The following is a 144179-nucleotide window of genomic DNA, read 5'->3' as shown; positions in this document are numbered from 1 at the left end:
TGTTTGTTTGTTTTTTATATACACATTTTCCTTCAATTGGTATTAGAAGTTGAGTCCACACTAAGACTGCATGGGAAGAAGTAATGATGCAAACGGTGCTTTCCTTCATCGGCACTTGCCTAACTTGGAGCATGCCTGCCCACCTTCCATGAAGGGCTGTGCATCTGAGCATAATGGAGTGCTACTCACTCTCTGCAATGCAGAGCAGCAACAGTCACCTGGAGCAGTATATAAACTACAGGCAGTGGCTCAATTTAAATGTTACAGTAATCAGCAAGAAACATACTACACAGCCATTGGCTGGATTTCAAGTGATTGTGTGGGCCTGTGATGTCAGGAAGTCCCTGAGTGCTCATTCAAGGGCTAAAGAAAGTGGGAAGCATCTTTGGAAAGCATCACTCTCAGGAGGGGGTCTGCCTGGAACAGTACTGGCTTGTCTCAAGCAGTGCCCAGCACTTGGGGGCTTTGGAGCAAACTGCTCACACCGAACACTGGGGAGGGGTCGGTGGGGAAGGGCCTGTGGCATGTCAGCCCTGTGGCTTGAAGAGCTGTGTGATGTGCTTCTCTGACATTGACAACTGCCACAATGAAACTTTTTACCATTTCTCCTTACAGAAGTAATAAAAGATTATTGTAGGGGGGAAATGTGGACCGTTTTATTTTTTTTAATGCCATTATCACACGTAAAAAAAATTTTTTTTAAAGGCACCTGAGTGGCTCAATTGGTTAAATATCTGCCTTTGGCTTCAGTCCAGATCCCAGGGTCCTGGGATGGAGCCCTGGGTCTGGTTCCCTGCTCAGTGGGGAGTCTGCTTGGGATTCTCTCTCTTTCTTCTTTTCCCTCGGCCCTCCCCTCCCCTCCCCTCACTCATGAGCTCTCTCTCAAATAAATAAATCTCAAAAAAATTAAATTTATTATTTTTTTTTAGTAATCTCTTCACCCAATGTGGGGCTTGAACTTATGACCCTGAGATCAAGAGTCACATGTTCTTCTGACTGAGCCAGCCAGGCATCCTATCACACTTAAAAACGTAATTCCATAGTATCATCTAATACTCCATTCAAAACCAAATGTCCACAGTTGTTTCAAAATACCTCCTCTTGTACTTGGTTCGTTTGAATTAGAAACCAAACAAGATCCATAAATTACATTTGGTTAAGTCTAATAAATCTGCTTATTCCTCAGCAGTCCCCTCTCATTTTCCCCTTCTGCCCACATTGCTGAAACCAGGGAATCCTATGGAAAGCTCCATATTCTGGATTTACTTATTTGCTTCCTTGTAGTTTAATTGGTTCCTCTCTCACTACATTTCCATTCAGTGAATGTGAGTTCCAGAGCCTTGATTAGAGTCCAGTTGGATTCCCATTAAAATTATTTCGCTGGTGGGGCTGTGCAGTCTGTGTCATACCAGGTCCTGGGCAATGCCGGGTTGCCTGCTTTTAGAGTCTCAAGGGCCTGTGCTGTACTGCCCAGATGGTGGGTGGAGGGCAATGCCAAGACAAATGCAAAATACTCTCCCACTCAGGGTGGTTCCTCTTCCAGCTGTGCCTTGCTTGGGAGTGTAGGCCTAGACTTTGCTTTGAGATGAGGGTGCTTTCCTTAGCCAGCTCACAAAGCCAACGTAGCTCCATCAGAGGCGAGTTGTTTTCTACAGCCTCGTCTGAAAGCTTATTGGAATGTAGAAACTCTTGACCTAGAATTACTGAATTAGAATATGCATTTTAAAAAGGTTTATTGAGATAAAGTACACATAACCTATGCCACTTTAACTACTGTATTTTCTTTCTTTTTTTTTTCTTTAAAGATTTTATTTATTTATTCATGAGAGACACACACAGAGAGGCAGAGACACAGGCAGAGGGAGAAGCAGGCTCCACGAAGGGAGCCCAACGTGGGACTCGATCCCCGGACCCCAGGATCACACCCTGGGCCGAAGGCAGCGCTAAACTGCAGAGCCACTGGGGCTGCCCTGTATTTTATCTTATTTTAACTAATTTCTACCTCCAATGTGGGGCTCGAACTCAATACCCAGAGATCAGGAGTTGCATGCTCTTCTGACTGAACCTGCCAGACGCCCCTCAGAACATGCATTTTCAACAAAATTTTCCAAGTGACTATCATGTATTTTAAAATTTAAGAAGTGCTGGTCTATAGAACCCCAGATAGGTTAGCTATGGACGAGAGGGATCATAGATGTATAGTTATCTGCTGCTATGTAAACTTAGTAGCTTAAAAAGCAGACACTTATCATCTCATATATTTCCTGCGGGTCAGAAATCAGGAGTGATTTCTTTGCTTAGCTGGGTGGTTCTGGTTCACAGCCGCTGAGGCTGCTGTCAGGCTTAGACCAGAGCTCTGAAGACCAAGTCTCTGAAGACTTGACTGGAGCCAGAGGACCCTCTTGTAAGCTCACCCATGTGGTTGTTGGCAGGAGACTTCAGTTTGTTGTCACAAGGGTTCCCCACCTTAGGGCTGCTTATGACATGGGGGTTTTTAAAGTGTGCCATTAAAGAAAAAAAGGAGAGAGAGAGGTCATGCTTTTTATTTATTATTATTATTACCTAATCTCAGAAGTGATATACTGTCACTTTTACCATATTCTTCTGGTCATACACACTAACCCTGGCACCGTGTGGACAGGCATTACACAGGTGTATGAACATCAGGAGGTGGGGATGATTACGGGCTACCTTGTAGGCTCACTGTCCCAGCAGCAATCATCACCAGGGCTTCTGCCTGTTGAGAAGAGAGGGGGATAACTTGCCACTGCAATAAGGGGAGCCCTGACACTTACCCATCTTACTCCAGGAGCAACAGGCTTTATATACTGTGTCTGGACTCGTCACTTCCTGTCATCCCGAGTCTTTCTCTCTTCCTTCTGTTGCATTTACATGGTTTACTCTCAACTTCCCATTACCTACAAGTGCTTTTTTTTTTTTTTTTCAGTTATATGTTTCCTTTTTTTTTTTTTTAAAGATTTCATTTGAGATGCCTGGGTGGCTCAGTGGTTGAGCATCTGCCTTCAGCTCAGGGTGTGATCCTGGTCCAGGAATTGAGTCCCACATCAGGCTCCCTGCGAGAAGCTTGCTTCTCCCTCTATCTCTCTGCCTCTCTCTCTCTCTCTCTCTCTCTCTCTCTGTGTGTCTCTCATGAATAAATAAATAAAATCTTAAAAAAAAAAAACCCTCAGACAGTGCAGACACTGTCTTTGTCCAAAGGGCCCCTATCCAAGTGGCATTTGAATCTCTGAGGTCCTTTCAGGTTCTGGGTGAGATTATTCTAAAGCCCCTGGTCCTCATCCTGGCTTACAAAGTCTCCGTGGTCTGGCTTCTTACCTACCTCTCTACCCTCACCTCACATCATTTTCCCTGAGCTCCAGTCACCTGGCTTCTTTCTGGAGTGAGTATGCTGTCAGGGATGCCAAGTTGTGCTCCCCTTCTGCCCAGATCCTTGTGTGGTTGGTTCCTTCTCAGCCTTCTCTTTTTTCTATTTTAAGATTTTATTTATTCATGAGAGACCCAGAGAGAAAGACAGAGACGCAGGCAGAGAGAGAAGCAGGCTCCATGTGGGAGCCCCATGTGGGACTCGATCCCAGGACTCCCAGATCATGCCCTGAGCCAAAGGCAGATGCTCAACCACTGAGCCACCCGGTGTCCCCTTCTCATCCTTCTCATCCCTGTTTAGATATTACCTCCTCAGTGAGGCTGTTCTGATTTCTTCTCCAAAGGACCCTCCACCAATCACTCTTGGTCCTATTCGTCCTATTCTTTATCTTCATTGCACATCTAGTATCAAAAATTATTTATGTGGTTGATCATTAAGTGTCTGCTATGGACTAAATGTGTGCACCCCAAATCCATATGCTGAAGCCCTACCTCCCAATTTGATATTTAGAGGTAGAGTGTTGGGGAGCAGTTAGGTCATGAAGGTGGAGCTCTCATGATGAGATTAATGCTCTTATAAGCAGAGACAGGAGAGAAATAATCTCTCTCTCTCTCTCTCTCTCTCTTTCTCTCTCTTTGCTGAGGACACAGCAAGAAGGAGGCTGTCTGTAAACCAGAAAGAGGGCTCTCATCAGAACCCAACCTTTCTGTGACCCTGATCTCTGGCTTCCAGCTTCCAGAATTGAGAAATAAATGTCTGATATTTAAGCTGCCCTGTCTATGGTATTTATTTCTGCAGCCTAAGAGAGTCTGTCTTCACCAGATTGTGAGGTTCAGGATAGCAGACCGGAATTGGTCTTGTTTACCACTCTTTGCCTCAGCATCTAGAATAATACCGAGTACAGGGGATCCCTGGGTGGCGCAGCGGTTTGGCACCTGCCTTTGGCTCAGGGCGCGATCCTGGAGACCCGGGATCGAATCCCACGTCGGGCTCCCGGTGCATGGAGCCTGCTTCTCCCTCTGCCTGTGTCTCTGCCTCTCTCTCTCTGTGTGACTGTCGTAAATAAATAATTAAAAAAAAAATACCGAGTACATAGTACACGCTCAAGATGATTGACCGAATGCACTATGAATGGTGAAGAGTTCCAAGTCTCAAAAGGTCAGGCTGCCCAATCTTTCTCTTTATATTTATATCCCCTCCTGATAACAAGTTAGGCCTAGGCAATCACTCTCAGACAACCAGTCGGCATTGCCATACCATTCACCTCAAGGGCATGGGCAAGTTAATGACACCTCTGATGGGGGCTCAGGCTCTTGAAGAAAACTTGGAAAACTATAAAAAGAAACCCAAAGGGCATTTGGAGAAGGAAGAAATAAGGATTTGAATTTTAACATATGAAATGACAGGTGTACAAGCGGGGGATTTAGGGAGATGAGGATTGGCATTTGTTAGGGTCAGGCCTTCTCCCTGTGTTGTACCCATGTTGTGACATGGTACAGGCATGTTCTCAACAAGCCCAAGTGAGAATTAGTACCCTTTAGCAGATAAGCAAACTGAGGCTCAGAACAATAAAGCAAATTTCTCAGGATCATATATAGCCATCGCTGGGGTGGGCGCAGGGTTCAGGCTGAGGTCCGGCTGACTCCAAGCCTGTGTGTGTGTGTGTGTGTGTGTGTGTGTGTGTGTGTGTGTGTGTGTTCCCCATCCCACACCCTTGCCCTCTCTGGTCTGAAGACAGGGCAGAGAAGGTGGCTGCTGACATTACACAGGCGCTAAATACGCCTGGGCAGACAGATGGAAGAGCCACCCCTGCGCCTTCATCTATATTGATCTCAAGTACCCTTTAGAAGCTCCTGAGTCAGAACTGCCTCCTCTGTTTTGAAACAAAGGGTCTAATTTACTGTCATTTTTACACAATAGAGACCTCTGATTATAGCTTTTTGGTCTTTCAGTTGAGAAGGAAACCAGGACTACAACTGGGCCATCAATAATCTCCCCTGGGCAGAGGGGGACATACAAACGACAAAAGATGCCTGAAATTTCAGAACTTGATTGCCTCCCGGTGATCTTAAACGGCAGAATTAAATGTAAGTGGGGTTGTGTTTGTGGCTGCGGGGCCGGGGGACAATCCTTCGTCCCTCCAGTCCTATCTTACATATTTTCCGCAACAACAAAGAGGCCCACCGAGGAGGGCTGAGGCGGGAGGGCCAAGCCCCCGGGAGCCGCTGCTTTCTTTCTGAATTTCGCGCAGGGAGCAGCCACCGGTCACCGCCACACACAGCTGCCATTTCCCCTCCCAAACCCTGGAGAAGGAGTTGAAAACAAGAACGCTTCACATCCAGGTGCGGCTCTCATCCGCCACCTCCCAGCGTCACTTGCTGGGTTAGAAGCTACTTAGCTCCTTGTCCCGTTACCTGCGCTGCTAGGGACTGAGCCACAGAGGAGGGGTTCACCGGTCCCCCTCGTTGATGGGTAGACAGCCCGGAGGGAAAATTACAGGGCCACGAATGTGGAACCTTCTAGCCAGACGACGCTGCCAGCACGTGCCAACACAGAGGGAAGGCTGGTCTTTGAATTACGTATTCAAACTGGCTTTTTCCATGGCAGCGAGAAAGCAGAAGCAGCTTGCACTCCCTGCACTCCCTGCACCCCCTGCACTCCCTGCACTCCCTGCACCCCCTGCACCCCTTTGGGTCCTTTCAATGATGACTTGTGATCTGTGATGGAGAAACAGTTGTGGATTCAGTTATATTCGTGTGTTTTCTACCTGAGATATTAATTTAAGATACAGATATTCATTCCTCCCTCCGCACCCCACTCCCCGTCCCCCGTGTAAATCTATGGTTTCTGCACTTATCCTAAGGAGAGCCAGAAAAGAATCCTCGAACTTACAAAACTTAGTTGAGGTTAACTTGTATTTTTGTACATATATAATATGCCATTTGTGGTTTTGAGGTGAGATCAGAGGCTGTTCTGAAGTCAGAGGAGCAGGTTTGAAACCTATGAACCCACTGGTAGCAAATAAACAGTAAAACAAGAGAGACAAGCAAATCCCCAGTTTACAGGGTACTTTTGCTTTTTGCAGGGACAGTGACATTTCATGAGGGTGATTTGTGCAGGGCTGGAAAGCCCTCTGAACACATGTTGATAATAAATAAAAGTGATTTATTCTCTTTATGGTTAAGCACTCTGAGCTCCTCCTCGGCAATTCAATGAACTCCTAAGAGACGAGCACAGTCTTTAGCTGTATGAGTCTATTTCTCAGGCAGAGAGAGTGGAGGCAGAAACCAGCATTTGTTGAATTGTTTTGTACTTGGAAGAATTGTCAAGCTTCCAGCATATTCAGTTGGTCTTCTCAACAGCTCAATGAAGTAGGTAGGATTATCAGGCCTTTGCAAATTAGCCCCAGGCACAGGGAGGTGGATAAATCACCCTGAGTTGCACAGCTAGAATGTGGTTGTGTTTTAGCAAGCTCAGGCTGCTGTAACAAATACCATAGATTGGATGGCTTAAACAACGTACATTTAGGGATGCCTGGGGGGCTCAGCAGTTGAGCATCTACCTTTGGCTCAAGGGTGTGATCCTGGAGTTCCGGGATCGAGTCCCACACTGGGCTCCCTGCATAGAGCCCGCTTTTCCCTCTGCCTGTGTCTCTGCCTCCCTCTGCATGTCCCTCATGAATAAATAAATAAAATCTTAAAAAAAAAAAAAAACCAACACATTGATTTCTCACTGTCCTGGAGTTTGGGAAGTCCAAGATCAAGGTGACAGCAGACTTGGTTTCTAAGGCAGGCCTATATCCTTGTTCATAGACAGCTCTCTTCAGTGTCCTCAAAGGTCCAGGGGAGAGAAAGCACACTCTGGCCTCTCTTCCTCTTCTTATGGGGACACTAATCCCATCATACGGACACCCACCTCCCCATGACCTCATGTAAACCTAGTGATCACCCAGAGGCCCCATCTGCAAATACCATCACACTAGGGGTTAGGACCTCAACATACGAATTTAGGGGGATACAAACATTTAATTCGCAGCAGGTGTTCTCACTTCCAGCTCACGGAATAGATGGAGAAGTGCTGTAGAAAGGACCAGATGGGTAGGGAATCTGAGAACACTGGTTTTGGAATCGGAAGTCTACTGCTTATGGGAGCCTGGTATCCAGAGGCAAGGGGCAGTCTGGAGAACAAGAGATCACTTATAGGGAAGAAAGAAAATTTCTTTTCTTTCCTTTTTTTTTTTTTTTTTTTTTTTTTGGTGAACCTAAGTCACAGTGTATAAAATTTGACACCAGCATGTACACACACTCACATTCACATGAAAAGAGATATGGAGAAATAGGATTAGCATCTATAATAGTGGTTATCTCTAGATGGGGAAATTATGAGTTATGTTATTTTTTCATTCATTTGTGAAATATATATGTATATATAAAACTTATAACAAAAATCCTCCCAATATATCTTTTCACAAGATGTCAGTTGTTTTTCAAAGGTCATTTGTATTGTGTCTGTGTATCTCAACACAGTAGGTCATAAATTCAAGCATTTAATGTTGACTCTTTTTGTTGTTTTTCTTCCCTCAAATTGATATGAGATTTGTTGTTCTTGTTCATTTGCTTTTTGTACAGCCAACTAGGTCTTTTGATATCCAATAGGCGCAACCTCAGGAATATAATTCAGCTAGGTTGGAAAATAAATGTTTTCCTGAGCTTTTTCCCAGGCTTTCAACATTGTGAGATTTTTTGCCTTTATAGTGACCAGACAGAGGTGAAGGTCATTATGAAACTCTCATTAGAAATACAAAGAACCAGAAAAAAAAAAAAGAAAAGAAAAAAAAGAAAGAAATACAAAGAACCAGGACACCTGGGGGGCTCAGTCAGTGAAGCGTCTGTCTGCCCTGGGCTTGGGTCATGATCGGGGTCTTGCAGCAGAGCCTCCAAGTGGGCTCCCAGCTCAGCAGGGAGCCTGCTTCTCCCTCTCCCCCTGCCTGCCAATGCACCTACTTGTTCTCTCTGTCAAATAGATAAATAAAATCTTTTTAAAAAAGAAAAGAAAGAAAAAGAAAGCCCCACTCAGCTTCCCACTATCTCCATTCCACAGATGAATGTTGTTATTACCCCTTTCAAAGAAAAGCCATTTATTTATTCATAAACATCTTTAAAATAAAAGGGAAATGAAACTAGATTTTTTTATTGGTGGGGTTTGGGAAATAAAAGTTCACAAATCAGGAAAAGAAAAGCCTTTAATGATTCTTTGTTATAATATTTAAGACTTAAACCAAAACAGCTCAGTACCAGTGGGAGCCAAAACTAATTAGAAATCAAAATTACATTCACTTCATCAATATTAAATGCAAGAAAAAACAAAGAGGTGTCTTTGCACAATCAGATTTAATTTAGTGTAATAATCTTAGTTCCTGCTCTTTGCAACCGTGGGAGTTTTCTTTAAAAGAATGTTTAAAGACGTATTTCCTGAAGAGTCAACAATTTACTAAATTTTGTGTAGAACTGAGATGGTTGAAAGGAGAGAGACAGGAGGTGAGATCCAAGCAGGGGCTCAGGAGCTGGTCTCGGGTGGGTGCCTCAGAGACACAGGCAAGAGCCTGAGGCGGGCTGCTCCAGGGTAGGCTCCCCCCTTCTGCGTGCCTGGGCGCAGGAGGCTGCTGCTGCTCCTGCTGGAAGCAGTGGGCCAGGAGCGATCTTCCTGAACGGGGGGGGGGGGGGGGGGGGGGGGGGGGGGGGGGGGGGGGCGGCGAGGGCACACGCCTGGGGAAGGGGCCTTCCCTGGACAGCGTGAAGGTACCTCGAGCACCGAGACCGCGTGGGTTGGATCAAGTCTGTGGGGCCAAGCACCCAGTGAGAGGCCTGGACCCCCCGGACCTCCCGGGCCTCCCAGGCCCCACAGGTCCCCCAGGCCCCCAAACCTCCCAGACCTCCAGACTTCCCAGACCTCCCAGACCTCCCAGGGCCTCCAGGCCCCCCAGACCTCCCAGGCCCCCCAGACCCCCAGACCTCCCAGATCCCCCAGGCCCCCCAGGCCCCCCAAACCTCCCAGACCCCCAGACCTCCCAGGGCCCCCAGGCCCCCCAGGCCTCCCAGGCCCCCCAGACCTCCCAGACCTCCCAGGGCCCCCAGGCCCCCCAGGCCTCCCAGGCCCCCCAGACCTCCCAGACCTCCCAGGGCCCCCAGGCCCCCCAGACCTCCAAGGCCCCCCAGGCCCTCCAGGACCCCCAGACCTCCTAGGCCTCCCAGACCTCCCAGGCCCCCCATGCCCCCCAGGCCTCCCAGCACACCACAGGTGGAAGGTGCAGCTGCTTCTTGGCTGCCGCGCTACCATCCACTGGACTTCTGGCTGCACGCCAGACCCGGTGTTCAGCACTTCTTCAAATATTAGCTCGCTCCATATTCACAATGACCCTGGGGAACAGGAATTGTGATCCCCATTTTTAAATAATACAGCTCATCGAGTCTCGTTTCTTCATGGCCACATCTTTTTTTCATCGTGGCAAAATACACACAAAATGAGATCTACCACTTTTAACCATTTTTAAGTGCACAATTCAGTAGAGTTACAAGCACCATCCATTTCCAGGACTTTTTCATCATCCCAAACAGAAACGCTATACCCATCACACAGAAACCTCCTTCCCTCCCCTCAGCCCCTGTTTCCCACTATTCTGTCCGTCTCTATGAATTTGTCTCTTCTAGGTCGCTCGTAGAAGTGGACGCATAGAATGCTTGTCTCGTGTCTGGCTTATTTCACATAGCACAGAGTTTTCGAGGGTCACGTATGTTGTAGTATACTGATTTTATTTTGTTTAGTTATTTATTTATATCCCCCACACCCATCCTACCCAATGATAATCTTTGCATTTTTAACAAGCTCCTGAGTTGATTCTCATATGGAAAACTAAAGTTGAAGTATTACTATTCATGTTTCTTTACTGAAAGTGCAAACAATGGTAGGAGAGAAAACGAACGCCCAGTCGCACAGTCAAGGCCAGGTAGTTTCTCTAACAGGAAGAAGTGAGGAAACGAGGTTCCAGGAGTTCTCAGAGCCTGTGTATCTGCCTTGTGGCCTCATGACTTACCCTTTTATGAAGTGAAAAGATAAATCTTTTATAGTTATGCTATGTTTTTCACTCTCATTTTTATGCATCGTGTCCTCTTTCATTCTGTATGAAAACCAAACTAGCTTATGGTTCACGGCTGTGAAAATAGAGCATCTGATGAGTGGCATAAGAAAAGAAACATACCGATGGTGAGCGGAGACACTGCAAACCAATGCACAGGGCAGCCAGAAGATATGCCACATTTAGTATGGGACTGAAAACTCACCTTCAGGAAGACTTTCACCTTGAAATCTGATGATATGTGGAGCAGATGTTTTAATTTACCTATGATAATTTGCATAATCAATTTAACATGTGGTTTATCAAACCTGCCAAAGAGCAGATGACAATATGGAATGAATATTATCACTAATTTGACACATCATTGAGATTAATCTGACCTTTCTTGCTCTCAGAATACCCAGAAGTCTTCACAGACAGGCATGTTGTGTTATGAGATACCATATGTGGCAATCTAAAATCCACCATTTAGCCTCATAAATGATGGAACCCCTTTGTCATTGTGCCTCAGGTTTTTAACTCTTTTCCTTTCAAGCTCTCTTCTAAATGGAAAAGAAGGCAATGTGTGAATACTGGGGGAGGCATCCAGTTCTGAGTGTACACGACTTTATGAAAAGTAATTGATTTCTTTCTCTTCCAATACCATAAATGATATCACCTTCTCCATGCTCTGTTGGTTTATTCTTGATCCCAGACTCAAAGAGATACCACCTTTAAGAATCTGTGATGGATCCCTTTAGGACTGTAGCTTTAAATCTAAAGAAACAAAATAAGGGATTTTTAAATTTTATTTAGTTATTTATAAAGATTTTATTTATTTATTCATGAGAGAACAGAGAGAGGCAGAGACAGGAGAAGCAGGCTCCATGCAGGGGGCCCAATGTGGGACTGGATCCTGGGACTCCAGGATCATGCCCTGAACTGAAGGCGGGCCTCAACCGCTGAGCCACCCAGGTGTCCCTAAATTAAGGAATCTTAAATTATGCATTCATTTGAGTACAATAGTAAATTATTAGGAACAGTAGAAATATTCTTCAATAGATGATTGGTTAAATGAAATGTCACAGCAATGGAATGTTACACCATTTAAGTGATGTGGGCAAAGTATATTAATAACATAAAAACAGGGATCCCTGGGTGGCCAGCGGTTTAGCGCCTGCCTTTGGCCCAGGGCGCGATCCTGGAGACTCCGGATCGAATCCCACATCGGGCTTCTGGTGCATGGAGCCTGCTTCTCCCTCTGCCTATGTCTCTGCCTCTCTCTCTCTCTCTCTCTCTCTCTCTCTCTGTGTGACTATCATAAATAAATAAAAAATTTTTAAAAATAACATAAAAACATGTTTGTGGTATATGACATGAAGAAATCATACTGCAAAGTAGTGTATGTACCATGATCTCATTTTTATAAGGAAAATTATATATATGCATATATATCTGGAATAGCAAAATGTTAATCGTGGTTATATCTACATGGTAGGATCAAGGGTGGTTTATGGCTCTTCCTTTTTATTTGCCTGTATTAGAAACTCTATTAAATTTCCTATGAATGGGTTCACAAACACCCGCTGTGGGAGGGGGTGGGGGAGAGAGAGAGGAAGGTTGAAAGTGGAGATGGGGAGAAGAGAGAGGGAGGGAGGGCAGGAGGGAGAAAGAAGGGAAGGGTGGAGAACCAGCTCTAAAGGAGAAGGCAGCAACTACATTTCGGAAGCCGGAAAGTAGACGTGAGGAGGCTGATAGGTTCGAGGCTGGAGAAGGCCCAGGTGGCGGAGGCTGCTCCAGGGCACTTAGCCGGGTTGGGTGCGGCGGGCACCGGAGGACGCGGGAGGAAGGCCCCGAGCTGCAGGCGCCGCCCAAAGCCGTGGGACGGCTGCTGGGTCTCAAGACGGGATTTCTCCCCACTTCTCAGCCCTTGAGCCTGCTAGCCACCCCGCACCTCCTACAAGTTTGGAGGTTCATTCTCTGCTGAGGGAAACTGTATTATGGACACCAGGCGATGAAATTCTAGCAGCACACCAAAACCAAAACGATGAGTCCTGAATGCCCAACCCCAACCCCACCCCCCTCACCCACCCCACCCACCGGCCTTTCCGGTGGCCCCAGACAGCAGCCCCCGGACTCGCCCTTCTGGGTGAGAGGACGGGAAAGGCTTCCTCGCAGCCTCCATGTGCACCTGTTCTGAAGGCTTCAGACCTGAACCTACAGCACTCAGGGACCTGCGCGTGGGTGACACAGGACCCTAGGGAGTAAGGGATGAATATGGGCTCCCTGTGCAGAGGCGGGGCGGGTGCACCGGGGAGAGACCCCCGAAGCGCTGTTCCTTAAGCTCAGTGGCAGGAGCCTGGACGGTTATGCGTCTTCAAATCAGTCTCATTTAAACCGTGTCTGTACACTTAATGCACTCTTCTCCATGCATTACATATTATTATGGTTTTGAATTTTATTTATTTGAGAGAGAGTGTGTATGAGAGAGCGAGAGCACAAATAGGAAGGGCAGGGGCAGCCCGGGGGGGGCTCAGCGGTTTAGCGCTGCCTTCCGCCCAGGGCGTGACCTGGAGTCCCGGGATCGAGTCCTGCATTGGGCTCCCTGTGTGGAGCCGCCTTCTCCCTCTGCCTGTGTCTCTGCTTCTCTCTGTGTCTCTCATGAATAAATAAATAAATTCTTAAAAAAAAAATAGGAAGGGCAGAAGGAGGGAGAGAAGCAGACCTCCCCTTCTGAGGGGAGGGGGGTCGTTGCTCAATGCCAGGACCCTGGGGTTATGACCTGAGCCACAGGCAGATGTTTAACTGACTGAGCCACACAGGTGCCCCACATTAACATGTTTTACAATTCAAAAAATGCTGGTGCTATCTCAGAAGATAAGCCCTGGGATAGGACTATGAGGGGCACCCCAAGACTTCCTTCCTCCCTCTTTCTCCTTTTCTCCTTTTCATTCCTGTTCTGTTTCCTCTGTTCTGTCATCCCCATCCCCTCTTTCTTTTTCTTTTCTTTTTTTTTTTTTTTTTTAAGATTTTATTTATTCATGTCAGGACTGGATCCGGGGTCTCCAGGATCACGCCCTGGGCCGAAGGTGGCACTAAACCGCTGAGCCACCGGGCTGCCCCCTCTTTTTCTAATTTCTCTTATTTTACCTCAGATCTTTTAGTCACTCCTCAGTAGCCTTTCTCAGAGAAACAAAGGTGCTGGCATCTCTCGCGAAGCTTTTAGAAGGTATTATGCATTTTTTGCCATGATTTTGATCCCCCAGTGTTTTTAACTGAGGTATAATTTATGTAGGCTAACATACACAGATCTTAACTGTGTAATTTTGTGAGTTTTGACAAATGTATATACCACGTAACCACCACTCCAATCAAGACACAGAACATTTCCTACCTCCCAAGAAGTTTCCTGGGCCCGGTCAAACCCCAGCCCCCCAAACAAACACTGTTCCGATTTCTATCACCACAAAGTAGTTTTGCCAGGTCTTGCACTCTTTTTGTCTGGCTTTCCCCCTCTTCTCTACATAACTTTTTTGGACTCATCAGTGTTGAGACATGGATCAATAGTTCCTTCGTTTTGCTACCGAGCTCTTTCCATTGCATAAGCACACTACAGTTGCTTTGCTTTTACAGTTTTCTTCATGTCATTGTCAGTTTTTTAAAAAGTTAATGTTTTCTAAGTTAGAAATTACTAGATTTGTATCTCATCCTTGTGTTTAGCCAACTGTGGGACTTGAATAAAACCCAGAAAACGTCACATAATCCAGGTCTTCCTTTTTTCATTTTTCTTACCCTGGTGCAGCTCTGGTTTTCCAGATGGTTGCATATACGGCACAATAACACGGGTAGAGCACAGCACAGCTCTGGCTCTGCTTTAGGCCATAATAGTTAATAGCCTGGCTAGAGCCCAGACTTTTGCATCCTGTTTTTTTGTGCGTGAGCTTCGCTATCTTCACACTGCATTTCATGAATGGTGAATTTTAGATTACTGGTTTATGATAAAAGGATATGACTCAGAGCAGGTGGGAAGAGATGCATAGGGCAAGCTATGGGGAAAGGGCACAGAGCTTCCATGCCTTCTCCAGGGACTCCATGCTCCCCAGACTTCCACCTGTCAGTGGAATTTTATTTATTTGAGAGAGAGTGTGTCTCTCAACCTGTCATCAAGACTTTTTTTTTTTTAAGTTTTAATTCAGCTCTTCAGAGGATGTGAAGTGGGCTTTATTTTACACTTTGTGCTGATGGATGATGCCGAGCACCTTCATGTGCACTTATTGGCAATTTATGTATCTTCCTTTGTGAGGTGACTATTCAAACCATTCCCATTTTATTTTATTTTGGTTTGGTTTTTTGAAGATTTTACTTTTATTTGAGTAAGAGAGAGCATGCATGCGCAAGCACGAGCAGGGGAAGGGGCCAAGGAGGAGGGATAAGCAGAGGGGGAGCCTTATGAGGGGCTTGATCCCTTCTTCAAGGGATCTCAGGGGACTGAGATCATAACTGACAGCTACCCAGACACCCCAGCATTTGTTCATTTAAAAAATAGAATTGTTTTCTTTATATGATTGTTTGCCAGATATGTGAATTCGTGGTATTTTCTCTCCTTCTGTGACATGTCTTTTCATTTTCTTAATAGTATCTTTTGATGAGCAGAAATGTTTAATTTTAACAAAGTTCAATTTATCAGTTTTTCTTTTATGGTTTGTGCTTTCTATAACCTTTTATCTTTCTTTTTTTTTTTTTTAAGATTTCATTTATTCATTCATGAGAGACGAAGAGAGAGAGACAGAGACACAGGCAGAGGGAGAAGCAGGCTCCATGCAGGCAGCCCGACACGGGACCTGATCCCAGGTCTCTGGGATCACGCCCTAGGCTGAAGACAGCGCTTAACCTCTGAGCCACCCAGGCTGCCTTGCTTTCTGTAACCTAAGAATTATCTGCCTATCCCAGGATTACAAAGATATTCTGTGTTTTCTTCTGTATGCTTTATAGTTTTAGCTTTTATGTCAATGGCTGTGATCCCTCTCAAATTAATTTTTGTATATGGTGTAAGGTAGGGATCAAGCTCTCTCTGTGTGTGGGTGTGTGTTTTCCATACAGACATTCCGTTGTACCAACACCTCATGCCTTTAAACTGACTGAATGTGCCTCCGTCCCTTTGCCCATCACACAAAAAAGTATTTTTTTTTTAAATATTTATTTATTTTATTTTAGAGAGAGAGACCATGTGTAAGTAGGGTGGGGGTGGGGGGGTGGGCGGCAGAGGCAGAGGGAGAAGGAAAGAAGCAGACTCCCTGCTAAGCATGGAGCACAACCAACCTGGCCTCAATCTCATGACTCTGAGATCACACCCTGAGCAAAAATCAAGAGTCTGACACTTACCTGACTTAGCCACACAGGATCCCCCTGCAAAATTTTCTAAACCTAAACCTGAAATTTCAGGATCTACATCTCTGTCTTCCACATGCTGTTGCTGCCCTAACGCGTGGTCAATAACATTAAGTGCTAATTATTATAACCCCCAATTACAGGTTATTTGCTTTTTTAGAATCCTATCTTTCAAATTTAGAGAGAGAGAAGATTTTGTGAGGAAAAAATTTTTCAGCTTTTCTTTGACTCTGCCCTTCCTACATTTAAGATGCAGACAAACTCAGCTGTTGAATTTTGTGTCACAAAATTGTGAGTGAGTGTGCATATGGTGAAATAATAGGAAATAAATTGGCATTTTAAAAAATTTTATTTATTTATTCATGAGACACACACACACACACACACACATACAGAGGCAGAGACGCAGGCAGAGGAAGAAGCAGGCTCCATACAGGGAGCCCGACGTGGGACTCGATCCTGGGTCTCCAGGATCAGGCCCTGGGCCTAAGGCAGCGCTAAACTGCTGAGCCACCTGGGCTGCCCTAAAATTGGCATTTAAATACTTTTTTGATGTTTTCAAAGTTAGTAGATGTCTGACTTTTTTAGCAAATCAAGTTTACCTAAAATCAAAGGAATAAGAGTTCCAAAGGAAGAAAACAGGAAAGTGCCAAAAAATGCAAAGAAGTCAGGGAATAATGAACGTGATCACCAGATGTAAAATTAGGAACGACCTACATGAGGGAAGTTTCTGCTGCATGGTAGAGGTGGAAGCCAGATGGAAGAGTGCTAGGGAAAAACTGAGGTGTAGCTTTGTATGAATAGTTAAGAGCTAATTTTTAAAAGAGATTAAAGGCCTGAGAAACTTCGGAGATAAAATTTCTGTGGGTCTTGGGGTGCCTGGGTGGCTTGGTTAAGTATCTGATTCTTGATTTCAGCTCAGGTCATGATCTCAGGGTTGTGAGATCAAGTGCTGTGTCAGGCTCCTTGCTCAGCAGGGAGTGTGCTTGAGATTCTCTCTCCCTCTCCCTCTCCCCTTGCCCCACTCATGCTTGCTCTATTTCTCTATCTCTCTAAAATAAATAGATAAAATCTTTAAAGAATTTTTCTATGGATCTGGCCTCGCAAATATCAAAGATACTGATGCTGGAAAGCCCATATGTGGATGCCCATTTTTTTAAATGCAGTATTTTATTATTAAGTACTATTTTTTAAGAATACTTTTGGATTTAAAGAAAAATTGAGCAGATAGTACGGATTTGCCGTGTACTCCACACAGTTTCTCCCATCATCAACATCTTATATTATTAGTATGGCACATTTGTTACAATTAATGAGCCAATATTGATACATTATTATTAACTAAAGTCTCATATTTCTTTAGTTTTTACCTAATACCTTTTTCCATCTCAAGATCCTATCCAAGATACCACATTACATTTAATGTCATCTCTCTGTAGGGTCCTATTGGCTGTGAGGGTTTCCCAGAGTGCCCTTGCTTTTGATGACCTTGTCAGTTATGAGGAGGATGGATCAGGTAATGCTGTAGGATGCCCCCCTAGGGAATTTGATGTTTTACTCATGATTAGACTGGGTTATGGGTTTATGAGAGGAAGCTCACAGAGGTAAAGGGTCTTTTTCATTGCGTTGTATCAGGAGTGTTAAAGTATTTGCAGGTAAATTTTAAAGCCACCAGAGGACCTTAGAGAGCCACCAACCTCTGAGGCTAGACATCTTCCTCTGGCCCCTGGCCCCCTGTCACCCTCCGGTGGCCTCCGAGGCTAGGTGACAGCTCTCTCTGCTAGCAATCCTGAAACTGCCTCCTCTCTTGTGGTTGCCGTGCACTCCCCCCACTTTGTACAGTCCTTTTATTAAGCTCCCCCCCAATTATCCATTTGAGGCTGCCATCTGTTTCTTGCCACGATCCTGGCTGTTACACCTACCCCAACTTAGGGATGAAGTGAGCAACTTGTGCAAACTCCCAGTCAGGGATCTGGGTCTTGGGACTCTTCAGCCAGAGCCCTGTTGTTTCTACGGTGTAGCCAACAGCTCAGGACCCAGAAGGAGGCCCCAGGTCCCCGGCATGTCCTGTCCCACCCATACCTTGCTCTGCGCGGGGGGCCACCTCGCCTCTAGCCGCCACTGTAGTGATTTTTAAAGCCCAAAATAAAATTGTGCAGTTAGTGTCCAAGGCTGTTGCCTTTGAAGAAGGATCAATTACCTGCCTGGATACACGGAGATGTTTTGCGTCTAGACTTCGTCTCTGACTCATGCTGATCATCTGGGTGGATCATTTAATCAATCCCTCATTTTCTCCTATCATCACTGTTGGGAAGCTTTCCTTGCGTGGGATATATAATATTTCATTCCTAAAATAATAGTCCTTGTACATCATCATTTTACAGGTGACAAAATTTATGATCAAAGAGGTCATTAAGCTAGGGTTTTTTGTTTTGTTTGTTTGGGCTTTTTCCCATCTTTTGAAGATAGCTATTATTCTGTGAATCCAGCATCCCCTCGGGAAACTGCTTCCCCTTTCTCCATCCATGTGGCTGTGGTGAGAACAGTCCTGTTAGGACAGGACCCTATCCCCTGGACTCTGAGCCTTTCCTCACTAAGTTGTGTGGACCTGAGATCATGAACACTGATTTGAGGTATATTTTTATTTGTCAAATGGTAACATGTAAAGCTGAGGAACTGCTGGTGGCCAGTTTACTGCACAGACACGGCACATGGGAAGGGAGGGCAGCCGGAGATAGACTGGGAAACAGGCCTGCAGACCCCTGGTTCCGGTGGTCTGCCCATGTAGTGTGCAACATGCCCGTGGGTCCTGATAATTCCCCTTTTTGCTTAAGTTCAAACTTGGTATTAATCACTTACAACCCCCAAAAGTCCTCATCTCTACTCATTGCTGGTCATCTTAGGTAGAACAAAATAAAATAAAGGATTTGATTCGAAAATCACTGACAGAGGAGGGTTTCATTCAAAGGGTCGTTTATAGTTCCCCAAGCGTATTTGTTTAGTTTCTTCTTTCTTGATCTCAACGACATCTGAAAAATAAATCTTATCTATTAAAAACAATTGCATTAAAACATAGCCAAATTTATTCAAATAGCAAGTCATCTTGAATGCAGCTGAAAATTAGTGTTCTGTTGTTGTTGGTCAACAATGAGTTTTATTCAGTCATTTTTATTTCTTTTCTTTTTTTTTAAGATTTTATTTATTTATTTATTTATTTATTTATTTATTTATTTATTCAGAAGAGACACACAGACAGGCAGAGATACAGGCAGCTGGAGAAGCAGGCTCCCTGCAGGCAGCCCAATGCAGGACTCAATCCCAGGACCCCGGGATCACATCCTGAGCTGAAGGCAGAAGTTCAACCACTGAGCCACCCAGGCATCCCAGTCATCTTTATTTCTTAAAGAACTCCTTCATATGTGCCATTTCCCAGCTTTCAAGGTACCAGACAGGAAAGGGAAAATAAAGGTCTTCTAGAGCATGTATTGGTGGTGTTCTTTGTTGAAGTGATTAAAAGAAAAAGTTAACTACTACAAACAGGGAATACTTAAGGGGGTATTGGGATTGACCCTAGAATAGAAAGAGATTTGGGATTAAGTAGTCCCCTGCTCCTCCTGATACCTCAGAGATTTGCAGCCTCCATAAGCTTACACTTGGCTGTCACCATGTGGGTGACCAAGTCCCCTCTGTGTACTTAGAAATTGCCTGGGTGAGCCTTTTCAGTCTCAGCACAATTTGAAATCCGGCCCTAATGCCCATGTTCATGAATTGAACATCACTCTATACTGTGTGGCCACCTTGACCGGGAGGCTTAACACAGGTGACAGTCTGCTCTCGGGATTCATGAAAGAAAAAAATTCTCTAATCCTGCCTAACAAAAAGAATGTCAACCCCACCCAACAACAGTTTAAGACATCAAAAGCACTGATCAGAGACTGTATCAACATCAACATTAGAGAGGTTGTCTCAAAAAATATGGAGAGAAAAAAATATATTCAGAGAATTGAGGTAAATATGCAGATAATTTCCAGCCAGCATGCCTGGGGACTCTGGGTTTACTAAGAATGTATTTCAAAATAACCAATTTGGTTGAACAAATGGCTTTGAAATATTAAGCTAGTTGTTTGAATGACTAAACCAGTCCATGAAAACAATTTATCTTTGGTCCTTGGGTATAGACCTACTTATTTTTCAGAAACTTTTCTTCTGTCTCATCCAAATTACTCTCCCATTGCTTTCACCCATTTTTAAAATACTTTTGCTCATAGAGAATGGCTATTTGGCTTCTCTTTGTCCCCTTGTTCAATTTCTTAGTTTTCCCCTATAGGTTCTAGTTAGTTTTTACACTTTTCTTGTTTTTTTTGTTTGTTTGTTTGTTTGTTTGTTTTGTTTTGTTTTGTTTTGTTTTGTTTTTGAGTAGAATTGACACACGGTGTTACATTAGTTTTAGGTATACAACCTAGTGATTTGACCGTCTACTGTCTGTCCTGTTATATCACTATTACGGGATCATTGACTGTGTTCCTTACACTCTGCCTTTTATTGAACAAATGAACAGTCTCCAGTTATGAAATGATTTTCCATAACTGGAGACTGGAGGCCTCTGCTTTCCTCTCCCCTTCACCCATTTCACCCAGCCCTGCTCTCCTCTGGCAACCATCAGTTTATTCTCTGTATTTTACAGTTCTGATTCTGTTTTTTATTTGTTGATTGATTGATTAGTGGAACCTTATAGTATTTGTCTTTCTAACCTAGCATAATACCCTCTAGGTTGATCCATGTCATGTCAAATGTCACCATCTCATTCTTTTTTATGGCTATGCAATATTCTACTTTGTACATATACCACATTTCCTTATCTATTCATCAGTTGATGGAACCACCCAGGCACCCTGTATTTTTAATTTTTTGAAGAACTTTCATACTGTTTTTCCACAGTGGCTATACCAATTTGCATTCCCACCAATAGTGCACGAGGGTTCCTTTTCCCCCATCTCCTCTCCACTTGTTGTTTCTTGCACTCTTGATTTTACCATTCCAACAGCCGTGAGGTGATACCTAATTATGGGTTTGATTTGCACTTCCCTGATGATGGGTGATGTTGAGCATCCTCTCATGTATCTGTTGGACATCTGTATGTCTTTGGAAATGTCTCTTCAGCTCCTCTGCCCATTTTATTTTATTTATTTATTTATTGAAGATTTGATTTTTAAAGGAGTGCCTGGATGGCTCAGTTGGTTAAACATCTGTTTTCGGCTCAGGTCATGATCTTAGGGTCCTGGGATCTGGCCCCGCATCAGGCTCCCTGCTCGGCAGGGAGCTTGCTTCTCCCTCTTTTTTTGCCTGCTGCTCCCCCTGCTTATGCTCTCTCTCTCTGTCAAATAAAATAAATAAAATCTTTAAAGAAATATTTTTATTTTTAAGTAATCTCTACACCCAAGATGGTGCTTGAACTTGCAACCCCGAGATCAAGAGTTGCATCATGTTCCACTGACTGAGCCAAGCAGGGGTCCTCTGCCCATTTTTTTTTTTTTTTGGACATGACTTTTCTCTGCCCATTTTTTAATCAGATTGTTTGTTTATTTTGGATTGGTTGTTTTTTTTTTTAAGATTTTATTTATTTATTCATGAGCAACACATTGAGAGAGAGAGAGGCAGAGACACAGGCAGAGGGAGAAGCAGGCTCCCTGCAATGAGTCCGACGTGGGACCTGATCCCGGGTCCCGGATCCCGGGATCATGCCCCGAGCTGAAGGCAGACACAACCGCTGAGCCACTCAGGCGTCCTGGTTAGGTTTTTTTTTAATGTTGCCCTATACGAGTTCTTTATGTATTTTGGATATTAACCCCTTGTCAGATACATCATTTGCAAGTATCTTCTGTTGTTATTCTTAATTAAAACAAACAAACCATCAAAAACCCTAAGAAACCATTTCTACTGGATTAGTAGATATTTGCCAAGCTGGTGAATATAACATATTTGGTAGAAATAAAGTCCATCCATATATGATAGTTTGTGGGTTGTTATATAAAATAGAATATTATCTGTCTGTGGCTATGTTTGGCCTCATTTATCCCAGCTCTTCCTGTGTGCACTTCCTGAGGAGGAAACGTCATGAGTGCATGTTAGGAACATCACTGTTGTGTATGTGTGGACATGTGTGTGAAGGGCAGGTTGGAGAAGCCTGTCTCCATGGTGATGCTACCAAAGCCAACCCCCGCAAGTGGGATAAACAAGAGTCTCCAAGCCAAGTGCTGGGCTCAATTCTAGGAGCAGGCGAAGGCTATAGCTACGTTGACAGAAAAGGAAAATGGGCCCATAGCACGTGAAATGAGTGTGCCTGAACTTCCTCAGGCACAAATAGGGAGGGAGAGAAGCCTGAAGATGGCCTGGCAGGTTTGAGACCAAGCAAGCTTGTGTTAAACCATTCATTTTTCTCCTGTCTTATTCCTCTCAGGTTTCTTCATAACCCTCTCTGAAATTCAGACCTCGGAACAGTCCCAGGATGGAGAGAAGAACATGGCGACCGGGTTCACGAAGCTCCAGGTAATATCATGTTTTCTATCAGGCAGAGAGAAGTAAAACAACATGATGTTTTTAGAATTTGTAGTGGCCTTGCTTGGCACATAAATTGGAAGGCCAAAAGTTTAGAGCCCCACAATTTCCCACAGATTTTGACGTAAAGGGGCAACAACTGTCTTCTATCTAATCAGCAAAGATACTTATTTCTGGATTTCTAAGTCATTTATTTAGCCGTGTATATTTGCTGATAATACTGGGAAGTTCTTGTCTTTTTTTTCTTTTCTTTTCTTCTTTCTTTCTTTTTAAGATTTTATTTATTTATTTATTTATTTATTTATTTATTTATTTATTTAAGAAAGAGAGAAAGAATGTAAGCAGGGCAAGTGGCAAAGGAAGAGGGAAAAGCAGGCTCCCACTGAGTAAGGTGCCAGATGTGGAGCTCAATCCCAGCACCCTGGGATCGTGACCTGAGCAGAAGGCAAATGCTTTAAACGAGCCACCTGGGTGCCCCCGGGCAGTTCTTTCTACCAGAGTCTTAAAATAATCTAGGTATTTGAAGGTGTGAAATAGAATGACTGCATCTCTCACTGGTTCGGATGGACGCCAAGGTCATGGCGGCAGTTAGCTGGCCCAAGAGTGTGTCCTACCATGTATACATTTGGGCTAAATGGCAGAGCTCAGCTAAAATCCAGAAGTTCATAGATACCAGAGTTAGAATTCCATTGGGGAAATGCTTACAAAGAACTGGACCAGAAAAAAAAAAAAAAAAAAAAAACTGGACCAGGATAAAGCGAAGACTAAGGGACAGAAAGGAAGCTTGAGGTGCATTATTATTGCCATATTCTGCAAAATCAGACTTCAGCTTCTGTTCAGCCCCTGTTTGGAACTAAAAACACTCAAGAAAAAATAAATAAAAATAAAAACACCTCAAGTTTCTTCCTGAGAGGCGTGGGCAATTGTGTGACAGCTATATTCTCTGATAGTTTCCAGCTATCAGAGAATATAGCTGGATTCTCTGATCATGATTCCATCCAAGGTTCTGTGACAAGCCAGCATGATAAGGTTATGTGTGTCTGGGTATTTTATGGTTGTGTGTGACTTTGTCACTTGGCTTTGCAACACGGAGAATTCCCTAAGTACCCACAGGAGAAGATAAACCAGCACTTGGCAGCTCAGGCAAAGTGCCCTCCTTTATTCTTTAGCCTTACTTCCATCTTTCCCCCACAGTTTAGTTCAGTAAGTTTTAAGTGCCTGAAATCATTCTTGGTGAATGAATAATGCTGGACCACTCTGAAGATATGCGGCTGCGAGGGGGACCCTCGTCATCAGCGCGCACTCGTCACCGAGACAGGGTAACCCATGGTTACTGAGCCCAGATCAGTGAAGGGCAGAGAGCCCCCCCTCCTCACTGCTCTTTAAAAGAGGCCCAGCCAAGGGACCCTACCAGCTCCTAGCTCCCAGCCTGGGCGAAGGTGCGGGAAGCAAAGCCTGAGACCTTCAGCCGAGCGAACCAGCTGCGGAAGCAAGGCCAGTATGTCTCCGTCTTTCAAACTTAAGTGTCACCTCGTTCTGATCTTCCTGATGGCTCTACGAGGGGAGACCCGGTACCTGGAGGTGAGCACCTTCGCGCCGACCCGCTACATCCTCTGCGTGCGGGGCCGGTCCTGGGGGGCCGCTCAGCCTCCGCTGGGGTCCGCTCCCCGCTCCCCCCCCCCGCCCCCGTCCTTTCTCCCTTCTTTCTCCGGCTTTCCCCTAGGCTGGGCTTCCTCCCCGCCTCTGCGTCCCTGTCCCGGCTCCTGGGGATGCCCTGGTGGGATGCAAGGGGTCGGGAGCTGTGGTGCGCTCCTTTATTGCCTTCGCAGCGGGGCAGGGAGAGCGCCCGGCCCGGCCCCTTCCCACCCTGAACTTTCCCGACTCCTTGCTGTTCCCCGGCAGCTGCGGGAAGCGGCGGACCGCGACCCCCTCCTGCTCTGGGGCGCCCGCCTGAAGCGGGAGCTGGCGGGGGAGCCCGAGTACCGCCGCGCGCTGCGTGAGTCGGGGCTGCGGGCGCCTCCTCGGCGGGCGGGGGGGGGAGCGGGGCGGCAGGGGGGCCGGGGGGGCCGGGGGGTGTCCTGGACCGCGGGGCGGCGAGGGCGACTCCCATGGGGTACCGTGGAGGTCGGAGCCGCGCCGGGGGGGGGGGGGCGCCTTGGGGGGCGGGGGGCTGCCCTGGACTGCGGGGGCTGCAGGGGGGCCTACTCCCATCGGGGGCCGCGCGGGGCTGCCCTGGACCGCGGGGGGCAGGCGGGGGGCGACTCCCTCCGGGGCCGCGGAGCCGGGCCGGCCGACGCCCTGGTGGCCGCAGCCCCCCGCCGCCCCCGCAGGGTGCCTGGACATGCTGAGCCTCCCGGGTCAGTTCACCTTCACCGCCGACCGGCCGCGGCTGCACTGCGCCGCCTTCCTCATCGCCGAGCCGGAGGAGCTCATCACCGTCCACTACGACCTGGTCTCCATCGACTGTCGGGGCGGCGACTTCCTGAAGGTGAGCCCGGGGCCCGCCCCAGAGGCCGCGGTCCCGAGCCCCTCCCGCGGCGGGAAGCGCTGCGCTGGAGGAGAAACCCAGAAACCCACCGCGCGCCGCCCGGGGCTCGGGGCTCAGCGGAGGGGCGCCCGCCTGCCGCCCAGGGCGTGACCCCGGGGCTCGGGCTCGGTCCCGCGGGGGGTCCCGGGACTGCCTCTCTCTCTGTGTTAAGTAAAATCTTTGCCAAAAAGAATAAGACAAACCGACGGGCACCGCTGCTGGGGGCCCCCAAGAGGGCTGGCCCTGCGTGGAGCCCGGCGGGTCTCTGGGGGCTGCCCCAGGCCCGGGAGCGGGGGGAGTCAGGTCCCAGGCAGCCCGCAGGCCCCAGGCCCCAGGCCCCAGGCCCCAACCTCCCCACGCGCCCACCCCTCGGGGTTCCCGTGAGGCGCCCGCACCCACACAGGCCCCCTGAAGTGATCCTGATTAGGACCCCCAAGTGGAATTATTTTGGAATCTGTCAAACTCCTTAGAAGAGGACCAGTCCGCGAAGTAATAGGTAGCTGGTAATTTTGGTGACGGGAGCTAGGTTGGACCCTTAAATTGGAGACCTGGGGTGATTTAAGAGGCCTGTCAATACAAGTCAACAGTGACCTTTTGTCCAACCACAAACTTTAACAAGTGAAGGAAAGAAGTCCTAAGTGGCCTAATAGCCATCGCTGTTTGAGCATTGAAGGTAGTTCTTGATATTTTCATATGAAATAAGAGTTACAAAATGAGGAAAGTGGGTGCAGCTACCTTTGGCAAGTAGGTAAAGTTGCTGCTCCGGTTTTTGTTTTTTTTTTCTTTTGCTAGTTTTGAGATATTTTGTTAGTATGTCAATGAGAAGAAGGAAGAGACAGGCTGAAACCCAAATCATGCTTGTGTGGAGTTCTTCTGAAGATGGGATGTGTGCAAAACCTGACCCAGATAAGAATGTAAATTGTCTATAGTTTCATTTACCAAGAAATTATCAAATAGAGTATAATAAAGTTTACTTACTTTAGATACTTTAAAGCTTATGAAGAAAAAATCATTAATAATAACAGGTGCAAAAAAAAAAAAAATAACAGGTGCAAACAACCTTCAAGGCCAAAATATAGAGAGATGGAAGTCAAGTAGACAGGGGAGAGCAGGTTGTCAGTTCACTTAAGGCTGCAGGCTCATTGCTAGATAACTTGCTCCCTTTGCGATATACCTGTGACTTCAGGAGTTGATGGGAATGATCATCTATGTCTGTGTTTTCTGTTGGAAGGTGTTTGATGGTTGGATTCTCAAGGGGGAGAAATTTCCCAGTTCCCAGGATCATCCTCTCCCCACCACTGAGCGGTACATAGATTTCTGTGACAGTGGGCTTAGCCGAAGGAGCATCAGATCTTCCCAGAACGTGGCCATGATCTTCTTCCGGGTCCATGAACCAGGAAACGGATTCACCTTCACCATAAAGACAGATCCCAACCTCTTTCGTAAGTGGGCTCCCTCTCTTCTCAGTGGGAAGGCAGGACATGGAGGGCGGGTCAGATCTGCTTTCCAAAGGTAGTGTGATTGCACCCGACTAAAATGGGAAGGGAAGAATGATTTGAATGGAAATTCTTTTGTCATTAGAAATGACCTAAAGGATATTTCCTATTCATTACTCTGAAAATCAATTCACCGTTTTTAATTTATTTCCCAGGCTAGGTAGGATATTAATTTTTGGTGGATAGAATTTTGTTTCGTTTTTTTCTTTAGTCTTTTTCTAATCTTCTGAGGCACTACAATGGATTCAGTAGCAAACTTTAATCCCTCTGAGTCATTCCATTGATCTGGGGTTAGCTTGAGGAATCAGATCTGAAGTTACTTTCTTAGAGATATTTAGGCAAAGTTCTATCTGGGATTGGTAGATGGATTTCATGTCCTAAGCAGAGGGTTGGACTGAAGGACCTCAGTATTGCTTCCTAAGTCTGAGCCCACCACTCTAATATATTTCATTTCTAATGGGTACACACACAGATGCTGCAAAGGTGAACAGCCCAGGCCTGAAACATGTTACTCTAATCAAAATGAGTTCATTCATTTGCTTATTATTTTTCTCACTAAAAGTGTTTTTTTTTTAAATGAGGAAAAGAAAAAAAAGTCACTCATTTTTGGCTGCATACAATAGTATTAATATTAACACTTCAAATGGTGGAAGAATGGGGTCTAATCTGCCAAAGAATAATTTATTGACTTACCCTGCAATTTTTATTTTTTAAAAAAGAAGCCCCCCCCAAAAGTCTATTTTTGAGGACCGGAATAGAATAATCCTACAAAGCAACATGAAATGTTTCTCCTATATTTCATGTGGTTAGAGATAAAAAATTTTCTAGAATCACCAAGAGATTTCAGTTCTTTTTGAAATTAAGTGTAATGTAAACAGACAAAGGAGGAAGAGTTCTGACCTATTCTGACCAATCAGAAATCTTTGACCCATGAGCAACAAAACTCTGATACTTCTAGTCTCATAGGAGAATAAATTTATTATAAGTCTAGATTTGAGATACAAAACAAATCAGAAAGTCTTATGATAAAGTTAAATATTAATATTTTCTTTTTAAAATATTTTACCTTTTAGTCAATTTACTACTTAACACCCAGCATATATTTATTCAGACATAAGTCTGCTTTCTTTTTTTCTCAACCTGTTTTGTAACTGTTTTTTTAATTTATTAACTTCATTATTTTAAAAATATCATTATAGTTCCAAGTTCAGTGAAGGAAGGTTTAGAGCAGGCAGGGTTTGAGTTCTGGCCTCACCTTTGAGCTTTTATTCTTCTAGATATGCAGCTCAAACTTGGACCCCAGTTAATGAAGTGTTTCTAGAACTTCTTCTACTTGCTAATGTTGTTTGATTATTAATTTATGTCTTATATTTGTTGTAAACAAGGTAACTCCTTGAGATTGAGATTAGAAGCCCCTTACTCCCCAGGAACTTCTACAATGACCATACATCACTGGTGATTTTTATGCCCCCCCCCCTCCTTCCCAATTCCAAATTGCCCTTGTGGTACATATTCTCGGACAGGCTACAAGGCCCTAGACCATAAACAGGAGCCTCGAATAAGGATAGGATCAAGTTCTATAAAAATCCAGCACACCAAATAGTGAAAATGTGATTTTGTATTTCCACAAAGCCTGCAATGTGATTTCCCAGACCCCAAATGGAAGGTTTACTCTGGTAGTCCCACATCTGCATCGAAACTGCAGCTTCTCCATAATTTATCCTGCGGTGATCAAAATATCTGATCTCACCCTGGGCCACCTAAGTGGTCTGCAGTTAAAGGTAAGTTGCTTTCTTAATTTCCAATCACTTACTAAGACCATGGCTTCATCAGAGAAGGAGGAATCGTACGGGGCAAACATGGTCATTAGCAAATTGCAGGAGCATGTGCTTCCATCGACTGTTGGTCGCAGGTGTGCTTGCCCTCGCTGCTTTGATGAAAGCCCCTTCTATTTCCCTTACGCTGCACGTTGCCTACTCAGGTGCCCCTTCTGATTACTTGACTCCTCTTGTGATGTAAGAAATGTTTTCAGTTGATAAAGTTGTGGCATATAATTACAATTGAACTCTCTTGTACTTGCCTCTTTGACAAAAATTCTCTCCTCGCAGAACCTAGTGTGAGTCATCTACACAGCTGTTTTCTGATTATTGGAATGTTTTATGACATGAAGGAAGTATCTCAGTGACAGAACTATGTGATGAAGGAATGCTAAGTGTAGCATAAAATATAAAATTGGATTTTTATATCACAAAATACAGTAAAATCTTGAAGTTCTTTTTACTTTATATTTAATTCAATACATTTTGCATGAAAATATTACTTGAGGATCTCCATCAATCTGTATTTCTGTGAACTTCCATATGGACTTTACAATTAATGCTGAGCCTGACCACATTTTTTTTTTAACACTGCCAGTTTCCTTCCTCTGAGTCATTCTCATTTCCTTTCACTTTCTCATCTTCCCAGGTTAAGATAGCTCATGTATTTGCTGACATCAAAGACAGTTATTGTTCCTAATCAGACAGATTTCAGTGAAAACCAAATAAATAGGACCAGCACTGAAAAAAAGGTGTATATCTAATTTCCTTTAAGCACTAAATTCATAGGCCAGTGCAATGGGCTTGCTGGGTTCCAGAAATAAAAAGAAAGTTAGAGCGGGGGTGATGCTGGACAGCATCAGAAAGATGGGCAGAGCTAGGGCGTGGAGAGCCCAGCAGGGCATATGAAGGAGTTTGAGTTTATAAGTGCAGTGGAAAACCACTGAAGGGGTGCAGGCAGGAAAGTGACACAACCCATTTGATTATGTTCAGGTCCGGTGAGAGTGGCTGGAAATTACTGACCTCATGACCAAATTAATTAACAAGGTCCAAATGGGGAGGGAGAGGATTACTTAAAGGCCGTGCTGGCTTTGTGTGGTGTATGGGCCATGGGGTCCAGAGTGGTACGGCCATTGTCACAATCTAGGCAAGAGATGATAGTGGCTTTGTCCAGGGAGCCAGACCCTCAATGGAAAAATCCAGGGGATTACTTCTTTTTTTTTTTTAATAAATTAATTTTTATTGGTGTTCAATTTACCAACATACAGAAAAACACCCAGTGCTCATCCCGTCAAGTGTCCCCTCAGTGCCCGTCACCCATTCCCCCCCACCCCCCACCCTCCTCCCCTTCCACCACCCCTAGTTCGTTTCCCAGAGTTAGGAGTCTTTATGTTCTGTCTCCCTTCCTGATATTTCCCACACATTTCTTCTCCCTTCCCTTATATTCCCTTTCACTATTATTTATATTCCCCAAATGAATGAGAACATACACTGTTTGTCCTTCTCCGATTGACTTACTTCACTCAGCATAATACCCTCCAGTTCCATCCATGTTGAGGCAAATGGTGGGTATTTGTCATTTCTAATGGCTGAGGAATATTCCATTGTATACATAAACCACATTTTCTTTATCCATTCATCTTTCGATGGACACCAAGGCTCCTTCCACAGTTTGGCTATTGTGGACATTGCTGCTAGAAACATCGGGGTGCAGGTGTCCCGGCGTTTCATTGCATCTGAGTCTTTGGGGTAAATCCCCAACAGTGCAACTGCTGGGTTGTAGGGCAGGTCTATTTTTAACTCTTTGAGGAACCTCCACACAGTTTTCCAGAGTGGCTGCACCAGTTCACATTCCCACCAACAGTGTAAGAGGGTTCCCTTTTCTCCGCATCCTCTCCAACATTTGTGGTTTCCTGCCTTGTTAATTTTCCCCATTCTCACTGGTGTGAGATGGTATCTCATTGTGGTTTTGATTTGTATTTCCCTGATGGCAAGTGATGCAGAGCATTTTCTCATGTCCTTGTTGACCATGTCCATGTCTTCCTCTGTGAGATTTCTCTTCATGTCTTTTGCCCATTTCATGATTGGATTGTTTGTTTCTTTGGTGTTGAGTTTAATAAGTTCTTTATAGATTTTGGAAACTAGCCCTTTATCTGATATGTCATTTGCAAATATCTTCTCCCATTCTGTAGGTTGTCTTTTAGTTTTGTTGACTGTATCCTTTGCTGTGCAAAAGCTTCTTATCTTGATGAAGTCCCAATAGTTCATTTTTGCTTCTGAGGAGCTGTACACAATAGGGTTGTGAAGTACTTCTCATTCCTAAGAATACCTGAGAGGTTGGGAAGAGGAGAAAAAAGTCATCAAGTGTCAAGGAATAGGTGTGTCCAACTTGTTTGTTTCTGTTTGGTTCCCCCTTATTTTAGCTCCTAGTTCTTCCCAATTTCCTTCCCATTTCTGTCTCTGGGGCCTGCCTTTTCCCCTTCACCACCTCCTACTGAAATTTAGACCCTGAAGAACCAAGTGGAAAGTCTAGTCTTAAGAGAAGTTCCCCCCGGACATCCTTTACTGAAGGGAAAGACAATTAAGGTTTTTTCCCTTCACTTCTTATGCGACTCTTCATACAAGAACATGAGCCTGTACAGAGGGAGACTAATGAAGCCTCTCTTTCATTACCGGATGAAATGATGTATAGAGCATCTAAGCATAGGACCCAGCAGATAGTGGGCACTTAAAAAAAAAAAGTATGTCCCCATCTGCTTCCTTGTGTTAACCAAACACTTGGTGTTATTTTCTAATTTGTTGTTTAGCTCTAGTTGTATTTCAGTGCCTTCTAGATGTTCAAATGTGTGTGTGTTTATGTATGTGTGTGTTTAACATTGTCTATTTTAGATGTTCTCTATGTGGCAGGGTCTACCCGGTTCACTTCTGAGCACCTTGGCGCTCTGGGCTAGATCTCTCCAGAGTATGCCTCACTGAGGATGACTGGCAAAGCTGGCTGTGTGATCATGGGGGACAGTGCAAGATGAAAATGTGTAGGTCCTTATTTTAGAGTTAATGAAAATTGCAAGATGGTGACAGCAGAGCCTTAAACCAAGCACAAGGCCCTCCTAAGTGTGAGCCCTGTGGGCAAAGGTGGCATGCTGACGAGGCTAGCAGTGCAGATCACAGGAGATAGGTGGCCCAAAGTGCAACATTTGGAACTGAGAGTGGCTGGTTTACTTCTGTGGGAAAGTAAAGTGCAGGAATTGCTGTGGACGAGGCAGCATGGAAAAGATGAAGGGCAGTGGAAAATAGTTATAGTGGATTACTTCTGCATTACATTCTGACTTCAAGCAGCTTGAAATAAATTAGTTTTAGTTGAGAGAAGAAAGACAATGGTAACTTTACCTACCTTGAGTCCCAAAGGAGGGTTCTCTTCTTTCTTTAACATTCTTAGAACTAATCTAAATGCCTATTAGTAGAAATGATAAGGATTGCCCCAATAGCAGGTAATGTGCTTTATAAAGAAGAAGAGGTGAGTTGAAGGACAAACTGATATAAAAGCCCTATTTATAAAAACTGACTGCATGCATTAAGAAATTCGAATAATTCAGTACATATGTCCAGATGATTTAAAAAGCAAAGCATTTTTAGATTCAATTTTCATTCATTTTATGTGGAATTCACAGATTCCCGTTTCATCATTCCAGTTCTTGAGTTTATAAAATTTTTTTTAATGCACATTTAAAGAAAATGATTACTCAACTGATTTAGAAGAGCAGTTCTTAGGATCTTTTTTTTCTTTCTTATAACTGTCTCTTAATTTCCGGAGTCCTGGTTGTTAAATTAAATGGCACTGCCAGGATGTCTAGGGCTCATTGAGTGAATTCACCAACTTGAGATTGGTCAAATGGTTTGACTTCTGTAGTTGATTGAAAGCTATCTTTCTCTGCTTTATTCCCTTAGAACCCCTCAGCAGGTTGTGGCGGAATAGGAGACTTTGTAGAGCTGCTGGGAGGAACTGGACTGGACCCTTCCAAGATGATGCCTTTGGCTGACCTCTGCTATTCATTTCATGGCCCTGGTGAGATGTTTCTTTGATAATTATTTATGAGCCTATCAAGATTCCTTAAATAAAACTTGATACTTCCTTAAAAGAAACACCTTAGATTTTTTTCTTATACATGGGCAGGCAAGTTCAACCCAAAAAACGTCCATTTTGCACATTGAGCCAATGTAAGGATTCTTACACTTGAGCAAATGTATAATATCGAGAATTCATTACGAAAATATCTGACACTGGGAGAGAAGCCTCTGAAGAAAGAGAGTATATGTTTAAGGTTAGCCCTAATAAAACCATGAGCACAATAGAGCTTTTTTGTTCTTTGCTCTTTCCACCTTCTCGAAGGTCCCTGCTTTCATCCTCTAGAGACTAAGAAGTTTACTCACTGAAAATAGATGGATCAAATAGATGTATCATCAACCACTAATAGTATAATAATGAAGTAATATCTTTTTAAAATAATGGAGTAATATGTAAATACCTTTTCCATATATATGCATATGTATGTATGCATGTATACATGCATGTATGCATGCATGTATGTATTATTCATAATACATAAATTAGAAAGTGATAAGCTTTATCAGAAATTCTCAGAAGTGCTGAATATCCCCAACTTCTAGGGGCAAAACAAGCCTCTGAAAGAGCAGTGCAAAACCAGAAATACATTCTGAAATCTGAAAGTGGTCACTGGTAATGAAAGACCAGTTTAGTGTACAGCATGCCAAACAGAACCAGATATTCTTTTTTTTTTTTAAGATTTTATTTATTTATTTGAGACAGAGAGAGCACAAGGGGGCTGTGGCAGAGGAAGAGGGAAAAGCAGGCTCCCCCCTGAGCAGGGAGCCTGATGTGGGACTCCCTCCCAGGACCCCAGGGTCATGACCCGAACTGAAGGCAGATGCTGCTGCTTAAGCAACTGAACCGCCAAAGCGCCCCAGAACCAGATGTTCTTTGTTAGGGATCAGTGAAGATTTTCCATTGGTTGATGCTTAGGTGGGGTGAGGGTGGCTGGGAATTGCTGGTTTAAGCTGCCAGTACATGTGGCTTTTCTCACCTCTTGCTGTGTCCTCTGAGGCACTGGATCCTTCCATGCAGGGGGGCACCTGCGAGGAGATGCATTTGCTCCGGATAAGAAGAGTAGATTAAGGTCTAAAGAACACTCGCGCCCTAAAATGTAGGTAATTGAAGCCAGAGTGATTTTGGTGCGTTAAGTCAAATAATAAGTAAGTAAGGTACCATTAACAAAGGAAAGGGAGCATGTTATATATATCAAAGTGTAGAGTAAGATCATGAAAAGAATAAGCTTTCAAATCATTTAAAGAAAATTAAATTTAGACCTCCTCATAGAAGCTTAACCTAGACTCCCAGGTGCTTATATAAAAATAATTAAAGGGTTTATATTTATTACATCCCTAAATTGGCTTTTACCTCAATAAATACTTGGCTGTTTTACTTCATTTGAACCCAGGCACAGGTTGTGAAGTACCTGTTATGCAGTGATAATGCTAGAGTGTGTCAGGATGTGGGCCTTACCGAGACAAAGTAGTGGTGCTGATGGGGGAGATAGACAAAATTAAACAGCAGTAAAAATTATTGTATAGAAGATAAGTCTTGCCTCAGCAGCCAGCTCAACACTGGAAAAATAAAAGAAATTTTTGATAAAAGTGCTATGAGTTTCAATGTATAGGTGTTCAGTCACATCTGCACTTGAAGATAGATATAAACATTGCCAGATGCTCACACAAATAATTGATAAGATTGAAAAGAAACAATGAATAAGATTGGATTTAGGAGAAATCAGGATATCAAAAGCCATTCCATATAAGAAGCCCAGAAAAAGGGATCCCTGGGTGGCGCAGCGGTTTAGCGCCTGCCTTTGGCCCAGGGTGCGATCCTGGAGACCTGGGACCAAATCCCACATCGGGCTCCCGGTGCATGGAGCCTGCTTCTCCCTCTGCCTGTGTCTCTGCCTCTCTCTCTCTCTCTGTGTGTGACTATCATAAAAAAAAAAATCCCAGAAAAAAAAACGAGAGTGAAAAGGTACAGGTGGACAATACAACAAAGCAAGTATATTCATGTATCTAAATTATGCAAATGATTTCTTGCTTATATATAAACAGTTACTATCTAGGCTTGGAAAATAAGAAACAGGTGATGATTTTTTTTTAGTTGACATAAAATCCAGCAGTCTACTCCATCCTCCAGCCCTGTCCACTAAACACCCTCTGGGTCCTTAGTAGGACAACCAAAAACTGCCCCTGCCTCTTGGAACCTGCCCCTAGAGGGCGGTGCCGCCCCTGCTGAGAACACGGAGCAAGAGCAGAGCGCAGGGTAGAGCTTTGGCCTCCACTGCCTTGGCCATGAAAGCCTTGCAGGGAGAACATGAAAAGTGCAGAGACATCTTACTGCCTCTGTTAAATAACAAAAATCCAACTGAATAGATTAGTAAAATCTCATTGGCTTTATTTAAAAATTCATGAATCGGGCAGCCTTCCATCTAGCAAGTAGAGGAGTCTCCAAGGCCTTGTACAAAATGGAAGTTGCTTTTTTTTTTATAGAAGGAGGGTGGGACAAGAAATTTGTCCAAAGAAAAAGATTGTTTCATGGGCCACCTGGGTGGCTCAGTCAGTTAAGCACCTGCTTCCGGCTCAGGTCATGATCTAAGGTCCTGGAATACAGCCCTGCATCTGGCTCCCTGCAGACCAGGGAGCCTGCTTCTCCCCCTGGCCTTCCCCCTGCTCATGCTTGTGCTCTCTCTTCCTCTCCCTCTGAAATAAATAAATACAATTTTAAAAAAAATCTAAAAAAAGAGATTGTTCCAGACAAGGCCACATTCCGTTAGGTCGAAAAGCAAGGTGCCTTGTCATCCAGATTGCATCATCTTCCTTTTGGGGGATGGAGAGGGCCCCTGTAGCTGACTCACGGACACGGATAGAAAATTCCTGACTGGTTAAGGCCACCTTTTAGAGGAGGTTGAAATTACAATTAGATTAGATATTAGCCCCAGTTTCGGTACGAAACTGGTCTGAAGAACACCATGTTGGGCCTGTGATTTTCTTTCTTTTTCCCCCCTGTGATTTGCTTTTTAACTCCACTTTCCAGCCAGTTTTATTTGGCTAACAGTGTTTTTGGTCATGAAGAAAACTGAATTCAATTTCAGCTTTCTACAATTAATTATATATTATAATAAAAATGAAAACAGAACATTTCATCTGATGGCAGGTGCATGGGTTGAGTATGTGAGAGGAAGATACATCCCCTTGATTTCTTTATGTATAATGGTCTTATCAATGGAAATGGTTTGTGTGGTTTCCAACCTGCAGTGAAACTTTTACTTTTTCCATGAATTATAGCCCAAATGAAAATTGGCTGTGACAACACCGTGGTGCGCCTGGTCTCCAGCGGAAAGCACATAAACCGTGTGACTTTTGAGTACCGCCAGCTGGAACCATATGAACTGGAAAACCCAAGTGGAAATAGTATCCAAGAACTCTGTTTGTCCGGTCTTTGAATAACCAATCCCAGTGATGTACATGCTGCTAGCTAAGTGAGTTTTTAATGGCTATTATATATGATTTTGATGACAGCTAGTCAAAAGCCTTTCATACCAGTCAGTATTCCCAAGCGTGAGCACACATTCGACACACCCAAGCAGACACACTGTGTGCACAAGCATGCATTATTTTTTGTACCTTATTTCTTTTTCATTTGTAATATATGAATGACCACATGGCAGACAATAGCCCCCCTTTGGTAGAAAAACAGTTTTCTTTTGTTCTTTGGTATGCTACAAACCTGAAATGGTAAGGCAAGGGCACAGCAATGGGCAATAAGAAATTGTATCTCAAAAAAAAAATGTATCTAAAGGGAAAATACCATAAAGAAATTAAAATAGTGGTGTTCATATCAGTCCTAGAGCAGAAAACAATTGAATGGCTGTGTATGTGTATACCAAAGTAGTTGCATCTGTTTGTTATTCTATTTGTAATAGATAACAAATTATAGCTACTATTTATTGATTTGTAACATCTTGTTTCTAACAAAACTTTGTGGGATGGAAAAAAGTTTCCATCCACAAGTAAAAACGTGAATAAATGTATCAGAATGCTGACACCTTGACATTTTGCTTTGTTTTCCTGAGTAGACCCCTCCCTTATTACCATTAGAAAATAATGTTCTCTCATGTGATGCAGAACCAAGTGCTGAGTTAAGTCATTTCAGAGTTTTTACAGCTAATAGAACTCTGGGCCACTGGAGTAGAATTATTTAGAGCAAGAGGCAGGATTACACTATTTTCACAAACAACACAAATGGTCTTGATGGGGAAGCAGGATGCAGAAATCCTTTTTCCACCATCCCCCAAGAAAACTGAGAATACATGTTTTTGTCCCAATGGGGAGGACTTCTCAACAAGAACCTGACAGCTCTCATAGACATTTGCAGAAATAGGAGGACTTCTTTGGTGCTGAGGGTCATTTACTGTTGAGTAAGGCTTGTTCACCTTTGGCTGGAGACCAAACATTTGGTCTATACTAGACACGAGGGGGCCAAAAATGAGGTCCTGAGCCAAAAAGGACGTACCCCTAAGTGAACACTTTTCTTTCAACTGATGGGTAGAAGCTGCAAACTATACTACAGTTAATGGCCTGATTGTGATTCCTGAAACATAATTAATACAAAGGTCATTTTATAATGAAATGTACTGGAATCCCATACACCAGGCATGTTAACAAAATTTGAAAACCAGGCAGAAAGAAAACTACTGATCGAGGGTGTAAAAATACCCAGGATTTAGCACGAATTTTGGCTCAATATTTTGGAATGAGTGAATTAATGCCTGAAAGGATGAATGAGTGGATGGATGAATAAATGGTAGGATAAAAGCTGGGATGAATGAATAAATGCCTGAATGGATAGAATTCCTAGTTACTTAGAGAAGACACTGGCTATCTCATTTCATAGAAAATAAATTCTGTGAAGTTGAACCCTTTTCTTTTTCACAGTCCTTTTGGAATCTAAGAATGAATGCATTCACATCACTGTCAGCAGTCTCTGGCTTGTGCTCTCTGTATGCTGATTACAGAAAAATGATCTGAGGGAAGGAGGGGAGTCTTTGTTGTTTTTAGGTTTTTATTTATTTATTCACGAGACACACAGAGGCAGAGACACAGGCAGAGGAAGAAGCAAGCTCCCTGCAGGGATCCTGACGTGGGACTCGATCCCAGGACCCTGGGATCACAACCTGAGCCAAAGGCAGACGTTCAATCCCTGAGCCACCCAAGTGCCCCAAGGAGGGGAGTCTCTTACCATGGGACTTAGGACAACCTGCTTTTATTCCTAAGGGACATTATGCAAGCTACTCAACCTCACTGCACTAAAATGGGTGGGACCCCGGCCCTTCTAACACTTGCGGTATGCAGGCATTCATCTGTGGCATGTTTTACTTCAAAGCTTATTAGGGTGCCATAGCACATGTTCTTTAAGAGGACAGACACACTCCAGTGAGCTGTCCAAGATATTTTTTGGATATCCATGTCTTAGTCCTTTTTTTTTTTAAGATTTTATTTATTTGAGAGAGAGAGAGAGAGCGAGCACAAGCCTGTGCCCACACATGAGTGATGGGGGGCAAAGAGAGAAGCAGGCTCCCCACTGAGTAGGGAGTCCAATAGGGGGCTTTTTCCCAAGCCCCTGGGATCAGGACCTGAGCTGAAAGGAGGGGGGGTTTAACCAATTGAGCCACGCAGGTGCCCCCATGTCTTAGCTTTCATTCCAAAGGATGGAGCAGTTTTCTGGAAACAAAATGGCGGATGAGATCTCTGAGGAGAGTGACATGGTATGTCCCCACTGGCACCTTCACTAACTGAGTAAAATGTTATCTGAAATTCTGGCCAAATTTGACTTTCTAAGAGAAGCAGTATGCATAGTGGTTAAGGCCATTGACTCTGAAGCCAGACCTCGGCTACTTACTTGAACAAGTTACATAGGAGACTCGCTGTTCATTTTTTTTCATCTGTCAAACTGGAGTAATTAAGGTAAATCTTTTAAATAAACATTTTTCTCAAGATTAAGCGGTTAAGGGATGCCTTGGTGGCTCAATGGTTGGGTGTCTGCTTTTGATTCAGGGCATGACCCTGGGGTCTGGGATTGAGTCCTGCAGGGAGTCTGCTTCTCCCTCTGCCTGTGTCTCTGCCTCTCTCTCTCTGTGTCTCTCATGAATAAATAAATAAAATCTTTTTTAAAAAAGGGTTAAGTGGTTAAGTATATATTAAAGCCCCAAAATTATGTCTTGTACATATCAATTGTTACTATTATTTATTACTTATAAGCAAATATAGGCCATCCCATACTCTTAGTGAGGCATTTGCTCTGTTTTCTGAAGCATTTGACTCATTGTCCTTTTTTATCCCAGGACATTTGTGAAGAAGCTGGGGTTAGTTAGACTGGGAAGTGGAGTATAAGGTCATGGGTAACATTTAAGGGTAGATGATGTCAGGCCTGGACAGGTTCCCATGGGCCTCTCCTTATAGTTGGCCCCTATTTGTAGGCTCTGCACATCAATAGGACCTTTCCTGACCTTGGACAGGAAGAACCTGGATAGCTCTTATCCAACATTCTGGTCATGAGGGAGTCACCCCATAAATAATCTATGCTGACTCTTTACCTCTGTGCACAGCCCTCATCTCCACGATGTAACCTTCTGGCTCTTGGTTACCTCACTCTGGGTCAAGAAGCCTGACTGTACCTTAGCTTCCACTCCTAGCCTCGGTCTTCCTGAATACTAAATAGGTGATTTGTGCTCTGCTGCTAATCACTGAATCCCCCAATTCCTCCTGCCTCCATGCCTGACATTCTGAGCATTTTTGCTCCTAAATCTTATGCCACTCGCCTATCCTATCCTCTGGGCACTTTTCTACCTCCTGCTTCTACTGCCTACTGTTGGTGGAGAATGTTGGTCTGCCTATGACAATGGACTTTCTCCCAGTCTCTGAGGCAGCATGTTTTCTTGACCTCCAACCTCTTCCTGGTTGCTTCACTTAAAAGAATAGGGCAGAAGTACAATGTGTTCAACAAAAGTCATTTCTTCTACCCCCTAAATAGACAGCTAGACTACAATTTCCAGCCTCTCTTACAGTCAGGTTTGGTCATATGACTGAATTTTGCCTGAAAGAGTGTGGGTAGAATGATGTCCTATCCTCATGTGATCCTCCATGCCCTCTGTCTCTCCTCCCTTACCTACTGGCAAGATATCAAGGTTTTTTTGTATTTTTTTTAGAGATTTTATTTATTTATTTATGAGAGACACACAGAGGAGAGAGAGAGAGAGAGGCAGAGACACAGGCAGAGGGAGAAGCAGCCTCCATACAGGGAGCCTGATGCAGGACTCCATCCCGGGGCCCCAGGATCATGCCCTGGGCTAAAGGCTGCAGTGCTAAACCACTGAGCCACCCAGAGATACCCTATTTCACTTTTAAAATATATATATATTATATATATATATATATTAGATACCCTATTTCACTTTTAATATATATATATTTATATATATATATTAGATACCCTATTTCACTTTTAATATATATTTTATATATATATATTTTTTATTGAAATTCAATTTGCCAACATATAGTATAACACCCAGTGCTCATCCCGTCAAGTGCCCCCCTCAGTGCCCATCACCCAGTCACCCCAGATATCAAGGGTTTAACAAAGGAATCCAAGACCATACAAGAAGATGGAGCCATGGGATCCAGATCCTGGATCACTGAATGACCACATGGAAGGCTGCCTATTGACCAGAAATTGGACCTTGTATAAATGAGAAGTGAATTTTTATTATATTAAGTTACTGAGATGATGATGGTGGTGGTGGTAGTGGTGGTGAGTGTTATCATAGTTCATACAAGGAGCTTGCCTCATTCCAGTTCTCAGTTATTCTCTTATTTTCCTGTCAGGTTTTGTGGCAACTATTCAGACAGGCCTGACCTCATTGTCTTACAGAGAAAGATACCTCAAATACACGTCTTTGATCTCCCAAACACCAAGGTGTAATAGAACTCATTGTATCCGACCTTTCCATATACCTTAAAGAATCCATATACACTGATTCTTAGACTAGACCCCTTTGAAAATTTGACGGAAACTATAGATCATTTCCCAGGGGGAAAAAATGCCCAATATATATAAGAACACCCCCAAGTTTCTGAAAGCTTATAGGACCCTGAAGCCCATCCAAGGTTTCGGGATGAGAATCCCTGCTTCAAGAGTAAATAATGAATAAAAGTAATTTAAAAGTAATTTTTTTATGAAAGTGATTTTTAAACCAGTCTTCTCAATCTGGGCTGCTCTCTTATCAGTATTAGTTAGACACATTCATTGGTTAATTCAACTGCAAAATAAGTCCATAATAGCAACTTAATGTTTCTGCTTTTGTATTTAATTAATTTTGCCTTTTACCCCTACTTTTCCTGGCCTGTTAGGTAGTTTTTCCTAAGGGAGGAAACACATTTGACACAGGACAAATTTTTGTGACAGACTCTTTCAGATTCTTCTCTCTCAACTTCAGATTTTTTTTTTTCTTGCTATTTTAATAGGTAGGCAACATTGCCAGAGTTTGCCTGGAAAGTAGAATCTTTGTGAAAGAAAAATAAAGATCTGATGGACAAGATTTATTGGTAGGCAGTTTGTGTGCTTAACAACACCTGATAGAGAATTGTGGCTAGGAGCTCCCATTATAGGGTAATCATATGAAATTATATCTGAATACACATTTTTCTGTTCAGTGTAGTATTTCAGAAGAGAAATTATTTGTATGTTCAAATAAACAGATTGAATGGCTTCAATTCTAATGGGTCATTTATAATGATTGCCACGCACTTATCTCTTTGCATTTAAATGTTTTTTTTTTCTTCGTATGTTAAGACAAACTATGCAAAGAGAGAAGCAGAGAGGCAAAAGAGAAAATCCAGGTAAGAGAAAGGAGGCTTGATTTGAGGGTTTGAAAACATAATGAAAATCAAGGTCTCCAAATTGGACTCTTGGCTTTGCTCTTGGTAGCAAGTGTATTCAATCCCTCTGTAGCTGAAAAATTGAAAATGAGAAGTGTTTAGTGCTTTTTTTTTTTTTAATTTTTGTGTGTGTGTGTGTGTGTTTAGTGCTTTAAGGGGAAGTCTTAATGCCAATGCTAGGACATACAGCTGGTGGGGCTAGAGAGAACTGCCATCTTTGTGACGAGATGGGTTATGAGATACAGGAGTTTAAGATGTACTCCTCTCTGCTGACTTCCCTCTCCAGGTTTGTAAACTGTAAGAGAATGTGTCCTATGTCATAAATGGCTCTAATGTAATCAAGCTGACCAAAGTGCAAGCCCATATGATGGCAATCTATGTATGGTTGGAGGGACAGCAGAAGCCCTACTTGACTGAGAATATGACCAAATTTTGCACCCTTAAAATTCTTTTCCTTTTGTTCTTTAGGATGTTTTTTGTTGGTTGGTTTGCTTATTTGTGGTTTTTAAAATTTTTTGAATTTTTTTTTTTTTTTTTTTTTTTTTTTTTGCTTGTTTGTTTTTTTAGAGAGATAGAGTACAGGAGAGCCAAGGGGCAGGGAGGGAGAGAATCTTAAGCAGGTTCCTTGCTCAGTGGAGATGTAGGGCTCAAACTCACAACTCTGAGATCATGACCTGAGCCAAAATCAAGAGTCAATCACTTAACTGACTGAGACACCAGGCACCCCTAGGATGCATTTTAATTAAACAAGTAATTTGGGGCACCTGGGTGGCTCAGTGGTTGAGTGTTTGCCTTTGGCTCCTGATACTGGGAGTCCAGGGATGGAGTCCTACATCGGGCTCCCTGTGGGCAGCCTGCTTCTCCCTCTGCCTATGTCTCTGCCTCTTTTCTCTGGGTCATGAATAAATAAGTAAAATCTTTTTAAAAAATTAAGCAAGTAAAAAAAATTAAGCAAGTAATTCATAAGTTCTTTATCGCTTTAAAAGATTCAAACCATGTAGAGGTGGTTAATGAAATAACTTAGAAATCAGTAATTAATTTACCACATAAAGTATCACTAAGCATTATAATGTGACATACAATTGGCAGGTAAGTTTTGGAGGAGAAATGTGGTATGTGGTGCATGGAATTAAGAGTGTGAGATACTAAGGAGACAGATTCACATGAATGCCCCATTAAGGCTCTTGGGGAAGCCAGAAAGGACCTGATGAAACCACAAGCTGACTGAGAGTCCTTAGGGGAAAGCCAAAGAAAGCTTACTATGGAGTTGGGGGTATTGCCAAAGACAAATTTAGTATACTTCCTCGGTTTTGCTGAGGACCAGCTTGGAGTGCAATCTTTCCTATGTAGAATGGATGGACCGAAGATGCAGCTTTATTTTATTTTATTTTATTTTATTTTATTTTATTTTATTTTATTTTATTTTATTTTATTTAAGATTTTATTTATTTATTCATGACAGACACACAGAGAGAGAGGCAGAGACACAAGCAGAGGGAGAAGCAGGCTCCATGCAGGGAGCCCGATGTGGGACTTGATCCCGGGTCTCCAGGATCACACCCTAGGCTGAAGGCGGCGCTGAGCCACTAGGGTTGCTCCAAGATGCAGCTTTAGAAACAAGATTTAGTCCTATGAGAGTAGGCATCGTAATGGAGGGTGGGTAGGTGGGGAGACAGCCAGACTTCAGAACCAGACATGAGGCTGAGTTCTAATTCAACCACTAATCACTCACGTGCCCTTGAGCAAGTCATTTTACCTCACATGTAAAGTATAAACAGGAGTAAACAGGAGTACCTACCTCTTCAATTAGATAGCTTCTGTGTCAAGTACCTTTCTGGTCACATCGAAGATGTTATGAATATGTCTTTCTTAGAAAGGTTGTTTATCAGTCAAGACTTTGGTTATAAAGTTTCATCTTTTTTTAAAGATTTTTATTTATTTATTAGAGACAGAGAGAAGCATGAGCAGGGGCTGCAGCAGGCAGAGGGAGAGGGAGAAGCAGGATCCCTGCTGGGCAGGGAGCCCCATGTAGGGCTCGATCCCAGGACCCTGGGATCATGACCTGAGCCAAAGGCAGATGCTCAACCCACTGAGCCACCAGGGCACCCCTAAAATTTCATCTTAGATGCTATAAAGAAGTATGCTATTTAAAGGAAATAAGAGGTGGCTCTTCTATTTTTATTTAAAAAAATTTTTTTTAGGTTTTGTTTAAGTAATCTCTATACCCAACATGGGGCTCTAACTCACAACCTTGAGATCAAGAGTCGCATGCTCTTCTGACTAAGCCAGCCAGGCACCCTAAGAGGTGGCTCTTTTGAGTGATGAGAATTTATTTGGTAAAAGAAATAACTGATTGTTTTTATAACATCAAATTGTTATACATATTTTTCCTTAGAATGGCCTTCCTGTGAGAGTATTTATTCATCAATTTCTTAAAATGGGGTGGTTTGGTTGAGGGGTACCTGGCTCACTCAGTTGGAAGAGAATGTGACTCTTGATCTCAGGGTCATGAGTTTGAGCCCCACATTTGGTGTAGAGATTACTTGAATAATTACAACTTTTTTTTTTTATTATGTTCATTTGCAAGGTTCATAAAGTTGTCATCTGCTCAGTGAAAGCCAACCTTCCACCCATCCTGTCCTTACTTATAAATGGAAACCTCTCTAATTCTTCCCTCTCCTGGCCTTCCTATTGAAAAACAACTTGTTTACACTGAGTGCCCCTAAGGGTCAACCCCAGGGTAAAGATAGGAAGGGGTGAGGTAGGTATAAATTTCTGTAAGGCCACAGGTTTATAAACAAAACAAAGAAACCAAAAAGCTCTCTAAAATGGACAAGCATTAAGAAAATGTTTGGCTTTATTATTAACTTAAGGCATAATAAAAACTAATATTATTGAACACTTAATATGTACCTTGCACTGTTCTACAAACTTCCAATGAGTTAGAACATTTAAACCTATCTCCGTTTTACAAATGGAGAAACCGAAGCAGAGAGAAATAAAATTAATTTGCCTCAAATCACACAGAAAGAAGTAGATGCAGATTCCAGTCATCTGACATCAAAGTTTGACCACCATTTTACTGTACCACCCTGCTAGAGACTATTAGAGCAAAATATGAGACACTGCTTTCACGAAGGGTTTCTGCCCACATAGCAGTGACATTGAAAGCTTTTTGGTCCTATTCTTTTATCAAAATACACCATTCAAAATAATTTTAGGGCATTTGTCTGAGGATATTTTAACAAATCAGTCCCCGTTCTGTTTCTCAGAGTGGCCAAATGTGATAGCTAATATTTTGTGTCAACTTGGGTAGGTCATGATACCTTGATATTTGCTCAAATACTTGTTAGGATACAGCTGTGAAAGTATTTGTTATATGAGATGAACATTTAAATCAGTAGACTTTGAGTAAAGCAGATTACCCTCCATAATGTGGATGGGCCTCATCCAATCAGTTGAAGGTCCTAAGAGAAGAAAGAGAGTTCCCCTGAGGAAGAGGGAGCCTATTGGTTCCTTTTTTCTAGAGAACCCCAACACACTAAATACTACCAACATTTTTTTTCTCTTAAAGTCTTTCCCTTGTATCCAAGCCACAATGTGCTGGAAGCAAAGCTTTTGCTAAATCACTGTGTACCAACGAATGGTGTGAGGTGATTATGTCTTTTCTTTCTCCATGTAGCCCCAAGTGACTTTCTAGTCACAAACTAGCTTTCATGTACAGGAGCACAACAAGGCAAAGGAGTGGATGTCAACAAATGTATTAGGAACTTCCCTGCATCACCTCTACCCATTTACCTGAGAGGCAGGTGTTGAAGATGGCAAGGGCCAGAGTAAAGCCCTGTTCTCACTCAAATAAACTGTCTCTGAAAAGAAAGTCCAAAATAAAAGTGGTGTGAGTTGTCATTGTCTCATTTTTAGGAGGAACTGTAGAAAGAGCAGCCAACAGTTATACAGACACTTAAGATTGTTCCTACGTAAATTCCAGGCAATATTCTAATTATAACCCATGCTAACTGAATATTATCACCTAACATTCACAATTAAGAAAAGTTTTCTGGCTGTTGTCAAATCTTAAGTGAAAAGCTAAAAGCTTTCAATGAATAGATTCATTGATAAATCTAATTTGAGAGACTCTTTCAAAGCAGTGTCTTTAATTGGAAAGGACTCCCTCATGCATGAGTGAACAATGTGTTTCCCCAGGCCAGTAATGAAATGTGCTCTATCCAGGATTGCAGGAACATCTGGGATGTACATAAGACAAGAGGAAAACATTGTGGGGGGAAAATCACTCAAGATTCATTTAAAAAAAAATTTTTTTAAGAGAGAAAAAGAGCATAGGGAGGAAGGGGCAGAAGGAGAGAGAGAGAGAGAATCTTAAACAGCCTCCCCCCCGGGCCAACACAGGGCTCAATGTCACAACCCTGAGATCATGACCTGAGCTGAAATCAAGAGTTAGATGCTTAACCGACTGAGCCACCCAGGTGCCCCTGAAGATTCATTTTTTAAAATGTGATAAATTTAAGAAATGAAGACAAGACAGTAAAATATAAGGGTCAGTGGATGGGTTTGATGGTAGCTCGGGCAAGCTGAGAAAATCAGTTCGGAAAGAAGTTAGAAGGTATGGCGGGTAGAAGGAGATGCCCTGGTGTACATCTGAAAGGGCCACTGTGTTATTAGGCATCTTGTTTCTCCTTGTTACAAAAGGTTAATATTCTCAGATACTTTGTAGATTTTTAAAAATACTTCTCTTGAAAATTCTATCTCAAAAAGTGATGTCTGTAAAGATGCTTTGAGGAACTGATTATTTCCATTAGTTAAATGAATGTAGATGAACAGAACTAGGAATTCAGGGTAACTCCTCTGCTATGGAGGGGTTTGTAGCCCCTGCCAAATTCATATGTTGAATCCTCATCCCCAGTGTAATGCTACTTTGGTGAATCCTTTGGGAAGTGATTGGGATTAGTGCCCTTATGCTCAAGAAACCTTGCCTATCCCTCTTGCCACATGAGGTTACAATGAGAAGATGGCATACTGGATCTGCTGGTACCATGATCTTGGGGTTCCCCGCCTCCAGCACTGTGAGATATGTTTATTGCTTATAAGCCACCCAGTTTGTAGTATTTTTATTGCAGCAGCCCTAACAGACTAACTCTCCCAAACCTGATCCATTGGCAAATTCCCCATGTAGTCATTTTTTAAAGTACCTCAATTCTTCATTTCACTTCTTTATGAATGTAGATTTTAATTTAAATGATACCCCAATTTTGGGTCTAGCACATTCTTTTAGTCTCAAAATTTACTTTTTCTCTATATAATCATAAACCTAACATTTATTCAGTGTTTATTACATACTCGCCATTGTAAAATGGTTTATAGTCACATATTAGCTCATCTAATCTTACAACAATCCACAGAGAAGGTAGTGTTATTATCCACATTTTGCCAATTAAGAAACTGAGAAAGATGGGATCCCTGGGTGGCACAGTGGTTTAGCGCCTGCCTTTGGCCCAGGGCGTGATCCTGGAGACCCGGGATCGAATCCCACGTCGGGCTCCCGGTGCATGGAGCCTGCTTCTCCCTCTGCCTCTCTCTCTCTCTGTGACTATCATAAATAAATAAAAAAAAAAAAAAAAAAAAGAAAGAAACTGAGGAAGAAAGAGGTTTAGAAATTTACCCAAGGTTATCCAGCTACTCATTCATAATGGAAAACAATTGATATTTCCTTTGTCAGGTTAATTCATGGCAACAATGACTCCTTTTGTTCCTAATTATCAATTATCAACCATTCTCTTACATGACCTTATTTACAGCTCCAGCTCTCTTCTTCCATTACAATCCATCCTGTTCCATCCTCCCTTCCCCCAAATTAAAAAAGCACAAAGTCTGCTAGAAAAAAGAAATTGTCTAGATAGTTGAGTGGGTTTGATTTTATTACTTACTTTTTAATGGGAAGATCTGGATCATTTCCTTCATTTTTCATTTCACTTTAAGACCTGGTTTGTGGTATTTCATATGTCTGCTAGGAATAAAGGAAATTCCTTCAAACTGGGTGTTTTGACTATCAAAACATGTACATAATGATCCTTAGGTTAAGGTTTAGACCAGAAATCATCGCTATAATGAATAAGAAGCAACAGCATGACCTTCTGTCCTGGCTAAAAGATACAAAACTTGCTTTTGAGCTTTTCTTTGGCAAAGTTTCCAGGCAGTATTTCTAGAACAAAAAAAGCCTCCTCCATTTGGTGCTGCAGGAATACAGTGCCTGATTCACTGATGGGAGTCTCTGAGTGGACCAGATGAGCCCAGAGTCAAGGGACATATCCCCTAAAACTAGACAGGGCACCAGAAAAGCTGGGGACCAAATACCCAGCACCGCTTAGGAACCTACTTTTATGATAAACTTAGCCCAAACTGCCAAGAATTCCTCATATTGCAGAAAACAGTGACTATCCTCTATTTTTAAAAAAATCTTATCAGGCCACCAAGGCTAGTGATAAGAAGAGGTGCCTCAGAAGAGACACCCTCTGTAGGCAGCTGCAGGTGGTGTTATTATCTAAAGGAAAATCTACCTTTGGCAGTGCTTCTTAAACTTTAATGTGAATGTGAATCTCCTTGGATCTTATCAAAGATCAGATTCTGATTCAGGGGTGGGTCAGAGATTTTGCATCTCTAACAGCTCCCAGGTGAGGCTGATGCTACTGGTCCGTGGACCTGTAAGGAGATATGTGTGGAGAAAGATTACTTTTCTTGATTTTTTTTTCTTGTTTGTTTTTAAGAGGCAGCAAGAAAGCACATGTGCAAGAGAGACTGTGAAGGGGGGAAGGAGCAGGGGCAGAGGGAGAGAATCTTAAGCAGACTCCACACCCAGGCTGGAGCCTGGCCCTGGGCTCTAGCTCAAGATCCCAGGCTCAAGACCTGAGCCCAAGTCAAGAGGCCCCTGCTTGATGCCCTGAGGCCCCGGGAGGTTGCCTGGCAGTGAGGCCGGCTTCTGGTTGGTTGGTTGGTTTTTCCTTTTCTTGAAGACTTGTGCTAAATAATAAAAGCTACCTTGCTTTCTCTCCGCCTTGTCACGCGTGTTGGGAGCATCATGGCAGAAAGGCAAGCTGTACCCTGAGAAGGGCAGACACATCAACAAAGGAAAGCTCCAGAGGGAGAGCAAGCACCTGTGGCTTTGGCCAGGTCCCTGCGTGGGCACCATTCTCCTGAGGGGATCCAGTGACACACTCTTAACTCCCTGTGGAGAAGACTGCCCCTTGCCAGCAACAGTGATTTCCTATCAGTACCCCTGTCCTGTGAAGTACACTTCTGACCATTTGCCAACAAACAGCTGATACGCTGCCCCTCCGCCCTGCAGCTCCCGGGGCACAGGCCTCGTGGGCTGCTGTCCCGTGGGACGCCTGCTCAGGGGTGGGTTAGGAGGGCAGGGCAGGTCCCACTTCTCCTCTTGGTGCTCTATTTTGCTCCTGCATAACATCACCACATTGCACTGAAGTTTTCACTGATGAGTGTCTTGGGTTGAATAGCATCCCCCTGAATTAATTTCTACCGGGAGCCTCGGCATGGAATCTTGCTTGGAAAAGAGTCTGCAGATGTGATTGGTTAAGACGAGGTCACAGTTGGTTAGGATGAGCCCCAAATCCAATCATGTGTCCTTATAAAGAGACACGGACACACCCATACCCAGAGGAGAGGGCCCCATGACAGTGGAGGCAGAGACTGGATGCAAGCCAAGGAATTACAGAGACTGCCAGCAACCACCAGAAGTGAGGAAAACACAAGGAAGGATTCTCCCCGGAGCCTTTACAGGGAGCATGGCCAATACCTTGATTTCAGAGTTTCAGCCTCCAGAACCATGAGACAATAAATTTCTGTTGTTTGAAGCCACCCACTTTATGGTCCTTTGTCACAGCACCCATGGGAAAGTGACACAGTGAGTGAGGGGAATTAAAGGAATTCAAAGATATGCTGGAAAGAATTTAAAACTGTGAAAAATGTGACTTCTCTTACAATCTAGAGAAAAAGTCTCTGAGAAGCTGTTCCTAGAGCTCCATTTCCTCACCTTGGTCAAGGTTCAAGTCAGGGCTTTCCATGGGAGCATCTTCTTCAAACCTCCATAGTTCAAATCTCCACCCACCTTCTGGGAAATCTACACAGCCATTAGGGATTGGTTTCCAATGTCAAGCCTGACACCAGAAGTAGAAGCAGATGCTACAGCCTTAACCAGCTCCCACAACTGTATAATGTCTGATCCCCGTGTGTAACTTAGGGGGGTTCTGCTTCTCTTACTGAACAGTAACCTATCTAGAATTTGGTACCAGATGTGGGGTGTCCTAGTTACCTAGAGCTGCATAACGAAACATCCCAACACTTACTGGCTTAAAACAATAACAATCACGTTATTAAATCTCATGATTCCTGAGGGTTGAGTATTTGGTAAGTATTTAGTGTGGTAGCTTTGTCTTGGTCCTTGCTTTTAGACTTCTGTTAATGGTTTTCTCAAGGCCCTTCCATTTCTGCCCACCAATGCCAATGGCAAATGGCAGTTGTTTTAGAGTTTTGTTATGGCAGCATTCAACTTCCAGGTAAAAATCTTCTGGGGATGCCTGGGTGGCTCAGCAGTTGGGTGTCTGCTTTTGGCCTCTCTCTCTCTGTGTCTTTCATGAATACATATATAAAATCTTTTTTTAAAAAAATATTCTTCTAGTATCTATTACTGGCTTAAAAATCATCCCAAAACAATAATAATCATTTTATTACCTCTCATAGTTTCTGTGTCTGAGGGATTTGGGAAGGACTCGACTGAGTACCAGGCTCTGGCTTAGAGTCTTCATGTGGTTGCATTCAGATGATGGGTGGAGCTGGAAAGGCAAGGGAATGGAGCAGCTTGGGGCTGGTCAGGCATCTCTCCCAGTACCTGTGGTCCCAGGGTCTCTCCGAATGGTCTCTCTTCACGGACCACCTCAGTGCACTGTGGCCTTTTAGCAGTGAGCCATTCATACAGGCTGAAAGCTTTAATGGAAAGGATCCCAGTGAATAAGGGAACACCTTTAACCACTTAGCTTGTTTTTGTTCCAAAAATGTAATGTCTTCTCTTCCTTCTCCAAAGATATTAATAATATTATTTTCTTTTTAGTTTTCATCTCCTTCCATAGCTTATTTCTCCCAAAATTTCTTGTTTGCTCTCTTTCATAAGTGTCATTAATTGAATTTGGTTCTATTTCTTTCTTTCTTCTTTTTTTTTTAAGATTGTATTTATTTATTTGTTAGAGAGAAAGAGAAAGAGCTTGCACAAGCAGGGGGAGGAGCAGGCAGAGGGAGAAAGAAGCAGGCTCCCTGCTGATCAAAAAGCCCAATGTGGGACTCGATCCCAGGACTCTGGGATCAGGACCCTAGCCAAAGGCAAACACTTAACCTACTGAGCCACCCAGGCATCCCAATTTGGTTCTATTTTATTAACTATGAGGTTAGACCTTTTAAAGCTGCTTATGTGTCACATGCACTTTTTTCCTTTTTGAATTTCCTTTTCATTTCTTTTGCCTATTTTCTAAATGTGGTGATTGTCTTTTATTAAAGGTTTTAAAGAAGTCTTTAGGGCAGCCAGGGTGGCTCAGCGGTTTAGCGCCGCCTTCAGCCCAGGGCGTGATCCTGGAGACCTGGGATCGAGTCCGCATCGGGCTCCCTGTGTGGAGCCTGCTTCTCCCTCTGCCTGTGTCTCTGCCTCTCTCTCTCATTCTCTCTCTGTGTCTCTCATGAATAAATAAATAAAATTTAAAAAAAGAAGTCTTTATATACTAATGACACCGTTTGCCATTTATATTGTACATATTGTTCTCCCATTAGTTGTCATGTTTTCCCCAAGCTAAAAATCAGAGTAAATGCTTCATAAAAGGATGTTTACCTGATTTACAAATGTATATATATAAAAAGGTTTATGAAAATATACAGAAATAAATTACACTTAAAATTTAACAATTTGCCTTTAAAGTAAATAATAAAAATTCCTGATATAAGAATTGTTCCTTTTTTTTAAAAAGATTTTTTTAATTTATTCATTAGAGATACACAGAGAGAGAGAAGCAGGCGCCACACTGGGAGCCGGACGCAGGACTCGATCCCGGGTCTCCAGGATCACACCCTGGGCCAAAGGCCCGCTAAACTGCTAAGCCACTGGGGCTGCCCTAAAAACTGTTTCTAAAGATCCATATCTATTAGATAACAGTTCCCAATTCTGGCTACACATCAGAATCATTTGGGGAATATCCAAAAGTATTGATGTCTGGGTGCTAAGCCCACCAAAGATTGGTCTTGAGATGCTACTATGCAGCCAGGGTTGAAAATCCTTACTATATATAAATCAATCCTCTTGATCAGAGCTGGAAATCTGTGGGTCAGGTTTACCTCCAGAGAACTTGAGGCTGGTCATTGCACTTGGGGCTTATCCTTCTGGGCTATTCTGAGCATTCTGAGCAGCCTTTTTTTTTTTTTTTTTAAGATTTATTTATTTATTGGAGAGAGATAGCATGTGCAAGCAAGCTTGAGCGGGGTGAGGGGTAGAGGTAGAGGGAGAGAGAATCCTAAGCAGACTCCCCACTGAGTGCAGAGCCTAATGCAGGGCTTGATCCCATGACCCCAAAACCACGACCTGAGCTGAAATCAAGAATTGGAAGCCCAATCGACTGAAGCACCCAGGCACCCCAAATCTCCTTTCTATTGATGGGTTACAAAAAGTCCATTTGCTCATATGAATCTCCACTTCCTCTTCTGTCACCAACTGCCTGAAATTCTCAATATTATAACATTGTCAGTCCTTAAGGATTTTCCTCTTAAGGTGTCCTGTTGTTTGAGGGTTTAACACATTGGTTCCCTGGTTCCTTGCTACTCAGAGTGGTGTTTTGGACAGCAAACCCCCACATCAAACACTAGGCCTAATGAATCAGAGTCTGCATTTAAATCAAATTTCCAGATTATTCATATGCACGTTAAAGCTTGAGAAAGACAAATCTGCAGGGAATTGTCCACCAGAAGGTAAACTACAGTAGGGTGGGGACCTTGTCTAACTTGTCCAGTGCTGCACTATCAGACCTGACAATTATATATGTTGAATGGGTGAATTTGCTTATTAAATGTAGTTAAACATGTTATAGAATATGTGTCAACAAGGTTTTCTTTGGGTGCCACTGTGACAGGCTGAGTCCTATTGTGGGTATGTTTTGTTCAGTGCACCATGATAATATGTTGTACTAGTATGACTTGGGTTGCTTGGCACAACTGTGCTCTAGCAGATGTAGTGATTTATTACTACTATTTCTGTTACTAGTTTTTTACGATTTTATTTATTTATTCATGAGAGACACAGAGAGAGGCAGAGACACAGGTAGAGGGAAAGTCCCACTCCCTGTGGGACTGAATCCCAGACCCCGGGATCCCATCCTGAGCCAAAGGCAGATGCTCACCACTGAGCCACCCAGGCATCCCTACTATTTGTGGTAGGTTTTTTTTTTTTTTTTTTAACACCTCATAAGGGACTTTTATGTATATTTATTTTTTCCCTCCAGTGTGCAAAAACTCAACTCTGTGAACCTGGAGAACATGGCTGTCTCCACTTAATGTACAGGCAAACACAAGATTGAAAAATTTGTGCAAGATTGACAGTGAGCTAATGCCAAACTGGAATTTGCACTCAAAATTCTCAAGTTTCTAGAAAGACTACTGGCTAACCACCTGTTGTTGAAGGCTCCTACTTAGAACTCAGCATTGTATAATGCTAATGAAGTTCAAACTTCTGCAGCATGAACATGAAAGAATTATAATTCAGGTAATAAAACATCTCATTTAAAGGCATTTCCCTTAGTTTTCTGTACTAATACATTTGATTTCAAGTAATTAATTAAAACCTACAATAAAACCCCAAAGTGAATATTGACAATATACTCCTGTAAAGATTTCATGAAATAAATTTAAAATAAGATTGTATTGGGTATTCACCAGAAAACTAACATGAAATTGCTCTGCCTTTTATAGCTCTTTATCCTTATGAGCTGGTACGAGAACATATTCTATTTTGTGGAACTGTCACTTTATTTTTTGCCTCAGAAAATAAACCTTCATTCCTTTTGATGATACCCAGAATAATCTCTGATCATGTAATTTACTTCTCAGTTCACCAGAGGATATTTGTAGCGAAGTGAACTTCAGAGATAGACGTTTAGGATAATGTTATGACGTTAGAGGCGAAGTAGATAAGAGGCATTTGGAAGTAGATAAGAGGAATTCATGACAATGTGATTATCTTTTATAAATGATTCTGTCCTTGCCTATTTTTATATAAGAATGTCATTAGATGCATTCAACTATCATTTTCAATAGACTTTATTGTTTAAACCCAAGAGTGAGATCTGTTTTTTAGTTGCCTTCACATCCCTCAGAATTTTTTACATGACACTGCCTTGTATTTGATATAAACCCCCAAAATAATTGTTTAATTGAATTACTCAACTGTACTGAGACCTCATGTTTATGTTCTTTAGATGTAGGCCTCCCAAAACCTAAGGTAATAAGGATAAACACTAAACTCAATCTAGATTATTTTTTTTAAAGGTTATGTATTTAGTCATGGGAGACACAGAGAGAGAGGCAGAGACACAGGCAGAGCAAGAAGGAGGCTCCATGCAGGGACCCTGACTGGGACCCAATCCCAGGTCTCCAGGATCATGCCCTGGGCCGAAGGCAGGCACTAAACCACTGAGCCACCCAGGGATCTCTTATAATCCAGATTCTTAAAACTATCCTCAAATAGATTAAAGTGAGGGTGTTATTAAGCTGTAAGTTTAACTTCCAAAGTCTACCTTAGAGTGAACACCATCCATGGCATTCCAGCACAATTTCCTCCCTGGAGCTTTCTTCATCCCTGTACCCTTGGTTAAAGTTGAAGGACAATAATTTTGGACATTGAGTGGGTCATGCACAACAGATCTAGATGTGCTTTATTCTAGAAATGAGTGACAAATATAAGCAAAGTCTCATCTGAAGAGACCCGGAAAGAAAAAAAATGGCCTCCATTTATTGAGAACTTGGAAGTATCAGGGGCTACACTAAATTCTTTATAAAACCAACTCCACTATTACTGTCTCCTATTTACAGATAAGGACAGATGGAAGAACTGAGACCAAGAACTAGTGAGTGACCTTCCAGAGCTTCTGAGTGGCAAGGCTGGGATTTGAACTCAGGCTATCTGGCTGCAGCCTGGTTATTCTCTAAGGTCTGCTGCTTCTCCAAAATGATTGTTAAGGTTTCTTTATTCTTGTCCAATGAATTAAGACCATTTCCACACCCATTTAGAACTAATTTGTCCTGCATCCCATTCCTAGTTCACTGGATAAACTTATTCATAAAGCCTATCATTAAAAACCCACACCCTAAAATGAGCATGGGAAGCAAACAGTTTAAAGGATTCCAGTAGCAATTAGCTTTCCCCAAATAGCACATTTTGTTTAGCAAGGACTCTGGAAAGCCAAAGAAGTCGTGCTAAATCACCGTGATATTAGGGGCCAGGATGTTTCTGAATGAGTGGGATGCTCCATGGTGTCCAGGCAGATAGGGTTTCTCTCTTCTGGTCTGAGTGTCCCTGTGTATAACAGGGAATTTGGACTACATTATGGCTAATGCTCCTTCCATGCCTATACCACCTACTTTGGCTTATCACTGTTTCCCAAGGATGGGAGGTAGGCACATGACTCCCCAGGGCTCTATGATATTCATCTATAATTCTGGGCTGCTCTTGAAGCATGCAATAAAGTAAAACATATATATGTAGTAATAAAACAAGACACAACTGATGGAAAATAATGCAAAGAAACTTCATGAATCCCATATATATGGGTAAATGATATTGGCATATGTTGGTCCTCCTTGGTGTGACAAATGAAGCAGGCATGGAGGACAAAGCTCATTAGAGATCTTTGTCAATGATACTGTAGAGTGCTGGCTTCTACTCCTGACCAAGGATCACCCTTTTCTACACGATAAATACCTACTGGGTACCTACTGTGTGTTGGACACTGTTTTAGACATTGGAATTATGTCTTATTCATTTGGGCAGCTATAAGAAAAATGCCATAAACCAAATAGCTTATAAGCAAGAGAAATTTATTTCTCACTCTTCCAGAGGCTAGAAAGTTTAAAATCAAGCCCTGGCTGATTCTATATCTGGAACCACTTCCTGGTTTGTAGATGAACTTCTTTCATTATAACCTCACAGGGTGGAAGGGGCGAGCTAGCTCTTTGGGGTCTCTTTTATAAGGGCACTAATGCCAACTGTTAGAGCTCCGCCCTCATCACCTCATTTACATCCTAAAGGTCCCCACCTCCTACTACCATCACCTTGGGGGTTAGTATTTCAACACATAAATGAAGAAGGACCCAAACATTTCGTTGATAGCAATGCAAACAAAACTGACAGAGTCTTGTCCTCTCGAGTTCACATGCATTTTAGATGGAGCCGCTCTTTGTTCTTTTTGTTCAGATGCTTCTTTGTATTTTTGGTCTTCTTAGTGGGTAAAATGTAGCAAGTTGCATAAATTGAGGCAGCAAAGGTGTTATACCACAAATGGCCCTGATTCCCTGACCATTAATGGTACAGGAGATATCTACAATGGGATGAGCATGAGGTGAGTCCCTGGGGCATCTCATGCGCCAGCATCTGCGTTGGTATCTGCGGCAGGTTCAGTTTAGGAGCTTTCCTCTTTCTGATGCAAAATGGCCTAAGGGGCGCCTGAGTGGATCAAGTATCTAGCTCTTGATGTCAGCCCAGGTCTTGATCGCTGGGTTGTGAGTTCGGCCCCATGTTGGGCTCCATGCTGGACTTGGAGCCTACTTAAAAAAAAAAAAAATAGCCTAAAGATATTTTAAGTCCAGGTTGGGAAGCAAAAGCAAACTACCAGCTCATTTCAGCAGGTGGATGTTGAGATTCCTCCGGGTGTTCCTCCTGAAGTCATTGTGCATTAACTACCTCTCCACTTGCATTTTTGCCCTGTCCTGTCCTTCTTGTCATGTCCTTTCTCTTTCTGCTGTCAGGGCTAAGTGTAACAGAATGTGCAGAGAATAAACGGGCCTTCAGACTCCCTGGCTGCAGAGTGGTGGTCAGCAGTGCTGTGGACAGAAAACACTCCGTGGCAATTGCTGTTTGGAAATACTGGCTGCATTTAACAGCTCTGGATTGTTCTCCTGCAACGGTGATGCTCTTGTTTGTCACAGATGACGTTCTCGTCCCTGGAACCCATGATCTCTGTGCTCACATACTCTGGACTAGCGAGCTGTGGCCTGGCCTGTGAAGCATAGTTGAACTTGGAAGAAAATAGCTGGCGACATGGATGACTTCACAGTATGCATAATGAATAGGACGTATGAAGTTATTCTTTAAGTTATGGTTGTCCTGTATTTCCCTGAATGTACTATCTCCATCTCCTGCAGCCACTGCTCATGGGAGCTGGACCCTTGCAGGCCTCATTACTCTCTCCCCGGGGTTCCTAGCCAAGGTCTGGGAAGAAGCTTCTCAGAGTGCTTCCAACATGTGGGGCTTACCCAGTCCTAAAACCTACAAATTATGCACCCACTGCTCTTTAATTCGCCTGCCCCACACCCCAGAGCAGGGATGAGGGGGTTTGGAATGGAGGGTTGGGCATGAGAAAGTTCTCTTGCTTTTAAAACTAAGGAGTGATGTAGCCTGTCAACGCCTACAGGATATGACTCAGTGGAGGAAAGACTAGCATTTCTCTCCCATGCTTCTCTCCTCGGAGCTGTGTCCCATCAGGCAGGGCAGGAGGCAGTACCCGGCTCCCAAATTCTACCTTTACGTCTCCTTAAATTCATCATCTCTGGTCTCACTCCCCAGGGTCTGCTTCGGTGTGGTAACAGCGAGGAGAGCATCACCTTGGAGTTGATTATGGGAGTGGTTGTCAGCGGGACAGCCAAGGCCTCTGTACTTCCCTGTCTGGCTTCCTGGCGAATTAGGATTCCAGGGTACAGACTACAAGGCAGCTGTGGGTCGGAAATGAGAAGCTCATCCCTGAAGAGGCCGTTCCTTATTAGCTAGCCTGAAAGGATCCTGTTGGAGCTGCAAGGCCAGCCTGGATGTTTACTTTGAGAAAAAGAATCATCTGATATGTTCAGGGAGTAATAAGGCAAGTTTGTTTTCCTAACATCGTGCATCTGGTCCTAGGACTCGCTTAGGCGAGTGGTCCTCAGTGGTCCCTAGAGGTAGAGTCAGAGGTGCCTCTACAGACTCTGGACTCAGGAAGTCTGAGGTGGGCCACAGGGGTAGGATTTTCAGCAGCTTCCCACCTCCTCTGCGCCCCGCTCCGGGTGATTGTCCGCATCCATGCAAGTGGAGAAAACGAAGGCGCAACCGGTGGTTCTCAGACTGGAGTTGGCCTCAGAATGACCTGGAGGACGGGTTAAAATGCCCCTTTCCCCTAGAGTTCCCTATTTTGTAGGTCTGGGAGGCCTGCGAATTTGCATTTCTGACAAGTCCTTGGGTGATGTTGGTGCTGCTGTGCGGCCTGCGTGGGAAGCACCAACAGGAGCAATCCTTTGCCTCCGGAAGGCCTGGGCTGGGGCCTGGGTGTGGGGGCCGGGGAGCCACGGGGGTGCTGCACCCTGAGGACGCTCGGCAGCACCCTGTGGGTTCCATGGCCCTCTCACGGCTGCCTCTCATGAGGGATTTGAACCAAGCAAAAGCTGGCCATAGCTCCCTGGGTGGAGCCCCCCCAAGAAGCAGGGGGTGCCCGGTCTGTGTATTCCGCTGCCCTCCAGAGAGGTCACCCTTGGCCCCACTGTTAGCACATCATCACATTTGGGGTTGCCTCAAAAGCATCGCATTTGCAATATGAGAAAAGATGGTTTAATAAAAGAGATAGCTTTTAATGAGAGTCCTGATTTGCCAAAACCACTATAGCATAATTCTGCTGGAAGGCACAGCTGCCCATACATTTTAAAATCCTAAATGTCTAAAAACTTTATGCTCAAGGATCTTTTAAACATTGGTTAGAAAAAAAAATGGTTAGCTGAGGAAAGGGGAACTCTACAGCCAAGGTGGGAAGGAAATGTTTTTACCATATGCTCTTTTTTACCATTTGAATTTTGAATTTGAATGAATTCTTAAACTTACCTTGGGCACCTGGCTGCCTCAATCAGTAGAACATGAGACTCTTAATCTTGGGGTCATGAGTTCAAGTGCCATGTTGGGCACGGAGCCTACTTAAAAATAATAATAATAATAATAAAAATTGAAGGGCAGCCCGGGTGGCTCAGGGGTTTAGCGCCGCCTTCAGCCCAGGGCATGATCCTGGAGACCTGGGATCAGGATCAAGTCCCATGTCAGGCTCCCTGCATGGAGCCCGCTTCTCCTTCTGCCTGTGTCTCTGCCTCTCTCTCTCTCTCTCTCTCTGTCTCTCATGATGAAATAAATAAAATCTTTTAAAAAATTTAAAAAGGAAAGAGAAAATAAATCATCTCAAAAAATGAGAAAACAAAACTGATGTATAGGACAGATGGAAGTAGAGGAGAGCAATTAACAGGTTTTGCTATAATCCCAAGTGAGGGTATAAGAGCCTGACTAAAACCATGGGAATGAGAATGAAAACAAAGGAATGGGGCAGGTCTCTAGAAGCTGGGAAACACAAGGAAATAGATTGTCCCCTTGAGTCTCCAGAAAGGAGCTAGACCTTTAGTCTGGTGAGATGCATGTTGGGCTTCTAACCTACAGAACTGTAAGATAGTACATTTTTTTTAAAAATGAGGTGTAATTGACATACATTATGTTAGTTTCAAGTGTACTAATGATTTGAGATTTGTATATTTTGTGAAATGATCACCACTTTAAGTCTAGTTAACATCTGTCACCATACATAGCTACAGAATTTTTTGGTCTAACAAGAACTTTTAAGATTTACTCTCTAGCAAGTTTCAAATATGATTTATGCCATCCCTATGATTTATTTATTTTATAGCTGAAAGTTTGTATCCTTTGATCCCTTTACTCATTCCACCCATTCCCCAGTTCCACCTCTGGCAACCACCAATCTGTTCTTTGTATTTATGAGCTTGGTTGTTGTTGTAGTTTTTAGATTCCACATATAAGTGAGAAGACACCATTTGTGTTGTTTTAGGCCATTACATCTGTGGTAATTTGTTATAGCAGCAATAGAAAACTATATAAGGTATTTCTCTTTGCCAAAAAGTCCTTCTACGTCCATATAAATCAGGTTCAGTAGTGACTCCAGATATGTTCCCAAGTTGGCCAACTGCCTAAAATGCCCCCTCCATTCCCCTTTATTTATTTTTAAAGTTTTTTTTTTTTCATTTTTAAGTAATCTCTGTAACCAACATGGGGCTCAAACTCACAACTCCAAAATCAAGAATCGTATGCTCTATTGATTGAGCCAGCCAGGTGCCCTTCTATTCCCTTTTTAAAAATATTCTCTATTATTCAGGTTCAGCTGGAGACCTGTTTCTTTCAGATTACTCTAATCCCTTCTTTTCAAAGTCTTGTCTGCACTTAATCATTACTTTCCTATCTTGTTTTTCAATTGTTTAAAGTCTCTAATGTCTTGCTTCCCATAATTAGATTTTAGGCTATTGGAAGACCAGGATCATATTTTGCATTTTTTGTGTCATTTCCTGAGAAAACTATATGTACATATGTAATCAGATTGTAATGAATAATTTGTTAAGAAATTTTTTTTTAGGGGCACTTGGGTGGCTCAGTGGTTGAACATCTACCTTTGCCTTAGGTCATGATTCTGGTGTCCTATGTTTCAGCCTCTCTCTCTGTATCTCTCATGAATAAATAAACTAAAAATAAATACATAAATACATAAATAAAACATTTTTTAAAAGATTTATTTATTTTAGAGAGAGAGAGGTGGGTAGGGGTGGAGGGAGAGAGAATCTTAAGCAGACTCCTCACTGAGCATGGAACCCCACATGGGTGGGGCTTGATCTCACCACCCCAAGATCACAACCAGAGCCGAAACCAAGAGTGGGACACCCACATGACTGCACCACCCAGGTGCTCCTGTTGGAAAATTTTTAAAGTTACAATTTTTAAGGGCAAATTATTGTCAGTTGAAAAAGAATTATTGAACTCTAAATTATAATTCAGTAAGGAAACAATCCAACTGTCAAGTAGTTTTGCTAAGAATATACCCATTGCATAAAGAAAGGTGTATCTGTGCATGTTTTACAGCAAAGTGGCAAGTTAAGCTGTAATAGAAATGGATCAGCTATCTCCAGTTGCAAATGAGTTATGTATACTTACCTCAGATGAATAGCAACATAATACTTTCCCACCAGTTTGGGTAAGAGATCAGCCTGCCCTGCTGAGTAGAATGGACAGGTTTATTGTTAATGATTGAAGAGCCCTCGACACTATAGGATAAACTCTAGGTATGCTGCATTCACAACTCTTAGCCAGTCTTTTGTTCATACCTATATCCAATTTTACTTCATTTCTTGGAACAGGAAGATTCAAACTTTGATAAATTGCTACAATTGACATCCTCCTCAGTATTATGCATATCAGAAAATGATCCCAAACCTGAAATTTTGCCATAAAATATGTGTGCATTTAGCATCAACCAAATGATCAGGAGAATTTTTGAGCCTCTTAACTGAGGAGAGCAAGATGAGTCATGAAGCAAGGGTGAGACAAGATGTGAGATTATCTGGTGTTTTTATAATATTGTTGATATTCTGATGCACTCATCTGTTAATCCCTGTACTAGTTTATTCATCAGGGAGCATTCATTATCATAATCCTTTGGATTCTGATGATTTTGATATTCATCAATTACATCTGCATGTTCTTTTTAACTATGTGATTGATCTCCAAGGACAGAGGATAATTTGCAGCAGGGTCTGAAATTGAGCAGAAGAGGTTTAGCTCCATATGCAACGCTTGGATAAGCAGGAGAGAGAATGCAGAGTGTGTGCGACTAAGCAGCAGTGAGTCCCCTGATGGAAGGTCAGTGGTGTGATTTGGTGAGTCAGTGGATCCCTTATCAACAGCCATGGCTCTCTCATTCCACTTTTTCTCTTAGTCCAGTGGACACCTAAACAGTTCAACTTGGATGAAGTCCTCAGAAGGAAAAAAATTTATCTTCTTGCTTTCCCAAAATTGGTCAGACTACTTATTTAGGTGTACCTAAATTGTATATTTATAAATATACAATATTTATATAAATATACAAATAAATTGTATATTTAGGTATACCTAAATAAGTCTTCCATGCATCTTTGCAGCTTGTCTGCTAGCCATCAGCCTACTGTTCATGATTCATTGGGCATACTGCTGGGCATATTGGTTCAAATGATGAGAAATATACTTTATCTATTAAATGACAACACATCCTGGGCAGCCCGGGTGGCTCAGCGGTTTAGCGCCGCCGACAGCCCGGGGTGTGATCCTGGAGACCTGGGATCAAGTCCCGCGTCGGGCTCCCTGCATGGGACCTGTTTCTCCCTCTGCCTGTGTCTTTGCCTCTCTCTCTCTCTCTCTCTCTCTGTGTGTCTCATGAATAAATAAATAAAAATCTTAAAAAAAAATGACAACATATCCAGATAGTTTTTGAAGTGAAAGTCTGGACTTAGCTTTTTTTTTTTTTTTTTTTTAAATTTTTATTATTATTATTTATTTATGGTAGTCACAGAGAGAGAGAGAGAGGCAGAGACACAGGCAGAGGGAGAAGCAGGCTCCATGCACCGGGAGCCCGATGTGGGATTCGATCCCGGGTCTCCAGGATCGCGCCCTGGGCCAAAGGCAGGCGCCGAACCGCTGCGCCACCCAGGGATCCCCTGGACTTAGCTTTGCCATTAGAGACCCTCAGCTTGGGGGTCACCTTCTCAGTCTGGTCCTGTGTTTTGTGTTTGTCAATGTCTCATCAGCAGCACTGACTCCTTCCTCTGTCTTCCCGCAGCCCATTGTCTGTTCTTTTCCTGTGTCTTTCATTCTGCCTCTGGATTAATTTTCATTTTTTACATGGGTACCTCTACCTTTACTAAGATTAAGTCCTTGACAGTAGAAAAGTTGTTAACTCACATTTAAATCTCCCTCAGGACATAGCAGAGATCAGGGGTGCCTGGCTTGCTCTGTTGGTAGAGTGTACAACTCTTGATCTTGGGGTTGTAAGTTCAAATCCCGTGTTGAGCAAAGAGTTTACTTTTTTAAAAAAGGGGAAAAGGATATAGCAAAGGTCTGTGCACATAGTAGATAGATAATAAACATTTGCTGAGTATTTTTTGAGTGAATAATGCTAACTGAATTAAGTGTTAACTTTTCAGGTTTCTATAGATTCTGCTACTATAGGTTCTCCCTTTTTTCTTTCATTTTATTCTTTAAAGTTTTGTTAATATAAGTTAATTTTAAAACCTGAGAACTCTACCCAAGTAAAAATAAAAGAGAAATTACCAATATACATATATGTATATATTGGTGTTTATCTGTCCAGGCTATTTTCTATGCATGTGTACACATATATAGAAATGAGTATAGTGTTTTGCAATCTGATTTTTTCACACTAAAAATATGCAATCTATATACATTTAAATTTAATCAAGGGCACCTGGCTGGCTCAGTCAGTCAGTAGAGTGTGTGACTTTTAATCTCAGCATTATGAATTTGAGCTCCATGTTGGATATGTAGCCCACTTAAGAAAAAAAAATTTAAAATATACATAATCAATATATCCATATATTACTATCTTGACAGTTGCAGAGCATTTCACTGTGTGAATGTACTTTATAGTTTACATTTATATTTCTCATTTTTGTCTTTTCAAAGTCAGCTAAGATCTTGTTTCTTGGCCTCAGCTATCTTGTTAGCTTGAGGTCCACTTGTCAAAGAGATCCACAATGTCTTGTGTGGTTACAGCAACCCTTAAATCCATCATGACGCAGAAGAGTTATCATGATTGGTTGCATAAGATCTTTTTTGTATCCTTAACCAAATTGTGTGGAATACACACAATTGGAAAAGTGTGTTTATTCATTAAATCTACTTCATTCTTTTGATAAAGAAAACTTACCTGCAAATACATGAGACTTAAAAATGACCATGGCTTAGTTGGTATAAGCATCTGATTCTTGATTTTGGTTCAAGTCATGAGATTGAGCCCCATTCAGGCTCTGTGCTCAGTAGGGATTCTGCTTGAGATTCTCTCTCTCCCTCTCCCCTCCTCTTTAATAAAGATAAATAAGTAAAATCTTTTTAAAAAAATGATCATTCGTTTCCTATGACACTCAGTATCTGGGTGGGATTCATTGTCTATAGAAGTCTATTGGTAAAGTCAAACTCTAGGGTCAACTATAAAGAACCATCCATGAAACTGAAATCAGTCACAATGAGTAAGACAAAAAATGAATATGGGAATTCATTCAAATACTCACATATTTTCTTTTTTAAGATTTATTTATTTATTTTGTTGGGGGAGGGGCGGATGGAGAGGGAGAAGGAGAATGTCAAGCAGACGCCTCGATGAGCAAGGAGCTGTTGGGTGTCAGGGATCACATGACCCTGAGATCATGACCTGAGCCAAAACCAAGAGCCCAACTGACTCTTGGTGACTGACTGAGGCACACAGGTGCTCCAAAATTCTCAAAAATGTTAATGGTTTCATATGGTTTCTTTCCCTTTTTTTCCCTCTTAGTAAATGATCATCAGTTAATCTGTGCAGTATTTTACATAAATAAACCCCACTCTAAAAACTTTATTTTTAGTCTTTGGCTGATTAAATCAAACTCTGCTGTGTTGCCTGGCTGGCTTAGTGAGAAGAGCAAGTCCCTCTTAATCTCAGGGTCATGAGCTGTGCCCCATGTTGGGTGTAGAGATTACTTAAATAAATCTCTCAGAATGAAACAAAACAAAAACCTCTGCTGGTTTTCCCCATTACAGGTAGGCAGGCAGGCTAGAGTGGAGTTGGTGCTAGTTATCAGCTAGTCCTTCCCCAACCCTGGGTCACCCCCTCCCTATTACAGGAAAGCCTGCTCCATAGAGACAGTTTAGGGTGAGGAAATGAGGACTGTGGCAATGATATGCTGAGAAAGACACATCATCAACTCTTCCTGTCCATTAACCTAGTCAGAGTACGGCTCCAAAACACACTAAACCATGGCCTGCCCCACACCTTCTGTGATACCTGATTACTAAGAGTCCAATAAGGCCATGTCCCACTAAACCAGATAAAAGAAATAACCAAAGATAAAAGTAACTGAGAATATTTAGGAAATGACACAAAGTAGTTAATAAACCTGTAGAGATCATTGACTCATACTTTATGAATTCAATTCTACAAGCACATAATGTATTAAAGAAAAGGGACTGGTCTCTGAATGCCATGTGTTTCTGACATTTTATAGACATTGAGATCAGATGTGCTTACTCAGTCAATCCAGTGCTGTATCCAGTGCTGCAACTGTAATAGACTAAGTGAAGTAAAAAGGTTTCTAACAAGTATGTCACAGAAAATGCTATGAAACATCTACTTACAATGGAAATAGAATTCTGGGAATATGTTGTCAATTTCCCATTAGAGAAGACTGAATTGTACAAAATATGTGGTCTGTTATTTATGACTCAGGTCTAAGATTTTTCTTGGTAAATGAATATAGTCTTTATATAACTATAGTATAAATAAAATGTTGGGCAGCCCTGGTGGCGCAGTGGTTTAGCGCCACCTGCAGCCCGGGGTGTGATCCTGGAGACCCAGGATCGAGTCCCACATCGGGCTTCCTGCAGGGAGCCTGCTTCTCCCTCTGCCTGTGTCTCTGCCTCTCTCTTTGCTCTCTCTGAATGAATAAATAAATCTTTTAAAAAAAATAAAAAATAAAAAATAAATAAAATGTTGATATTCTACAATTTGTTGTTGAAGGAATCCCATAAAATGCAATATTGTCATTTCATTGTTTCTTGCTAAAGACCCATCCCAATTCCTATACTAAGTGTGCTGCAGATTAATTTTCAAGCAGTGTAGGGTAATTTAATTTATTTATGTATTTTTCAAAACTTACTGGAACCTAGAAACATTCTATGAGTAGCAAGAATCATTATTTGAGATTATCTACATTAGAGTGAAGTTGTTGGTACCTCAGCTCTTGGTTGGAATCACACATATTTTGTCACTTACTTGCTAAATGACCTGAGGCAGATTATTTAACTTCCCAGAGCCTAGTTTCCTACAGTGTAAAATGGAGATAATAATAAGATTGGCCTTGAAGGACTTTTAACTTTTTATTTTGAAATAATTGTAGAGTCACAAGAAGTTGCAAGAATAGTGCAGTGAGGTCCCATCTATCCATCACCTAGTTTCCCCCAATGGGGGAATCTTGATTAATCATAGTGCATGATCAAAATCAAAAATTAAGTGGCACAGAGCAGTTAACTAGACTATAGTCTTTACTCAAATTTCACCAGTTTTTGCATACACTCATTTTTGTTTTGTTTTGTTCTATGCCCAACATGGGGCTTAAACTCACAACTTCGAGATTACGAGTCACATGCTCTACCAACTAAGAGGCACCCCTTATATGCTTTTTGGGGGGGAGTAGAGTTTTGTGTATAATCCTGTTGCACTTTATTGCATATGACCTTCACTACAATCAAGATTCAAATATGTGAATTAAATAAAATTAAGCATTTTAAGTGCATAGGGTAGTATATAGAAGGAAATAAGTAAATTTTTTTAATTTTTTTATTTTATTTATGATAGGCACACAGTGAGAGAGAGAGAGAGAGAGAGAGGCAGAGACATAGGCAGAGGGAGAAGCAGGCTCCATGCACCGGGAGCCCGACGTGGGATTCGATCCAGGGTCTCCAGGATCGCACCCTAGGCCAAAGGCAAGCGCTAAACCGCTGCGCCACCCAGGGATCCCAAAATAAGTAAATATTACCTATAATGATTATTATTAGGTGAAATCAGATGATCTTGCTTATTCTGTGCTTCCTAATTTCATGATGTACTGGGTTGGTTGACAGAAATAGTGTTTTAGAAGCTATAAGAAAAACACTTTGTATTAATCATGTTTCAATTTTTTTTTCTATATTTTATGGTGCTTTGACATCCTGGGGCCTTGTAAACACAGGGAGTGGGTGCTCCTCTCAGGGTTAGCTAATTCCTAGAGATAGCAAGCAAACAATTTGCCTGTGGAATTGCCTTTGATTTGCAAACCACACACCCATATGTCTCCTTTTGTCAGACTCCTTAGATTCCCCCACCCCTGGTTATAAATTTTCACTTCTCAGTTGTATTTTGCAGTTGAGTCCAATATCTTTCTCCTATTACAATAGTCTTGACATCTACACCTATGGCAATGGTCCTGAATAAATTCTTCCTGACAAGTGCCAGGATAATTTTTTTCCTTTATGAACTGCAGGCCCAGTCTATAGCAGACAACACCAGTGTGCATTTCTCAGCACTAAGGGAGACTTCAAGTGGTCTTCTTGACTGGGTGAATGGTGAGAAGGCCAAATTAAAGAGTATACCATTTCTCCCATTTCTTTGCCTTTCCTTATATGAAGAACAAAGAGAAATCATGTTTTTAGATGCAGTAAAATTAGTACATAGAAAAACTTCATCAAAGAGTTAAAATAATAGGATCACAATATCCCAGTAATCCTTCCATTTATGCAATAAAGTTAACTTAAATGAAGATTCTAGGATGGGGATATAATTTTCAGATAAATGACCTTGCTCCTTGAGCCCTGTGCTTTTCTGATGGCAGGACTTATCACACTATGTCCCATAATCGCTTGTCTGAGGCTTGGTTCCTCCAGGGCAGGGATGGGACAGGTAGGGGTATCGGGGTGCCCACAGGATCTGGACCACCAGAACCTCCAGGCAATATTTTGTCTTCTTGGGTATGTCACAACTACCAGAAGTTCATTCTTGTGCCTGGAATCTTTGGGAAATACCGATGCTTTACTGCCACCTTCTGGTCAAAATGTGTTTTGTCATATTCTTCATTTCCTGTTTTTGGTTTCTGTAAAAAGGATTTGAGAGAAGTTAAGTCCCTGTCAGATCAGCAATCCCACATCCCCAGTGTCAACTGACATGGATAGAAAGGCATATAACTCTCTTGAGAAACTTTCCAAGGATGTGCATGAATGCAGAGATCTATTTACATCACACATATAAATGAATTCTGTTCTGAACTTGTAAGGGTATAAAAACTAGGTAATTGTAACATATTTCTTTAGGTTTTTAAAAAATAGTTTATAAAATGCTTTCACATTTGGTCATTCTATTAATTTGAGAGGCAAGCAGGGATGATTAATAAAATGATTTTATAGCAATCCCTTAAATAAAGATGGAATTATTCAGGAGCCCTTAAACTTCCTTACAGATATTTTGTTCTACTAAACTTTTTAAAAATTTAAAATCAGTTAATTAACATATAATGTATTATTAGTTTCATTCCATCAAGTGCTCTCCTTAATGCCATCACCCAATTACCCCTCCCCTTCAAACTTCCCTCCAGCAGCCTTCAGTATATTTCCTAAAGTTAAGAGTCTCTTATGGTTTGTTTTGTCTCTGATTTTGTCTTGTTTTATTTTTGTCTCTGATTTTGTCTTGTTTTATTTTTCCCTCCCTTCCCCTATGATCCTTTGTTTTGTTTCTTAAATTCCACATATGATATTTGTTTTTCTCTGAGTTATTTCACTTAGCATAATTCTCTCCACTTCCAGCCATGTGGTTGCAAATGGCAAGATTTCATTCTTTTTGATGGCTAAGTGATATTCATATATATATATATATGTGTGTGTGTATATATATATAACCTCTTATTTTTTTATTTTAAAGATTTATTTATTTATTCATGGGAGATAGAGAGAGAGAGAGAGAGACAGAGACAGAGACATAGGCAGAGGAAGAAGCAGGTTCTTTGCAGGAGCCTGATGTGGGACTCAATTCCGGATCCCAGGATCATGACCTGAGCCAAAGGCAGACGCTCAACTGCTGAGCCACCCAGGTGTCCCACATACCACGTCTTCTTTATCCATTTAGTTGTGGATGGACATCTGGGCTCTTTCTATAGTTTGACTATTGTGGACATTGCTGCTATAAATATTAGGGTGAATGTGCCCCTTCGAATCACTACGTTTGTTTCCTTTGGATAAATAGCTAGTAGTACAATTACTGGGTCATAGGGTAGCTCTATTTTTAGCTTTTTGAGAACCTCCATATTGTTTTCCAGAGTGGCTGCACCAGTCACATTCCCACCAACATCAGAGGGTTCCACTTTCTCCACATCCTCTCCAACATTTGTTGTTTCTTGAATTGTTCATTTTAGCCATTCTGACTAATGTGAGGGATCTCATTGTGGTTTCGATGTGTACTTTCCTGATAATGAGTGACGTTGAGCAATTTTTCATTATCGGTCAGCTATCTTGATGTCTTCTTTGAAAAAATGTCCATGTCTTCTGCCCATTTCTTGACTGGATTTTTTGTTCTTTGGGCAATCAGTTTGATAAGTTCTTTAGAGATTTGGGATTCTAGCTCTTTATCTGATAAGACGTTCACAAATATCTTCTTCCATTCTGTCAGTTGTCATTTAATTTTGTTGACTGTTTCCCTTGCTGTGTAAACACTTTTTATGTTGATGAAGTCCCAATAGTTCATTTTTGCTTTTGTTTCCCTTGTCTTTTTTTTTTTTAAGATCTATTTATTTATTCAGAGAGAGAGGCAGGGGCAGAGACACAGGCAGAGGGAGAAGCAGGTTCCGCGCAGGAAGCCCAACGTGGGACTTGATCCCGGGTCTCCAGGATCACACCCCGGGGCTGCAGGCGGCGCTAAACCTCTGAGCCACCGGGGCTGCTCTGTTTCCCTTGTCTTTGAAGACTTATCTAGCAAGAAGTTGCTTTGGCCAAGGTCAAAGAGGTTGCTGCCTTTGTTCTCCTCTAGGATTTTGATGGATTCCTGTTTTATATTTAGGTGTTTCATTCATTGAGTTTATTTTTGTGTGTGGTATTAGAAAATGGTCCAGTTTCATTCTTTTGCATGTGGCTGTCCAATTTTCCCAACAACATTTGTTGAAGAGACTCTCTCTTTTTTTTCCCCACTGGAAAATCTTTCCTGCTTTGTCGAAGATGAGTTGACCATAGAGTTGAGGGCCCATTTCTGGGTTCTCTATTCTGTTCCATTGATCTATGTGTCTGTTTTTGTGCCAGTACCATGCTATCTTGATGGTTACAACTTTGTAATACAGCTTGAAGTCCAGGGATTGAGATGCCACCAGCTTTGTTGTTTTTTTTCAACATGCCTTTGGCTATTCTAATCATTTTTTTAAAGTTTTTTTTTTTTTTTTTTTTTTTAAGTAATCGCTACACCCAACATGGGTCTTAAACTTATAACTGTGAGATCAAGAGTCCTGTGCTCTACTAACTGAGTCAGCCACTTCCCTGTTCCATTAATCTTTTAAATTTTTCTAGAATGATTCCATATGTGCTTTTTTTTCATTAGTAGGCCTACTTTTGCTTATAAAAGTATATAATTTTGTTTACAAAAGGGACATACATGTTTTATGAAAACATCTATAGTGTAGAAAAAACTTTATAATCAATAAACAAATATAAATACATTAATGCCTCATGCATCATATTCAGTTTATGGCTCAAGGGAATGGTGGTGATGATGACAACAATGATGCAAAGGTGTGGAGAATTGATGACAGGCCTATGGCTAAGAGCACTGCCCCTGAAAACAGACTGTCTGAATTTGAATGCCAGCTCTAACTCTTACTGGCTTGGTTATTTTAACAGAGTTACCTGATCTCTAGGCTGCAATTTCTTTTTTTTTTTTTTTTTTTTAAGATTTTATTTATTTATTCATGAGAGACTCACAGAGAGAGGTAGAGACACAAGTAGAAGGAGAGGCTCCCGATAGGGAGCCTAACTGAGACTTGATCTCAGGACCCTGGGATCAGAGCCTGAGCTGAAGGCAGATGCTCAACCACTGAGCCACCCAGGCACTCCTCTGGACTGCAGTTTCTTCATCTGTAAATGGAGGTACCTATCCCACAGGATTGTGGGATAATGATAATAATAGCACTTATTCTACAAGATTGTGATGAGAAACAAGTTAATACCCACACAGTGCTTAAAGAGTATCTACCACATAATAGTACATAAATGAATTATTTTTGTAAAATAATTAAACAATGTCTGGTACATAGTAAGCACTATATAAACATTCATTAAAGAAAACAATAATCATAATAATTAATATTAGCACGTGCCAGGTTCTAAATTTAGTACTTTACCTGCATTATTGCTTCTCATCCTCCCACCATCATACATGAAGGGTATTGCTTAATCTCCATTTTGCTTATGGGGAAACTGAAGCACAGTGTGAGCCACCTAGTTGCCTCCAACATGGCTCTATCTAAAAGTTATGTCTGGGTGGCTCAGTCAGTTAAGTGTCTGACATCAGTTCAGGTCATGATCTCAGGGCTCCAGACCTGGACCAAGTTGGAACATGTTAGGCTCAGCACTCAGCACGGAGTCTATTTCCTCCTTCTCCCCACTCCTACCCTGGCTCATGTGTGCTCTCTTTCAAACAAACAAACAAACAAACAAACAAATAAATAAATAAAATCTTTTTAAAGAATTACTTGACTAACCCATACATGTCCCTGCTGCATTTAATCCACTTCACTAATTTATAAATTCTACACTGTTATGTCTTCTATAACCCTAATGACCTGCATGAGCATCCAATTTTGCCTTTCTCTTTCAGGTTTTTGGCATATATTTAGATGAACCTTAATTTATTTACAAATATATTATATGCAGATACATTTAGTGCCGAATGAAGTACCATGACGATATTTAATCAACATGAGGATAATAAAGAAGTGCATAGGCCCACTCTGCCTTTTTTTCTTTAAGAGACTGTTTCAACAAATTAATGCCATGACTTTGGTGAGCAAATCATCCTATATTGCGATCTCACGTTAAATTCTCATGAACAAAAGTGAAACCAGAAGTACATGTATTTCAATAAATGATAGGATGACATCCAGGCTTTACCTCAAAATATCAAGAAGGTATATATGTATTCTTGGCACTCTTATACTTCCTTTGGTTAATTTTAATTTCTTTTTATATTCTTAAATATTATTAAGTATTACAAGAGAATTTTTTTTAGACTTTTTAAAAATATATTTTATTTATTTATTCATGAGAGACACAGAGAGAGAGAGAGAGAGAGAGAGAGAGGCAGAGACACAGGCAGAGGGAGAAGCAGGCTCCATGCTGGGAGCCCAATGTGGGACACTATCCCAGGTCTCTAGGATCACGCTCTGGGCCGAAGGTAGAGCTAAACCGCTGAGCCATCCGGGCTGCCCAAGAGAATTGTTAATAGCTACTCCTCTATCTTGGGGAGAAAAGGGCAGGGAGGGAAGAAGTATCTCCCACCATCAAGATACATTCAGTTAGCAACTCCCACCTCAAGTACAAGTGTACAATGCTTCTCTACCCCGACTCCACTCGGGGATCCAATACAGGATCTCATCAGTCCTCTCCCTATCCTATGTGCTCCTGGATGTCTTGGGAGTACTGTGTGCATTGGGCAGGCAAATAGGGAGAGAGAATGGTGTCTGTGAGTCCTCCTAGCCAATCCGTGGTGGAAGATGTAGCAGGAAGGAGTCTTCATGGATCCCAAGGGAAGGCATTATCAGAGTCTCCTGGTGCAGGTGCTGGAAATATTCCCTTGAATGAAAGCAGGGTAAACTACCCTGTGATGATGAAGTGATGATGGCTCAGTTTCCAAGCAGTTCTTGGGACCTGCATCAATAGCCTTCATGGTGGTCCTTTCTCCTATTCACCTGTTTAGCTCTTCCAGGGCAGGGGATGCTTTCTCTTCTTGAGCAATGTTTCCTTGCCCCGAACCCAGCTCCTAAACTTTTTTTTTTTTTATTTTTTAAGCTCCTTATCTTTTCCAAGAATGTTTCCCTTACTCTGTTTTCTCTGATAATTTTTACTACCTTTGTCTTTTAAGCATAACTTCTTTTTTTTTTTAAATTTTTTTAAATTTTATTTATTTATGATAGTCATACAGAGAGAAAGAGAGAGGCAGAGACACAGGCAGAGGGAGAAGCAGGCTCCATGCGCCGGGAGCCTGATGTGGGATTCGATCCCGGGTCTCCAGGATCGCGCCCTGGGCCAAAGGCAGGCGCCAAACCGCTGCGCCACCCAGGGATCCCTAAGCATAACTTCTGTTACATTTTTAGACTTGTGGTTCTATGAAACAAGTTGCATTTGATGGATGATACGGTTCTAGTGATACACTATTCTCATTTTATAATTATACTTTTGTTTGATTTCTTGAATAATGTCTCTCTCCCCCACAAGACTGTAAATGACAATAAACTGACCCCTACGTCATTCACCATTGTACCCTCAGAGCCCTGCACCATGCCTGGAACATAGCTGGTGTTCCATAAATATATGTTAAACAAATAGATGTTACCCAAGTTTGCCTTTAAAGCCCATCTTGAAAATTTTACATATATTTTAGAAATGAAGAAGAATATTGGCAGAACCATACTAAAGGCCTATGTCTTCTTCTGTGTTTCCAACCCTCCAGTTCTTACACAGATGATGTAAAGCTTTGTCAAATACATGATTATTTCATTTCTTTTTTTTTTTTTTTAAAGATTTGATTTATTTACTCATGAGAGACAGAGAGAGAGAGAGAGAGAGAGAGAGAGAGGCAGAGACACAGGCAGAGGGAGAAGCAGGCTCCATGCAGGGAGCCCAACGTGGGACTCGATCCTGGGTCTCCAGGATCACACCCTGGGCTGAAGGCAGGCTATCAACCACTGAGCCACCCGGACGTCCCAATACATGATCATTTCATTGATGGATTATGGCCACCTGCTTGGTTGTGCTGAGGATTATGAAGGACAGAGAGAATAAGAAGAAAGAGAAGAGATGAGGATTATGAAGTCAAGCTGGGCTCAGTGGAAAGAGCCAAGTGCAGAGTGACAGCATCCTTGTCACATACATGTGGACCACACCTCATGCTGAGAAGCAGTGGGACCATGTGATACTCACACAGCACCAATATTTCACAGAACTTTTATCGCTGTAAACTATGACTTCAGCAGTTCTATACCACTCCAGCCATCTGTCTATATATAACTCGGGTCCTCCTATATACTTTACATTCTTTACGTCAATTCAGCAAGCATATACTGAACACTTGCTGTCTTGAATGTATGCTGGTGGTGCTCAGTACACAGGTATACTATTTGCTACTTATTTTTTTAATGGAATTTATTTATTTATTTACTTATTAAGATTTGATTTATTCATTCATGAAAGAGGGAGAGAGAGAGAGAGATTGAGAGGCAGAGACACAGGCAGAGGGAGAAGCAGGCTCCATGCAGGGAGCCCTATGCAGGACTCGATCCCGGGTCTCCAGGATGATGCCCTAGGCGGAAGGCAGGCACTAAACCCCTGAGCTACCTGGGCATCCCGGAATTTATTTTTCAGGGCAGTTTTAATTTCACAGCAAATTTACTACTCATTTGTAAAAGTGTAATTTGCAAATGAACTCATGGAACATATACAAGTGCAGTGCAGACACACACACACACACACACACACACACACAGTCAGCCTCCTCTTTCCACCATGGTTACAACCTCAGTAGGTCATTTCTTGGTTAATACTTACCAAAGGGAAAGAAGAAAAGCCAAAAGCTTCAAAACATGCGAGGAACCTTTTTATGTAAAGCAGGTGGAAAAATCTACAAAAATTTCTTTGCAAACTCCTAGTAACTTTTAAGATACCAGTTGTCGAGGACTTGTCAGCTAATTAATACTTGACTTCTGAGAAAAGTTTGGAAGACATAAAACCTCCATCTCTGAGCCAACTGATGTTTCTTAACTGGAGGTTTTCCTAGGCCTGTCACTTGGAGGAAAAACAAAAGATGCCTGCATATTCTCAAATCTTCTATTGCTAATCAAAACAACAGGAAATCAGAAGTTCTAAAATTTAGTGTCATTTAATCAGCAGTTGTTCATTGAGTGAAACTTCTATAAAATGTGCCTAGAGACCAGTGTAGTAAATGCTTTACTCATTTAAAAATAAGGTTATTAAAAATTATGAAGACATATAACCAGTAGATGAACTATTCTACATAAAAAGGACTATGTCATTTAGGCCTTATATTTGGCTGAATGCACTAGAAATCCAACCATGATGGCTTAACTAGAAGGGACTTATTTTTCTCACCTAAGAGGAGGGGTGGAGACAAGCAGTTCACAGTATCATCAGTATCTCAGGATCCTTCTATCCTTCTGGTTTGCTTTCCTTAAGACGTGGTGTTCGTGTTCATGATTGCCTCATGGTCACAATGAGGCTGCTCTACCTCCAGCATAATATTCACTTCCCAGGTAAGGAGAATAAAAAGAAAGAGAAGGGCAAAAGCAAAAGGCTGAATCTGTCCTTTTTTTATTGGAAAGCAATAGCTTTGCCAGGAACCTTGCCTCTAGACTTCTTTTGTTGTTGTTGTTGTTAAGATTTTATTTATTTATTCATGATTGACACAGAGAGAGAGAGGCAGAGACACAGACAGAGGAAGAAGCAGGCTCCATGCAGGGAGACCTACGTGGGACTTGATCCTGAGACTTGGGGATCAACCCCTGAGCCAAAGGCAGATGCTCAACTGCTCAGCCACGCAGGCTGAGACTTCTAGACTTCTAATTACACCTCATTGGCTATAACTATGTTACATGGTCACCCAGCTGATGTGTTTAGTTATCCTAAACAAAATTCAGTTCTCTTGTAAGAAGAAAAGAGAATGGCTTTTGGGTTGACAACTAGCAGAATCTGCCACAAAAACACATTTTAAATTAAATCCAGAAAGGGTTTAAGTTCCAGGATCTTTGGAGGTAGTGAGAAAATGAAATGAAGTGAGAAAATTTACAAGTTAAGTCTCAGGACAAAGAGATTATCTATGTTCCCAGCTTTGGACAATTAGATATAGTTCAGCATTGGCTGGTTTGAGTGATTTTTAAAGAAAAGCCAAGGCCTTCCCATTTATGCTATAGGATGCCTAAGAGGCACCACCAAGTGACGAACAGCTTCAAAAGAAATTAGCAATGATGCATGGTTGCTAGTTTCTACATTCTTTATCCAATTTTAATACTAATGAATTCCTGACCTGATAACCAGTGTCATTCAAGGAAGTACTATGTAAGTAGCCAGGTAACAAAATGCTCAATCTTTAACTTGCATCTCTTAAAAACGAAATACTTAAGGGAAATCATTTCATACTATCCAGCAACACCCGTTTCATCCTTTATTCTCTCCTAGATTTTGTTGTATTTTACAAAAGTAATGAATTGGAACTTTTTTTTGAATTGGAACTTTTAAAAATGGTCCTTCAGGGGATCCCTGGGTGGCGCAGTGGTTTGGCGCCTAGCTTTGGCCCAGGGCGCGATCCTGGAGACCCGGGATCGAATCCCACGTCGGGCTCCCGGTGCATGGAGCCTGCTTCTCCCTCTCCCTGTGTCTCTGCCTCTCTCTCTCTCTGTGTGTGACTATCATAAATAAATAAAGAAAAACAAATATTTGAAAAAAATAAAAATGGTCCTTCAACATAGAGTTTGAGAAAATACTGTTCTAGTCTAAAGCATTGATTTTGCATCTTGAAGACCTAGAATCAGTTCAGTGGAGATGGATTCTCCTTAAAGTCAGCTTTCTCAATATCACGGATGTGTGTAAGGGAAGGAATGGTGGGGGAAGGGAAGCATCAGAAAATTTACAAGATAGTAATTTGAAAATTCATTATATATCAAAATGAAAATGCAAAATGTTAGTATTTCAATTGGGAGTGGAGAAGAGGGGCTTGCCTCATTTCCTCTGTCTTCCTTCCTTCACCCTTTCTTCAGGGTTTTAGTATTACACCTACCCATTCTTTCCTTAGGTCTCCAGGGGAAGGAAACAGGTAATGGTCAATTGACTGAAAGTAATGTGGAGCAATAAATCAGAACTATTGAAATGCTATGGCTCCCCAGATATCCTTGTGTGACATCAGACAGTAGGATCAGATAGGAGAGTGTTGGCTACTCATTGGATCCAACATAAATTATGATGGGTAAATTTCATTAAATATAGAATTGATGACATTCTAAAAGAAATTGGACATAAATCAGGTTTTATTTAATAAACAATATTCCTCCGTTGCAGAATATAAAAAGGTCTCTGGTACTTGGACTCCAGCCTGCTGAAACCCACAGGACCCTGGCATGGCTTTAGATCAGTTGAGTATGAGTTATTGCTACATACAAAACAACCCCAAACTCAGTGGCTTCCACTAAGCATCATTTATTATTTCCCACAAGCCTGGGGTGAGGTGGTGGTGGGCTGATATCTAGGCAGGATTGCCCAGTGTCTGAGGGTTTCCGAGGACCTCTGCTGTAGGCTGGCTTAGCTGGGACAGATCTGTTCCATGTGTCATTTATCCCCCAGTAAGACCAGCAGACACCTGAGCATGTTCTTCTCATGGCAATCGAAGAAATTCAAGAAAGCAAGCAGAACTACTAGGGCCTCTTGAGAAGGTAGCATCAGAACTGGTCCACTGTTCTGGAAGTCACTTCATTCAAGCAGCCAAAACAAGTCACACAGCCAAACCCATATTCAAATGTGGGGCGGGGAATTCTGCTTCTGTAGGGAAGGGAACATACTGCCATTCTGGAAAGCAACCTAGTGGAACAGAATCAAATTACATGTTTGCCCTAGGAACCAGAGATCACATGCCTTGCTGCGTATTCCAAAGAAATGAATGCACGGGCCAATAAAGTGGAATGAATAAGGGTTTTCATTGTGGTACCAATGGAGACTAATTGATGTCTCAATTAGAGATAACTTAGATGTTGACACTAATGGGTAAATTAAATGTGGTATACATATACTTTGGAATATTATGCAGCAGTTTGATGTATATATAGCAATATATAGGAATTTTTAAAACATCTTTTACTGTGGAAAAAATAAGAAACAGTGTAAGACTTAAAACCAAACAGTATTCAGGTAAAATGCATACACACACAAAACATGTAAGGATAGATTTATATTTAAAGATGTACAGCAGACACAGAAGAGTGGGTGCCCATTGGCAGAAAGGTGGTAATGGCAACTGGGGATATAGAGTGACACTAAAACTAAAACAAGAAGAGGAGCCGTCCATGGGCCAATGTTGATAATGTGTTGTAAACTAAGAACTATGACTATAATCTTACGTACAAAATAATAGCTAAGAAAAAATATTACAGAAACAAAATCAAATTGTGAAGAGTGTCAAGTAATATGATTCTCTAGGGCATTGGCCTTGCCCACTATAGTAAGCAACTTTTTTTTTTTTTAAGATTTTATTTATTTATTTGACTGAGAGGGAGAGACAGAGAGACGGAGAGAGCATGTGCACACAAGTAGGCACAGTGGAGGCAGAGGGAGAGAGGGAGAAGCAGGTTCCCTACTGAGCAGAGAGCCTGATGCAGGGCTGGATCCCAGGACTCTGAAATCACGACCTGAGCCAAAGGCAGGCGCTTAACCCACTGAGTCACCCAGATGCCCCAGTAAGTAACTTTTGATCTGAAAACTACCTATGGCAAAAACTGCTGTTCACCTACTCACCATGTAATTTCCCTCTCTTTCATATTTATAGAACCTCTTACTATTGGGAATAATGTGTGCAGTTTATTTTTTATTTTTTATGTGTGCAGTTTAGAAAGACACACATACACACACAATTGCCAGCCACACTTATAGCAAGGGTGGGTGTCGGGATATAAACAGAAATCATTGAGTGGGGCTTTGGAAAAGTCTTTTTATTTTATTTTTTAGTAATCTCTACACCCAACATGGGGCTTGAGCGCATACCTTTATTTTGTTGCTTTTGTTTGGCTGTGTTCAGCAAACATTTAAGGATACCTGCTCTGCGACAGGCACTGTGCTGGACCCTGGGAAAGGACTGGCAAGACGTGGGTGCTGACCTCCGTAGGCCTCAGGCACAGCACTCTGGGCTCAGACCATGGTTCTGATCCACTTCGCTGAAGGAAGGATGTTTCAGGAGGGCCCTCATCAGTTAAAGGCCGGTGAACAAAGGCTGTTGTGCCCAAGACTGCGAATCCAAGAAACCACCAAGGAGCCGACCCCCATGCAAACACACGAGGGTTTATTTACAAGCTCGAGCTTGGGTCCAAGTGCACCCGACCCAGCGGAGCAGCAGGGACTTGGACCCCGAGGTGGGTTTCAGCTAAGTTTTATGGGCTGGTCTAGGGGACCTCCAGAAGGGGGGGGGTAGGAATCGCTCAAGTTCTGTTGACATTCTGATATGGGGCTTTCAAGGGCATTGAGCTCTGTTCTCATTCTGATATGGGGCTTCCCCCCACTGGCTTGGGCTCCGTTCTCATTCTAATATGGGGCTTTTTAGGACTTTAAGCTGTAAGCTGTTTTTTTTTTTTTTCCCTGTAACTGAAGTAAGGTAAATTTCAGCTCTTATTCACAGGGGCCTGGGATGGCTGTACTTGTGCTAACGCTTAAAGTGGAATGGCCTTGAATGGCCTTAATTTTCTCACCTCCACAAGGTCAGTTTCACACAGGTGAAACACCAAATAGATCCGGTGAACCAGAGCATTTTTCTCCCCCGTTTTCACAGAATTTAGATGCTTATTTTCCTACCAGGGATGCTCCGTCCTGCAACTCAGACCTAATGAATCTGCTTGCGTTTCCGGGGGGCCTACGTTCATAGCATCAGCAGAAGTGATTAAGTAAGCTGAGCCTCAGAGAACTATGTTGTGCCCTGGCCGAGCGTTATCTCTGTAAACCCTGACAAATTATTTTTGGAGTTTGCGTTGACACCTGAAAAGTGCTGCAGAATGAAGAGCTGCCAAGTGGACGGAGTGCACGGAGCGCGGAAGCTTCCTGCTCGCCGGTGCCGGGCAGGCAGGAGCCCGCGGGGCCACCTTTGTCCTCCATTAACCGCACAGAATAACCCAAACTGGGGTCTTTCCCAGAATCAGGCTTACTGACAGAGAGGAGTTTTATCTGTGCGGTGGGGCAGACACCTAACCGCTCATCTAGGCTCCGTGTAAGTGCACCCCCGTCTGAAGTCTGACTCCTCCCTCGTTTTTACTCCCGCGGAGCTCATCGTACCTATCTACATTTTCATGTCTATGTGGATTTCCTCATATCTATGCCTATTAAATTAAATTTTTCTTATTAGCCTGTCTCATGTAAATTCGATTCTTAGTGCAGCTGGAAGGACCTTAGAGGAGGCGGAAACTCGCGCTCCCCGACGTCGGCAAGTGTTAAAAACCTGGGACCAGAGGCAGCGACCCTGCAGGTGCCCGCAGCACTTTGCAGCCGCTTTGAAAGGACTCCAGGGCGCCAGGTGGAGGCCGCGCGTGCGCCGCAGGGCCCTTCGCAGGACCCGTAGCTTCCTCCAGGCTCGGCCCCGCCCACCGCCCGCGCGCCCGCTTCCGGCTCAGCCCGGGGTCTTCCGAGTGCGTCTGGCCCCGCTGCCCGGCGCCGACCATTTTTGCGGCGTTTCCCCAGCTCTGTCGGTCGCCGGGGGAAGGTACCGACAGGAAGTCTCCGCGTTTCCGCATCTGGCGGGGTGCGCTGCGCCCATCCTCTTCCCTCGCTCGCTGCGGGCGGGGAGCGCCAGGCGTCATGGCCAGCGGCCGCTGCGGCCCGGCCGGCCCGAGGACCACCCTCCGCGTCCGCGCGCTCTCGCGGCCTGAGGCCCCGCCGGCGGCCGGCTCCGTGTGAGCGCCCCCGGCCCCGGCCCCGGCCCCGCCCCCGCCCGCGCCGGGCCCATGGCCTCCGAGGCCCCGCCGTCGCCGCCGTCCCCGGAGCCCGAGCTGGCCCAGCTGAGGCGGAAGGTGGAGAAGTTGGAAGGGGAGCTGCGGAGCTGCAAGCGGCAGGTGCGGGAGATCGAGAAGCTGCTGCATCACACGGAGCGGCTGTACCAGAGCGCGGAGAGCAGCAACCAGGAGCTCCGCAGCCAGGTGCGCGGCGCCGGCGGGCTCCCGGGCGGGCCCCGAGCCGCTCTGGAGAGCCCTGCAAGGAGATGCAGGTGCCTCTGCAGCCAGCCCGAGGCCGGGCTCTGGGTTTGGGGAGTGCAGGAGCTGCCGCGGGGCGCGACCCGAGTCACCTTAGTTTTCACTCTCGCTGGTGACGTTCCCGTGGCTCTAGGAACATGGATATTATTTTTTTTCTCGATCCCTTTGGAGTGTGTCAAAGCTCTGGACTTGAAGCTAGAACCTCAGTTGGCCGTAAAATGACAATGTTAGCACCGCGCACGCGCGCGGAGGTTAAGTGAGATTAAGCACGAACGAGCAGTCTAGAGTTTTACAAACTGTTGAGCGCTGTGCATGTGTCAGAGGTGGTTTTTCTGGGCGTTCACCAGCTTGAGTTTTCTGCTGAAAACTGGGAGGCCAGAATTGTCTTTGTTAGAGACACTAACCAGCTATCTTCATTTTCCTAAAATGGGGTAAGGATAAGTATTTGTCTTTTTTTTTTTTTTAACTTTTAAAAAGGAACATAATATATTTTTCCAGCTTCATTTGTTGGACAGTTACACTCTCCCAACAAGTTGTGTCTATGTAATTATTAGTGGCAAACTGTTGTCTAGTCCGTTGTAATAGTTGGTATATTTGCTAAAATTTGCACATGAAGACTGTGCGCTAAAACAGTGGTAGCCTTTGTTATTTCTGGTTATCAAACGATCTTGAAAATAACTGCTGAGATGCAGTGAAGGGTGTCTGTTGGATAGCTTGTTAATGTGGCGTTTCGGAAGACACTGTGAGCTGTTGGAGAGAAACGCGTGAGGACTGTCCTGGAGACCGCCCGGAGGGTTAAACTATCATGACGGAAGGGGAGCAAAAGATTCCTGTAAGATTCCTTTTAAAAAGCCCTTTTATGATTCTCAATTTTTAATCTCAAGCTCTAAAAAAAGAACATTTTTGTTAGCCTTCGAAGAGCCAGCATTTTGTTAGTGTGAATTTGATAGTAGTCTAATGGGAAATTGAAATGCACAAAAAGCTTTGACTCTACTGGTGACAGTGATGACTCTTCTTTACCCTCTTAGTGAGCTTCTCCTGATGGTGGGTAGAGGTTGGTTAACTGTCCTCTCAAATTACTAAATAATGTTTTATCTGAAGTGGTAAAGTCGGCTTGAGAATTGAAGGTGAGCTGATGGAAAAATGTAGTATAGGTTTCAGACTCTGAACCTTGGACAGATTACTTTGTCTCTTTGGGTTTCTCATGTAAAATAGTGATTAGGGCCTCTATTCTGCAACATGTTTGGAAGAATTAATGAGAGGTTATCCAGAGTACTAAGTTTGGTGCCAAGCATGTAGCAGATACTAAATAAATTATCAAGTTTATAGTAATAGTGGTAGTAGCTGGAGCCAGGACTGGAGCAGGGCAGTCAGTAACTCAGGGCAAAAAATGTAAGGGGTACTCGTTCTCTGGTACAGACTCTGTACTTGTATGGAGCTGAGAATGAGTCCTCTTTAAATTTTGTGCTCTGGGGCACCCGGGTGGCTCAGTGGTTGAGCGTCTGCCTTGAGCTCAGGTGGTGACCCCAGGGTCCCGGGATCGAGTCCCACATCAGGCTCCCCTCGAGGAGCCTGCTTCTCCCTCTGCCTATGTCTCTGCCTCTCTCTGTGTTGTCTCTCATGAATAAATAAATAAAATCTTTAAAAAAGGAATAAATAAATTTTCTGCTCTGGATGCCTTGCTTGCTTCACTCTAGTTCCAGCAGTGGTGCTAATAGGATCTAATAACTAATGAAGTGCTAGATAATGTGTGTATAATCAGTCTTATCACCTTTCTCCTTTTAAGTTTTGTGTGTCATTAAGTATTTAAAAGCTTGTTTTTTAGTTGATTTCATGCCTATCGTAGACGTCTCACACGGAGATCCTTTCTGAATGTGAAGTGTTTATGGGATTGCTCCTCATCTGCTATGGGCGTTTTCACAGTGTTGCTCTGGCCCTGGCATTCAGTGAGGCCCAGGGAGGACAGATGCCCCTCTGAGACAGTGACCTATCTTCCCTTCTGCTGCAGTTGTTTAGTCATAAGACTGCTATCTGCTGTTTAAAGAAAAAAGAGTGCATTAAAACATACAAGTGAATATTAATATATTTAAGTGAATAATTAATTCTAGGTGGAGGACACTGAATGATGCTAGATAATTTAATCTGGTGAATGGGTATTAATGGTTTTTAAACTAATTCTTTAGGAAGAACTGCTGATTAAAATTTTAGTATAAAAACATTCTTACTGTTAGAAATAAGGGCTCCTGTTCACAGAGCCCTATTTTAGTTCATCTGATTTTTGGAAGGAATATTTTGAGGTTTAGCAAGAGTATAAAAATAGAAACATTTCCCTCTGCAAATGTGAACGATGAAAGAAAGTTAATTATAGTGTTTTTATTTTTTCTGAAAAGGAAACTAGCACCTTTTGTGCTTCTCTAAAACTTCTCCAAGAAAAATGTCATAATTTCAGGAGAATGGTGTATATATTATTAGATAGCTATATGATATATTTTTCTAAAGTTTTGTTTTCTTTTAGGTAGAGGAGCTCAGTAAAATACTCCATTGTGGGAGAAATGAAGACAGTAAGAAGTCTGATGTAGAAGTACAAACAGAGAACCACCCTCCTTGGTCAATCTCAGGTATTCAGCTTATAGCGAAGATACCTTACTGCTATTACGTTCACATCATGTTGAGGTGATGTGAACGTAAATTTACTTTAAACTTAAAATAGACATACATGTAGATAAAGCTGAGAACTGTAATGTTGACTTCTCATATGATTTGGTATTTTCAGATAATCTCTATGCTCTTCTGGTGGGAAGACAGAAATGTCATTCTGTAAATATATTATATTGCTCATGTGTTTTCAGTGGCACATAACTGAGTAATGTTTGCCATGCTGTGAATCGTCTACTTGAATCTGCCTTCCTTGTAACCAGGCATCTGTGTTTTCTGGTTGATGCGTTCCACTTAGCATTGCATTCAGTGCCGGTGTCTTAGGCTCTTACAGGAGTGATGAACTCACAACCATGACCTCATCAGTAGTAGCCTTGTGAGGCAAAGTAATTGAGCAACTGGGTTTTAATAAATAGGGATCACAGGAAATGATCTTTACGTTAAGTTTTGCCTTCTTACATTTAGTATGTGATTTAACTAATTTGTTAAACACAGCAATAGTATTAACATTACATATTTGTATGATTTTTTTAAAGCCAGCATCATGAGAGAAATTTGACAGAAAAATCAGCTCTTGATCTTTATTTCCATTTGTCATTCCATTTCCACTCCATTCCATATGCAACAGTATATGATTAGAAGTTAAGAGTTACTCTTTTATTGATAGCACACAACCTATTCACCTGTTTTCTTTTTTTGTTTTTGCTAGGGGAAATCCAAATCTACCTTTTTTATTTTTATTTACGTTTTAAAATATTTTATTTGTCAAAGAGAGCGAGCATAAGCAGGGACTACGGCAGGCAGAGGGAGAAGCAGACTCCCCACTGAACAGGGAGCCCAACTTGGGGCTTGATCTCAGGACCCTGAGATTATGACCTGAGCCGAAAGCAGACACTTAACCAACTAAGTCACCCAGGTGTCCCCCAAATCCACCTTTTTAAAAACTTTTTAGTTTGACAGCTAGGGTATTGAAGGTGACATTAGAATCAAAGATAGATACTTCTGCTGATTTATCTGCATGGTCCATTTAATCTGTTAAATTGTATACAGTTTAAAAATACCATATGTTTGCATCATGTCCTGTATTATGTTCAGTGTTGGTGGTTGGGAATTAACTCCTCTTCATATATATTTTTCTAATATGATATCCCCTAATTATTTTTGCTCCAGATTATTATTATCAGACATACTATAAGGATGTTAGTCTTCCAAATAAAGTGACTGAACTCTCAGTTCAGCAAGATCAGGATATCAAAGCTTCTACTTTAAATTCTGAAGACCAGTCACAAATAGATAATGATGCTTACACTGGTACTGATATAACAGAACATGCTAAATGTGCAGAAGAGGACCATTTTGCCTCAAATTCCCAGGTAATAAAATGCTTAACCTGAAATTGTTGATGCCCAAAAACGTGTCTTTTGTTGTTGTTATATAGAAAAATAGACTTCTTTAATCTATCACGATATATACAAAGATTATAAACATTCTATGTATAATGATGCAGTGAATATTACAGTTTAAGTAAAAAAACAAACTGGGTTAAAATTGAATTAACTAAAACTCTAGTAACTATTTTTTAAAGGGGACCAAACTGTAATTGATAGCCATCTCTTTCCATTGCAGAAATTAAAGTCTTATTATTTAAAATTGCTTTAAGTCTATTCATTGTTTTTACTTCTTTTAACTTTTAAAGTGATAAAATGAAGTTTTTGTCTTACTTGATATGAATGTATCATACCTAGGAGTCAGCATCTGTATTAGCAGCAGAAGATACATCCTTAGAAGGTTCTTCATTAGCTGAAAGTTTGAGAGCTGCAGCAGAAGCTGCTGTGTCTCAGACTGGATTTAGTTATGATGAGAACACTGGACTGTATTTTGATCACAGCACTGGTTTCTATTATGATTCTGTAAGTATCTTGGACCATTTAATGTTGTATGGTTGTATACTTGCTGCTTGATACCAAGTATTAAACCCTAAGCTGAAGTAAGAAAAGCAAGAAACTGGATTGAAAAATTATATTTGATTCAAAGCTATTTGACAGGAGTAGAGAGTTATAAAATTGCTTTTGATGCTGCACTTCTAAATTTTTAATAAGTTAATTGTGATTGTTAGATTAGTACTTCAGAAAAATCAATAACCTTTTATATGTAAAGTAACACAAAAATGTTAGAACATTTATTAATAAAAGCAGACAGTTAACTGCATTGTTGTAAAGTGTTTAAGAACCTAATGTTTTTTCATAGAATTTGTAAGGAAGTGACACTGTTAATTCTAGGCCTGATGTGAGATTTTTAAAAATTGTTTCAAGTACTTAGGAATCCATTTGAGCCCTAGAGAAAGTCTTTTTTCTTGAGTTCTCAATAGTATGTTTATTATTAGTTTAAAAGTTCTATGGCGGGGATCCCTGGGTGGCGCAGCGGTTTAGCGCCTGCCTTTAGCCCAGGGCGCGATCCTGGAGACCCGGGATCGAATCCCACGTCGGGCTCCCGGTGCATGGAGCCTGCTTCTCCCTCTGCCTGTGTCTCTGCCTCTCTCTCTCTCTCTCTCTGTGTGACTATCATAAATAAATTAAAAAAAATTAAAAAAAAATAAAAGTTCCATGGCTTTTAAGCGTTTCACTTTTAAAAAATATTAACAGTGAGAACTAAAAAAAAAACAAACAAACAAAAATAAAACAGTGAGAACTAGGGAATTTGTGTGGAATAAGATATGTAATGGACCACTGATTAGGACAGAACTAAAAAATAAAGTTATTGATTTATATATAATCCAATGTTATGACTGTTGACTTTTAGTACTTAATTGGATTTCATTCAGGATTTGATGACAATGATGATGGAACTTACATACCTATATACCTCAGCCTCAGTGGTCTAGGCAGGTGATCTGGTCCTCAGAAATTACAGAATGTAGTACCCAAAAGTGAAGCAGATGTTCACCATTCCAGTCCCTGAAACTATTGTTAACTAATCTAGGGAACATAATGATGATCCTAAATACCTTAGTTAGAGAAAGGATTTCATTAGCTTATTGGTTTATACTTGGTATACTCTCTAAATATCTTATAAGGAGAGGACTTTCTTTCACAGGAGTATGCTAATTGACAATGCTAATTAATTCCCAGAAAATTAATGTTTAAACTCCTGTTACCAAAGAGAATAGCAGGCAGCCCTGGTGGCTCAGCGGTTTAGCGCTGCCTTCAGCCCAGGGTGTGATCCTGGAGACCTGGGATCGAGTCCCACGTCGGGCTCCTTTTATGGAGCCTGCTTCTCCCTCTGCCTGTGTCTCTGCCCCCCCCCCCCCCCCCCGATGAAGAAATAAATAAAATCTTTAAAAACAAAACAAAGAATAGCTATTATTTAATTGGTTTTGAGGAAAATACAGAGTTTATACAAGTGTATGATATTAGTTTTCATCATTCTCATACCTTCCTTTCTGTAGCTTTCCTCCTGACATTTCTTCTGTAAATGGTTAGTTATATTTTGCTGATTATATGTTTTTTTTTTTTTTTTGATTATATGTTTCAGTAAATTAGGTACTTCATTGTTTTGTCCTTATTTAACTAGTTTTCATTTTATTGTAATTAATTTTTATATAATATAATATAATATAATATAATATATTATATTTTTATATAATATAAATATATATATAATATAATATATATAATCCAATATATATAATATATTCCAATTATTCCAATATATATAATTCCAATATATATAATATAAATATATATATAATATAATATATTTTTGAAAATGTGTTTTGGACTGAAAGAGGTAAGAGATTAAACATGTTAGAGTTGTAAAGTTTTAGTATCATTAATAGTAAAGATTAGAAAGCTTCCATTCAATTTTTTAGTTATAGTAGAGATTGAATTCTTTTTTTTTTTTTTTTTTTTTTTTTAATTTTATTTTATTTATTTATGATAGGCACACAGTGAGAGAGAGAGAGAGGCAGAGACACAGCCAGAGGGAGAAGCAGGCTCCATGCACCGGGAGCCTGACGTGGGATTTGATCCCGGGTCTCCAGGATCGCGCCCTGGGCCAAAGGCAGGCGCCAAACCACTGCGCCACCCAGGGATCCCTAGAGATTGAATTCTAAATATTTTTGTAAGAGACCTGCAAAGTGAATTAAAGACAATAAATTATAGTAATATCAACAGAAAAATACTCTTTTCCAGGCAGTTTTAGTTGCTTAACCTTAGTATAACATAAAACTTTTCCAGGTCTGATCTGCATGGATTTATGAAGTAAATAAAAATAAAGACTGTTGAATTAAATCTTGGTTATACAGTATAGGCCATTATCAAATAAATGCAGATGTCTTTTTTCTAGTTTTTAATCCATAATTTGCCAAAATTCATTTTTGCATGGTTCTTTCACTTATTTCATTACTTAGAGTAGAATTAATGAAGATAGTTGTTTATCAATTTCTTTATATACAATGTATTTATGAGCTTAATTTTATTTTTGAATTTTTCTTTGGGGCTTTTAGTCATGAGCACTAAAAGGCAAATATTTGTTTTATACATGGAGAGGAGAGTTTGGAGGGGCGGTGTTTATACTACCAAATCATTATTGTGTAATCATAAGGATAATGAGTCTGGAATTACTTTTATATAGTCAGCTTTTTCTGATGCATGCCTTAGTTTTCATGACTTCTAAAAAGGTATTCTGTTACCATTTTCATTAATGTATCAAGTTGAACCATATGAAATTGCTGTTTCTCTTAAGTATGAAAATGGCAAAATATTGGCATTTTCATGAGCTTCAAGTTAATATTCGAATGTATTCATTTTTTATACTAGGAAAATTAGAGCAAATATTGAATGGTAAGTATTTTGGAAACTTAGAAGCATTTTTCATTCTGTCTTTACTCATTATCTTCAGAAAATAGAGTTCTTAAAAGAAAGAAACATTTACTATTTTTGAATATATTTGACATTTCTGTTGTTTATTTTTAAATTTTATTTTATCATCTGACTGGAACTTAACTTTTTTCTTGACTTTGAAAGGAAAATCAACTATATTATGATCCTTCCACTGGAATATATTACTACTGTGATGTGGAAAGTGGTCGATACCAATTTCATTCTCGAGTCGATTTGCAACCTTATCAGACTTGTGGCACAAAACAAAGTAAGGATAAAAAATTGAAGAAGAAAAGAAAGGATCCAGATTCTTCTTTAGCAAATGAGGAAAAGGTAATGTCTTCATAATTTAAAAAATATACCTAATAATGATACAATAATTTGTCAAAGTTTTTGATGAAACCAAAAATTATCATTGAGTAGCTGTATTTCAGACATACCCATTAAGTTAAGATACCAGAACCTGTCAACCAAGGAACATTCAGATGTGGCAAAGATGGACTTTTTCACAAATTCTTAGTAGAAGTAGAAAGAATTTCTTAACATTTGAAGGAGGTAGATTTAGGGCAGATAAAATACTCATGTGTTACATAATTTGGAAGAAGAGCAGTCAGACCCTCAATCAATACGTTGATGTCAGGGTACCTGGGTGGCTCAGTCAAACACCTGCCTTTGGCTTGGATCATGATCCTGGGGTCAAGCCCCACATCGGGCTTCTTGCTTTGTGGGGAGCCTACTTCTCTATTTCCCTCTTTTTGCTGCTCCCTCTTCTGCTTGTGCTCTCCTTCCCTGTCAAATAAATAAAATCTCAAAAAAAAAAAAAAAAAAGTGGAAATTGGTGTCCTTTTTTTTTTTTTTTTTTTTTATTCGAGACAGAGAGGCAGAGACATAGGCAGAGGGAAAAGCAGGCTCCTTGCGGAGAACCCAATATGGGATTCAATCCCAGGATCACAAACCTGAGCCAAAAGCAGACACTCAACCCCTGAGCCACCCAGATTGCCCCCCCCCCACTGCCTTTTAATGATTTATTTTAGAGAGAGCGAGCAGGGGGAGAGGCAGAAGGAGAAGAGTGAATCCTCAAACAGACTCCCTGCATAGCGGGAAGCCCGATGCAGGGCTTGATTCCATGACCCTGAGATCACAATGCCATCTGAAACCAAGAGCCCATTGCTTACCCTTGGTGTCTTTCGGGAAAATAGATTGGCCCTTTGTATCAATAATCGTAAACATGTTCATCTTTTTTAACTGAAAAATCTCATTTCAGGTAATTTTTTTAAAAATCCAAGGAGAGGGGCATCTGGTGGCTTAGTTGAGCATCCAACTTGATTTCAGCTCAGGTCATGATCTTGGGGTTGTGAGATCGAGCCCCATGTTGGACTCTGTACTCAGCATGGAGTCTACTTGAGATCCCCTCCCTCTGCCCCTTCCCTTGCTTGTGTGTGCATACATGCCCTGTCTCTAAAATAAATAAATAAAATCTCTTAAAAAAATCCAAAGAAAGAAAAATGCCCGTGTGTAGTTATATAGCAATTTTTTTTTTTTTAAGATTTTATTTATTTACTCATGAGAGACATAGAGAAGCAGAGACACAGGCAGAGGGAGACACATCCCTGCACATCCCTGCACATCCCTGCACATGCAGGGAGCCCGATATGGGACTCGATCCCCGGTCTCCAGGATCACACCCTGAGCCAAAGGCAGGCACAACCAATGAGCCACCCAGGCGTCCCTATAGCAATATTTTTAAGAACAGAATAAAATTAAGAATTCAGGGATCCCTGGGTGGCGCAGCGGTTTGGCGCCTGCCTTTGGCCCAGGGCGCGATCCTGGAGACCCAGGATCGAATCCCACATCGGGCTCCCGGTGCATGGAGCCTGCTTCTCCCTCTGCCTGTGTCTCTGCCTCTTTCTCTCTCTGTGACTATCGTAAATAAATAAAAATTTAAAAAAAAAAATTAAGAATTCAAATGGCCTACAAGATACTGGTTAAGAGAAAGATAGTATATATAATCAAAAAAGCATTCTTTAGGCCTTAAAATGGTAGTTTATAAAGATTTGGGAGAATTTTAAAAATGATTATGATATAGGGTTAAATTTAAAGAAGGAAAATATAAAAAAATGTTACCGCTGTTCTTATGTGTAGTCCCTAAACAGATAAGGTTGGTGGTTTATATGCAGGAGAGGAGGCTTATTTGTTATATTGGCATTTTGTGAATTGTAAGTACTATATACTTCACTCTTAAATTTTCATGTCCTGTGTTTCTCTTAGTCAAAGAGTTTTTAAAATGTATAATACTAAAGTTCACATATGGAATTAGGTTTCTTCTGAATTTACTGTATTTATTTGTTTGTATTTCTCTTATTTTCATTGATGTACCTAGGAATAGAAAAGAGTGTAATTAAACACTAAAAATGATTTTTCAGTGTGCTTTCGAGACCTCTGTTTTAATGACTTCTTTCTGTTTCTGGTAGTTGAACTATTTGAAAGGATAGGTTGTAAAGTCCTGTCTAGCAATAGAAAACATATAGGGACCTTAAATGACTTTTTTTGACAAACTAGAGAATGAAATTTGAAAGTGTTTGGTGAGATTTTAGTCCAGGTTCTCATGACTGCTGATCTTTACCATCCGTCTTCAAAAATATGTGAACTCTAGGATAGGGACTTAAAAATCCTGATGGGATTTTGAGAATTCCCCAAATATTCTAAAAGGTAGCTGTGAAGCATGGGAGACCATTTAAGACTTCCTTATCTTTTTTTTTAAAGATACTCTTGAACCTCAGTCTTTGCAAGTGGAGGTATGTGGAAAGAGATTGGTGTAAATAACTTGAAATATGCATATATGCCTCAATGCCCACAAATAAACCCCTTTCTTCTCTCTTAATATTTATCTAACATTCTGGTAGATGGTTTTTAAGTACCACCTCTGGCATTTTCACTCCTTTACCCTCCCCCCGCCCACATATGTTGTCTTATAATCAGTAATTATAATAAAATATATGAGATTGGAAACTGCTTTTTTTTTTTTAAGTTTTTATTTATTCATGAGAGACACACAGAGAGAGGCAGAGACATAGGATAGGCAGAGGAGAATCAGGCTCCCTTGGGGAGCCCGATGTGGGACTTGATTCCAGGACCCCAGGATCACGATGTGAGCCAAAGGCCGATGCTCAACCACTGAGCCACCCAGGTATCCCCCCCCACACACACCTTTTTTTTTTTTTTTTAAAGAATATATAGATAGGGAAATTTTTACCTGTAATTCACAGTGGACTTTAAAGCTCCTCATATTTTTTCAGCTTATTGTCCTTGTTCTGGCCCTTGATGAGTTTGTATTGCTGGGAGCATATATATCACACTGTGAGTATTTAGCTGGTCTCCAAACTGAATTTATGCTGCTGTTAAAAATATGTGCTTAGGATGCTCTCATATTTTATAAAGTGACAAGACCATACTAATTCACTTCATTGTGTTGCTTTAGGTAGAAAGAAAATTCAGAGTATGTTACAAAGCATAGGAAAAAGGAAAATAACTCTTGATTCAAAATAATAGATTTGTTTATTTGTCCTATATGCCACCGCACACATGTATCATAAATAATAAAAGACTTATGCCCCCTAATTTGGAGTTTTAGAATAAAAGAGATGTAACTGATTCATCTATACCTTCAACTGTTTTGTATAATCAGACCAATTCTATGAAAGTACTAAATTTTAGTGAAATTGTAGCTCTGCTACATTAGGTACATCTGGATCTTTATTTTTTTTATTTTTTATTTTTTATTTTATTTTATTATTTTATTTTTTTTAAAGATTTATTGTTTTATTTTAAGAGAGTGCACTCACATGTAAGTGCAAGTTGGAGGAGGGCCAAGGGTGTGCTGAGTGTGGACCAGACTTCGGGGCGCAATCCCACAATCAATGAGATGACCTGAGCCAAAACCAAGAGTTAGACGCTTAGTCATCTGAGCCATCCGTGCCCCACATCTGGATCTTTATTTTTAAATTTTTTTTTCCACATCTGGATCTTTAAATCACTGTTGTAATTAAAGCTGATTTTGACTTGATTATTGGTTAAAAGTTAAAAAAAAAATTAGGATAAATATATTCTCTAGGCATTCACTATCCAGTAAGGTAGCCAGCCACTAGTTAAACATGGCTGTTGAGCACTTGAAATGAGGCTTGTCCTAAATACAGTGTTTTGTAAGTATAAACTAGTAAACTCAATTTTGAAGACTTAGTATAGAAAATCCACATAAAGTATTTCATTAATAATTTTAGAGTGATTAACGTATTTGTATATAATACATGATAATATTTTATAAATACTGGGTAGATAAAATGAATTTCGCCTACTTTTACCTTTTTAATGATTACTAGGAAATTTTGGAGTATATGTATATGACTTGCATTATATTTTCATTGGACAGAAATGATTTAGGCTATCACATGTTCCAAGCAATATGTGATAAGGGCCTGTACTGGGACAGTTAGGGAATAGATAAGGAGAATTGGGATAAACTATAAAAATAGTCTGTATCACTTGGTGACGGATTCCATGTGGTAGTTAAGGGAATGTCAAACATAACTATAAGATTTTTGATTTGAGTGATAAGTGGATGGTAATGTCATCAAGAAAGGGAACAGAGGAAGAGGAGATATAGGTAATAGCTATTGATATTTCATATATAATGTTGTATATATGTCTTCACTAATTCGTTGAAACATTTAGCATTAAATGTTAGCAGATGGTCATGTTTAAGATATTTTCCCCTGTTCCCCCCTCTACATCTTTGTCATTCCAGGATTGGAATTCAGAGGATCAAAAAGCATCCAGTGTTGAACATATAAGCTGCAGTGAGGGAGAAGATTTTGCAAATGTGAAGAAGAAGGCTAAAATAGACGTTCATTACAAAAACAGTCCCCCCAAATTTACTGTTTCAGTTAGTGGAAAGACTACAGAATCTTCTCTTAATGAAAGCATTTATAATTCAACGTCTTTTAAAGATGAGAAAATCATGGAGACTGATAGTGAGCCAGAAGAAGGTGAAATTACAGACTCTCAGACAGAGGACAGTTACGATGAAGACATTACCAGTGAAGACAATGTAACTGCGGAAGATTCTGAGGATGAAGGTGAGTAAATAACTATTATTTAATTTTCTGTAAATAACCCAGTCTGTTCATTGTAAAAGAGCAACAGAGTTTAAAATGTTACTTACTCATATAATGTATCTGCCAAAAATAAACTGACTTTTAAACTGATTATTTTAATGACATTGTTGAAAATTATGTTAGCTACCAGCAAAGTGGTCACCAATATCACTGTGGTTATTTTTAGAAGGAAGGATTTTAATAAACAGTACTTGGATCTTAAAGTTCTGTTGCATTGAATGGCCTGGCCTAATCAATGAACAAAAACAAGTTACATACATTCTGAAGTATCTATTAAGGCTATTTTCGTAGATTAGATATTTGTAGTCCACTTTTGTAATTGAGGTGAAAAAGTAAATTGCCTTTAAAAAGTGTAGTCTGAGGGTGCTTGGGTGGCTCAGTTGGTTAAGCATCTACCTTTGGTTTAGGTCATGATCCTGGAGAGCCCTGCATCAGGCTCCTTGCTTAGAGGGGAGCTTCCATCTCTCTCTACCGCTTACCTTGCCCTTGCTCGCTCTCTCAAATAAATAAAATCTTTAAAAGAAATAAAAAGTGTAGTCCATGAATTCAGCTACATAGATATTATGGTAGATCTTATATTTTTAAAAAAATATTTATTTTAGAGAAAGAAAGAGTAGGGGAAGGGGCAGAGGAGAAGGGAGAGAGAAAATCTGGAGCAGATTCTGCACTGATTGTCGAGCCTGATGCAGGGCTTGATATCCCAACCCTGAGATTGCAACCTGAGGTGAAACCGAGTTGGATGTTCAACCGACTATGTCGGTCAGGTGCTCCAAATCTTACATTTTTTTTAGCTTGAGGTCATAAAGACATACTTTCATATTAGGTTATATGAGTGAGCTTATTTTTTTTAAAGATTTATTTATTATTTATTTATTTATTTATGTATGTATTTATTTATTTATGATAGACACAGAGAAGGAGAGAGAGAGAGAGGCAGAGACACAGGAGGAGGAAGAAGCAGGCTCCATGTTGGGAGCCTGACGCAGGACTCGATCCCGGGACTCCAGGATCGCGCCCTGGGCCAAAGGCAGGCACCAAACTGCTAAGCCACCCAGGGATCCTCCTGAGCGAGCTTATTTTGTTCTTGATGCAGTGATGCGTTTCACTCACTTTTTTTTTTTTAAAGATTTTTATTTATTCATTCATGATAGACACACAGAGAGAGAGGCAGAGACACAGGCAGAGGGAGAAGCAGGCTCCATGTCGGGAGCCCGACGCGGGACTCGATCCCAGGACTCCAGGATCACACCCTGGACCAAAGGCAGGCACCAAACTGCTGAGCCACCCAGGGATCCCCCACTCACTTTTTTTTTTAAGGGCAACTCAGTTTTTCTAAGTTAATATAAAAATTCTTTGAATTCTTTTCAAATTCCAACATCTTAAAAAAGAATTATTTTGTAATTGTAGATGCTAAATATCTTTAGTTTGATCACTCTAAATTGATAAGTGCCAAAACCTTACTTATTATGTATGTCATCTAGCAGAATTTTAGAAGGTTGTTTCAAAAAGAATTTAAGATTTTTGATATATAATTTTTTTTAAAGACTTTTATTTGAGTGAGCAAGAGAGTGAGCATGAGACTGGGTGGGAGATGGGTGAGGAGCAGGGGAAGAGGGACAAACAGATTCCGTGCTGAGTGTGGAGCCCTATGCAGGGCTTGATCTCACAAACCTAACATCACAACCTGAGGTGAAATCAAGAGTCAAGTGCTAAACCGATTGAGCCACCTAGGCACCCCTCAATACATTTTATTTTATGGATGCTTTGTATTCCTGTCTAGAAATTTTTTCTGTAGCTTTTGAATTAATACTTACCCGTTTTTTTCTTTAGCAGATGAAGAAAAAATTTGGCCCCCATGTATTAGAGTAATTGTTATTAGATCACCAGTGTTGCAGACAGGATCACTCTTTATCATTACAGCTGTAAACCCTGCTACAATTGGAAGGTAAAAATGTTTATTATTACTATGTGTATTTATCTTATTCCAGTGGATTATATATTCTTCAAGCAGTTATCATAAAATGTGCATGGTATTTGTTGAATAGGCAGACACTGAATGACATCCATGTTCTTCTTTCTCCTACTCAGAAAATATTGTTGAGGCTTGTCTTTGTCACAGAGATTTTGTCATTTTCTTACTTTTTGAATTGCCCTTTGAAGGTTTAAATTAGTTAAATCTAGTGTTTGTCAAGTATTTAATCCCCATCCTCTGTTTCTTTTACCCCTTTGTAACTCATAACCAGCTTGGTAGAAAGGTAGGTTTTAATCATGAGTAGGATAATATCATTACTTCCCAATGGGAAAGAAAATTTATCCTTAAATCATATTCTATTTAATATCTTAGCTTTAAATTCTTGGAGAATAGTATGGTCCTTTTACATGTAGTAATGGAAGTGGGAATGTAGTCAACAGATCTGGAATAAATGATAGATGTTAGTACAAAGGATATGCTATCTCACTGGATATTTAATGTTATTTTTTTTTTATAAAGGTTTTTATTTAGAGAGAGAGAGACAGCATATGAGTAGGGGGAGGGGCAGAGGGAGAAAATCTCAAGCAGACTCTTTATTGAGTGTGGAGCCTGACTCAGGGCTTAATCTCATGACCCTGAGATCATGGAAACCAAGAGTTGGACTCTTAACTGCCTGAGTCACCCAGGCACCCTTGGATGTTTATTATTAACCTAGAGTAAATGTATACAAAATTAAAAGTAATCCTGGGACTTCTTTCAAACAGGACATTTAGAGTAGGATTAAGGAAACGACTTAGGGTGATAGAGGGACTTGCATTTTAACATTATCTTTTAAAACAGTGACAAAATCTTAATATCATTTCTGTGTTAACTTTGAGTGCTTAATCTATATATGGTTCAAAAATTATTAAAGACAATTTACTTAACTCTGCAGAGAAAAAGATATGGAGCATACTCTCCGAATCCCTGAAGTTGGTGTTAGTAAGGTAAGATCTTTGATTCCTCAAATATAGCACCCTAGATAGGATTTTATAAATTCATATTATAACAGAAAGCTTAGGGACTTTTTCATTTATTACAAAGTTTAATAGTCCAGGTAGTAAGGAAATGAAAACAATTCAGATTTGTTTATTCCATTGCTTGAGAGAATAATTCTTTATCAAAATTTGAGTAAACAAAATGATATTTAATTTTTAACAGTCTGGAGCAGGAATGGAAATGTGGATTAAGTATTAAAGTAATACCCATTTAACAAATATTTATTGAGTAAAACAAATGTGCTTGATGTGGCAGTTCAAAAATGAATCACACCGGGGTTCAGGCTCTTTTATTAGATGGTTACTGTTGAGTCCAGAGTATTTTACAACTCAAAAACCATCTGTCCACCACCCAAGAATCTCCATTTATAGCTTTTCTTAATTGCTTCTCTAATGGTTTCAGGGAAAAGAATACTTGGGTTTTTAAAACAAACAGTAAGAGCAGAGTCACAACTTTAGTTACCAGTAGAAAACAAGATTTTGCTACTGAGATTCTTTATACTTGCTATTTATCTTTTTTTTTACTGTATTTTCTGTACTTTTCTACCTCTCTTTTCGGTGGCTATCTTTCTCTTTTTCTGACCTTTCATCATCCACATTTTGCTTCTATTTAATAGACTAATATGGATCTAAAGTATATATTTTATGTGATTTTTGTCTTTTGGGGATGAAATTTGTTTTCCATTATAGTTTGAAAGTCCACTTATTTTTACTTTGTCTCAACTCATTCAGAAGGAAGGAACTTTTCATAATCCTAATGGACCAAATTATCTTGCTTTTTTACTTTACTATGACCTTTGATTCTTCTGCCTCCAAAGAAAATCCACTCTGTGATTTATTTATTTAAGATTTTATTTATGTGTTTGAGAGAGAGCTAGAGAGAGCACACATGAGCAGGGGAAAAGGATAGAGGGAGAGGAAGAAGGAGATTCCCTGCTGAGCATGTTTCCAGACATGGGGCTCCATCCCAGGACCCTGGAATCATGACCTGAGCCAAAGGCAGACACTTAACCGACTGAACCACTCAGGTGTCTCGCCACCCCCCCCCCCCCCCCAATCCCGGCTATTATTTAAATAGCAGTTCCGTCTAAAATATAGGTAGTTTTGTGGTGGCATTTCTGCTTGATCTTTTTTTTTTTTTTTTTTTTAAGATTTTATTTATTCATGAGAGACATAGAGAGAGAGAGAGGCAGAGACACAGACAGAGGGAGAAGCAGGCTCCATGCAGGGAGCCCGATGTGGGACTCCATCCTGGGTCTCCAGGATCATGCCCTGGGCTGAAGGTGGCGCCAAACCGCAAAGCCACCCGGGCTGTCACTGATCTTTCTTTTAGACTAAGGTATTCGGTGCTGGGGTAAATGGTTTGTTACTGTGTGAAATCAGTTTGATAATATATCACATATTCAGGTAGTTGAAAAAAATTAGATAAAGAAATCCCAGATACTTTATATTACTATTAAGGGAAAATAGAATCTCCTATCCCTGGATAGGGAAATACCTTCTAAGTTTAAAAAAAATGGAAAAAAATAACAGAAGACAAGATAATTTTGAATAATTTAAGTTTGAAGTTCTTGTTATGTTAAACAAATTTAAAACGAAAACTATGTGGGACATCTGCTGGCTCAGTCAGTAGAATATAGAACCCTTGATCTTGAGGTTGTGAGTTTGAGTTCAATGTTGGAGGTAGAGTTTACTTAATAAAAAAAAAAAAGGCAGACTATGACAGTAAGACAAATATGACAAAATATATATCTTTTAAGTTCTAAAATCTCATACAAATTCATTTTTTCAGACTTCACTGTGACACTGAGAGGTAAGTAAGCAAAGGACAAATAATTCACAATGCAGAGGATATCATTACTATATGAAAACCATTCAGTCTTTCTAAAAATTTTAAGAAATACAAATGAAGTCAAGATGTCAGTTTTCATTTGTCATAATTATTAAATATCACTGTTAAGAGCATAATTTAGAACAGTTCTATGGAATAAGGTTTCAAGTCAAAAGCTTGAAACAAATCGTTTCATTTAAATAAAATGCTTTGATATTGTTATTCTAAAGAACCCAATTGAAAGAAATGTACAAAGAACATAAAGAGAATTTACAGAAGAGGAAATCCATGTGGCTAATAAATATAAGGAAAGGTTTCAGTCTTTGTAGTAATTGGGGAAATGCCAATTAAAATCACGATAATGAGATTTAATTTCACACGTTATGCTTACAAAAACTGAAGATTCTGACAATACCGAATGTTGTTTAAGGCTATATAGAGCAACAAGAATTCTTATAGATTGCTTTTGGGAATATAAATTGGTACAACCACTTTGGAAAACAATACAACACTATCTAATAAAGTTTAAGATTTGCACATACTATGAGTTAGCACTTTCATTCTTAAGAATATACCCCCAAAGAACCCTTGCATTGTCTACAAGAAGGTTGAATGTATAAGAATGTTGAAAGAAACATCTTAAAAGGTGGCTCAGTGGTTGAGTGTCTACCTTTGGCTCAGTTTGTGGTCCTGCGATTGACTCCTACATCTGGCTACCTGTGGAGAGCCTGCTTCTCTGTGTGCCTGTGTCTCTGCCTCTCTTTCTGTCTCTCATGAATAAACAAATAAAATCTAAAAAAAAAAAAAAAAAAAAAATAAGGTCGTCTTTTTGGTTTTCTGAATGTTCATCAGAAGAAAAATATGTAGCAGAATCTGTACAGTGGATTTACCATTTAGTAGAATGGCAAAACTGTACACAACTGGATGTACCTCGGATGTACCTCACAATATTAATATTAAGCCAAAGAAGCTAAATAAAAGAAATACATACAGTAGCACATGATTGTCAGAACTTATCAAACTATAAATTTAAGACCTGTGAATTTTCTGTATATAAATTACATCTCAAGAAAATATTCATATATTGTAATTACCATTTATGTCAAGTTCTAAACCAAGTAAAATAAATGTGAATTGTTTATGGATGCATACATATGGGCTGAAAGTAATAAAGAGATGCATCATAATTAAATATCAACCCTTTGGAAAGGGTGTGGTATGGATAGCATGAATTAAACGTGCATGAATAATTTTTCTTTCAAATATTTGACACAAGGGAGCCTGGATGGCTCAGTTGGTTAAGTGTCTGACTCTTGATTTCAGCTTAGGTCATGATCTCAGGGTCCTGAGGTTGGGCCCCATGTTGGGCTCCACATTCAGCATGGAATTTGCTGGGGATTCTCTCTCCCTCTCCTTTTGCCCTTCACCTGCTTAAACTCTGTCAAATAAAATCAAATAAATAAATATCTGAGGCAAATATAGCAAAATTTACTAACACTGGGTCATGGGTAGACCAGTTCAGTATATTCTTTTGTGTGTTTGGAACACTTTAAAATAAGTTTATTTATGAAAAATTTTAAGAACAACTTCATTGAGATACAGTCCACATCCCATATACAATTTATGCATTGAAAGTGTATAATTCAAAGGTTTTTCGTGTATTTAGTATTGTGTAGCCATTATCACAGTCCATTTCAGAACATATTCATCACAGTTAGAAGAAACATAGTAATAGTCACTCCCCTTTTCCTTTCAACTTCCATAGCCCTAGGTAACCACAGTATCCTTTCCACTTCTGTGGATTTGCCTGTTCTGCATGTAATGGAAATGGAATCGCATAAAATGTATTCGTTTTTACTTAGCTTTTTCACCTAATATGTCTTCAAGGTTCATTCATTTCTTTTTTATTGTCAAATAATAACACCAGTGTATGGATATACTACATTTTGTTTATCGATTGGTTGTCATTTGAATTGTTTCTACTCTTCGGCTACGAAGAATAATGCTGTTATGAACGTTCACATACAAGTTTTTGAGTGTATGTTTTCATTACTCTCAATATATACCTAAAAGTAGAATTGTTGGGTCCTACGGTAATTCTTTCTAACCTTTTGAGGAACCGCTATACCCTTCTAAAGCAGGTACGCAGTTTTACATTCCTACAGCAGTGTATTATGAAATTGTAAATTACATGTCTGCAGTTCTTTATCCAATCAGATAGACATGTACTGAGTATATATGCCCATTATATGTGAGGGTCTGTATTATGTACTGAATAATAAGCAAAAATGTAATAGAAGCGGTAATTGTGAGCCATACAATGACTATCACAGATGAAGTAACTTTGTATAGTGTAATTGTTACGTAAACAAAGTACTGTGGAGCAAGGAGGGAATGATTAGTCCTGAGTGTTGAAAATCTGGAAAACTGCTCTGAGAGGTTCACCTTGAGGGGGCACCTGGCTGGCTCACAGTCAGTAAAGCACATGACTCTTGATCTCGGGGTTGTGAGTTTGAGTCTCATGTTAAGTATAGAGATTATTTTAAAAAATAGAATGTTTAAAAAAAAAAGTTCATCCTGAATGTTTGAAATCACTTTCTGTATTAAGAATTTTAAATGATAAAAAAAAAAAAAATAAATAAATTAAAAAAAAAAAAAAAAGAATTTTAAATGATAAAGACCAATACTTTTATTAGCTGAAAAAATAATTTCAAATTGTTTATATAGTATAATCTCAATTATATTATAAAAGAAAATAGGAGACACTAAATTATTAATAGCAGTAGTGGGTGGAATTACAGGTGACTTTTTCTTCTGTAGCCCTCACATTTCTACCAGAGGCATTGTAGTACTTTTGTATGTATTCAGTAAAAAAAAATATTAAAAATAGTAAAATTTGGGGGTACCTGGCTGGCTAAAGTTGGTAGAGCTTAGACTGTTGATCTTGAGGTCTCATGAGTTCAAGTCCCACATTGGGTATAGAGCTTACTTAATTCAATTTTTACTATTTTATCTTTTTTTTATCAGAGACTTAAGTCTATCATATTCTATGAGAGAGAAGTTATCTGTGGTGTAAAAATAAAAAGTATTATACTTTTAATTACCTCAATTTTTTTTTTTAAGTTTCATGCAGAAATTTATTTTGACCATGAATTACAAAGTTATGTCCTTGTGGATCAAGGTAGTCAAAATGGTACAATTGTTAATGGAAAACAGATTCTTCAGGTAAGTGTATATATATTAAATTAATTATTTACACATAAGTTTTAAAAAATGAACTGAAATTTTTAATCCTGAAGGCTGTAGTTATACATATCATTTGATTCAGATTACTATTCAAGCCCAAATGTATTACATGGAAAGGAAGTCCCAGAAAGGGCTGAAAAAAGTATATAGTAAGTGGATACTTAACTCTTGAGTTTTATTTTCTAATTATGTAATAAATGCATCTTAAAGCTATTCAGAGTAAATATTGTTAGTGTAACTTTAAGGGCACTTCTTTTTTTTGTATTTTTAAAAAAATTTTGTTTAATGGAAATGTTGCTAAACTGAGTACTTCTTGAAGACAGAGGTTTTTTTTCTATCCAGTTAACTTCTATCACCAACATACACCAAGGTGCTTATTATTAGCACATAATACATGGAAGAAAATATATGGAAGGGAGTGGGGGAGGCCTTAGTCTGTAAGAATAAAAAGTGAAATAAAATTGAATTATCAGAGAAAAGGAGGAAAAAAAGGGAAATACGCACTTAGCCCCTTAACACTTTATCTTTTTGACTGTGATGGTTATTCATTTTGGTAATAGATTGTTTGATGTTTGGGTTGGGTATTTCTCTAGGATTACGCATGGAGATGAGATTAGCGGGTTTTGATAATATAAAAGAAGTTGCTCAGTTCAGGTATCTTCTCCACTGGTTGAACATTATTTCATCCTCAAGTTGTGGAAATGTGTGCTGTGTGTGTGTATATGTGTGTCTATCTCATTGAGAACCATCCTAAATATGTATTTATTTTAATCAGACATTACTTATGGTAGATGTAAAATAATCTTACGTAACTCTCTTGGATTTCTGTTTTGTAATTTTTTCCTTTAGCCTAAAACTAAATGTGACCCTTATGTACTTGAGCATGGTGATGAAGTGAAAATTGGAGAGACTGTACTGTCTTTTCACATCCACCCTGGCAGTGATACCTGTGATGGCTGTGAACCAGGACAAGTGCGAGCTCACCTTCGTCTTGATAAGAAAGATGAATGTTTTGGTATGTGAAACATATTGTTATATGTAGGCATGCTAACTTTTCTGTTTAATTCACTGGAGTGTTCTAAAAAAGTATCAGCTACCAGCTTCATATCTAATTAATATAATACTCTATTGAGATATATTTATATTTCAGTAAATATTATCAGGTGAGATTAAGAAATGACACGTATTTGAAATTTGAATCCTAGACTAGTCGATGATTTTAGTTCATTTTTTTTAAGCTAGTAGATTATTGTTTTAGTTGATTTTTCTGTGTAATAATTTAGTTGTGCTATTATAGTATTAGATTGTTCTCTGACTCATAAGGTAATCATTAGCTATTTTTGCTAATACATTTTAATAGGCTTTGGAAGCAGCACTGCTGTGATAACTAAGTGAAGGGTAATTGTGACATCATTATAGTAAAGATTGGTTTCCTTTTGACTTCTATTTATGGATATGAAAAAGTCATCCATAGTTAAACTCTGTCACATAATAGTGTAGAAAATAATAGGCCAGGGTGTTCAAAGTTATTGGTTGATATGTTTGTTATCTTTCTTCCTTTTTTTTTTTTTTTTTAAGATGTTATTTATTTGAGAGGGAGAGACAGACAGTGAGAGAGAGCAAACTCAGGAAGGAGAGGGAGGTTCCCCGCTGAGTAGGGAGCCTGGCACAGGACCCTATCCCAGGAACTTGGGATCACCACTTGAGCTGAAGGCAGACACTTAACCGACTGAGCCATGCAGGCCCTCTTTCTTTCTTTCTTTTTTATGATTTTACTTATTTGAGAGCGAGCGAGCGAGCCTGAGCAGTGGGTGGGCAGAAGAGGGAGAAGCAGACTCCCGGCTGAACAGGGAGTCTAATGTGGGTCTTGATCCCAGGACCCTGGGATTATGACCTGAGCTGAAGGCAGATGCCATCCAGGTGCCCCAATATGTTTGCTTTCCTTCTTACAGTTGTTTCTTCTTTTATTCTTCAAGATTTTTATTTATTTATTTGAGAGAGAGAACATAAGCAGGGGAGAAGGGTAGAGAGAGAGGGAGAAGCAGACTCCCTTCTGAGCAGGGAGTCGGGTGTGTAATTTGATCACAGGACCCTGGGATCATGACCTGAGCTGAAGGCAGACACAACTGACTGAGCCACCCAGGCACCCCTTACCTGATAGTTTCAGTGATGTATCATCTGTATATATGCCATTCTTTTCTTTTTTTTTTTTCCATTATTTTCTATAATAACACTGTAAAAGGTTGCTGTCTTGCTTAAATCCGCTCATCAAAGGCTTTTAAATTTTAAATAGATAACTTTGAACCAGTAAGAAGTAATTTTTTTCACATCAGATTTTCCCCTCAAATACCAACTATACATGTTCATTTTATATTTTTTGTTTTCTCAGATTATGAAAATGAGTATGGCACATTACAAAGTAATGTGAATCTTGGATTCAGTGATCTTTATATGCCTGTATTCCTTTGGAAAATTAGCGATATTTCTGCATTTGAAATTCTGCTATATCAGAAAATTAAGATGTTCAGTGTTCTTTTGTTATCTATACAGTAACATTCCTATTATCTTCAGGTTTTGGTTTACTTTCCAAGTAGATTTAGTTACCAGAATATTGAAAGGACAATGGGGATACCTGGGTGGCTCAATGGTTTGGTGCCTGCCTTCGGCTTGGGCGGGATCCTGGGGTCCCGGGATCGAGTCCCATGTTGGGCTCCCTGCATGGAGCCTGCTTCTCCCTCTGCCTGTGTCTCTGCCTCTCTCTCTCTCTCTCTCTCTCTCTCTCTCTCCCTCTCTCTCTCTTTTTCTCTGTCTCTCATGAATGAATAAATAAAATCTTAAAAAAAAAAAAAACATAACCACAACCAAAGATTCTTTTATATTAATGTTTATTTGGACTTTTAGTTAGTATGCAGATGGAATAGTATTAATTTATTATTATTAAATAATAGTATTCTATATAATATCTGTCCAGACTTAGTGTTTTTTTTTTTAAACAAACTCACTTTTTCCTTAGTTGGTCCAGCACTAAGTAAGGAGGAAAAAGAGTTGGAAAGGAGAAAAGAATTAAAGAAAATACGAGTAAAATATGGTTTGCAGGTAAGAGTGTTAAATATTGTTACATGTGTTAATTGTGTCTGGTTTTGAGTAAAAATGTCTTTAATCTGTATAGTCCATTTGATATATAAAAATAAGTTATTCAGAATGATTTTGAGATTTATGTAATTTTTGTTAGTTGGTTACTATTTACCTCAATAACTGTTGAGGCTGGAATAGAAAAATAATAATACCCAATATTCAAATAGTCATTTCTGGTTTTTAAAAAACATGGATTAATTGAAGAACATTTTTGGAAGACAAAACTTATAAACCACATTAAGACAGTATAGTATTGGTATAAAGATGAATAGGTCAGGAGAACAAAATAATGAGTTGAGAAATAGATTGCACAGATAAATACATAGGTGTAAGGGAGGGGTAATATGTATATGGCTTTCAACAAAGGTGTAAAGGCAATTTGGTGGAGAAAGGATGGCCTTTTCCAACAAAGAGTGCTAGAACATTTGGACAGCCATATGCAAAAACAAAAGAACTTTGATCTATACCTTGTAACATGTATAAAAATGAACTCAAAATGGATCATAAATATAAATTTAAAACTTCATAAAGTTTCTAGAAGCAAACCTTTTTTAAAAAGTTAGATACAGGTTGTTTTTTAAAGATATCAAATACCAAAGCAGAATCCATAAAAGAGCAAAGTAATAAATAACACTTCCTCCCAAACTTCTATTCTTCCAAGGATACTATTAAGAGAATGAAAAGATGTGGGGCACCTGAGTGGCTCAGTTGGTTGAGCATCCTACTTTCAATCTCAGCTCAGGTCTTGATCAGGGTGGTGAGTTCAAGCCCCTTATTGGTCTCTACACTGAGCATAGAACCTACTTAAAAAGAGAATGAAAAGATAAGCCACAGACTTGGAAAAATATTTATAAATCCTATATCTGACAAAAATCATAGATCTTATATCTGGACTTTATAAAGAAACCCCAAAATTCATTAAGGAAGCAATTTATTTTTATTTATTTATTCATTTCTTGTTTTTCAGAATTTTTTTTTTTATTTTTTTTTCTTTTATTTATTTATGATAGTCACAGAGAGAGAGAGAGAGAGAGAGAGAGAGAGAGAGAGAGGCAGAGACATAGGCAGAGGGAGAAGCAGGCTCCATGCACCGGGAGCCCGACGTGGGATTCGATCCTGGATCTCCAGGATCGCGCCCTGGGCCAAAGGCAGGTGCCAAACCGCTGCGCCACCCAGGGATCCCTCAGAATTTTATTTAAATTCTAGTTAACATATGGTGTAATAATGGTTTCAGGAGTAGAATTTAGTGATTAACCTGGTATAACACCTAGTGCTTGTCCTAAGTGTCCTCCTTAATACCCAATACCTGTTTAGCCCATTGCTTACCCACCTCCCTCCATCAGCCCTCCATTTGTTCTGTTGTTGAGCCTCATATGGTTTACTTCTGTCTTTTCTTCCTTTCCATATAGTCATCTGCTTCATAAATTCCACATAAGTGAAATCATATGGTATTTTTATCTTTATTTGAGTTCACTTAGCATAATATACTCTAGTTCCATTCACGTTGCTGCAAACGGGAAGATTTCATTATTTTTGATGGCTTAGTAATACTCCATTGTATATATCTACCACCTCTTCTTTATCCATTCATCTGTTGATGGATACTTGGGCTCTTTTCATAGTTCGACTATTGTTGGTAATGCTGCTATAAACATTGAGGGTACATGTATCCCTTCGAATCTGTATTTTTGTATCCTTTGGGTAAATACCTAGTAGTGCAATTGCTGGGTCATAAGGTAGTTCTATTTTTAAGTTTTTGAGGAATCTCTATACCATTTTCCAGAGTGGCTGCACCAGTTTGCATTCCCACCAACAGTGTTAGAGGGTTTCCCTTTTCTGTACATCCTCACCAACATCTGTTGTTTCCTGTATTAATTTTAGTTGTTTGCACAGGTGGGAGGTGGTATCTCATTGTTTTGATTTGTAGTTCCCTGATGATGAGTGATGTTGAGCATCTTTTCATGTGTCTGTTAGCCATCTGGATTTCTGTTTTGGAAAAATGTCTATTCATGTCTTCTGTCCATTAATAAGAAAATAATTTAAAAGTGAACAAAAGATTTGAATAGACACTTCACCAATGCACCTGTACAGATGGAAGCTAAACACATGAAAAGATGTCCAGTATTACCAGGGAATTGCAAATTAGAACTAGGTAAAAAGACAATCCCTGTCAAGTGTTGGTAGGCATGTGAAGGAATTAGAATTTTCATATACTCTTGGTGAGAATGTAAAGTGGTGCAATTGCTTGGGAAAATAGTAGTTTCCTTAAAAGTTAAATGTATGCCTGCCATGTGATTCACCTTTCTACGCCAAGGTATTTACACAAGAGAAATGAAACCATATGTTCATATGAAGACTTATAAACAAATGTTCGTGACAGCTTTTTTTCTTTCTTTGAAAACCTTTTTTTAAAAATTTTATTTTTTATGATCAAAATGTAGTTACCATACAATGTTACATCAGTTTCAGATGGAAAGCATAGTGATTTGATAATTCTATACATTACATGATCCTTACAATAAGTCTGTCACCATATAATGTTATTAAAATATTATAGAGTATATTCCCTATGCTATAGTTTTTATCTGTGACTTATTTTATGACTGTAAGTTTGTACCTCCTTCACCTATTTTGTCCACCCTCCACCTCTCCACCCCTTTAGCAGCTACCACCTGTTTTCTGTATTCATAAGTCTGTTTCTAATTTTTGTTTGTTTTGTTTTTCAGATTCTATATATACAAGTGAAGTTACATTGCATTTTTCTGTCTGACTTAATTTCAGTTAGCATACTAACTCTTGGTCCATCCATGTTCTCACAAAGGGCAAGATCTCATTATTTTTTATGACTGAGTAATCCATTGTGCGTGTGCACACCACATCTTTATCTGTTCGTCTCTTGATGGACACAAGGGCTGCTTCCATATCTGAGCTATTGTAAATAATGCTCTGGTAAACATAGGAGTGCATATATCTTTTCAAATTAGTGTTTTCATTTTCTTTGGGCAAATACACACAGTAGTGGAATTCCTGGATCCTGTGGTATTTTCTTTTTTAAGTTTTTGAGGAACCTCCATTCTGTTTTCCATGTAGTTGCACTAATTTATGTCCTCACCAACAGTACCCAAGGATTCACTTTTCTCCACATCCTTACCAACACTGGTTTATTCTTGTCTTTTGCATACTACCTGCTCTCATCGGTGTGAAAGTGATATTTCATTATGGTATTAACAGCTTTTTTTCTAGTAACCAGAAATAGGAAAAAACTCACGTATCTATGATGAATGGATAAACAAATTATGGTAAATCTATATGGTCAAATACTCTTTAGCATAGAAAAAGCATGAGCTATTGATACAGCTTGGAACATGGATAATGATACAGGTTGGAATATGGATAAACCTCAAAATACTTATGCTGAGAGAAGCCATACATCAAGAGTATGCATTGTATACATCCATTTACATCAAAGTCTAGGAGAGGAAACTAACATATTGTGACAGAAAGATTAGTGGGTAGCCTGGATACCAGAGAGGAAGGATGCAAGTTCGGCTCTGTAGGGATGGATTACAAAGAAGGATGAAGATACTTTTGTGGGAGATGCATATATTTACTATCTTGATTGTGGTGATGGTTTCATAGATGTTTACAAATCTCAGAGGTAATTACGTACTTTATATGTAGTTTATTATATATATTTTAAAGATTTTATTTATTTATTCATGAGAGACATAGAGAGGCAGAGAGAGAGAAGCAGGCTCTATGCAGGCAGCTCGATACAGGACTCAATCTTGGGTTCCCGGGATCACGCCCTGGGCCAGAGGCAGGCACTCAACCACTGAGCCACCCAGGCGTCCCTGTAGTTTATTATATCTTAATTATATCACAGCAGTTTAAAAAAGGGTTACCATTTAGTCCTATCAGTAGACCAGGTAGGTAATTAATATTTCCAGTTTACATTTGAGAAACTAAGATAAGGGTCACTCAGCTGATAAATGACAGAATTAGATATGGAATCCAGGTGGTTTTTTTTGGTTTACTTAAGTGATCTCTACAGCAAATGTGAGGCTTGAACTCATAATCCCGAGATCAAGAGTTGCATGCTTCTCTGACTGAGCCAGCCAGATGCCCCTGGAATCTAGTTCCTTTTTTTTTTTTTTAAAGATACTTATTATTTATTTATTTATTCATTCATTCATTCATTCATTCATTCATGAGAGACACAGAAAGAGAGGCAGAGAGATAGAGGGAGAAGCAGGCTCGTAGGGACCCTAATGCAGAACTTGATCCCCAAACCGGGATCACACCCTGAGCCAAAGGCAGACATTCAACCACTAAGCCACCCAGGCATCCCTGGACTCTAGAATTCTTATGTGGATTTGTCCAGCAGTTTTTATGCTTCATGAAGATGTTGGAAAAATGCTGCCGAAGTAACATTTTTCTGTAAAATTGTATTTTTTGTGATTTTTCACACTACAAGTAATCATAATAGAAAAAATGTTGAGGGACTAATTTGGGAGGAAAATAGAAGATATTCAGGTTGAGAATAAAATGTTTTCTTAAAGTTTTAACTCTCTCACCTTTTGGAGGAAAGCCCATTAGGGTTGGTGGTTCTTTATTTTCTTCTCCGTTTAAGATACAAATTAAGTAAAAACTTCTATGGTACTTCCCGGAATTGTATTAGCATTCCCTAACATCTTTCCGTGAATGTCATAATTTATATAAAGATCAACAAGTCATAAAAGGAAAGAGAAGCCTTCTCTGAAGCCCCAAGCTAAATTGACTACTTTCTTTTGGGCCACTGCTGCATCTTGTGCTTACTTTTCTTGTTGAACCAGTCAGATGGTAACATGTTGAAGGTCAGATGTGTCTACCTTCTGGGATTACAAGTTTCTCTGCATACACACTTGTTATTCAGTAAATATTTCTTGAGTGGCTGACTAATCCTATAAATGGAGTTACATTGAGGCAAAAAACTATTATAATTTCCATAGTAAGAGAGTACCTGCCCTTTTCCATTTTTTAAGCACTTTATACATTTTTCTCTCCTAAGGAATAACACCAAACTATTTTAGGTCTGTTGGAACTTTTAGTTTCTTAGAGAAAAGTAGATTTTTTTGCCAAACTCAGGGGTTCTGCATATTTCTTTGAATACTGGCAGTTCACAAGAATATGAGACACAGTATTAAGTCAAACTGTACTATATTTTCACTCTATTATTTTTTTATGATTACACATTACAATTTATATGTGATTTATCTTCTATATATGGTTTATGTTCTACAGTTTGAAGTAATATAAACATTTTAAAGGAGATAGAATGAAAATAGCATACTCTAATATAATTATCTTAATTTATATCATGGTCTATTTTAATTTGTTTTAATAGAGCCCACATTGAACCATATCTGCCAAGTAAAGCAAATATATAGACAGTACATTTTATGTATCACTTTAATTTTCTTCAATGAATATTTCATGTTTATAAAGAATACAGACTATGAAGATGAAAAGGCATTGAAGAATCCAAAATACAAAGATAGAGCTGGAAAACGGAGGGAGCAGATTGGAAGTGAAGGGACTTTCCAAAGAGATGATGCTCCTGCATCTGTTCATTTGTAAGTATTAAATTTTAATTGCTCAATACATTCTTTGTACCCTAATCACGTTTGTAGAGTGATAAGACTTATAGGACTATATATTCTGATAAGTAGCCTTTAAAGGAATGGTTCATAAAAGTATGGAAATACTGTATCTAAGTTACATTTTCCTCTAATATTAGAATTCCATTCTCTATATACTTAGATATATGTACACATGCTAATGTTCTAGCCCATTTGAGCGAACACTTTTTTTTTAAGAGAGCGCATGCAAGCAGGGGGAGGGAGAGGAAGAGGGAGATAACCTCAAGCAAGCTCCATGCTCAGTGCAGAGTTTGATGTGGGGCGCAATCTCACAACTCCAAGATCATGACCTGAACTGAAATCTGGAGTCAGACACTTAACCAGCTGAGCCACCCAGGTGCCTCTGAGTGAACGTATTTTTATATACTAGATATCTAGAATGTTGGGCTAGTAAGAAATTAATAGGGACTGTTTTTTCTTTTGTTTTTTTGAGGGGGTGGGGGACTGCGATCTTTTTATAATTATTTCAGTACTCACCTATGTTCTTGTTGACTCTGAAATACTGTTTTTCTTTGATTCAGTTTTTTCCTTTTGGTAAAGTGGCACTGATAACATGAAAAATGTAATTTTGAGGCCCATACAATATGACCATTTTTCTGCATTTAATTATATATTAGCTACATTTTTTTTCTCAGAATATAAATTCAGAGTTTAGTTAGAATTTTTTTGTGTAAGACTGACAACTAATCATAAACTTTGATTAGATGTATTTTATTAATTCTAAGATATACTACTTGGATAGAGTTTTAGTTAGGTATGACGGAAATTTTTTCTTAATGGTACATAAAACAACAGTGCATCTTATATTCGTCAGCTTTGATGAAATACAGCATTATGAATTAGATATACTAAGCAGCATGACAAATTTTTTTCAAAACTTTTGATGTAATTACTGGAAAACATGATTGCATTAGAGTTAAATTAGAAGGCATAAATAAAAAATGAAATACATTGGTCTGACACTGCTTGGCTTATTGTTATTGAAGAGCTAATTTAACATTTTTAGAACTGAAAATACAGGGTGATGGAACATAAAATATCCTTAAAATAGCAGAACATAAAATCTAAAACAAAATGCAAATAGTGAATGATAATTTTTATTTCATTTTATTTTTTTATTGATTTATAACTTATATACAGAAAAGTACACCAATAAAAGCATCAGTATCAATAATATATCATAAGATAAACCCATTGTAGAATACACACTCTTGGTGAAGAAATAGAAAATGATCAGTAACCCCCAGGAACCTACCCTCCCAGTGCCCCCTCTTGATCACTATTCTTGTGTCTTCCCAAAAGGCAACCCCTTTCCTGACTTCCAGTGGGAACAGATTAATTTAGTTTGTTTTTAATTTTAAATAAATGGAATAATTCAGTATTTATTTTGTGTCTATAATCTTTTCGTACAACATTATTTTGTTTGGTATGTGGGACCCGGGAAATTTAACAAAAATCCCCTACCCCTGGACAAGCAGAGCAGGACTGACTCCATTTTGTGCTGTATCCGCCTTGTGCCGACCTGTTTAGGGCACTGCCCCACCGTAGTCAAACCCAGGGCATACCCTAATCGGAAATCCGGCTCAGTGATAGGCAGACCTGCTTATTGCTTCGAGCACTGCCCCACCCTAGTCAAGCCCAGGGCACACCCTAATCGGAAATCAGCTCAGTGATAGGCCAGTTCAAATGGATACTTTAGGGTAAAATGTAATTCAGTAGGCCACCTGCAAGTGGACCAGCATGACTGTGCAACTTTCTGCGTATCCCATTGACCACTGGCCCCTATAAAGTTGCTATGCCTCTTAGTCTCGGGGTCCAAGTCCCTGCTCCGCTGTGTCGGGTATACTTGGACCCAGGCTCGAGCTTGTAAATAAACCCTCGTGTGTTTGCATTGGTATTGGCTCCTCGGTGGTTTCTCGGCTCCTCGGTGGTTTCTCGGATTCGCAATCTCGGGCAAAACAAGTATATTTTATTTTCAGTGCTGTATAATAATCTCTTACGTGAATATGCCACAGTTTATTTATACATTTACCATTGATAGATATCTGGGTTATTTCCAGCTTGTAGATATTATAAGATTTGCTGCAGAAACATTCTTGCATGTGTCTTTGGTGCTATAAAATGTGCTTTTCTGTTAAGTAGTATATGTAGGAGAATTTGTGTATCTTTATTAGGTAATGACAGTTTTCTATATACTTTTGATTAATTTATTGTAAATGTAACCTGCATAGTCTTTTAGAAATCAGTTATCACTTCAATTTTCTTTAAAGTGAAATTACTGATAGCAACAAAGGTCGGAAGATGTTGGAGAGGATGGGCTGGAAAAAAGGAGAGGGCCTAGGGAAGGACGGTGGAGGAATGAAAATTCCGGTAAGACATGTTTTCTTTCGTTCTTTATTCTTACAGCAAATGTATTTACTGTTTACCTTATGTGCCAGGAATATGGTATTAAACACAGGCGGACATGATTACTGTCTATGTGACATTCACAATTACCAAATATATATATATGTGGTAATATATATACATAAAATGTGGGAAATACACACACACACACACACACACACACACACACACACATATATATGCATTGTTTTGTGGGGGTTTTTTGTTTTTGTTTTTTTTAAAGATTTACTCATTTAAGAGAGAGTGAGCAAGAGCTTAAGCAGGAGGAGGAGCAGAGGGAAAGGGAGACCAGCAGACTCCTCGCTGAGCAGGGAGCCTGACGATGTGGGGCTCTATCCCATGACCTTGGTTATGACCAGAGCCAAAATCAAGAGTTGGATGTTTAAGCCACTGAACCACCCAGGCGCCCCATGCATTGTTTTGTTTTTAACATTTTTTGGAAGGCTCTTAACATTTTTTCCTTCGTTGAAGCTAGGATAATAAATGCCATTTCTTGAGCCTGAGGTTCTTCTGTTTCTTTTAGTTGTTATTAATAATTTCCATGCTATAACTGGTACTAAATATTGCAAGAACAATCACAGTGTTATTTTATTTTTTAAACACTTCATTTATTTGAGAGAGAGAGAGAGCATGAGTGGAGGGTGGGCAGAGGGGGAGGGAGAAGCAGACTTCCTGCTGAGCAGGGAGCCTGACTTGGGGCTCAATCTCAGGACCCCGAGATCATGACCCAAGCCAAAGGAAGACGCTCAACAGACTGAGCGACCCAGGAGTACCATTTTTTTTTTAAGATTTTATTTATTTATTTTAGTGAGAGTGCACGTGCACACGTGTGCCGGGGATGAACAGAGGGAGAGGAAGAAAGAGAATCTCAAGCAAAGTCCTCACCAAGTATGTAGCCCTGTGTGGGGCTTGATTTGAGAACCACGAGGTCATGACCTGAGCCAAAATCAAGAGTCAGATGCTTAACCAACTGAGCCATCCAGGGAGACTTTACAAACAGGCAGATTCTGTATTAGCTGGATAATCCGTTTTAGATTTAAGAATCAGGTCATGTAACAAGCAGTAGAGGAAGGAATAATGTCTGGAAAACGATACAGTGGTTAATTTTGTAGTCTCCATGGTTCATCAGAGGTTTAGATTATCTTTTACAAAAACCTTACAAACTAACATGATTAAAGAACTTTCTTGATAATCACCTAATACCTAAGTAATAATGAATGGATCAATGTGAGGTTTAATAGGAACTTTCTTTCTTATTGAGGTATAGTGAGAAGAACATGGGTTTTATAGTCAAATCTACAAAATAGAATTTCTTTGTTAGAATAGGTGCTCTGTCACTTACTAGTTGTGTGACTTAGGGCAGGTTTGGACTTCAGTTTTCATAGTAAAAATGGAGATTATAAGAACTGTTTTCTAAGGGATATCATGAAGGTAAAGCTCCTAGTATGGTGCCCAACATACAGTTGGCACTCAGTTACTGGTAACTTTTAATGGTTCTCAAAATAATGAGAAGTCTTCCCCCACTTATTATGAAAATAATCAAATTCTCTTTATGATTCTTTTTTTTTTTCCTTAGGATTGACTTATTTTACTTATTTTTTTTTTAAGGATTTTATTTATTTGAGAGAGAGTAAGAGAGAGAGCACATGAGCAGGGGGAGGGACAGAGGAAGAAACAGGCTCCCTGCTGCGCAGGGAGCCAGACCTGGGGCTCAATCCTGGAACCCTGGGAGACCCTGGAATCATGACCTGAGCCAAAGGCAGACGCCCAACCCACTCAGCCACCCAGGCGCCCCTGAGTTATTTTAGAGCGTGTGTGTGTACATGCTTTGTGTCTCACAAAGCTTGATGTAGGGCTCAGTCCCATGACCCATGAGATCATAACCTGAGCCAAAACCAGGAGTTGGTTGCTTAACTGACTGAGCCACTCAGGCACCCCTGTCTTTATGACTTAATGTTTAATCTACCCTTTCACTTTCTTAGGCAAGGCTAGGGCAGCATTAGGTTTAAGTATGTACATTGCCTTTTCTTCTGGTTATGGTGGGCAACCTCTGCGGCATCTCAGTGAAATTCGGTGATCGCTATTTAGAGTATACTGTTCTCTGTACAGTCAGCTATACTTATGGATAGACAAGACAATGTAGAAGGATGACTTGAAGTTTTGTGTATAATCATATGTATTCCTGCATGTATTCGATGGATTTGACAGGTTTTTCTTTTACATCAATCTTTCTAAATCAAAGAGTGAAAGTACCAGGTTGGATACAGCAAATTTCAATGTATTTAGTCTCTACAGTAAGTTTTCTGCTTAACTTTTGGTAACAGATCCAGCTTCAGCTTCGGCGAACACATGCAGGCTTGGGGACCGGCAAACCATCCTCAATTGAAGATATTCACCTTCTCCAAAACAAGAGCAAAAAGAACTGGGAGAAAGCGCGAGAGAGGTTTGCTGAAAACTTCACAGAAGCGAAATCTCAAAAAGATGTCCCAGGGACCGTCCCTTGGGTCAAAGGGACCATAGAGTGAAGGTCAGTCATAGAACACAATTCAAGCTTTTTTTAAAAAAGAGTTTGGAAACTCGTATTTTATTGCAGAACTTTTCCCTCCGAAGGGTCTGTGGCCTGAGGGAACTGTATTACAATATACCCCCTCATGATTCTGAAATGTGTAATAAACTGGTTTGCAGCTTTTAAAAAAACATTTTTTTAATAATAATCATTGAATTAGGTTATGCTGTGAGCAGACTAAAGTTCACAGGGCACGGCTGAGCTTATCAAACTTTGTTATTTTTATCTTGTTTATAAGACCTATATAGGCAAATTTCATATAACCAGTAATGATTTAAATGTACATTTGTCTGTGTCTTCATATATTCATTATTATAAGATATACAAGAGAAACATCAAAAATTTATAAAAACAAGTCTGATTAAATGCATCCTTGTTTATGTCTTTAGAACTTAGATAAAAAATCTTGAGAAAACAGGGATAGTGGTGCATAACTTTTATTATTCTTGAAATATTCTAAGTACTATTACTGAAGAACTAATGAATAAGTGATATATTATGGAAAATTAGTCTTTCATTGTTTTCTTCTGTGAAGAATTTGTTGATTTGTACTATATATTAAGCATTTACATCTGGTTTGTTTTATAGCTGAAATATTTAGATATGAGCAATTGAGTACAGTATTGAAATATTCCATGTGCTGGCATTTATAGTTTTGATAAATCCCATTGCTGGCAATGGAGTTGTGCCAGAGAAATCTGATTTCTACTGCAAGAGGATTGCCTAGCCAAGGCCTCAAACACAAGATATTTATTGAAAATGTCTTCAAATGCAATAAAACCATTACAATTATAACATCAAAAAGAGTGATTCATTGAACCAATGTTTTAAGCATATTGGTCTGCTTTGAACTCAGGACCAGCCAGAATTTTCCTTAAATTGGCAGAGCAGTAACAATAGCATTACTTTAAATATTGGAGAACTGCAGTGCAGCTTTCTGAGTGCAGATGTCACTACTCTGCCAGTTATCACTGTTCTCTTCCTTTTTGTTCAACTTTTTTCTTAGCTTTTTGCAGGGAAATTATGCTGGAACTGACTTTTTTTTCTGGCAGTGAATATAAGCTATAACTCCCTCATCTACTATAAAGAAATGTCTTTAAGGTTGAGAAATAGGAAAAGAAAATTTTGAAAAAAATTATACAATGAGGAAGACAATTCAGAAATAAAGGCTACTTGTTGGAATTTCTACTCTGAATGGTTTGGAGTACTTAGGAAGAAAAGGGGTGGTGGGGAAAGAAAGATAAGTTTAGTACTAAAGATAAGACATATGATCAGATTGTCAAGACCCTTAAAGTCTAAGCTGGGATAATCAGAGGCCCTATAATTCCAAAACTGCAAAAAGTGATTTTCTGTATCCTTCATAGCCACCTACACACCCTAACACTTCTATATGTACATTAGACTTGAAGGCAACAGAAGTGTTCTGCGTGTTTTTTTTTTTTTTTTTTTCCTGCTTTAGAATGAAATGTCATTTACATGTGGTTCTAGTACTGGTGCCCTGTATATAGATAACAGTATAGGAGGCCCAAATTAGAATTGTGGTAGATTTCATTCACTGAGTAAAGTATACAACTGTGTATATAATATTTCCCATTTTTATTATTAGATTGTGGAAAACTTTTTCATTGCTTTCTTTTGTTAAGAAAATGGAGACTTGAAAATGGTGATAAAAATTGAAATATATGTGATATTTGCATTATTAAAAAACCCTTTGCAGATCTAAAGTCTCAGGGCTATACTATATGGTGGTTAAAGGACTGAATAATGTCTGGGTCTATTTCCATTTGTGAAATAAGAATAGTATTTATCTCTCATGTCTGTTTTGAGTATAAAATGAGAAAATGTATATAAAAGCACTTTGTAAACTGTAAAAGTAGTACAGAGATGTGAGCTTCTATTTGTTTAGAAGCAGAGGTGTGAATTATGTACAATTTGGATTACACATAAAATTGTTTTGTGTCTCATATTTTAAATAATTTATCAACACAGTATAAATTTACTATTGTGGTAGCTTTTATGAGTTTATTTTTAAGTGGAGCTACAGGTTGCTGAATTTTAGGAAATCTAATGTCTTTCATTTTTGCCAAAGCATGAGAAGCTGGCAAAATTTGAGTATGGAAGAAACTATCATTAGAGTAAAATAACAAATTGTTTCTAGGATTAAATAGCTAGGTAGCACTGTTTATCAAAAAGGATTTTTCTCCCTGGTTTTATTTTTTTTTTAAGATTTTATTTATGCATGCATGCACCAGCGGGAGGTGGGGCAGAGGGAAAGGAAGAGGGATGGTGTAGAGCCTGATGTGGTGTCGACCCCAGGGCCCACGGATCACAACCCAAGCTGAAGTCTGACACCCAACTTGAGCCACCCAGATGCTGCACCACTGCCCCCCTCCCCACTTTTAAAAGTTTTTACTTCTGATGATTTATTTTTATTTTAGTTGTGAACTTATGAAAATTAATGGCTCACCCAAATCAGACACCTTCCAACTTTTTGTGTAAGAGATTATGTCTTAATTTGGTACATTTTCTAAGAGCACCCAAAAGAAGATCGAAATCTCAAACAAGGGAAAGCAAGCGGTGTCAGAGATTATATAGAAAGGCTATCCCATCAGGTTTTGGGACAGAGGGATGTACTTGGTAGGGAGCCAGCAGGCGTTTCTGGACCCAAGACTTAAAGGTGTTCTCAGTGTTTCCCTATCATCTTGTTTTAAGTGTGCTTCTTATTTTTGTAGAGCATCACTTATATCTCTGCTCTGAATCTTTAATCCAAAACACGTCGTTTTACACTTTTACACTTTAAGGTGGCAATCTATATTTGAATTCTATAAAATGAGTTAGTGTTTCTGTGTGTGTCTATGTGTATCAGAGCCCAGGCTTTCTCTCTGCCTTTCTGTTTTTACTAATCATGGTGTTGATTTATGGCCTTATAGTTGCAAATGACTTGAAACTCTTGGCATTATATTCATGTCCAAAAAGGAAAAAAAAGGAAAAAAGAGAGCAGTATTTGTGTTAGTTCTGTTTTGGCAGGAAAGCAGGAGCTTACTTAGAAACTCTGATAGCAAACTTCTCCTTAGGGTCCTTAACATGACTACCCATCACTGCAAGGGAAGTTGAAAAGGTGGGCAACAGTATGGTTTCACTTAGCTTAAGCCCATCATGAGCCATCACCTGAGGCTGAGCATGTTGCTTTTGGAACAAAATCAGGGTTTAGTGAATAATGCAGAAAGGGAATAGTGATATAGTGAATAGTGAATGGACAGGTAACCGGGTGCCAGATAAGCCAGTTCTCTCCCTGGGAATTCTGTGGGATTGGTTAAATTGTTTTGCAGTCCTACCGTGAAATACTTTGAAGCCATTCAGATGTGTAAGAATTATCAAATTCTGATAATGAATATTTTCACTACATTACTGACTTTAAAAAGCAGATTGTAGAGGGGTACCTGGGTGGCTCAGTGGTTGAGCGTCTGCCTTTGGCTTAGGGCATGATCCCGAGGTCCTGGGATCGAGTCCCACGTTGAATCCCACGTCAGGCTCCCTGCAGGGAGCCTGCTTCTCCCTCTGCCTGTGTCTCTGCCTCTCTCTGGGTCTCTCATGAATGAATAAATAAAATCTTTAAAAAAAAAAAAAAGCAGATTGTAGAAAATTGTGTATAGCCTGATCTCATTTTTAAAAACATATAAGGGTACACATCAAATTTTTAATACTAATTGTTGAAGCGAGCAGACTTTCACATTTTATTATTTATATATGTGACCTTTGAAGCAGATATAATTGTGTACTTACCTGTGTGTACTCATACACAATTATAATAGTTAGGAATACAACACTTAGAAATGGAGAGGCCTTCAGGGCTCAGCCCCAGGCATTTACCTCACTCTTGTGGGTCCCATTTCATTTACCATTTATATACCCACGACTTAGCCAGGATACATATCCAACTCAGTCACCTTAAATGAAGCTTATTTAAGACTGAATCCATAGTCTTCTCCAAACTAGGTCTTTTCCAGTTTGTTCTCTCAGCTGGCAGCACCATCTATCCAGTTGTGGAAGCTAGAACCTAGGAGTCAGCCTCTATTTCATACACTTACCCTCCATCCCCTCCCCCAATTTCCCATATAGTAAATCAGTTAGCTGTCAACACCCACCCTAGACTATTCTACTGACTTCCCAGCTGGTCTCTACTGCAGTCATCTTGCCCTCCATCTAGTCCATCCTCCATACTGCAGACATAGTGTCTTCACAGCGTCTCTTTCATCACCTCCTATTTAAATCATCCTGTGGCTTCCTAGTACTCTGAGGACAGAAAACCAAATCCTGGCCCTACCTTGTCTAGCCACAGCCAGCTTTTCCCATCCTGCCTTTTATCACTTCCGCTTCCTGTCCGGCTCCAGCACGCTGGCCTGTTTTTTTCAGTTCTTCAAATATGCTACACCATCTCTCACTCTAGGGCCACTTAACTTCTGTTATGTCTGCATTGCTCTTCTGTACCCTTGTACCTAGGTAACTGACATTTAGATCTCTGCTAATTGATGCTCCTCAGGGATGCCTCCCTTGTCCCCTAGACTGATTGATTGCCCTTGATAAATGTTCTTAAAAGTCTATATTTGTTTCATTTAGACTATTTACTTTGGTTCACAGATGTTAATTTGATTAGTATAACATTTTGTCTAGATTTTTAAGTTTTGTGTGGGTAAGACCATGGATTTTCTTTCAGCCATATTCCTAGTGCCTAGTACCATGACTGGCTTATACACTTACAGGCAAGCAGTGAAAAAGAAAGGTGGTTTGGGGAGTTTCAAGTGGCTTGATACATATGGGATTTTGTGTAGCTTAGGAAATGTGGAAGGAACTGAGGCTACACGGAGCATGTGAAATCATGGCTTTCAAAACATTTTGACCATGGGTCCATGTTAAGAAATGCAGTTTATGTGATGACTCAGTATGTAAGTGTGTTATATGTGCATTTATAACAGATTTTATTTTTATTTTTTTTTAAAGATTTTATTAGAGCAGAAGGAGGAGCAGAGGGAGAGGGACAAGAGACTCCATGATCAGCACTGAGCCAAATGTGGGGCACGATCCCAGGACCCCCGAGATCATGACCCAGCCCAAGAGTCAGTCGGTCATTTAACCGACTTAGCCACCCAGGTGCCCCTATAACAGGTTTTATATACCAATGCTTAGCTGTTAGTTCATTGATATATTCTTTGTTTCTGTTGTCCGAATCACTGATTCCAACCACTAACTTGATTTCATAATCTCCTGATGGGTTGTGTCCTACAGTTAGAAACACCCAGATTTAAAGCTTTGGTTTTCAGGGTTTGACAGAACCTAGGTAGGTCATTGCCATAAAAGAGCTGCAGGTGTCTGTATGAATGAGTGAATGAGTAATTGGTGGGAAGGGGTTAGGATACTAAACTGGTGACTCTAGTTCTCATGCTGGTAACAGAATTGGTCTACAATGACCTGGTTTTTAATTCAAGCTACCAGATAGCTCGCATACGGAGAAAGGGCTTCACTGCTTAACGGCGAGCTGGTGGCAAGGGGAACTGAACCACATACCTATTGCTATTCTCAAATACTGTGTTCAGAAATTTAGATTGGGGCACCTGGGTGGTTCAGTCAGTAGAGCATGCAACTCTGGCTCTCCAGATTGGAAGTTCAAGCCCCACATTGGGTGTGGAGCCTACTTTAAAAAATAATAATAAAAAGATTTGGATTTTATGTCTTCTACAGTGAGGAATTCCTGAAGGATTTTAAGCAGTAAAGTGTTCTCATTAGATTGCTTTATAGCAAAATAACTGTGACTGAGTGGAGGCTAACAGATCTCCTTGAGGCCTTTTTCCATTTATCATATACTTAGTTAGCACTTATTGAGCTGTGCAGACCTGTGAAGGCAGGGACCTTTTTGGTCTTATTCAGTGTTGTATTCAGTACCTATCACAGCATTGGATGTTTAGGAGGTGCTCAATGAGTAGGTGTTGGTAGGATGGATGGAACACATATTTGTGGTATGTCTGACACTGTGCTAAGCACCTAACATACATTATTTTCTTTATTCTTTTCAGCATTTTATGCATTAGAAAACTGAGGTTTGGAGAGGTTTTTATTTTGCTCAAAATCAAAAAGTCTCTGTGGCAGAGTGGCAGAGGTAGGGTAAATCTTGATTCTTTTCATCCCAGTGCACTGTTAGGAGCACAGGTTAGGGCGGCAGCTGATCTGGATTAATATTAGAGCTCTACCGTTCCTGAGCTGAGCAATGTTTAGAAATTTATTTAAGCCTCTATGCCTTAATGTCTTCATGGAGTTAATTGGAAAGTTTAAATGAGATAAGGCCTGTGTGGTACTGAATACAATAAATCCTCAAATATTAGCAGTTTAATTAGTATTATTATGCCATGCTACCAATAGCCAAGGATATAGTTGTAGGAGTAGCATCCTGGAGTTGTTTTGGTGGTTATTGAAGTCAAAAGAAGGGTGAAGGGGTGGGGTGAGTAAGTGGATGTGTCATCTTTATTCCTTCAGTTGATGATAGGAGGTACACTTACGAAGTACTGCAGAATGAGCAGGAGACTAGTAGATGATAGACAGAAAGGGTAGAAAGTATTGTAAGTGACCCTTTGAGGTCTTCCTTAAAGAAGGGGTGAATTCTACATGACTTAGGAAATGAAGCCATCTGAAGAAAATGATAGGGACATCCAACAGGCCCACCCTAGTCTCAGTACACTGTAGTAGCAGGAGAACTATGGGAAGAACTGCAAAAGAGACTAGATTTCAGACAGTAAAATCTTTGAACAGCATATATTCACTTAGCAGGTAGCCTTGAGGCGCTTAAGAAAGCCTGGGCACTATGCTAGGCACTCAGGATACAGTAGTAAATAGGACAAGATTCCCTGTAATCTTGGAGCTTACATTTATTTTTAGATAGTATTTGTAGAATGTAAAGGCCAAGTAGTCACATGAAGGCCTTGATAGTTCCAGAGTATTAATCCAAAACAGTTTCTGCAAAAAAACAAAACAAAACAGTTTCTGCTCATTTCAAAGTTTTTGCAAAAGCCAAAGTTCTCAGGATGGAGGGGGAAGGAACAATTTGTGTTTTTCAAATGTTTTCACATCTGTCCCTAAACCAGGTCTTTTTAGGGGAATCCTATAAAGATTCCCCTAAAGTCCTATAAAGAATATTCTAAAATCCTATACATAATTCCCATAAAGAATCCTCTGCCTTCAAGAAAATTGTTTTCAGGGTTTTGGAATGTAGACAACAACAAAACCTTACTGAGGCTGCAGCCCCTCATTCAGTTATGTATTTCCACTAGTTACCTGTGAATTGCAGTGACTGCCTGCTCAAACACTAGGTTCTGTGGTTCTGAGTCTGAACAATGGATCATTGAAGTACCAAAAAAGAGAAAGAAAAGGAAAAGCAACATGAATCAGGTCATGGAAATTGGAGTTGATGGAGAACATGTAAATCAGAAAGTCCCTGGAGAATGAGAAGCAGACACACTTGAGGAAGAAGTTAATGTGATGGAGGCAAACAGTGACTCCCACCTGCTTGAGTAAGAATGACTTTTCAGAAATTCTTCCAACAAAAAGCTAGCTTTTTTTCATCTGTATTAAGATACCATGGTATTTCATTGTCCAAAAAGCAAAAGATAGGGAGAAGTTGGTGGAATATTACTTAATGTATTTAAACATGTGAGTGTGTTACGTAGCCTTCAATTACTAGTAGACTGCAGAGGCCAGGAAGGTTGCCAACTCACTCATCTAATCATTACTTATCTTGACCAAAGGCCCAGGAGAATATATACTGAAATAATAAAGCTTTCATTAGCATTTAATGCTTTTCCTTAAAGCCTTTATTTTAATACTATGAAATAAGATTTCAGACAATGTCATAATTACGATTTTCATAAAAAGAAACATTTAATACTATTTAAATATGTAATGACTCCCAGTGCTATCTGAATTAATTCACATCATAAACCCACTAAAGTGGGCTTTAATGTCTAATATGACCATGCTACCTTTACTTAACCTTAATATATAACATTATCAAGGCCAATTTATGAGCTGCACCAAAATAATTACTGATTTATTAGAATTGCATCTTATTAACCAAAAATGTTAACCTGGTTAATCATCTACCATATTTACTAGACTGGGCTCTGAATAACTGGCAGCTCTTTTCAAAACTCAAAATTTCCTGGAAAGATGAGTATTTGCCAACTTAAGGATGTTTTTAAGAATGTGCCAGAGACTCCAAGAGCTACTCTAGAAGAGGAGTCCCAGAGATGTTTTAAGCATGGAAGCATTTTTGGAATAACTATTTAGTCTTTCAGGGTAACTATTTTGAATGGAAAAGTACTTAGGTAGATAGGTTTTGATATATTTACTTGTAATTTTGGTCAAACTACTTCATAGTCACAAGTCCTAAAGAATTTTGACTGGACTAGCTCATTTGAGAACTCAGATATGTATCATGAAGGAAAATGGCTTGGCAAACCTATGTTTCTTACAAGCAGCTACTCTCAGGAATCATCCCAGGGAAACTACTCTTTCTGAGATCCTTTGTTTTTGAGCTCCCATTTAGATAAGTTAGAGAAAAAGAAAAAAGTTATATAGTTACTGAGTTTAAACTATATGTCAGAATTTACCCCAAATAATATTTTACTCACTCATCATAACAACCCTGTAAGATACACATTATCCCCATTTTACTGATGAGGAAACTTTTAGGTAATGTGGTTGCTAAGGTGACATGAATGTACATGGTTGGAAGCCTAGATCTTTTTAAAAAATATTTCAACATGTTTATTAATGATCATATGTTTAGTACTCGCTTTTTTTGGAGGAAGCTTAAATTTTAAGTCCTATCTGACTCCAAAGGCTTAACAACTCACACATCACCACTTAACCTCCCTAGTCCATCAGATCCTAGGTAGTACACAGATAGTTAAATAGTTCTCAACACTATGGAGGCCTCCAATTTCCATCCCCAGAGGCATCCTTCACATCCATCTGGCAGATACCTGTTTCAGAAAAGTCTGAGCACTCTCTGCACAGATTTACAAAGGCGGAGGGAGATTAGGACACCCATTAAAATATTGGATGGGGAATAGGGGCTCTCCATCAAGCACCTTGCCTTTCTCACATACCCCCAAACCTAAGCCAGGCAGGATAATGGAGTGTGGTAGGCAGATAATAGATCCCCTATCCTTGCCCCCCACCAAATGTCTATGTCCTAATCCCTGGAAACAATCAATATATTATCTGGCAGGGAAGAATTAAAGCTGCAGATAGAACTAGGTTGCTAACCAACTGACCATACAATAAGGAAGAGGGTTCATTAAATGTGGAAGAGGGTAGCAGAGTGATGCAATGGGAGAAAGAATGACCCTTGGTGACCTTGAAGATAGAAGGGGCCACAAGCCAAGAAATGTGGGCAGCCTCCAGAAGCTGGAAAAGGTTAAAAAAGAAAATCTAGAGCCTCTAGAAAGATACACAGCTCTGCTGATAGTTCAGTTTCATACTTCTGATCTGTAGAATTGTAAGATAACAAACTTGGGTTGTTTTTAGCTGCTAGGTTTGTGGTAGTTTGTTAACATCTGTAATAGCAAACTAATACAAAGGCCATCCTCACTTCTTAAAGGTCTGGCTTGCCTCCAGCACAAGAACTTGTGGGTGGAAAGGAGCCAACATCAACCCGAGTGTCAGTAGGCACTTGGCCAGGATAGCACTGGTGAAGACGTGAGCCAGAAGGGAGGCCTGGGAGGAAGTGCAACTCTTTGGCCGCAGGTATGACGGGGATCCATGGATTGAGCTCCAGCCTCCAATCTGCTGTTCACTTTTTGCAGGTCACTTCACGTTGCTGAAGTGTGTGGCCTCATTTGTTAAGTATGGACAGTTACATTTGCCCTGCCTGCAATGTGTCGTGAGGACAGAAAGAGTGAGTACCAGAGAGCATACTCATTGCTGTTGCACACATTATCAGCTCTAGGGAGTGAATGATAGAGTTAGTACCTCAGTACTATGGAAGAAGTTTGATACACTCCCGTTATTTTTGAGAATAAGCATGTCACTTTTCAACATTTACTTCTAAATTTGCAGCTAACAAGAAAATGCAGTTAAACCAAACAACTCCTTGACTCAAAGGTCAATTGATGTTTAGCTGTATTTCATGTAATCATACCATGTTAGACACAAAGAGGACCTCAATGATCACCTCGTCCTTTTTGCAGACAAAGAAGCAGATTCAGGTTGTGGAAAGTAAGAAGTTCAGACCTTTAGAAATAGAATTTCCTGTTGAGTGGCTGCAAAACAAAAGCCTAGTCTTTATGAATCCCTTCTAAGATGTTAAAGACATGGGCAGCTATTTAAAGTAGAAAGTCAGCCCAAACCAGCTTCTCCCTCTCCAGCTCCAGGGATGACAACTTAGGTGTCGTATATAAAGGGCTCTAGCTGTTTCACCATTGGTTGTCAGTACCCTGCTTTGCTTCCCCCTCCTCTCTGCCAAATCTTAACTTAAAGAAATGACTGATCACTTTACATCATGGCAGAAGTCCAGGAGTTGGGTTCAGGGCATTCTGCATCCCCATACCAGCCATCCACCTCACCACTGTGTGTTTGCTCTCAAAGGCAACACGTGAGTGGTTCTGTTAGGAAGCCTGATCACATAAGTCAGGGAAGCCCTGCTGATCTAGGTGAGGTGTGTCACTGTCACCCGTCAGCAATGACAGTTCTCTGTGAGTCAGCTGCGTCACAGGCAGAGAGGCCAGGGCAGTCCCTGTAATCCACCTTGACTGTCACCCATCAGCAGTGACAACAACTCTGTGAGCCGACTGTATCATAGTTAGAGAGACCATTGCAGTACCTATAACTTAGCTCTATGCTTTCTGGATGCCAGTTTGGCTTATTGGTCCTGACAGCCCATGTGCTTTGACAGATGAGCCAGCAGAAGTCCTCAAGGCCAAAGAGGCCAATATCTGTTGAGGTTGGAGTCAGGTGAACCACCATAGCCATATCTCCTGATAGTGGGCAAGTCACTCTGGGGCTCATTTTTCTCTTCTATCAAATGATAGTGTTAGACTGGACAAGGGCTGCATTTCTCTCTAGGCTTTTCCAAAAATGGGGATTACATCAGTCCTTGTGTTGGAGGTCTTGTATATTTTAACTAAGAAAGTGGAATGCTGATGGTCAGGAGTTCTCATTTGAGAAATGTAAATTTTATTTTTGATTATAAAAGTAATTCATGCTTGGTATAAAAAAGTACAACAATGCAGAAGTATATAAAGCAAAAAGTAAAATCTCTTCCCTTAACTCCCTCCCACAGCGAGCACTAAGTTACCAGTTGGGCGAATTGTTCCCCTGTCCCCTAAACAGAGGCTATTGGTGCTCCCATTGGCCATCTTTCTTGAAGAGCAGTTGAGATTCTAAAAGTTGATCTTTGCTGATATTAATGGTTTTAACAGTTGGTGAAATAGAATAACATTTGTAGAAGGTTTCTTCTAAAAAGTTCAGATTCTTCTTACAGCCCAAGTTATACATCCACATGAAGAAGTTATATTTCAATACTTAATTGAAATAACATATTAGGATAATGTAAAGATTGTAAAAGACAAAAGAATAAAATACATTAAAATATTTATAGAAGTTTTACTAAGGTGACAGGACTTTGGGGGATGTGTTTCTGATTTCTTCCTAGATTTAGGCATTGCATTTGTGTTACTTGTGTAATGAAAAAACATTTTAAGAAAAACATTTCTTGATAATGACTTACTAGTAATGACATACTAGTTTGGATTCAAACCAAACAGTGTAATAACAGACACTGACTAAATCTTTATTGACTAAACAGCTTAAACTATTACTGCTATTTCCTTCTAGGCTTTTTTTTTTTCTGCTATGAATTCTACACAGAATCAATGATAAATGAATAATTATATTAATAACTAACTTGTAAAAATCTTCAAGTGAGTACAATGTCTCAAATATTTACTGAGCAGCTATTATATGCAAAGCACTGTGGTAATAGGATAACCCAAAGGCTCAGGGTCTGGCAGGAAAAAGAAGACAAAATGCTAGGAGTCCAGAGAAGTAAAGAATTATCTCTCAATTAGGAGAAATTAAGGAGGAATGCCTGGGTGGTTCAGTGGTTGGGCATCTGTCTTCAGCTCAGGGCGTGATCCCAGAGTCCCGGGACTGAGTCCTGCATCGGGCTCCTTGCATGGAGCCTGCCTCTCCCTCTGCCTGTGTCTGCTTCTCTCTGTGTGTCTCTCATGAATAAATAAATAAAATCTTTAAAGGGGGGGGGGGAGGGAAAATCAAGGAAGGCTTCAAGCAGGCAATTGAATTTGAGCTTGGTCTTTGAAAATGGGTAGAATTTTTCACATTCAGAGATTGAAGGGACATTTTAAGTGGAAGGAAGACAAATGCATAGAGATGCCAAGACCAGGGCATGTTAGGAAGAATGAAGAGTGCAGTTGGGATGGGGCATATAGTAAATGTAGGGGAAGGGACAGATGAGACTGGTAGCAGTGTGGGGGCACTTGGATGACAGGCTACAAAGTCAAAGACTATAGGTGATGGGTGACCTTGGGGGGCCTCTGAGCAGGAATTATGATATAATTATGATATAATTATGATATAATCAATGTTGGCTTAGAAGAATTCCTTTAGTTGAGTGTTCGGAATGGACAGTTGGGGAAGACAAGGATGGGAAGATGAACCCCAGATGAATGATAAATGAGGCCTGAGCTTCGCAGGTGGCATTAGAAGGAAGACAGTGTGATGCTCTGTAGAAACAGACTCAGTAAATCAGGGCCTAGGATTCAGTGACATGAGTTCAAATCCCATTCTACCTCATTACTTAACTTCCTGAGCTTATCTCTTCCTCTACAAAATGGGCATAGGATTAATTATGTCGTGGCGTTGCTGCATGGTAGGCAGTTATTCTTGTAAAGCATTTGGCACGTGGTGAATGCTTAGTGCATAATAAGGTCTCTTATTATGCACAATATTACCTGGAATGAGAGTTAGGGAGGAAACTGGTGTGTCAGGTCAGTGACTAGCAAGGGAGACAGTATAGCAGGTAGGACCAGTGCTTCTGGAGGTAGAGACTGGATTTGGATCCCAGTGCTACTGTTTACCAGCTGTGATCTTGTACCAGCTATTTAACCCCTTTCTATCTCAGTTTCTGTAGCTGTAAATGGGCATAGTATTAATACCTCCTCAGGGAGCTATGAGAATAAAGTGAGATAATGCATGGGCATTATGTACTTATATATTTTAAGAGCCCAGAAACTGTTGTTAGGTAAGAGGGGGGGATGTGGAACAGAACAGATTTGCCCTTTCCATCAGCAGTAACAGGATATACAAGTAGGGGTGGAGACATGCAGTAGAGGTTGGACCTGAAGAACTGGGAAGAACACTGGAGGTAGTCAGGAGTCACTGGCACAGAGTAGGTGAGTCAAGAGTGAGTACATAAACTGGCTTAAGGAAACAATCGGACAGACCCAGAATAATGGGCATTCTATAAGGCAGATGGCTGGGACTCTCAAAAATGTCATGGAAAAAAAAGGGGGCTGTTCTAGACTAAAAGAGACAAAGTCATAATCAAAAAGCAATGTATGAACCGTGATTGGACCCTTTTGTTTTGTTTTTTAGAAAAGATTAAGACATTTCTGAGACAATTGGGGAATTTTAGAGGCTAAAGGGATATAAATACTTATGGATCAAGTGCCATGCATGTTTGGGGTAGAGGGCCGAAAAAGCAACTAAGGCAAAATGTTAATAACTGCTTAGTCTAGTTGGAGGGTATATGTGGGTGTTCATCGTACTAGCAAGATGAAGGCTGAAAATAAATTGTCAATTCAGCTTCTTAAGGGTCCAGGGTAGGATGGGAAGCTGACCACGAGGGAAGGACTGAAGTCTGGAAGGAAGGATAGGGCAAGGGTAACAGGGCTCCCCTTGGAGAGCTGGAGCTCTCCCCTTGTTCACTTGAGGGCAGCCAGGCTGGGGGGAGTCTTTTTAGTGCCAGGGGAGACCTGGTGCTCCGGAGGAAGAGTAGCAGCCTGGGGAGAGGGAGGGAGGAAGTCAGAGGAAAGGAGAAACCCTAATGGAGCAAAGGTCCAGTAAAGGTGGAAGTGGAATGGATGAACACCGAGAAAGGTGGAAGTGGCCTCCGATGGGAGGGATGCCTGCCTTCTACTGTGGCCTAGAAGTGAGGAGGGTGGAGATGTGAGGAACCCAAGTTCCCTTCCTAACAGGGATGAGGTCATATTTTTCTAAAAGGAAGTGAGGCAGGGAAGCCAGGCAACTCCCCACAGCTGCCTCTGGGTTTGAAATGCAAAGGAAACAGCTGGGGGGACTCAGGGTGCATGAGGTGCGGTCTGCAGGCTGGGGGGCTGGGGCGACAGGGGAGGCGCTGGGGAGGGCCAAGAGCAGCTGTGGAGGCGAAAGGGCCGCCTTTTTAGAGCTTCGTGCTGGGCAAGCCAACTCACCGGAGATTTACTCAGTAGGAAATGAGTAGAGCCCTTCTTGGATGAACGCTGTACCGTCCTTTCCATGCACCGTGCACCGTGCACCCTGGCTGGCCTGGCTGGCGAGGACTGTGGTTTGTCTTTGGTCCCGAAGGAGGCTTCTGCCTTCCCGACATCACCACCAGGTACAAGGCTCCGGGTGACGTAGTAGGCCAGCGAGCGGCTGGAGCGGTCATTGCAGGGGCAGCCAAGGCAGGCGCTGGCGCCCCGGGGGTGGGGGGCGGCCCTACAGCAGCAGGACTCCGACGCCCGGGGAGCCGTCCGCGTGCCCCCCGGGCTCTCCCTTGGGCGGGGGCGGGCCGGGGGTGGCAGCCAGCGCGGCTTCGCGGCGGCCCAGGGCCCGCAGCCGGGCCCGCAGCGCCTCGGCGTCGGCCCGCAGCTGCCGGCGCTCCTGGGCCGCGGCGCGCTCCTCCTGCTGCAGCGCGCGGCGCCTCCGCTCCAGGGCGCGCTGGGCCCGCCCCACGGCCGCCTCGCGCCGCGCCAGCTCCCGCTCCCGCACGCGGCAGCGCTCGGCCAGCGCGCCCATCTGCTCCAGCAGGCGCGCCCAGTCGCCCTCGGCGGCCGCGGGGGGCCCGGGGGGCGGCGGCGGGGGGCGCGCGGCGCTCTTCTGCAGCTCCCGCCGGTGCGCGCCCTCGAGGTGCCGCCACAGCGCCGCGGCGCCCGCGTGGAAGCCGGGGCTCACCTGCTCCCCGCACAGCCGGCAGGTGGCCCACTGGCCGGCCGCGCGGCCCGGGCGCGCCGCGGCCAGGTGGAAGTAGCCCCACACCTCGCAGGACGGCGCCCCCCGGCGGCCGGGACCCGGGATGTCCATGGCGGCCGCCGGCAGCTCGTCAGTCCGCATCGCCGCGCCTGCGTCCCGAGGGAGAAAGGGGGGAGGCCGGCCCGGCGCTGCGGGCGCTGTGGGGGCTGCGGGGGCTGCGGGCCGGGCGCCAACGGCTGCCCCCGCCCCGCCCCGCTGCCAGGGGCGCTCCGGTACCAAGTGGTGGGCAGGTGCGGCGCCTGGACGGGCCGCCTCCGCTCGCCTTCAGGACGGCCCTCTTCTCAGAAGAGCAAAGCTCCCTTCGCTGTCCTGCTCCCCGTGCTGCACAACAAACTAGCAAGAAACCGAAAAGAAAGCCTTGGCAATGAAGAATTCGCTTCTCAAACCCCAGGGTGTAGGTCCCAGTGGTGAACAGCCTTTCAAAAACCTTTCCACGAGGGAACTTTTTTCAAAATTCAAGTTTTGTTTTGTGAATTTATTTATTTTAAGGATTTTATTTATTTATTCATGAGACCCACAGAGAGAGGCAGAGACCCAGGCAGAGGGAGAAGCAGGTTCCCTGTGGGGAGCCCCATGTGGGACTCATCCTGGGACCTGGGGTCAGGCCCTGAGCCAAAGGCAGACGCTCAACCACTGAGCCCCCCCCCCCCCTTCTGTGAATTAAAAGAATGTCCTTATGAGGAAAATGGCAGTACTAAAAACCACTGAAACGTTTTAAAAATATACATATTTAGGAAAAGAAACATACAAAGCAGTGTTCCAAAATTTTACCGTTAAATTAGATGGTAGGCCATGTCCTGTGGGCCTTGAGGGTCCCTGTCACTGCTTCAGGGTTTCTAGCCGATGAAGGTTCTCAGGTGGAAACACAGCAGCATGAATCCTGAGTTCTAAAGAACCATCAGCAGCGCTATAAGTAAATGCAGAGGACAGGCAATGAGTAAAAGAAATTCAGTAAACAGTCCCCTAAACACACACTAGAAATACAGGCTAGTGCCATATTATTACTATTTTTTTTAAAGATTTTATTTATTCATGAGAGAGAGACAGAGACACAGGCAGAGGGAGAAGCAGGCTCCAATGCCAGGAGCCTGATGTGGGACTCAGTCCCCAGGATCAAACCCTGGACTGAAGGCAGCACTAAACTGCTGAGCCACTGGGGCTGCCCCACCATATTATTCTAGTGTTCTTTTTTTTTTTCTGGCCCTGTCATAGATGCTCCAGTTATAAAGCAAGTAAGTTTTCTATACTGCTCATCCCAACACACTGGTCCCCTCTATATATTTAAAAGATGAAAAGCTTCATCAATGCATTTAATTAAGGAATATAAAGAAAAGCAATAGCTTATTGCTCTGTCCAACAAATATCTGTGATTGAAAGGATCCAAACACAACCCAGTGACTATCATTGCAGTCTTTCCTATTTTTTTTTTTTGTGTGTGTGTCTTTCCTGTTAAAACAGTTTGTCACAGCAATAAGCTGTCAAACAAGGGGAGATAAAAAAAAGTGAAGTTTATTCCTCAGGAAGTAACTTCCCAAAGGACCAAATGTGTGATTCTAAAACAAACTTGTTTTGAAAATTTAAAAATAATAAGAAAACATACGGTAGGCTTGGAGCTCTTCTGAGAACTTATTTCAGGGGGCAGATCAAGGCTGTGCTGCATAGTGAGATAGCCAGTGTCCACTTGTACTGTCAGGTTTTGAAGCAGCAGCAGTGGAGGTGATAAAGTTCCAGAATCTTTTTTTGTTAAACATAACAGGGAATGATGGAAGACACAGTTGGGAACAGAAAAAATAAGTTGTGATAGTAATAGTAGTGTTTAGTGTAAGCTTTTATTTCAATTGCTAAGAGTCTTGTTACAGTTACATTAAAGTTTTCTAAATCTCATTTTTCCCCCTACCAAGCTGTTCTAGTTAGGATCGGGCATGATATTTAACATATCACTCATATTTAAAAAAAAAAAAAAACAAATTTACCAGAATCATCAAAAAAGACAAGAACCAGTCCTCTTCTAACAAAAGAAATCGCTATTTACATATCTTGTGACACAACTGGCATTGATTTGAATATAGTTACTTATGAAGGCCAATTAGTATAAAAAGTCTTTAGAAATTAAAGGCTAGATTTCCTCTAAGAGATTTACTAAATCCCTGAGGTCCCCAAAGTGGGAGTAACAGGATGAGGAGAGTCACAGACCATTTTCAAGGATAATTTTTTTTTTTTTATGCTTAGCAAACGTCATGGTTATGTAACATTATGGTTAGTACACAGACCACATTTTAGTATTAGAAATTGTTTCTCGGGATCCCTGGGTGGCGCAGTGGTTTGGCGCCTGCCTTTGGCCCAGGGCGGGATCCTGGAGACCCGGGATCGAATCCCACGTCGGGCTCCCGGTGCATGGAGCCTGCTTCTCCCTCTGCCTATGTCTCTGCCTCTCTCTCTCACTGTGTGCCTATCATAAATAAATAAAAATTAAAAAAAAAAAAAAAGAAATTGTTTCTGGTAACCAAAGTTTACCTAAATTTTTTTCTATTTTAAGAATTTCATTTTTTCTACATTAGAATCCTCTCTTTACAGAGTTCCTTTTTTTTTACTAGTTATATTCAAAAGTGGAAAAGATAGTATTATGAATCCTTGTATTTTTTATAAATTAAGAGATTCAAAGGTTTTCTGTAATATCAAGACTATTGCTTTGCATTCTGATACGCTTTGTTGAGCTGGGGGTTGAAGACTATATGTAAGCTTCAGATTCTCTTACCCGTGCCAGAGTCTGAGAGTGATCATTCCTGCTGTGCCCCTAAAAGTGCCAGGGGTGACCAATTACTGTCATGTTTTACTTCCCTGCAAGATGTCTTTGGGTTTCTTCAAAATCTGGGATGCCCAGAGGAGTGCCACATACATGAATGCCATCTATTATAACAGTGAAGGTGGAAACAAGAGTGAGAAGCAGTGATTTTGATGTCTTAATCCTTCAGACTTAGTGGACTGCCTCATCTGAGCCAGGGACACACAGCAGCACCGTAAATGTTGGCCAGCACAGCACTGCCCCTCCAAGGGTGGCAGAGGGACATCCTCCGCCTTGGCTGGCCTTCACTCTCGGAGGTCTTAACCGGTGGAAGACAGCACAGCACTGGGCTGCCTCACCTTCTCAGTCCTCCGCACACAGCTACATTCTGGCTCAGTACAATCTTCTGTTCAGACTGAGTATCTGAATGGTGACCAGCAGTCTGTGGCCACAGGTCAGAACAGCCTATCTAACTCTGCTCAACAACCCCTGGGCGTGTTTCAGCCGTCCCGACAGTCTCCTAGCCCGTCACGTTGGCTTGGGAGAAAAGTCTCCGTACCTTCAGCCACAGCCCTGATACACAAAGAGCTCTCACAGACTGACAAGAAAAAGACAACAGAAAAATGGGCCAGAAATATGAGTAGGCAGGTCACCGAAGAACAAAGTCATCAGATGGACAAGAAATTTGTGAAAAGATTCACATCACTTATTTGGGGGAAGTGCTATTAAAGTAATAGTAAGGTCTCATTTTAGATCCATTACACTAACAAAAACGAAGAGGTCTGTCAGCCAAAGCTAGAAGGGAGGCAAAGAAAGGGAGACGTTCATGCATTACTAGTGGAGATGTGGAGGCTATTTTAGGAAAGCAATCTGGCAATTTCTGCTAATTAAAAATAGATATAATGGGGCATCCCATTCCTGGGAATCCATTCTGTAGGACTAAACGTACTCATACATAAAGTAATATGTATTAAGATGTTTATTACAGGATTATCTGGGATGGCAAAAAACTGGATACATGGGAATGCCCGTCAGCTGGAAAACAGTTGCGTAAATAATGCGTGTTCATGCCCGGGAATATTGTGCAGCCATTAAAAAGGATGGATTGGAGCTCTGCTAGAAGTCCTAGAGGGATTCCTGGAGGAACTCTTCAAGGAGAAAAGCCACATGCAGAAACCTATGTATAATGTGATGTCATTATTATTAAATAATATACAAATATATGTAGGATATATATGAAGAAAAATGAGGAAGATACACTGTCGGTTGAAGGAGTGGCGACTGGTGTGAAAGGAGAAGGAGGAGAGGTAAACAAAAAGAGAGAAGAAAGGTATTAAGAGAGCATGCACATTTGCGGCTACATTTAGATAAGGTCTGTATACGGCAGGTGTGCATGTATGTGGGGAAGGAGATGCAGTGGTTCAGGTCAGGCAGTGGTGTAGTGAATCAGGAGAGCCAGACAAGGGTGACGAGCTGAGAGTGAGTCTCACCACCACCAACAGCCTGGCGCCACCAGAAGTCAGAACCAGCAGAACCAAGAGAGCCTGGAGGAACCAAGAAATGGTAATCAGTAGAATCAGAAGTCTGGAGGAGCTAGACGGATCAAACTCCTTTAAAAAGGGAAGATTTTTGCAGCAAACTCATATTTTCCAGATGCCGACCCTTCGTGTCCGCCTACATCAGAAAGGTAGCCGCCAGGGCAGGTTCTGCCTGACTGATCTCCGAACGTACTAGAGATCCTTGACGGGCGAACCAGGAAGAGCTGAGCGGACCTGCACTGGTCGAGACCTCATCTCACTGGTGTGCTCATGGACTGAGAGTGCATTTGGTTCATTAACTTACCCTATTGTATCTTGTTTGTTTTGCGACTTTTATATTGTACTTTGTGTGTCGTGTGTGAAGCCAAGTTAAATGCATAATGAAATGTCATTGAATTTGGAATTCTGAGCCTTTTACAATTATGTTAACGTTGCTTTATGATTAGATAAAGCTGACATGGAGACACAACCTGTGTACATGTATTCATAGAGTAGCTCCTGACAATGTAAATACAAAGTAATTTTATAAAACAATCCTCAGGTGAGTGAGCTCAGGTTGGCTAGGCAGTCTTAACTATGGGGACCATAAGGGACAGTCCCTTGGGGCATAGTGTGCTGCCATCTGGCCCTGGAGGGAACCCAGTGTGGGAGGTTGCTCAGCGCAGGCGGCACTCAAGGGATGTTGCATTCAATGCAATGAATTTGACGCTACTTTTTTCAGACCCAGCTCACCAGTCCCAACCTCTCCATCTGTCAAGGAAAATGTTAAAATTTTCTACCTCTACACCTGTGGCTGAAATCAAATAATGCAAATGATCTCACTGTTGGACTCTCCAGTGCTATATAACATGAGGGCGTGAACAAAAAAGCTACCGGTATTTACTGCTCAAACATACCCATTAAGATCTTAGTGGCCAAAGGCAATGTTATTTCTCTCTTTGACACTGGTATTCAATAGAGTAGGTAAAGCTGGAAGAATTCTTGAGAGTTTATGAAAATAGAAAGCAAAAGGGGATCCCTGGGTGGCTCAGCGGTTAATGCCTGCCTTTGGCCCAGGGCCTGATCTTGGAGACCAGGGATCGAGTCCCTCATCAGGCTCCGTGCATGGAACCTGCTTCCCCCCTGCCTGTGTCTCTGCCTCTCTCTCTCTCTCTCTCTCTCTCTCTCTCTCTCTCTGTGTGTGTCTCATGAATAAATAAATAAAATCTTAAAAAAAAAAAAAAAAAGCAAAAAAGAATCACAGATCCATCTTCCCTCCCCAACCAAATTTATTTTCACTTTGTAAATTGACCTTTATATAAAATAGGTTGCTCCTCTCTCTTGGGTAGAAAATGGTGGGGAGGTCTGATTATCTGGAGCCCTGTGATACACATTTCGTCCTTACCTAGTAACCAACGAAAATGCACACCTATTACCTCTGTGGTTAGCTAACATGAAGAAATGAAAAGTTAAGAGCTCCCTTAATTTTTTTCTTAAGCAGTTTTTAAATTACCAGAAAGGTGCCAATGAATGTGATTATTTTGCTTACAACCCGTTCCCTGTATCCACTCTCATTCAGATTGCTCATTGTGCACCTGCTCAGGGTCAGGCAGGGGCTTGCTGCCCAGGATGCCAGTGGGAGAACCTCATATTCCATCCTTTCAGAAGCTCACCAACTGGTTGGAGATACACTGCTGGCAATAATTCTGATACACATGGTAAAGATCAGATTGTCAGATTAAAACCCAGATTCCTCAGTATCCTCTCCCTGAATACCAACATTGAGAATGAGGGAGATCAAAACCAGGATGAATAATCTGTAAATATGGGAGTATATACATAAAATACATGACTGTCCCATTAAGAATCATCTCATGAAATACCCATAGAAGTGAATTTTATTATTTTATACTTCTGTTTGAACACATACACAGTATTAGGCGAAAGGCCAAAAAAACAGGCAGTGTTCTCAAAAGAGAACAGCAAGTGAGGGACAGCTCTGTTTGTCCTTCCACAGCCAGGTTGGGTCACCTTGGAGGGATTAATCTGGCAAATTACAAATAAATATATGTAAGCGGACCCTGGATCTTGGGTAAGGAATTCATACTAATGCGAAATCCCACAGACTTGTGTGGAATCACTAAAATCATTTTCATTTGCTTCATCCACCAGTAACTTAAAGCAGAACATAATAATTAAAACAATTAGCTTTGACAATTGAAATATCAAGGAAACCACAATTCATTCACCTTTTACTTGTCCATCTCTGTTGAAATATTAGCTTACTAACCATGGATTAATCTATTTATAAACAGATCTGGGTGATTAAGAAAATTAGTCTGGGGGCACCTGAGTGGCTCAGTCAGTTGAGCATCTGCCTTTAACTCAGGTCATGATCCCAGAGTCCTGGGATCCCAGTCCCACCTCTGGTTCCTGCTCAACAGGGAGCCTGCTTCTCCCTCTCCCCCTGCGTGCAGCTCCCCCTGCTTGTACATGCACGCTCTCTCTCAAATAAATAATATTTTTAAAAAGAAAAATTAGTCTGATTCCAGACTAATTCACCAGGCTGAAAACTTAGGTAAAGTTAAAAAGCAAGTAAAAATGCCTCCAAACTGAAGTGTGGATACTTAGCTCAGGCAATAAAGGGGTAAGTGTGAAAATATTTAGATAAAGGTTACACATGGATTGTAGAAAATGTGTAGGACCCACAGCTAATTGTATGGTGAGTCAGAGAGGTTTTCTGAATGTCCTAGGCCAAACTCTACCATTAGCTATAAGGTCAGATGTATTCTCTTAATGCATTTCTAAAAATGAATAGTGGACCTTTATTTTAGGCCTACTTTACTTTAATACATATATTCCTAAAAAAGAAGGGTGTTGACCCATTTTGTCTTGCAAAATGCACACTTTAGTATGAATTAGAGGAATTTAAAGCTGCCCTACTTTCAAGTCCTTTGTAATACAAGGAATTTTTAATTGAGAATGATCTTGTTTTGCCTCTGAACCACTTGACACATTGTTGCATATTTATTGTCCTTTGCCTTAATTCAGTTTTGTCCTAAAAGGGTGTACGAATAATACACTAGTGCAAAATGCATAAAATAACTTCCCTAATTATGTCCATTTATTAAGCTTTTTGTACAATAGCTTTTGGTTTTTTTTTTTTTTAATAGCTTTTGTTAAACACCATATCATTAGAAGTTTGGACGGTAGTTACGTTTTCCTTTTTTTTTTTTTTTTTTTAACGTTTTCTTTCAAGAAAGGAAAAATTTTGCTCGGTAAACTTGGCACGTTTGGCTACGGGGAGTAGTTAGAGCAAACGGCTCCTCTGCTCCGAGAGGATCGGAAAATTCTTTTGTTTGAGCGCCATGGAGATGGGGGCGGGGATTCTTGTCGGAGGTTCGGCTCCCTTTTGGCTTCTCCTCCAAAACCAAAAACGTTCAGAAAGTTTCGGAGAAAGACCGCACTGCAGGGCACCCAGCCATTTGCCCCGTTAAAAGTCTGACTGCAAAAAGGCCATTTTACCAGGAGAGCAGATGATTTCCGATATTCCCAGTAACTTTTTGGAAAGGAGACCCGGAGAAGGAGCAGGAGCGCGGCGCTGAAAGCCGCTGCACCGCGCCCTCCCGCCCAGCCAGGGCCACCTGCGGCCGCCGCTGCCGACCCCGAGCTCGGCGGCCCAAGGGCTGCGGCCGCCCGGGCACCGCGGCGCCCCCCGCCCGGACCGGTCCCCACCCCCCCCCCCCCGCTCCCCGCCGCCCTGTCCCCATCCCCCCGCCCCCCGCCCGGGGCCGGTCCCCACCCCCCCTCCGCTCCCCGCCGCCCGGGGCCGGTCCCCACCCCCCCTCCGCTCCTCACCCCCCCTCCGCTCCCCGCCGCCCTGTCCCCATCCCCCCGCACCCCGCCCGGGGCCGGTCCCCACCCCCCTCCGCTCCCCGCCGCCCGGTCCCCATCCCCCCACCCCCCGCCCGGGGCCGGTCCCTACCCCCTCCTTCCGCTCCCCGCCGCCCGGGGCCGGTCCCCATCTCCCCACCCCCCATCCTCCCGGGGACGATCCCCATCCCCCCACCCCCCGCCCGGGGCCGGTCCGCATCCCCCCACCCCCCATCCTCCCGGGGACGGTCCCATCCCCCCACCCCCCGCCCTCCATCCTCCCGGGGACGGTCCCCGTCCCCCCATCCCCCCGCCGCCCGGGGCCGGTCTCTACCCCCTCCTTCCGCTCCCCACCCCCCGGGACGGTCCCCATCCCCCCATCCCCCCATCCCCCCATCCCCCCATCCTCCCAACCCCATCCCCCCGGCCGGTGTGCGCGGCCTGACCCGCCCCGGCCCGCCCGGCCTCCCGCGAGCGCGCACTCACCGCGGCGCCCCCGGAGCGTGGCGGCGGCCGGGGGGCGGGCCGGGGGCGGGCCGGGGGGCGGGGCGGAGGTCGCCGGTCCCCGCGGGCGCCTCGCGGACCTACCGTCCCGAGCGGAGCCCCGGGCGCGCGCCTCCCTTAAGTTCCCGCGTCCGCGGAGAGCCGGGCTGGCGCGCGGGCGGACCTGCACTTGCCGAGGGCCGGCACTGGCGCAGCGCCTCAGCTCCTTTTAAAAATGCGTGTTTCTAGTTTAACTGCGGCAGGAACCGTCGGAGGCCCGGGGCCGGGGCCGGGGCCGCGAGGCCCGGGCTGCAGGCTCCGCGCGCGACCGTGCGGGGCCGCTCCGCCGGCTTCCCGCGGGCCGAAGGAGGCTGTTCCGGGAGGGCGCGGCCGCCCACCGCCAGCTGGCGGGGGGGGGGGGGGGGGGAGGGAGCCCCGGGCTGCACACACCCCGCGGGCTGGCTCCGCGCTGCCCCCACCCCGCGGGCTGGCTCCGCGCTGCCCCCGCGCGGGCGAGCGACGCGCCGGGTCGGGGACGCGTTAGGGCTCTCGCGCTCCGCGGCGCCCGCTCGACACCCCCGCCCCGCACACGGCGGGGCCACGTGCCAGCGGCCAAAGCAAACCACGGGGCGACGCCTGCGGCCCGCGCGGCCAGAGAGTGCTCTCCGAAGGAGCCTTGCGAGTCACAGGACCGTGGGCGCAGACTGCGAAATCCTCCTAAAAGGAGGACGGGGAATCCCTGATTCCGATGTTACAAACCACTTTACATCCTTTGGTTCAAGCAGTTTTTCTTCAATCTCATTTTTTTCTATAAATCTGATTGAAAAGAACAGCAACTTGTATAAATGACTCTGGTTCAGTTACCTCCTATTCATGGCTTAGATCATAAAAAAAAAAATTTTTTTTAAGATTATTTATTTGAGAGCAAGAGCAATGCATCAGGAAGGACGAGGAACAGAGAGAGAAGCAGACTCCCCGCCCAGCAGGGAGCCCTATGCTGGGCTCAATCCCAGGGCCCTGGGGTCATGACCTGTTCCAAAGAGACGTTTAGCTGACTGAGCTACCTAGGTGCCTCATAATGAAATTTTTAAGGATTATTGTATTTTTAAAGATTACCATATCTGGCAATCCTTTATTTGTTTGCTTTGAGTATTTAAAAAATCTGTTTGGCTTTAGACTGACCATGTAATGAGATACACTATATTTTCATTAGTTCACAGAACAGTTTTTAATAAGTGCTGGTTATGGGGATCCCTGGGTAGCTCAGCGGTTTGACGCCCGTCTTGGGCCCAGGGCATGATCCTGGAGACCGGGGATCGAGTCCCGTGTCCGGGTCCCTGCACGGAGCCTGCTTCTCCCTCTGCCTGTGTCTCTGCCTCTCTCTCTCTCTCTCTATGTCTATCATGGATGAATGAATAAATAAATAAATATTTTTTAAAAAAAGTGCTGGTTATGAGCAAAAGCACTATTCTAAACCTGAGCAGGAGTCTGGCGATTGGAGAAATCATTCCTGCCCTCAGGAAGATTACACCTCAGTGAGATTGTAAGACAATCGCAACTCCAAGAAGAAAGTGGAAAATGATATAAGAGGAAACATTCCAGTGCCACACTAATTTGAAAACAGCTACAGTTTTTTAAGACTGGCAACATTAAAAACAAACAAACAAACAAACAAAAAGACTGGCAACATTTAAGCCAGACTTGAAAAAGTGTAGGGTAGGGTTTCGACTCCTGGAATCACATGTTTGTTATCCTAGCAAGATGTGTTTTTTGGATGTATTTTCGAATCCAGAGAAATGGAGCCTGTCTTTTTTGCGTTTGATTCAATGCTTAAATTTTCTTATAATCTAAAATATCTTTCTTGTAGTTTTAAATGAAATTTTAAATGAATTATAAAATATATCTTAAATATCTAATAACTCTTCTTTGTCCTACATTCTGTGTTCAAGTTTCAGCAAGAAAAATGCTCGTCAGTTCTTGCTTTAGTAGTGGCAGTTCCCCTAACTTTTGTCATGCATTTAACAATAAAAAACTAACATTTAGTTTTCATCTGAAGACCTCATTTCTATCCCCATCTCTGGAAGTTAGCAAAGCATAAAGACCTGCATTTCATTGGTAACACAGAATATTTACTCCCCAGATGCTTGCCAAAGATTGTAGCCTTGAAATCTGCTGTCTGACCTCACAGAAAACCCATCATAAGAAAGCTGTTTATGGAGATTACCTCAAAGACATAAAATTATAGGGCTGTGTACTTGCATCATACTCTTTTGGTACATTCTATATGTGCATTTGGTCTGTAGCTCCTTGTGACACTTTTGTCTGGTTTTGGTGTCAGATAATACTGGCCTCATAAAATGAGTTGAAAAGTATCCCTTCCTCTTCTTTTTTTCTGGAAAAGTTTGTGAAGAATTGTTGTTCTTTTTTAAATGTTTGGTAGACTTCTACAGTGAAGCCATCTGGGCCTGAGCTTTATGAATAGTTTTTTATTACTAATTCAATCTTTTCATTTGTTACAGATCTATTCAGATCATCTCTTCCTTTTTTTTTTTTAAGATTTTATTTATTTTTTCATGAGAGACACACAGAGAGAGGCAGAAACTTAGAGGGAGAGGCAGGCTCCATGCAGGGAGCCCAATATGGGATTCGACCTGGGGGATCACGCTCTGAGCCAAAGGCAGACACTCAACTGCTGAGCTACCCAGATGTCCCTCCTTTTAAAAAAAAAAAATTATTTATATGAGAGAGAGAGAGAGAGCATAAGTGGTGAGAGCAGCAGAGGGAGAGGGAGAGGGAGAAGCAAGCTCCCCACAGAGCAGGGAACCAGACATGAGGCTGGATTGCAGAACCCCAGGATCATGAAGGCAGACAATTAATTGACTGAACCACCCACGCACTCCTCACCTCTTCCTTCTTCATTCGGCCTTGATAGTTCATATCTTTCTAGGAGTTTGTCCAATTCATCCAAGTTATCTAATGTGTTGGTATACAGTTGTGCCCAGTATTCCTTTATGGTTCTTTTTATTTCTCTAAGGTTGGTAGTGATGTGTCCTTTTTCATTTCTGATTCCTAGATATGCACCTGGTAGGAAATAGCAGGAATGGACAATGGGTGGGGAAGATTAGCTGGAAAAGTATTCTCAGAATTACTCTTTTGGGAGGGGATGGGAGCAGTGGTTAGCAGCTGCCTACAACCTACAACGTAGCTGACCTAGAGAAAAGTGGAAGGTGGTTTAAAGAGTTGAGGATTGGGAGAAGGGTATGATCTAGCTACCTTTAAAAGAAAAATGTATTTATTTATTTATTTCCAGGGTAGTTAACATACAGTGTTATATTAGTTTCAGGTTTACAGTATAGCGATTCAGTAATTCTGTACATGACTCAGTGCTCATTGTAAGTGTACTCTATCTCCATCACCTATTTCACCCATCCCCCACCCACTTCCCCTTTGGTAACCCTCAGTTTGTTTTCTATAGTTAAGAGTCTAATTTTTGGGTTGTCTCTTTTTTCTTTGTTTTCTTTTTTAAATTCTACATGTGAGTGAAATCACATGGTATTTGTCTTTCTCTGACTTATTTCACTTAACATAATACTCTAGCTCTATGTTGTTGCAAGTGGCAAGATTTCAGTCTGATCTAGCTACTTGTAATACCCATATTAAAAGACACGATATGGATCCAGGTTTTGTGTATAGCTTATACAGTGTTGAGAACCCATGTATTCTAGTTACTGGGGACACAGACCCATAAATCATGCAGTTTGCTCTAGAGAACAGTGCCCTAGCCCTACAGATATCATTCCCCAAATGACACCTTAGGTGACAATTTAATAGGCTGTTCTAATGGTGTATCAGGCTAGCTCCTTCTAGATGTACATATTTAATAGGATCAGCCAAAGCTACTGAATAAAACTTTCCCCTTTCATCTGTTCCTCATCTTAATCCATTACAGGTGAGAATCTTTATCCTACCGTTACAGCACACCAAGGGTTATCATCACTCCCTTACCAGTAGAAATGGAGTCCTTGTTACTATCAGATAGCTAAAAAATCTGGTTCCAGAACCCCATCCCGAGGTTTGGAGCTTCAGACATTCTAAGCTTCTACTTTCTGGGGCCACTCAGGTATCTACTTTCTTAGCTGCACCCCCTCCCCCCAAGTGCAGTGACTGAGGCAAGAACAGAAGGCAGGCACTCTGAGAGGTGACCCCAGGAAGCAGAGCTGGGGCAGCAGGGCGGGTAAGAAAGTAATGCATGCCAAAATGAAGAGGCTTAATTGGTTAACTATGAATATGTGTCTTTCGGATAATGTCTTCATTTTATATTTGTCATTACAATTATAACAAAAGTTATTCCTGCAGAGTGGACTATTTTCAATCCTCACCTCTTGACTTTTTCAGACCCAACTTCCTTATTTTTTTTAGCTTTCTCATTTTGTCATGTACTGTCAGAAAACATGTTAACGTAGACTTTATACTTATTTCATTGGATGGCTTTTTGCTTGAAGACTTAGGTAATTATTTAAATATATCTTGGAAACCCTGCATTTTCACTATAAATACACATAAATGCACATTTCTTTTTGCTTGAAACATAGTGACCTAAGCTTGAAGTTTATCCTGGAGGAAGTTTTAAGCAAGACAGTTAATAGATTTAGATTTTAGGTATACAGCTTTGGGGACGTAGCGGGGAGGTGTTTGAATAAAATGTACGGGAGACCAGTAAGCCAGTCGGACAACTGCAATATTGTGGCCCAAAGCTGAGATTCATCATGCTCACTACGTAGCAGAAAGTAATAAATGAGAATGGATGGATGACGGATTAGTACTAAGTAGCTCCCCTGCGGTCTGTAGTTCTCCCGTTTCCATGATACCCGTTACCTGCCCTGGTGCTCTCCAGGACGCTGAGCTGCTGCTCCGTCCTCAGCCACGTAGCCACCTCTAGAAAGTAGAGCTCCCAGGGGGGCTGTTTCCATGTCACCTGAATGAAAAGAAAGCCCTGGTAGCAGCCACTCCTACGGAAACACTCAGAGGCATTAGACATTGATTTCCATTTCTCAGAATTATGGGGAAGAAGTAGTACAAGGATTTGTCTCAGAATTTCAGTACCTTTTCAGAATCCATCAGGTCTCCATCCTGTTTTGTTGCTTTACGTGCACCCCTTCACCGTGGACCACTCCTTGCCCTTGACTATG

General features: G+C 41.3%; 3 protein-coding genes and 1 non-coding gene across 11 annotated transcripts; 2 read left to right on the top strand and 2 right to left on the bottom strand.

Annotated features, from left to right (window-relative positions):
* The first annotated feature begins 22128 nt into the window (after positions 1-22128).
* On the top strand, positions 22129-36443 carry CRHBP (corticotropin releasing hormone binding protein). The gene is made up of 8 exons (XM_025998278.2): positions 22129-22430; positions 23634-24020; positions 24342-24435; positions 24770-24927; positions 26198-26408; positions 28095-28243; positions 32225-32342; positions 35678-36443. Exons 2-8 carry the CDS (start codon positions 23940-23942, stop codon positions 35833-35835), a joined length of 969 nt encoding a protein of 322 aa, XP_025854063.1. The 5' UTR covers positions 22129-22430; positions 23634-23939; the 3' UTR covers positions 35836-36443.
* Positions 36444-79867: 43424 nt separating this feature from the next.
* On the top strand, positions 79868-135124 carry AGGF1 (angiogenic factor with G-patch and FHA domains 1). 6 transcript variants are annotated; one of them, XR_011997057.1, is made up of 16 exons: positions 79868-80404; positions 82974-83076; positions 84284-84486; positions 84859-85023; positions 88138-88326; positions 92795-93125; positions 94995-95109; positions 96071-96122; positions 101128-101229; positions 102100-102265; positions 104264-104346; positions 109873-110000; positions 112337-112436; positions 114797-114999; positions 122394-122594; positions 124688-135124. XR_011997057.1 is itself a non-coding variant. In XM_025998274.2 (15 exons), the coding sequence occupies exons 1-14, from the start codon at positions 80213-80215 to the stop codon at positions 114995-114997; spliced, it is 2130 nt and encodes a 709-aa protein (XP_025854059.2). In that variant the 5' UTR covers positions 79868-80212; the 3' UTR covers positions 114998-114999; positions 124893-135124. The 6 variants fall into 6 exon arrangements, 5 of the variants coding, with proteins under 5 accessions (XP_025854059.2, XP_025854058.2, XP_025854062.2 ...); XM_025998274.2 differs by lacking the exon at positions 122394-122594 and having other exon boundaries at positions 124893-135124; XM_025998273.2 differs by lacking the exon at positions 122394-122594.
* Positions 112445-130416, bottom strand: ZBED3 (zinc finger BED-type containing 3). Of its 3 annotated transcripts, none has more exons than XR_011997059.1 (2): positions 129537-130416; positions 112445-118648 (listed from the first exon to the last, which is right to left on the bottom strand). XR_011997059.1 is itself a non-coding variant. In XM_072736967.1 (1 exon), the coding sequence occupies exon 1, from the start codon at positions 130414-130416 to the stop codon at positions 129802-129804; it is 615 nt and encodes a 204-aa protein (XP_072593068.1). In that variant the 3' UTR covers positions 126239-129801. The 3 variants fall into 3 exon arrangements, 1 of the variants encoding a protein (XP_072593068.1); XR_011997060.1 differs by lacking the exon at positions 112445-118648 and adding an exon at positions 120013-122040; XM_072736967.1 differs by lacking the exon at positions 112445-118648 and having other exon boundaries at positions 126239-130416.
* On the bottom strand, positions 133354-133491 carry LOC112919780 (small nucleolar RNA SNORA47). Its single transcript, XR_003234973.1, has one exon. It is a non-coding gene; the product is annotated as a small nucleolar RNA SNORA47 (small nucleolar RNA).
* Positions 135125-144179: the final 9055 nt, after the last annotated feature.

The sequence above is a fragment of the Vulpes vulpes genome, chromosome 14 (genome assembly GCF_048418805.1).
Source record: "Vulpes vulpes isolate BD-2025 chromosome 14, VulVul3, whole genome shotgun sequence".
Taxonomy (NCBI): Eukaryota; Metazoa; Chordata; class Mammalia; order Carnivora; family Canidae; genus Vulpes; species Vulpes vulpes.
This window is presented reverse-complemented; position numbering and strand designations above follow the sequence as displayed.

Coding starts and splice junctions, on each gene's coding strand:
- ZBED3 (XM_072736967.1), bottom strand. CDS start 130,416: ATGCGGACTGACGAGCTGCCGGCGGCCGCCATGGACATCCCGGGTCCC.
- AGGF1 (XM_025998274.2), top strand. CDS start 80,213: ATGGCCTCCGAGGCCCCGCCGTCGCCGCCGTCCCCGGAGCCCGAGCTG. Junction 96,123..101,127: donor CTGAAGTTGGTGTTAGTAAG/GTAAGATCTTTG, acceptor TTTTTTTTTAAG/TTTCATGCAGAAATTTATTT. Junction 101,230..102,099: donor ATGGAAAACAGATTCTTCAG/GTAAGTGTATAT, acceptor TTTTTCCTTTAG/CCTAAAACTAAATGTGACCC.
- CRHBP (XM_025998278.2), top strand. CDS start 23,940: ATGTCTCCGTCTTTCAAACTTAAGTGTCACCTCGTTCTGATCTTCCTG. Junction 24,928..26,197: donor GGGGCGGCGACTTCCTGAAG/GTGAGCCCGGGG, acceptor TTCTGTTGGAAG/GTGTTTGATGGTTGGATTCT. Junction 26,409..28,094: donor GACAGATCCCAACCTCTTTC/GTAAGTGGGCTC, acceptor ATTTCCACAAAG/CCTGCAATGTGATTTCCCAG.